This window comes from Nuphar pumila, chromosome 5 (genome assembly GCF_984573655.1).
Source record: "Nuphar pumila chromosome 5, dmNupPumi1.hap1.1, whole genome shotgun sequence".
Lineage (NCBI taxonomy): Eukaryota > Viridiplantae > Streptophyta > Magnoliopsida > Nymphaeales > Nymphaeaceae > Nuphar > Nuphar pumila.
This window is the reverse complement of record NC_143253.1, coordinates 43,841,031-43,956,221: the sequence shown is the minus strand read 5'-3', so window position 1 is coordinate 43,956,221 and position 115,191 is coordinate 43,841,031. Positions and strand designations below refer to the sequence as shown.

The window sequence follows — 115,191 nt, the reverse complement described above, 5'->3', positions numbered from 1 at the left end:
CAATATTAAATAATGATACAAAAGTTGGCAAACACATTTTAAAATGATTTAATAAAAGATTAGATGCCTAAACTGACTTCACGATGCATAGAGGGAACCCTCCATCGTAAAACTTTGTAATCTTCCAATTGTCAGATAACAGTGCATGAAGTTTTTAGAACACTATGAATGGAAGCAGTGTTACTATCCACTGCAGTCTGCATCTGACACCTGTTATAAACATACAAGTACAATTATAATAAAAAGAAAACTTGGACAAGATAATCAAGAAGAAAAGCAATTAATTCTATCCAAAAGGGATAAAACGGATAAATGAAAATTGGTACAGTAACAGAAATGACTATAATCTGAATAGTTTTAAATTTTCGGCAATGAAAAGGATCTTTTGATAAAGTTAATTGGTTATTGTATGCTATTGCTGTTTTTTGAACCCATACACATCACATGGCAGATCCATTTATTCCCTTCTATGGAAAAGAAGATGTTATTTTGTCAGCGTGTGAATAGAAGCCGGGCGGGGGGGTGTGCTGTGGCGGGTGTTGAGAGAGAGAGACCACTTATTCTTACGAGCTCCATTTTTATGTTCAGCAGAGGAAGCTAAGGAAAATTAGTTTTTCCGTTTTTTCTTCAAGCTTCATTTCCTTCTTATTAAGGTATTGAATCCAAAATCTCACTATTGATGTCAACTTTTCAAATATTTGACTCTTAATGCGCACCAGCATAACTTCATTAGGATTGGGAATGCTTCTATTCCCTTAGTGAAGTACAAAACCAGGACTGAGACACCATGCCCGTATCTCCGTTGCAAGACACAAATACATACATGGCGATGAAGCTTTTGCAAACAAACTCCACCAAAAACAAATAAATGGATCACGAAAGAAGCATTAAAGTCGAATACATACATAAGATACATTTTGGCACACACCAATTCTTCCAACAAAAATAATCAAATTACTCAAAAACATCTCTCCCAGACAAATAGAAAACAACCACCACAAAGCAAAACAGAGTAACAGAGAGAACAAAAAAAATTAAATAGGGTACTCAAAAAGGTAAAACAAACAGAAAGAAAAATAAGCAATATAGGAAAAGAAATAAATGAGAGGGAATAAGAGATGGTCTTACCAGATGTTGGTGTGAAGAAAAGATGGTGGTTTCAGGTGGCAAGGAATCGATAAAAAGAAAGAAGCTACTGGATTTGCCAGCTCTTGCCGCCATTTTCTTGTACACTTTGTTATTGTATGCATAGTTAAAAATATACATTTTATTTTACTGTTTTATATATGTAATAAGTTATGCCCGCTAAGGCATTTTGGTCATTTCACTCCTAAGGAGTAGGTAGTTCCATTAAAGGCTTAATATTTTTATTATTATTTTATTCTACGTTAAGATTAACCCAAAAGCTTTTGCTAACCCATGGGTTTTCAGTGGGTAGGGCAATTGAACTTGAACCATGTGCGCTCTAAATATGCTATCTTTCAAGCAATAGTTACCCCACTTAGGATGTGCAACGCTTTCACTTGGTGTAACGGGTATATTTGCAACTATGCTCTCACTTAAGAGTTTTTGCATTTTAATGAAGATCAAACTATATCAGCACTGAGTGAGATCAAGTAACTCAACACGGATCATCTTGAAAAGCCTCTTGAATCTGTAAGGTTGACCTAGGCTCGACTTTATGAAAGACCCTATGCTCAGCATGGGTAGGAACCCTAGGTTCTTGGATTAAAACTCTAGGCTAGACTTAGGCAAAGCTTTGACTAAGTCAAAGACAAAACTCACTAAAGAAAACATTAGAAAGAAAGAGAAGGCAAGCTCATGAGAGAGAGGAGAAGAGAGTTAAGCATGAGATTATGAGAATGGGGGAAAGGGTTGGTGTTTATATAGGCTTCAGCCCAACAACTAAAAATTAAAGCTCATAAAATAAATTAAGAGGGCCCAAACGACAAATCATAAAGGGCCTAGGCTAGCCAAATAACCAACTTAATGGCCCAAACGACTAGCAAGGGCGGCTCTAGATCAATGAACGAAAAGGGTATAACCCTGGTCCAAAATGACTCTACTGAGGTCAAGAGTATCTAGCTTTTGGGTCGTGGTCAACGGTCAATAGTGAATTATGGCTAATGGACTGATTACAACACCTATGATTTTGCTTTAGTTTTAACTTTTAAATTTGAGTTAAAACCAATTTTATATTCAGGTGATATTCGAGAGTCTAAGATAACTAATCAGTGTTTTAGACTCAAACCAGGTTCCAGATGACACTCAGAGGGGTCACGCTCAGCCCAGTGGGTGCCAAGAACAGTCAGTGTGGCCCACAAGGGTTCAGGGGTGACTCGAGGTTTTGGATCTTGGATGAGTTAGGTTCGGATCCAAACTTGAGTTTGAATCCAATATGGATTTGGATCTAATCTCATTGGATTAGAACCATAGGGTCAGATACTCTAAATAATGTCATTATTGTTTTGACATAAATTTTGGTTGATAGATGACTCACTTATTATATCGAAGTTGACCTTAACGTTCCTTATTTCGATGACATCGGAATCAATTATCTACATGTCCAAATTGGTGTTGATTTGAGTGTTTTGTTATAGACCGAAGTTCATGCCTAATTGTAGGTCAAAAATTAATATTTTTCAACATTGACTAATTTTTTTTGCCGATTTGTGTGTGTATGACTAAATCTATCACCATCAAGATTGATCTACATTTTGATGGCTATTGAATCAACTACTTAAATGTCGAATTCTTATGAGTCTTTGGGTCTAAAGGCCTTCTGAAAGGTTACCATGTTACTCAAACCCAAGCCAAAGTAAGAAGTCCCCACATTTCTACTCTAACTTAATTAATTTTGAAATTTAATGAATTAGGACCCATAAATTATTTTTTATTTGATTAATAAAAAAATTAATAAATATTAACATCTTATATTACAAATGAGACTCCTCCCTAAGCCCATCTATAAATAGAATCCCTCATGAGGAGGATTAACAAGGTTAGTTCTTCCTCCTCTCATTCTCATTAAAATTATTTTTCTTCTTCTTTCTTAGAGTTTTTTTAACATCCATTGAAGTTGCTCCAAGGTGCTAGGATGAGAGACGAATGTGTTGGTGGTTCCAAAAATACATTTTAGGTAGGATTCATCCCACGCATAGCATAGATCAGATGCAAATGCATAAATCGTGTATCTTATTAATTTTACGGGTTGATCCATGGTGAATCGGATCTAGAATATAATTGAAAAAGGTTTTAAAAGTGTTTGTAATTCAATATCATGCTTTAAAACGGATTTACAAAGTCATTTTTGGTAAATATATGCCCAGACGGCTAAACCAAAAAAACGGGTAACCCAAAACCCATAGTTTTGTATTCCTACATAATTTTAGATGGTTAAATATTTGTTTTCAGTATAATTAGATGTATATTTTATTTCTTGCATGTGTTTGCAGTATGAATCATGTTCCTGCAAATTTATTTTATGTGTTTTATAGAGTTTTTGGATGCTAGCATCTTAAACTAGTTATGTTGAGCAAAAATCATGATTTATTTTGATAATTTAGATTTCAAAGCATGTATCATGATTATATGACACCTCTTTATAATTGTAGATGATGTTTATATACTGTCAATGTATTGATACATGATTAAAAATAAATATTTCATGTTTATGCTTGAGTTTTCTTATTTTTATCATGATTTATATTATATTTTTTATATTGTCTTGATTTTCTTGACCGATTCATTGCAGTAAAATAAATATAACTCTTAAATCGGATCACCAATGGACAAACCCTTTTATGGAGACCTTCTAGACATCTAAGAGGTATCTCAAAAAAACTGGGCCTCATTAGTAGTACGAAAGTGAGGGTTATGGCTACTACAACCCAAGATAGAAATTTTATCCTGTGTGCAGAGTAATTCTTGATAGTCGGTTTTGTAGAAAATATAATAAATCAATGGTTTAGAGTTTATAGCTGATTTTTTGATATGTTATGCATATCATATGAATAGATCTGAAAAAAATAAAAATAAAATATTTTTCAGTTTTTATAAATCTTGAAGACACACAAATCGTATAAAATTCAAGATTTTATAGAAAATTTGGATTTAAAAATGTCTCAGACATGGTCTGGTCTAGAAAATTCACATGATAGAGTTTTTTAACAAACTGAGATAATTCTAAAACTAGCAAGAATTTCTTTCACCAAAAAAATTGGGAGGCCGAAATCCCTCTCAGATTGGGTATGGTGATTGCTTCTTTGAGAAGCAAGATTCTATCAGTTTATGTCAAGAACAAAAAAATAGTCTCAAAATCGTGAATTTTCATGGGCAAACAAAATCATTTTTCTGAGATCTACCACTTGAAATTGAAAGTTAACATCCTCTGATATGATTGTGAATTTGTATAGAGTTATATTTGTTCGTTTTTATGATCTGTTAGACATGTAAATTTTGATATTATACAATTCTTGATTTTAGATAATATCTTGACTTGTGAATTATTTTTCTAAAATCATGTGCTTGATTATGATGTAAAATATTAATCACGTATATGTTGTTGTAGAATTTGTCATGAATATATTATGCATATGCATATGGATTATTTGTGTATGGTAGCATATGAGACTGCATGTTAAACATGAGAATTAAGCTTGATAATTTGGCCAAGTGGTGTGCATAATCATGCATGTATTATTCTATGAAATTTATGGTTCATGCTAAATTGAAATGAGTCTCATGCATTATGAAGTGTGGTATGTGACATGTGTTATGTTATATGTCATGTGAGGCATGTATACATGGGGCTCGAATGCGAGTCAGATTCGGTGAAACCAATGGGGTGCTTGTGAATATATGGTTTGACTTTGTTAAACATGCTCATATATACACACACTATAACTGAACTCTTGGTGGCTCCTTATTAGAGAGCATGTGCCTTGAGTTGGGTTCAAATGAGCTATGTTAGGATACCTCAGTGACTATAGGGGGTGTTGGTTCTTGTCTTGTGAGGTTGTGGTTTGAGTTGCCCATAGTAGAGCTTGGGGTTGTTGAGCCTGATACAAAGCGCACCTAATGTATAGTTGAACCTATTGTAAATAACACCTAATGGCTCATTTATTCTAGTTGTCTACTTTGAAGAGGGTAGGAGGTACACTCATCGACTGACACATTTTAAGGGCATTGACACCTCTTAGGCCCCCAATCGTTGGTGTAGAGGGTTGGGATTGTCAATTTATCCTAGGTAGACAATCAAGCTCTACAGAGTAGAAATCGATTCCCAGGACCACTATTAAGTTTCTCTTTCGGTTAAAGATCGCTTTAATGGATGTTTGGTCTGACTCTTCGAATCGATGAGTTAATTAAAATATGTAGTATAATAAACCCTCATGTTATTATTGAGTCAGGACTAGGTCCTGAGTGTATACTCTTTAGAAAAGAAAAGAAAAGAAAAATAATGCATTAGATTAGGTTCACAAGTGGTTAAATGATTCATTAAATATTGGTATAAATTTTTATGCATGTCATGTATAATTTCTAGTTCATGCATATGTTGGCATACATGAATCTGTTTGATTATTATCTTGATTACTAATGATATGATGGAAGTATGTTACTGGATTGTAAGAATGAATTATTGTGTAATCCTCCATGATTAAATTATTATTATTGTGATCTTTAACTGCGCTGAGTTTATATGCTATGACTGGTTATGATCTAATTTCATTAAGAAAGATGTATGTTTTATTTACTTGTATTTTTTTCATGCATATGTGTAGGGTGCTTTTCTATTAGAATTGTGGCTAATACCCTTATATTTTAATATTTTATATAACAAATAAGATAGAGGGCGATAACAGGATACTTGAGGTGGTGTTAAGAGGGTCATTGTCCTTTAAGTTGTTGGATGGACTAAATCATTTTATTTACTTTAGTATTTTTCTTTAGTCCCATAAACTCTGATATTTAGAAGACTAGTATTTAATTTATTGCAATTTAATTAATGGTTTGATTCAATTATTCTAGTCTTTCAAGTGTGTGTTGGTAACTATAACCCACCCAAGGTTAAATCGAATAAAAAAAAAGAGTTTTCGCTATGTTCCTAAAAACCGTCTAAAGGAATTTAAAAAAAAAAAAGAGATTTCCTAGAATTTTTTATTTAAAAAATTAAGGCATTACAGGTTTGGTATCAGAGCTTAGGGATAAGATTATTTGGGATATCAAACGGTCCTTGGGAAAGACAGGTTTGATATCAGAGCCTAAGTTAAAGGATTTATGACTCTTAGCCCATCGAACATTCGGTCATCACTATAAGTATCGTCTAGCTTAATTGTGATTATTTGATGTTACTGTTGCTTGAAAACTATAGTGTGATCTGTGAACTTAGAAATATGTTAGGGACACTACATAGGTAGTTTAGTATAAACTCATTTGGGTTCTTTGCTATTTTTCACATAGATGGCTTGGCAATCAAGGTGCAACGACATAATGGATACGTTGAACAACCTTCTTGGGGTTGTCCAGCAGTAGGCCACTACGATGCAGACTATGGGAAACAACCTGTAGTAGGTTGCCCAAGAGAGACAACCTCTACCGGTAGTAGTTGGTGTTACCACTTACAAGAAGTTCATGGACATGGATCCACCTGCTTTTACAGGAAAGAGGGATCCAGATCTAGCTGAGAATTGGGTGTAAGAGATCAAGCAATTTTTTTGAGTTTAGGAGATTCCGTAGGACTGCTAGGTCAGTTTCAGGACTTACAGGTTGAAGGAGCACGCAGAGAGGTGGTGGGAGACCATACATACAATCTGTTTCCAAGGCAGACTAGTCACTTGGGCTCAGTTTCTAGAGGTCTTAAATGCAGCATACTTTTTGAAGCACGCTAGAGACAAGAAGATGTAGAGGTTTTAGACCTGCAGCAAACAGGTAGTCTTGAGGACTATATCATGAGTTTCCACGGGTTGGAGTGCTATTATCCCAATCTGTACACTGAGGAGGCGGATTAGGCTATGAAGTTTGCTCAAGTATTGAAATCGTCTCTTAGGATGAAGGTCTACACGAGCAGACCTAGGACGTTAAGCGAGACCATTGAGGTGGCCACTTTGCTTAATGATGACTGGGTAGAGAGCCAGAAATTCCAAGAAAAGCAACCGCAGCAGAAATCTAGCAGCCAAAGGAGATTTGGTCAAAAGAGAAAGTTTGGTGGGCAGCAGTCTGCACCACCCGCCAAGAAGAGCACAAGGCTGCAACAGTAGTAGTATCAGCCACGCCAGCAGCAGGGTTAGAAAAGACTACTAGCCACGTCTATGCTACTTTTCTAAAAGAACTGGAGCAGGATGTCGATGTCATTGATTGTACCCTCTCTATTGCAAGCTTTAGTGCTAGGGTCCTCTTTGATTCAAGAGCGACCCATTCTTTTGCTTCTACTTAGTTTGCTTGTATGTTAGACCTACCTCCTATAGTTTCGGGTTATATACTTGAGATCATAATGCCTTTGAGTGATAAATCTATTGTTTAAAAGTTTTTGCCTGAGATAGAGGTCAGTACTGTTGGGCTGAACTTACCTGCCAACTTGATCATTTTGGATATGATTGAGTACAATGTCATTCTAGGGATGAACTGACTATACGAACATTATGCTTTTATAGATTGCCGTAATAGGAAGATCAGGTTTATGCATCCAGATGACTCTATCTTAGAGTAGATGTAAACACCCCAAATTTTCACCCCCATTCAGTATTTATACTTCATGTGTCATTGCATACCATGGCATGCATTTGGCATATCATTTCATTGCATTTTATGGAATTGCGTGTCATTGCATCTCATTATCGAGATCCAGTACTCTAGTTTTTAAAATATTAAATCCAGATTCGAGTTTTAAAACTCATCTTTCAAAAACAATTTTAAATACCTGGGTTTTAAATCAACATTTTGCCATTTGCCAACCCCCAGGATCTTATATTTTAAATGTTTTTCTCAAAAACGCAATATGGATTCATTTTAAACTCAATTTTAATTGATTTTAATTCTCAGATGAGACCCATTTAGGTGGTGTTGCTTCTGGAATCAGTCATTTATCAAATTTATCAAAAATTCTAGAGTCCTAATTGAATCAAGACTTTGTTTTTTCATCTTTTTGAATCTTTTCAAAACTTCATTTTGATTTTAAACCAGATGTAGTCATATCCCTTGCCCATTCTTGTCATTTTTGGCCAAAATCTCAGAATCCCAGTCCGATCAGGACTCTTTTTCCAGAGTCCGAGTTGGATCAGGACTCTTTTTTCGGAATTCCAGTCGGATCAGAACTCTATCTTTTACTACCATTTTACCTATTTTTGAGAAAATCTTTCAAAATCCTTCATTTTGGCCAAAATTCTAGAGTCCTAATCGAATTAAGACTCTTTCTCAGAGTTCTAATCGAATCAGGACTCTATCCCGATTTTACCCTTTACTCATGTTCTTCACTTGTTTTCAAAACATTCTCATCTGATTTTCAAAATCTATCATTTTAGCCAAAAATCTAGAGTTCTAACCGGATCAGGACTCTTTTTCAGAGTTTCAGTCGGATTAGAACTCTATCTTTCATCGCTATTCTGTCAGTTTTCAAATAACTTCTTTAAAACTTTTTAAAATGAGTCAAAACTCGGAGTTTTAGTTGAACCAGGACTCTTTTTTCAGAGTCCTAGTTGGATCAGGACTCTGATCCTGATTTCAATTTTGAGAAAATCTTTAAAAAAAAAATTTATTTATCTTTCCAAATTTCAAAATTGTCACATATTTATCACAGAATTTCAAAATTATGGGATTCTATCCTAGAGTCCTGATCGAATCAGGACTCTATCTCGAGTTCATTTTTTTTACTTTATTTTCACTGATTTTCAAAAGTCCTTTTTAAAATCTCATCATTTGCTTTTCAGAAAACCAAAATTCTCAGAGTCCTAATCGAATTAGGACTCTTCCTCAGAGTTCTAATCGAATTAGGACTCTTCCTCAGAGTTCTAATCGAACCAGGACTCTAACCTGACTTCAATATTCACCTATTTTCTAAAATCCTCTCATCTGTTTTCTCAAAAAATCCAAAATTCTGAGAGTCCTAGGCAAGTTAGGACTCTGCTCCCAAAGTCCCAGTTGAATTAGGACTCTATCTTGATTTTATTGTTTGTTGCTATTTTCACAGGTTTTATAAAATCATTCATCTATTTTCAGAAAAGACTCAAAATCTAGAGTTTTAGTCCAATCAGGACTCTGTCTCAAAGTCCTAATATGATCAGGACCCTATTCTGAATCTTGTTTTACCTCCATCTTCACCTTCTTAACTTGTTTTTCAAAAGAATTAGATCATTTTGAGGAGTACCAGTTAATTCAGGACTCTATTTCAGAGTTCTAATTGAGTTAGGACTCTAACCCTTACTGTAATTTCTGACTTATTTTACCAGTTCTGATAAAAAACTTTATCATTTAGCTTTCAAAATTCTAAAATCTCAGAGTCCTAATTGGTTCAGGACTCTGGTCTAGGGTTTCAGTTCGCTCAGAACTCTATTTTCAAAATCTTTGAATTTCAGCTGTTGATTTTAACCCCTTTTCAAAGCTATTTTCAGTCTTTATTTCAAAATTTTCAAAACTTTGATGTGTAGCCCACCCTGTTGGCACCACATCTAGAGGAGTTCTAACCCAGTCAGGACTCTGTACCATTTCAGAACTTTCAATTTCAGGTCTACTTTTGAATATCTTTTGAAAAACTCTCTCATTTTCAAGTTTTAAAATTCCTTTTGAAAATTCAAGTGGGGCCCACTCGAGGTGGCACCACATTTGAAGAGGTCAGGGTTAGACTAGGGTTAGACAGTGTCCTACTTAGGTTAGATGTCTAGGTGAGTCAAAGTTTGTTTTTAAAACTTTTATTTTTACCTTTGTTTTTAAATTTGATCTTAAAGCTTTAAAAATTAGGGTTTTCGAAAACCCAAATGGGGCCCACACTAGGTGGTGCCACATTTGGATCTTTTAGGGTTTCATTAGGAGTCATGTTAGGTAGTTAGGGATAGGGGTAGGATAGTCATCTCCCATAGAACCCCCCCCCCTAAGAAGCCAATTAGGAAAAGAGTTTGGAAATTTCCAAACTCTTTAACTAAACCTATTTTTTTTCTATTTAAGTAGCCATAAGGGGGGTCGACCTTTATTCCTCTCTCACATCAATTCTTGGAGCTTCTCTCTCCTTTCCAGCACCTCTCCTTCCTCCTTAGCAGCTGCAGCCCCCAAGGTGAGTTTCTCTAATATTATTTCATGCATTTTATTAGTTTTTTTTAGGTTTTACATTGGATTTCACCATGGGCGCCCCCTCCTTCATGGATTTCAACCATGAATCTCATCCAAGAACCCCAAAAACGAATCAAGAAGATGATCTAACTCAGTTTGGGGATGTTTTCCAAGATTCTAAACCATTAGAATCGTTTATATTGATGTTTTTTATGTTCTTAATCAATGAAATATGTGATTTACTCGTTAAATGGGCTAAATCCATATTTTGAAAGGCTAAATCAATTTCAATAATGGATTCCCTGTATTTTTTTATTCTCTTATTATATTAATGTTTATTTCATGTATTCTAGCATTAAATTAAGTTTTGTTAGGATGTTCATGTATTTTTTATTAGTTTCATATTTAAATTAGTTGTTTTTAGTGTTTTATTAGATTTTCGTGTGTTTTGATTCTAGGCTTGTAGAAATCATGTTGTTTCACATTTAAATCATTGTTATAAAATTCTAATTTTTTTATGATTAGTCCATGGATTTGTCAGTAAGTCTCTGTAAAAAAATCAGAGGTTTTTGAATTCGAGAACCTTGTTAGAAAAATACAAATTCGGATCATAATTTTTGTTACTTAAAATCGCTATTGATATCTAGGTATAAGTTGCAGATGTGATATTTCTCTCATCCAAGATATGATTCATAATCCGTAAATTACAATAGCTTTGTATTAGAATCTATTGTTTACTGTAATTTTCTTTTATTTTTATGTCATTTTCTGCTATTTTTCTTCTGTCAAAAAGTTAAATCAACTTTTTAGAACTAATTATATTTTATTAAAACCTTAAGTTAACTTGCATTGATTGTATCTCCCTAACCGGAGATCTGATCAATGATCTGTAAGAAAGAAAATTCTTTAATTAGATGTATGATATTTAATGATAAAATTTCAGAATTTTTTGATATGATTTACTATTTTTCCCGGAATTTGAAACCGGAAGTACCTATTTTGATAGATTTTAAATTTGTTAAATTCAAGTACGGATTATCGGAACGATATCTCCCTAACCGGAGATGATTTTTCTGATATGTAAAAAGGAGAATCTCTGTTTTTATGTCTATTAGTTCTTTGTAAAATTGTATAAATTTACATGGTGAATTGACCCCTAATTCGGGTCTGACGATGGGACAGTTACGTGCCCAGAGGTAAAAATAGCATATTTTAGGGGTTTTATGCAATTTTCATATTGGAATAATGTCAAAAATAAATTTTTATGATTTCAATTTAATTTTAGGGTTATCAGAAGTGCAGGTGTTGATTTTTAGCAATTTTGGAACTCATTTGATGCTTAAATCGATTATATTGCAAAATAGGGTGCCCGTAGGATCCTGAAGCACTGGCAAAATCATGTTTTTTGTTATATTTTTAATTTTATTCATAAAAGTTTATGTTTTTAGGGTTTTTTTATGTTTAGAATCATGCTAGGACATTGAATATTCGATTTGTCTTTGATTTGAGTCTTTTTAACCCCTAAATCTAAAGTTTTACCAAAATATTTTCTGGAAAAAACCCTGATTTCAAGGCCATAGTCTTGTTTTCAGGGGTATTTTTGTCATTCTTCCTCAAATTCCGAATTTAAAAGGTATTTATCTTTATTATTTTTTTACCTTTTCTATATTTTATTATGTTTATATCTGAAAAAATATGGGAAAAGGCTTATATCTAGATAAATACATAAATTTCTAGATATTACTGGATAAATATAGAAAAGCCAACATATATTCACTAACAAGTTTTCTAGTTTTGTAGGGACATTAAAGTTTGTATCTCTTTTATTTTCCTTTATTTAAATTCAATTAGTGTTGCAAATTGTAAATAAATGTGGAATAAGAATTTAAATCCCTGCTTAGATTAGGGTTTGCATGTGCATATACTTTAATTTTATAATAATGTTAATGTATGATGAATGATGATTCATGCATGTTCAAACTCATCATGGTCTACACGAATGGCACGTGCACTAGCTTCTAGGGAGTTGGTAAACTCGATCGAGTTTGTATTTATGGCCATAGTCAGAATACGAACGAAATCCAGATTTACCATCTTCTGTTAAGCCACAATCAGCCGACACTCTTAGGCTATTTTCAAAAATCATAGCATATTTCAATCTTTTATAATGTTTTTATCCTTTTAGAATCAAGTGGGTTATATTCAATCCATATCTGTGGCCATAGTCAGGGATATGTAGAGAATTTGATTCATGGAAATTCTATAAGGCACAAAAATTCCTTTTTCAAACAATTTTCTCAGAAATCTTCAAAAATCTTTTCTCAAAATCATATTCATACATCATTTAGGTTTAAATTGCATCATGAAAGTATTTCACAGGGCCACATGCCCCTTCTTTTTGATGGATTCCTGAGCTTCATTTAAAAAAAATTGATTTTCCTCAAATTTGCCCTAATCTTCCTCAAAATTGATTTTCTCAAAAACCTTTGGTTTTTCAAAGATCTTCCAAGTATTTCTCAAGTTCAAAATTACAATTTTCCAAGTCCTAACATTTTCAATTTCCAAGTTCTAATTCAGAGAAATCGAGTTTTTCCAAAGTTATTTGAATTCCCTCACAAATCAACTTTCACAATACATCAAGATTTCTTCAGAAATCAATTTTCCTTTTCTTCAGAAACATTCTCTCAACAAGGCTCATAATTTTCAAAGTGTTATCTTTTCCAAGGATTTCTTAAGTATTTCAAATCTCTGAAGCATACATCATGTTTTCAAACCTGCATTGTCTGAAATTCATCACATGCCTGATTCTTTGTGCATCTAGGAATTAGAACATCGATTTAGATAAGCTGAGCAAAGCAAAGCAAAGCAGATGGTTGATCTTTGATTCAATTATCAATGGTTAAGGTGCCAGAAATGGTTGAATCTAGTACCGACAGGCGAGTCCCATTCTTCAAAATTATCCTGCATTTTAAAACGGAGGCGAGTTATTTTCAAAATCTTTTTCAAAGGTCGGTTTGACTTGCAAAAGTAAAATTTTGCAATGAAAACAGTAGAGTACTGAGCAGAGAAGCCTTTAGAGAATGTTAAGTTGATCTCAGCCCTAAAAAGCTCAATGATGGGTCAAGAATGGTTACGAAGCCTTCTTGGTCAGTGTTACCTTGTTAGAGTCTAAATCGACTAGCTTTAGAGACCTGGATGTGGTGAACGAGTTTGAGGATGTGTTTCCTAAAGAGTTATCTGGGTTACCTCCTACTTGAGAGATTGACTTTGCTATAGAGTTGGCGCGTAGAATGACTCCAATCTATAAAGCTCTTTATCGGATGGCACCAGCTGAGTTGGAGGAGATGAAAAACCAGTTACAGGTGCTGCTTGACAAGGGATTTATTTGACCTAGCATTTCACCATGAGGAGCACAAGTCCTTTTCATAAAGAAGGACGGATCGATGATGTTATGCATTGATTATAAGATGCTTAACCATGCGACTGTGAAGAATAAGTAACTATTGCCGAGGATCGAAGACTTACTCGACCAACTTCAGAGAGCCAAGGTAAATTTAAATTAGAGATTTTTGAATGTTTTACCCCAATTAATAATGTTGATTTTGAATCTTTTAAATGGTTTATTGGTGTTTTGAAAGTATTTTCCAAGATCGATTTGCGGTTTGGATATCATCAGCTAAAGATTAGAGAGGGAGATATTCTCAAGACAACATTCAGAACGCGTTATGGGCACTATGAGTTCATAGTTATGCCCTTCGGGCTTACGAATGCCCCAATAATATTTATGGATCTCATGAACCGAATATTTAGACTGTATTTGAATTTGTTTATGATTGTCTTTATAGACGATATCTTGGTTTAATTGGAGAGCATGGAGGATCACAGAGATCACCTGAGGATAATATTCTAGACCCTTAGAGAACATTAGCTGTATGCTAAGTTCTTCAAGTGTAAGTTTTGGCTCGAGGAGGTCATGTTCTTGGGCCACGTGATCTCAAGGGATGGAGTGTTCATGGATCCTTCCAAGGTAAGTGATCAATTTTATATCTCCAACTTGTGTTAAGTTGTCATTATTTATTATTTTTGTTGGTATATTGAAGGCAACAATAGTATTAGATTGAGAACCACCGTAGAATATTACCGTGATATATAGTTTTCTAGGGTTAGCAGGGTATTATATGTGTTTTATTCAGGATTTTTCTTAGATTGCCCTGCCTATGACCAAGTTGCTACGAAAGGGGAATAAGTTTATATGAGATGACAAGTGCAAAGATAGCTTTAGGACTCTAAAGAAGAAGCTCACGATAGCCCCAGTGTTGACCTTGTCATCAGAGCAAGGAGGGTTTGTAGTCTACACGAATGCCTTAGGTACAGGTTTGGGAGGTGTTCTTATGCAGCATGGAAAAATGATAGTGTATGCTTCCCATCAGTTGAAGGTGCATGAGAGAAATTATCCTACTCATGACCTTGAGTTAGTCGCGGTTGTTTTCGCATTAAAGATTTTAAGGTACTATTTGTATGGTGAGCAATTCGAGGTATTCATTTATCACAAGAGCCTTAAGTATCTTTTTACTCTGAAGAAGTTGAATATAAGGCAACACAGATAGATGGAGTTCGTGAAAGACTATGAGTTTACGATTGCCTACTACCCAGAGAAGGCAAATTCAGTAGCAGATGCCCTTAATTGAAAGGCGAGCAATGTCTTTTCTGGTTTGTGGAGTCTGATCGAAGATCTTATTGAGTGGAATCCTTTCAAAGCAAACCAAGAAAGGATTTTTTTATGTAGAATGGCAATAAGGACCGAGCTGATGGAGCGAATTATCGACAAGCAAAAAGATGATCCACAGTTCTCACAGATGTTAGACATATGCAAGCAGGATCAGACAACCTTACACTTAGAAGAGGACAGAAGCATTCGGTTCAGATATAGATTGTGGGTGTCAAATAACCCACAAATTAATGGTGACGTGTTGGATGAGACCCATCAAATCAAGTACATCATTCACCCTGGTAGCACTAAGATGTTCAAGGATCTACAAAGAAATTACTAGTGGACTGGTATGAAGAGAAAACTTGCTAAGTAGGTGTCTAGGTGCTTGACCTATCAACATATCATGATAAAGCACTAGAGGCCCGACAATTTGATGCAGCAGATAGAGACCCCTTAGTGGAAATGAGAAGGAATCACAATGAACTTTGTGGTTGGCTTACTGAGGTCCCGTAGGGGTAAAGATGCAATTTAGATGATAGTAGATCGACTCACCAAGTCGACCCATTTTCTTTTGATTAAGATCAGTTAGTCTTTGGAGAGTCTAGTAGACTTATACATATAGGAGATAGTGTGATTGCATGGGGTGCCACTATCGATTATATCATACAGGAATATGAGGTTCACATCCAAGTTTTGGGGACAATTGCAGAAGGCTTTGGGTATGAAGTTGAAGTTTAGTACAACCTTTCATCCTCAGATAGGCGGACAGTCATAGCGAACGATCCTGACTTTGGAGGACATGTTGAGAACGTGTGTCCTGGACTGGAGAGGCGAGTGGGATAAACATGTTGTTTTGGCAGAGTTTGCCTATAACAACAGTTACCACACCAGTATAGGGATGGCGCCTTACCAGAAATTGTATGGATGACCATGCAGATCACCAGTCTACTGGGATGAGATTGGTGTGAGGTTAGTTGATGTACCAATGGTGATTGAGCATTACACTAAGCATATACAGAAAATACAAGACAAACTTTTGGTAGCTTAGAGTAGGCAGAAGAGTTATGCAAACCGACAATGTATAGAGCTCACATTCGAGGTAGAAGTTTTCATTTTTGTGCGAGTATCTCCTACCAAGAGTGTGTTCAGATTTGGTATGAAGGGAAAGCTCAGTCCCAGATATATAGGACCGTTTAATATCCTAGAGAGAATTGGCACAGTAGCTTACCGGTTAGAGTTACCACCTCAGTATTCACATATTCATAATGTATTTCATGTGTCGATGCTAAGAAAATATGTACCTGACCCATCGCACATGATCTAATATGAGAATATTGAGATTCAGGAAGATCTGACCATTGAAGAACAACCTATGGAGATTGTTGACCATAAGGAAAAGGTATTGCAATCAAAGACTGTTTTCTTAGTGAAGGTGCACTGACAACATCATGAAATCGATGAGTGTACATGGGAGCCCAAGTTTAGCATGAAGGAGAAATACCCTCACTTATTCAAGTAAGTACAAAATTTTATAGATAAAATTTCTTTAAGGGGGGCAAAATGTAACACTTGCGATTTTGTTTTAGTTTAAACTTTTAAATTTTAAATTTTAGTTAAAACCAACTTTATATTTAGGTGATATTCGAGAGTCTAAGATGACTAATCAGTGTTTTGGACTCAAACCAGGTTTCAAAAGAGGCTTAGAGAGGTCACGCCTAGCCCAATGGGGGTTCCAGGCACAGTCAGTGTGACCCATAGGGTTTTAGAGGTGACTCAGGGTTTTGGATCTTGGATGATTTAGGTTTAGATCCAAACCTGAGTTTGGATCTAATATGGATTTGGATGTAATCTCACTGGATTGGACCCATAGGGTCAGATGCTCTGAATAAGGTCATTATTATTTTAATAGAAATTTTGGCTGATTGATGACTCAACTATTAGATCGGAGTTGACCTTGACTTTCCTCATTTTGATGGCATTGAAATCATTATCTACATGGCCAAATTGGTGTTGATTTGAGCATTTTTATCATCGACCAAAGTTCAAGACAAATTTTAGGTCAAAAATTAATGTTTTTCAACATCAAGTAGATTTTATGTTGATTTGTATGTGTATGACTAAATCTAGCACCACCACGACGATCTACGTTTTGAGGGCTATCAAATTTACCATTTAAACATCGAATTTTGATGAGTCTTTGGGTTTGTAGGTCTCTCAAAAGGCTATCATTTCACTGAAACCCAAGTCAGGGTAAGAAGTCTCCACCTTTCTACTCTAGCATAATTAATTTTGAAATTTAATAAATTAAAACCCATAATTTATTTTTTTATTTGATTAATAAAAATATTAATAGATATTAACATCTTATATTTGAGATGGAACTTTTGTTTAAGCCCATCTATAAATAGAGGCCCACATGAGGAGGATCAACAAGGTTAGTTCTCCCACCCTCTCCTATTCTCATTAGAATTCTTCTTCTTCTTCCTTAGAGTTTTTTCAGCAACCATTGAAGCTGCTCCAAAGTGCTAGGATAAAAGACGAAGGCGTTGGTGGTTCCAAAAACATGCTTCAAGTAGGATTCATCTTGAGTGTAGCATAGATCGGATGCAAATGCATAAATTGTTCATCTTGCAGATTCTACAGGTTGATCCATAGTGGATCAGATCTCGAATATGTTTGAAAAAGGTTTTAAAAGTATTTTTAATTTAATATCATGCTTTAAAACAGATTTACAAAGTCTTTTTTTGATAAATCTATGCCTGGACGGCTAAACAGAAAAATCAGGTAACCCGAAATGCATAGTTTCATATTCCTACATAATTTTAGATGGTTAAATCTTTGTTTCCAGCATGATTGGATGTATATTTGCTTTCTTGCATGTGTTTACAATATGAATCATGTTCTTGCAAATTTATTTTATGTGTTTTATGGAGTTTTTGCATGCTAGCATTTTAAACTAGTTATTCTGTACAAAAATCATGATTTATTTTGATAATTTAGATTTTAAATCATATATCATGATTATATGACATCTTTTTATGACTGTAGATGATGTTTAGATGTTGTTTATGTGTTGATACATGATTAAAAATAAATATTTCATGTTTATGCTTGAGTTTTCTTATTTTTATCATGATTTATTTTATATTTTTCATATTATCTTGATTTTCTTGACCGATCCGTTGTAGTAAAATAAATGTAACTCTCAAATCAGATCACCAATGACCAAATGGAGATCTTCCAGACATCTAGGAGGTATCTCAAAAAAAATTGGGCCTCATTGGTCGTACAAAGGTGAGGGTTATGTCTGCTGCAACCCAAGATAGAAATTTTGTCTTGTGTGGAGAGTAATTCTTGATAGTCATTTTTTATAAAAATATAATAAATCAATAGTTTTGAGTTTAAGGCTAATTTTTGGATATGTTATGCATATCATATGAATAGATTTGAAAAAATAAAAGAAAAATACATTTTATTTTTTATAAATTTTGAAGACTCAAATAGATCATGTAAAATTCAAGATTTTGCCGAAAAATTGGATTTGAAACTGTCAGTAAGGGGATAAAAGCTATTCATGCAGTGACATTGGTTTATATATTGTATATGCCTTGATACATGCATCAAGTTTTGTATTATGTGATTATGCAAGTATGTTGAATGTGTTTGTATGCAATCATATCTTGATTATTGTCATATTTGAATTATCATGTATGCTTAACTATTTTATGAAATATAAGTTTGGATGATTTATGTTTTACCCTTTACTATTGGATAAGGTCAGATTTTGTATGAGGACCATGAGTTTTCACCCATTATATTTAACATTATTCATATTATGAGGTTCAGGTTTTGCTGAGTGGTGTGATGGCAAAACTGGCTTCTTGGGAGTGACGATGTTTACAAATTAGTGGTTGGGTTCTATATATTTGGTATTGATTGAATTTTTAACTTGTGAACTTACAGTTTGTTAAGTTTGATTACGGGTTAAAACTATCTTATTTTAAGTTATGGTTTAAAATGTATGGTTGGTGTGATAGATGTTAATTTGTGATAGATCTTAGAACTGTGAGATATTTTTTATATTTAATTAAAAATTTGTATTTCTATTTTTGACAATGGGTTCTTGCCTTTGGTAGTTCTATACTGCACCTGGTACTAGGAGGCTAAGACATGCTCGAGCTTGCGCTCAAGTGAGATGTCTAGTATTTGGTATGATTGAAACAAGACCACAGAATAGTCCTAGTGTCATTCACTTCTAAAAAAAAGTCATGTATTTTTGAAGGTGAATTTGAGGATGTTACATTTTAGTCTGATTCCCATCGATGTCTTAAAGAAAATTTTTTGAGAAAGTTTTTTTTGTCAATAGATCTACTAAGTTTTGACAAGATTTCATATACTCAATAGAGATTACTCTTTGCTTGAGTAAACTATTCACATAATTGTGTTTTAGACTAGTATGTCTAGTTTTTTCACCATCACTATTATTTTTCACTTTGTATATAGTTATTTGACTATCTCAATGTATAGCTATCAGAGGTATCAACTTATGTCATAATGGTATCTCCATTAAAAGATTATTTATTCATTCGGCTTCAATACTAGTTGAAGATAATGCTATTATCTCCATATCAAAGGGTAAATATTCCACCACTTGTGGATATTTGCATCAACTTTCTCGTCATGGATTACTAGTATATCGGCTCAACTTGCTCATGCAAAATGCTATGTCTGGTCGAGTTTTATTCATAGCATACATGAGACTGTCAATAATACTTGTATAGTCTAACCGAGATATACTTCTTTCTGTGTTAATTGATAGTTTAACACTAGGGTCAAACGAAGTAGCAATAAGTTTACAATCATAACGACTATATTTTCTTAAAAAAAAATTCAATGTAGTCAAATTGAGTTAATGCATATCCACTCTCATGTTTAGTCAACTTTATACCAAGTATGACATCAGCTAAGCCGATATCTTTCGTATCAAATTTAGATGAAAGAAAGTGTTTGGTATTATTTATGCATTTTATACTACTGCTCATGATTAACATATCATCCAAATAAAGACAAATAATTATAACATGATTATTCCTTACTTTAATATATATATGCATTTATCAAAGTCAGGAATCTTAAACTCGTATGAAATTATCACTTCATCAAAATTTTCATGCCCTTGTTTTGGTGATTATTTTAAATCATATAAAAAGCTTACTAGTTTATAAACTTTATTTTCTTGACCTAATACTACATAGCCTTTAGGTTGTTTCAGATAAATCTCTTCCTCTAAGACATCATTCAAAAATGCAATTTTAACATCTATTTTGGGAAATGTCAAGTTTAAAAAATTATGCTAAAGCAACCATAGTTCTAATGGGTGCAATCCAGCTAACAGAAGCATATGTGTCAAAATAATAAGTCTAGGTTTTTGTTAAAAAACTTTAGCTTCAAGTCTAGCTTTAAATTTATTAATAGAATCTTTGATTCAAAGTTTTCTTCTGAAAATCTATTTACATCCCAAAGGTTTAAAACAATGAGGTAAATCAACGAAAATCTAAGTTTTATTTTTAATGATAGAATCTAATTCACTCTCTATAGCCACTTTCCAAGAAGGGTCATCTAGATAGGTCATAGCTTTCGAAAAGGAAAGTGGGTCTCTATCTATCATGTAGAGATGAAAATCAAGTCCAAAATCTTTTGGCTTTCTTAACATTTTACTTTTTTGAATTTCGAGAATTTTTTGGCTCATAAATTCATTTTCTTGGTTTATTTTTTTTTTAAAATTAAATCTTCTCTAAATTCAGCTTGGATAAATTCTCATCGCTTTGGTTTCAATATCCATAAATCTATAGGTTTTAATATTTTGAGAATATCCAATGAAAACACATGTTCGTGTTTTGAGACCAACTTTGGTTAATTTTGGTTTAGTAAGCAATGTAACCCCATACTTTTAATTAGTTTTAATTTAGTTTTCTAGCTTTCCAAAATTCATAAGGTATAGTGTTTGAACTATAATACGAAACTGTATTTAAGAAATGGTATGAACTAAGCAAGGCATTAGCCTAACGATTATATTCTATTCCAAAACTTATAAGGATTGAATTAACCATGTCTATTAGAGTCTTATTCATACATTTTGTTATACCATTATGCTCTGGAGTATATGGATCAGTATTTTGTCTATGTATTTCATGAATTTTACAAAATTTGATAAACTCATTTGAAAGATATTCACCAACTCTGCCGAATCTAATAGATTTATTTTGTAATAATGAAAGTTTTCAATATCTACTTTAAAAATCTTAAATTTTTTAAAAGATTTATCTTTTATTTTCATGAGATAGACATAAGCATATTTAAAAAATCATTAATAAAAGTTATAAAGTAGTTGTTTCTATCACAAGTTGGAGCATTTTTTAAATCACAAATCATTGCGTATTAAACCAAGTAATTTCAAATTTTTTTCAACACTTGAAAAATGTTTTTTTGCAAACTTTACTTGAATGCTAATATCATATTTTCTAACATGTTTAATTTTGTATTTAAGAATAAGTTCTAGGTTACCCATGCTTCTCAAAGACTTATAATTAATATGTCTTAATCTAATATATCATAAATCATGAGTCAGACATACAAATAGAAGTTGAATAAGTTTTATTAATCAAATTGAGCTTAAACAACTCATTGGTGAAGTAGCATTTGCTTACAAACTTGTGGTTCTTCGATAGTATAATACTAGCAAATTTTATTACAATTTTAAAACTACAAGTTGTAAGAAGAACTCATTGGTGAAGTAGCATTTGCTTACAAACTTGTGGTTCTTCGATAGTATAATACTACCAAATTTTATTACAATTTTAAAACTACAAGTTGTAAGCAGGCAGGCAAATATGAGATTCTTTGTAACAGTAGATACATGATACGCATTTTGAAGGGTTAAATCATTTTTCAAAGGTAAAGTGATCCACCACAGTATCTTTTCCATGGACCTTATCCTCATATGAATCTCTCATATAGATCTTATAGTCTTCCCCTATGATTTTGTATGTTTTGAAAATACTTCTAACATTGCATGATTGGATCATCGATTCAGAATCTATGTATCACCATTTATCTGAATTGATTATAAATATCTCACTGCAACCACCAGTTTTTCATCAGGTTTACTAGCCTTATTGCCTTAAAATTGTCTTCATATATCGACATTGTCTCGTATAGTAACCCAATTTACCGTAAGTATAGCAAGAAATAGAATCCCATTTCTTAGCAATGGTTTTGGATTTTTTTTCTTGTTTCTAAGTTTGGGTTTAAACCTTGGTTTACGTTCAACAATGTTTACCTTAATATGAACTTTTTTTACTTCAACTTTCTTATCTTGAGATTGAGCTTCCTCGATTCTAAGATATTATAGAAGCTATTCTAGGATAAAATCTTCATTCATATGTTTTAATTCATTTCTATAAACCCTTAGACTTGATTTGATTGAACAAAATCAGTATCTCAAGGACTTGAGGTCGCAGTGGCCTATTATCAAAGAATTTTAAATCCATAAACTTATTAACAAAAGCCTTACTGACTTCTGAGTAGAGGTCAAATAGGGTGTTTGAGAGTGTATTCAGCATGTGGTTGTGACATACGAAGTCATCCTATATCCAGTTTTGTCTCTTTTAGTTTTTAGTAATGGTTTCATCCTCTCATTTTTTTAGACATTCCTCCATGAGCACGTACACCATATTTTCTATTATAAAGAAAATGAGAACCTTGTGTTGCCACCTTTTGAAATTTATGCATCAAATTGGGATAACTTGGACAGCTTCTGGTTTCTAACTTTCACAGTTGCCATTTTGCAGATCTATCACTTGAAAATTAATGAAAATTTATTTCACTTAGAGAGTAAGGCAACTGATATTGAACCAGGTGCACTCAAAGGCATATGCTATATGATCTATCTTTCAAGCGATACTTTCCCCACTTAGGATCAATGCCTTAGTGTAATGGATATTTGTGCAACTACGCTCCTAGCATAGAATGGAGTTTTCGCCTTCTTGCGAAGATCGAACCACACCCTACACTGGGTGAGACCGAATAACTCGACTTGGATCACCTTGAAAAGCTTCTTGAATAGTAAGGTTGACCTGGGTCAACTTTAGGCTAGACCCTATGCTCAACTTGGGTAGGGACCCTAGGTTCAGCTTAGATAGGGATCCTAAGATAAACTTAGGCAAAGCTTTGACTATTTCAAGGATAGAGCTCATTAAAGAAATTACTAGGAAAAGAGAAAGAGACTTATAGTGAGCTAGGGACCTCAAGAGAGAGAGCAGGCTAGCGCATGAGGGAGAGAGGAGAAGAGAGTTGTGTATGAGATTATGAGAATGCGATAGAGGTTAATATTTATATAGGCCCCAACCCAACTAGAAATTAAGGCCCATAAAGGGCATTAAGAGGGCCTAAACGGCCAGCCATAAAGGGCCTCTTGAGATCAAGAATGTTTAGATTTTGGGTTGTGGTCAATGATCAATAGGGAGAGGCGGCTAATGGACCATTTGACCTTAAATTCTTTATGCAAAAGACATTGGGCAAGTCTGGTCAATGACCAAACAATTCATGCACAAATTAAAATTGGGGCAAAGTTCATAAATGGGTTATTCAAGGGTCAGTCTTAAACTTGGGGATTAAAATCGTTCCAAGTTCAAAGACCAAACCAGACTAGATCGAGCCGAGCCAAATCGAAAAAAAAAAAACTAAAACCCAAGTCCAAAGTCCAAGATCCAAGTTCAAAGTTCAATGTTCAAGTTGATATGTCCCCAACAAGCCTTTCTCATAAAGGGAACACTTCATTATATAAAGCCAAGTAGAGTCCATACACTCTTAAATGTGGGACTAAACAAGTTGAAATAAATGAACATCATTAAATGAAGGATAATTTGTAGGAAACCTAGATAGTTTTGAGCCAAATCCCCAACACCCCTTGCGTTGTATAGAGCCTCTATAAATATAGGTTCTTCCCATGATATTTCAATCTATATATATATATTATTTTAAGTGTATTCTTGCCCATAAGGGACTTTATGATCTTATTTATATTAGCATGTAAGGGGCTTGTTGTTTTGTGCATACTCTTGTAATCTTGTAAGCCCATAGTAACATTTATTTATGCACTTTTCTTTGTATTTCATTACATGGTATGAGAGCCTTGGAGCTCTTGACTTGTGATTTGTGTGGATGAAGATCATGTGGTGGTTCAAGAGTTCGAGGGTTCGTTGCTTCAAAAGTATGTTATCAGCATCCTCCATCTTCTTCTTCTTCTTTTTTTCTTCTCCATGATTGACAAAAAAGTTGTAACAATTGTTCCCATAAAGTTTGATGAGACCAACTACAACATGTGGGCCACCGCAATAAAAAAAGATTTTATTTGTGAAAGACTTGTGGCAATATGTTGACGGTTCTACAGTGGATTCTCAACCTATTCTCACCAAGTCCATTGTGAGAGAAGGCGGTGTCCTAACACCAGAAACCCTTACAAGGAGTTAGAGAAAAAAAACTATCTTGTACTACAAGAAGGCTTACAAGGACTGTAAAGTTGGTCATGCCAAGGCTCTCTTCCTTTTCATGGGTCGTATGTATGAAAAACCATATGCCAATATTCTAGAATTCAAAAAATCCAATGAAGCATATGTTTTTATCAAGCAAACACACACACACAAAAATGTTGCACACAAATGGGACTTGTGTGACCGCATCCACAATTGTAAACAAGGGTTAAAACCATTAGTGAGTATTATGGTACTATCAAGATAGTATGAGATCAAATGGCTAAAATGAAGCTTATATGGGAAACACTCAATTCTGCTCTTCAAAAGAAAAACCAAATCCTTGAAGCGTATTTTTTTAATTCATGAAAGACTTTAGATAGGAGTATGAACAAGTACGGGCCACAATCATCCACCGCAAGAAAATTTCATCTTTACATGAGGTATTAGCTGAAGTATGCATGAAAGAAATATGATTTAAAGACTATGTTTGAATCTAAGGAAGCCAAGAACAATGTGTTGGTGGTCTTTAGACTCGGTGCCAACACAAATGCATATAAGTCTTCCCACTTCACCAAACCTAATTTCGAGAGGCCACAAAATGACGATGAGAGAAAAAAGATCGTGTCTCACAATTGTGGAGAACCGGGGCACATTAAGCTCTATTGTCCCAAATTCAAAGGAATGGATGAGAAGTGGGTAGCGATCATGGATTCATCTCAAGATAACAAGAATGAAACCAATAGAGATTCCAAATCTATTAAAACCGTGATGTTATTCCAATTAGTGAAGGCCCTACAATCGCTTCTTAAAGGCTCGTCTTTTTCCATTATCGGTGGTGCAAGTTTTTTTCTTACCTCTCTGTAAGATTTCTTGGCTCTTGGATTCTAGTGCATTTTTCTATATGACTCTCAATAACTCATTACTTTCTAATTGTGGGACTAATTCAAGTAGATCTAATATTTTTACCACTGATGGTTCCTATCTTGACATAAAAAGAATTAAAAAATTAAAAAAAGAATAATTCTTAAAGTTAAATTTGTTTCAAAACTTAATTTAAATCTTCTCTTTATTTCTCATATAGCCGATTATGGTTGTAGTAGCTTATTCACATTGAACCAATGTTTGGTGTAGGATTTTCACTCCAAAAAGCTAATTGGGGAAGACCATAGAGAAAGAGATCTCTACTATATGAATCGATTTATTATCCTAAAAGATACTTTTTTGCTATAATGTACAATACATGGATATACATGTGTGGCATCAAAGGCTAGGACATTCTAAACAGGGTCCCTTCTACTAAACTTCATAAAATTCTCCCGATTACTCTAGATTGAGGATTTTTGGGTATAAAAGTTTTATTCTTACAAACAAAAATGATAGGTTATCGCTATGAGCAATACCTTGTATTTTTTCTTGAATATAGTGAAAACCAAAAATGATTTAGATGCTATAATTCCAAAAACAATAAACTTTATATTTCTAGAAATGCATCATTTATCAAAAAAGCCTTTTTAATCAAGATGTACCTAAAAAAGCTAATGACTATTCTTTTTTGTTGGAATTGCTTCCTAAAAGCAATGATGAGTTTTTGAGATTTGATACTATATATGAAGAACTTCAACTTAATACCCATGGGCATGTAAGTGATAATGTAAACAGAAGTGAACCTTTAGTCATATGATATAATATAAGAGGAAATGACAGACAGCCTAGTGCATTAGAAAGGTACTTTAACCTAGAGACACAGAAACCTAATATTTTCAGAAGATTTGATAGATAGATTTGTATCATATGAATAATTATCTTCTCAATATAGAGCATCCTTAGCTAAGACATTCGCATATTTTGAACCTACCTCATATAACCAAGTAAATAATTATCTAGAATGGATAGGTGTCATGAATGATGAATTAGAAGCCTTAGAAAAGTCCAAAACCTAGCAAATTGAATTCCTACTTAAAGAAAAAAAGATCATAGGTTGTAGATGGGTCTACAAAGTAAAAAATCAAAAGTGATGGTAACTTAGAAATATACAAGGCTAGGTTAGTGGTCAAGAGATATTTTAAAGAGTATGGCATAGATTATGATGAAACCTTTGCACTTGTAGCTAGGATGATCTCAGTTCGAACCCTCATACTCTTAACTGCTATTAAGAATTGACCCATCTATCAGAAAGATGTCAAGAATGTATTTTTAATAGTAAATTAAAGGAAGAAATTTATACAAACACATCACCTGGATATGAGGCTTCATCTTGAAATGTTTTTCACCTAAGAAAAGCCTTGTGTGGTTTGAAACAAGCTCCTAAAGCCTAGTATGATAGATTCATTTTGGTTATGATTAAGTTTGTCTATACATTTTATTACACTGACATCAACATAATTTTTAAAAAGTTTGATACAGGAATTGTTATTCTGCTTATCTACGTTGATGAAATGATCATTATTGGAGGAGACAAACATGGAATTAGTTACACTAAAAGTATTCTTAAATAAAACTTTGAAATGACTGATCTAAAATTTCTTAGATTTTTTTTTGGAAATTGAGGTATCATATTCCTCTCGTGGTTATTTACTGACTCAAACCAAGTTTACCACTTAGATTATTGACATGTCTGAAATTACTGATGAGAAAATGGTGGACACTCCTGAAGTAATTAATGCTAAGATGAAGATATATGTTGGAGCACTCTTAGAGGATCTCACTCCTTTCCATCAAATGATTAGAGATCTCACCTATTTAAAAATTATCCGACCTGACATATCACATACAGTGCATACTACAAGACAGTTCCAACACTCGCCTACTATAGTGCATATGAGTGTTGTGACGAGAATTATTAGATATCTGCAAAATTTTGTTTCTAAGATCCTTTATGATCTTCCTTTTCACTTGAATTAATTGCATATTTTGATTATAACTAGGGAGGAGATCCCAATAACAAACACATAACTACTAATTTCTATGCTTTTGTAGGTAACTCGCTAGTATTTTAGAAGTGTAAAAAACATTAAAAAGTGTCTCTATCATCAACATAAATCAAGTATCACACTATAACTACCAGAACCTCAGAAATCGTGTAGTTGAGAAGACTGTTTGAAGACATGGGGTATATTTGCAATCAGCTTCAAAGTTATGTTGTGACAACAAGAGTGTTATCTATTTAGTGCACACAAGTATATCATAACATCATGTTGCATTATATAACATCATGCAAGCATATCATCATACATTATTCAGCCCATTTCAGCATTACAGCAGAAAATTTTAACATAGCAATCAAATTAGGTTTACAAGTAACAACATAATCATACAATCTCATTATGCCTACATACAGTACACTAACAAGTTGTGTACTCATCTATTTCACATCTAGAACCAAGTTATGGCCATCTAATTCACTTTCAGAACCATGACATGTATTCTAATACAAGTTCCAAAATTAGAACTGTTTGGACAAATTTTTCCAACCCTTAGAAATTCTACCATGAAGCACAAAATAGTTTTTGCTTTGAATTTTTATTGTAGATTCATACACATGTTAGTTGTCAAAAGAAAAAAACCCTCACCTAAAGTCATTCCAAAAATAAAAAATAAAAATTCTAAAAATACTGACTGTTTTTTGTTCTCAGAACAATTATGTCCAATTTGGTCCTTCCAATAAAAAAACAGTCATGCATCATAAAGAATGAAACAAAATTTGAGTTTTTTACTGTGGGTGGCTTGATATGTCTGACATAAGTCCCCAAAAACCCAAACTAAAATTTATTTCTCATAAATAATTAAAATTTTTATGATATGAGCTATTTATGTTATTTAATAGACTATTTTTTAGAAATTACAGGTTTTGGACCGAACTTTCGTGATTTTTAATTTTTAAACCATAAAGAATCAACCTATAAGATTTGTATTGTTTGTTTTTCAATATACAAACTAACATACATAAAAATTTCAGCTATAACTCTAAAATAATTTGGGAGGTATGATTTTTACAAAAATGTATAACCTACATAGATTTTACGTCGGGACAAAAATTTTATGTCGACTTCCACAGGTCACATATCTCCCAACCTAAAACTTATTTGAGCCCAACTTTTTTTTGAGATTGCTTCCATATGTTTAAAGTATTTTTTAAATTTTTAGAATTTATGGATTTGCTATTTTAGAGAACCTTCTTTAAGGCTGGTTAGAATAAACATATGAGGACAACATGCAGTTTTCAAGAAAATACATCAATAACTTTATATTTCTTATAAAAAACATCAAGAACATGCATCCAACGATTTTGATTCATCAAAATTACATCATATTCATCCATATACACATCTAAGCATACTTTTCATTATAAATTCAACATTTAACATGATACACAGAAAAATTTATAGTATACACACATTGTGAATTCAAGAAAATCAAATTTCATATAAAAAAATGAATTTTAGGATTTTTTTTTGTAGTTAAAAACCTTTATAGATGAAATCCTATCAGATCCTCCATGGATCAGATCCTTATATGATAGTCTAACCACCCAGCATGCTAAATATATAAAAGAATATAAGATTCAAAGTTGGGTTAATCCAAAATTTTAACTTTTATGTTGTAACAGTGTCATTTTGTATCTATGGAAACCAAAGAAAAACCCACTCAAAGACTCAATCTATAGTTCTAAACCAAGAACTTGAATCAAGATCTGGATTCATATGACCTAATCCTATATATAAATCTATTTATATAGATTTCTCATACTTTTTTCTCATAATCTCGCGTTCTATGACTTTGCACGTCTGAAACAACTCTCAAAAACCATATTCAACCTTGTATCTTCCTACGTATGCACCACCAATGTGTAGCCACCACCAACACCAGCTTCAATGGTGTTCTACTCAACACCAAGAAGAGCATGTAAGATGAAAAGATATGAGGGAAAGAGAAAAAGAGAGAAAAAAATGGTTAGGAATAAAGAGAGAAAATCCAAGGAGGCATGTGGGGTGAGGGAGGAAACTCCTCTTTTTATAATCTCATGTGGGGTTTCTTAATCTCACATGAAAATTCCTTTCAAACTTACCTACTTTTAATATACCATATATTTCATTTTAATTTATGAAATCCTAGGCTAATTAGGATTCTTATATGAAATAGGAAACTATGATACATTAGCTAACTATGACTCTTAATGAAAATAAGAAACTAATCTAGTTAGTTTGACTTTTGATAAAGTATGACTTCTAGGTAATTAGGAGGGGCTTACAAAGGGGGGTGTCCCGCTCTATGGCTCTTACTTTCTTAATTGATTCAAACTTATATTCAATTAGATTTTTAAATTAATTTCAAATTGAAATTCAATCCAAATTCAATAATAAATCAAATTCAAATTGAAATCCAATCCAAATTAAATTTTAAATTTAATCAAAATTGAAACTCAAATTAAAATTAAAATTAAAACTAAAATTAAAATTAAATCTCAAATAAAATTCATCCTAAATTTGAGATATAAAATTCATCTTTAATTATTAAATAATTATAAAAAATTCGTAGGCATTACATCTTTCTTCCCTTAAAAAAGTTTCTTCCATGAAATTTGGTTACAGTCACATACCAAATAATTTTGGGTATTTTGCTTGCTTCTCTGCCACTGGCTCCCATGTACCTTCCTCGATTCTATGATATTGCCATTACACTTTCACAACACTTGTTTTCGTCGGTCAAGAATCTCTATCGGTCGCTCCTTGATCGTAAGATCTCTCCAAACCTCCAGATCCTCGTATTGAATCATGTGTTGAGTCAGGCATGCACTTACTTAGCATAGAGATATAAAACACATTATGAACACTCAAATATTGAGGAGGAATTGCTACCCTATACAATGTTCCTTTAATCTTTTTGAAGCTTTCAAAAAGTCCTACGTATCTTGGGCTAAGTTTGCCCTTCTTGTCAAAATAAAACACACTTCATCGGTGAAACCTTAACAAAAACATGATCTCCTACCTTAAAGGCATGTTTCCATTGTCTCTTATCAGCATAACTCTTTTGATAACTCTGAGCTGTCAAAAGCCTTTTATGGATCAACTGTACCTGATTAGTGTAGTGTTAGAGTACAATTGGTGATTTCATAGTCCTTACACCAACATCGCTTCAATAAACTGGGAATATATATGATCATTCATATAAAACTCCATATTGTGTCATACCAATGTTTGTATGATAACTATTGTTATACATGAATTCTGTTAATTTCATATGTTTACTCCAGTCACCTACCCAATTTAGAGCACATATGCGCAACATATCTTCCAGTGTTTGAATTGTCATTTTTTACTGTCCGTCTTCATGAGGGTGAAAGGTTGTGCTAAACTTGAGTTTCATTCCTAAAGTCTTCTATAATTACCCCCAAAACTTTAAAGTAAAGTATGGGTCTATATAAAAGATGATAGACAACATAACACCATGTGTAATACCCACAAATTTTTTGAATTTATAAACAAACTACTTCAACATTAATTATCACTAGTTGTTGCAATCAAATTATTTATAAATAATACTTCAGTATTTATTGAGTCATTGAATCTCGGATATGTGGTAGGAAAAATTATAATTTTACTGGTATATTTTTAGAGATTTAAATATTTGATTGCATTCATATCAAAAATCTAAGAAGATTTTTTATTTCATAAAAATTGAAGTTATAACCCATTCAGAGCACTCTCAGCAAGTTTGGACAAATATGAAGTAAGGGCCATAGTCATCCAAGCCTCGGGTTGACCAAAAGTCAACCATTTTTTTTGAACGTAGATAACAAAATTTAATTTTATAGAACTCTCCTTTCTTTTTTTTTTAGAAACTCCTTTAGGAAATACCTAAAATATAAGGACTTAGTTTCACTAAGTTAAGACTTAGTGAAATAATCCCCTAAACCTAACTAAACTTAATTCAGACTGGCATATCTCCAACTCCCCAAAACCCAGCCCACCGTTTTTGCCCATTGAAAACCAAAAAAACGTACTCCCCTCCCCTCCACTTGCTCTCACCCTTATTACATGTGTGGACCCTCCTTTGCCACATGTCATCACGTACAACCCCCTCACATGGCTATAAATATGATACCCTCCCCCTTTGAAAACCCAAAATCAAGTCATTTACGTAATTGTTCTCACCTCCCTCTTGCTTCCCTTTTCTCCCCTTCCCACTCCCCTCTTACTTCCCTTTTCTCCCCTTCCCACTCCCCTCTTATTTGTTCTTCACAGGTTCCCCCACCACTAGTCAGCAGCCACTCTGGTGGCCACCAGCCACACCACCCACTGTGTACTACTACCTCCATTAACCACCAACAATCCACCCATTCACCTCCACCACTGTCCTCCGCCTTCCACAGTTGTTGTCACTTGCCCACTCTTCTTTTTCTTCCTGGTTGATTCCAGTTATTTTTAGAGTTTTAAATATGAGATTGCATTCATATCAAAATTTTAAGAAGGGCCTTTATTTTATAAAAAATAGAGTTATAATACATTCGGAGCACTCTCGACGAGTTTTGAAAGTATAATGGTAGTTTTTATCAAATTTGAGACAAATTAGTCATCCAAACCTCAGGTTGACCAGAAGTCAAGTGTTTCTTTTGAACATAGATAACAAAATTTTATTTTATAAAATACTCTCCTTTATTTTTTTTTAGAGACTCCTTTAAAAAAATACCTAAAATATAAGGGCTTATGTTTACTAAGTGAAATCAACCCCTAAAACCTAACTAAACTAGATTCCGACTAGATTTAGATTAGATCCTGTTGGGATCCAATCCAAACCCATATCTCAACACCCCAAAACCCAGTCCATCGTTCTTGCCTGTTAAAAACCAAAAAAACGTGCTCCCCTTCACTTACTCTTACCCTCCTTTGCCACATGTCATCACATGAGCCCCCTCCCATGGTTATAAATACCACACCCTCACCCTTTGAAAATGAGAGGGTGGTGTATGTTCGCCCCCGATGATTCACTGAATCCCACGTCTGTGTTTTGGGGGTCGAATGAGTGCCATGTATTTACGCACATGGGGCTCGTATTCCCGTGTATGTTGACATAACTTTGCATCGGACTCTGGTGTTGTTGCAAAGACTTAATCACCCTTACTTGCTTTTCTTGCCCTGAAATGACGGTTTGAGGAAATGACAAAAATATCCTCCATTCAAAAGTTGGGAAACTAGGGTTCGAGAAAATGACAACAAAGTCCTCCATCTAGAAAGTTTGATGTTAACTATTTAAAGTGGAGACGTTCCCTATTCATTAAACTCATGCGCCATCTGCTGTAACAGTAGCTCCCATTATCAACCCAAACTTTGCCTTCGTCTCCAGTCGAGGTTTCCGCCTTGTTTTTTATCTTGTTTTACAACACATTGTCGTCTTCTCGTGCTTGCGTTGTGTTTCAAAACATTCTCGTGTCTTCTCTTCATGTTTGCTATCGTTAGGCATTATGGAAGAAAGCAATGATGCACAAACATTCCAACCAGTGCCATTAAGGCGGCGTGAATAGCTTTCCATCTCACCATGCTATCAATGAAGAAGGCATGTCGTCTTGTGTGCCATTAAAGCATTTTTTGGTTATTGCAGGTAGATCTTGTTCTTACGATGGTTGGAAACTTATCGATATTTGTAAGACGCTGGGACCTGTTGACAAGAATGCTTGTTTACACGTGCTAGGAAGGGCCTCTACCCCATTAGGTATCCTACAATCACTCATTATATGCACTGTATCTCAAACCCCTGTATTAGTAACATACTCTCGTTATTTGTGAGATATATCTTTGTTAGTTAATATCGATTTGTTTGCTATTTTGCTCGATTTCTTCTGCATCGATTTGTAATTTATTGTGCGATATATTTATCGACCTTTTAGATATTATGGTTTTGTATTGTCGAGTTGTAAGTTATTATGCTGAACTGCAGTATCGATTTTCAATATATTATTCGATATTTATACCGCTTTGTAAGATATTATATGTTTTGTAATATGTATTTCTAAGATATTTGTACACAAACTATGAAAATGTGTCCATGCAGAAACACATCGTTACACGCATGCTGGGACAATTTTCGCATTCATATTGCTGCTCTGTCAGCGATTTTTATTGAACTTGCTTTACAACCTCGTGGATATAATGAGAGCGTTATCGTCAACACACAAGTACGACATGTATCTTTTATTGGCATGGTAAGTGACAACTCTATGCTCAGTATAAGCAAATATCAAACCGCACTTGCTTTGATACTGTCATTCATTAAATCGTTGCTTTGACTTGCTTAACCTTATCGGTATCCGTTGTTATATGCATCCTGATTAAATCATAGTAAACGTATGCGCTTGATATATTGCTTACAAAACATTCCATTTTCTTCTCTTCTTTTTCGTTGTTGTTAGGCATTATGAAAGAAAGCAATGATGCACAAACATTCCAACCAGTTCCATTAAGGCGGCGTGAGTAGCTTTCCATCTCATTATGCTATCGATGAAGAAGGCATGTCGTCTTGTGTGCCATTAAGGCATTGTTTGGTTATTGCAGGTAGATCTTGTTCTTACGATGGTTGGAAACTTATCGATATTTGTAAGACGCTGGGACCTGTTGAGAAGAATGCTTGTTTACATGTGCTAGGAAGGGCCTCTAACCCATCAGGTATCCTACATTCACTCATTATATGCATTGTATCTCAAACCCCTATATTAGTAACATATTCCTGGTTTTGTGAGATATATCTTTGTTTAGTTAATATCGATTTGTTTGCTATTTTGCTGCAAACACCAATTGATATATTACTTAAAACTTTGTTGAGCTTATCATCAGGTTGTAATAAAGATGATGTAGCTCAATCAATTGAAAGATCTGGAGAATTGAACATCTATACTATTGATGCAACTGAAGAATTGAACATCTGCGCTAATGATCCACGTGAAAAGAAGGGTGCAGGCATTAGACCCACTCTTGACTTGAATGTTCCAGTAGAAGAAATGCAATTCAATAATGAGGTAGATTACCATGACAGTACACATAATAAAAGAGTAGGCACCGGGAATGTAAATGGAAGCACACTAAACTTGAATGTTCCAGTAGTGGAAATGCAATTCAATAATGAGGTAGATTTTGATGTCAGTAGACATAATAAAAGTGTAGGAACTGAGAATGTACATGAATTTACACTTGACTCTGTTCCTGTAAAAGGAATACAATTTAATAGCGAGGAAATTGCATATAAATTTTACAATGATTATGCCTTAAAAGTTGGCTTCAGTGTGAGAAGGTTTTCTTGGTCAAAAAATGCATAGGATGTTTTGGTTAGAAAAACGTATGTTTGTTCCAAGCAAGGTTGGAAGAAATCAATGGGAAATCCAACAAGGAGCATGCCAGAATCAAGATGTGGATGTCAAGCGAGAATGGTTTTGAGAAGACATCCTAATAAAAAATTTGTAGTTCGTACTTTAATTAATGATCATAATCATGATTTATCTGCATCATTTATGACTCCTATGCTAAGGTCACATCGTAAAGTAACTGTAGTGCATGCTGCAATGGCTGAAATAGCCGATAGCGCCAGCATTGCACCAAGGAAGACATACAATTTGTTTGCCCACATAGACGGTGGTCGCGATAATGTGTCATTCACACCTTTGGATCTAAGAAACCACTTGAGAAGGAAGAGGACAAATAACATAAAGAAAGAAGAAATATGTTCTTTGGTTGATTACTTACAGAAGAAAGCAAGCAATAAACATGGTTTCTTTAGTGCAATGCAAGTGGATGAAGATGGATATGTTGTGAATATGTTTTGGGCAAATTTAAAGTCAAGAGTAGATTATGAATGCTTCAATGATGTGCTTGTATTTGATACTACAGTAAAGATTAATACTGAACAGTGGCCATTTGTGCAGTTTGTCGGAGTGAACCATCACGCACAGAGTTGTATATTAGGCGGGACTTTTTTGTATGACCAGACCAAGGAAAGCTTTGAGTGGTTGTTCAGAGTATTTACACAGGCAATGAATGAGAAGCAACCTGAAGCTGTACTTACAGATGGTGATCACGCAATTGCGCCTGCAGTGCTTCATGTGTGGCCAGATGCACATCATCGCCTATGTTTGTGGCATATCTTTCAAAATGCAGCAAAGAACATAGGACACATATTTAATCAGAAGACATGGTTTGACAAAAAGTTTACTAGGTGTGTGCTTGAGAGTGTAGACGAGATCACCTTTATGTCTGATTGGAAGGAAATGATTCAGACATACGACCTTGAAGATTGTCTGTGGTTACAAAATTTATATGCAGAAAAAGAGAAGTGGGCATTGGCATATGGAAGACAATACTTTTGTGCTGGTATGATAAGCACACAAAGAGCTGAATCTATGCATGTCACGCTGAAGAAAACCCTGCATTCATATTTAACAATGTTTCGTTTCATGGAACAATATGAATTATTTGTAGACGGTCTAAGACAGAATGAGCTTGAACAGGACGTGAAATGCTTCAATACACGACCTCTAACTTCTGACATGAAAATATTGATGCGACCTGCAGCTCTGTATACACTAACTGTATTTAAATGGATCAAGAAAGATGTGTTATATGTCATGAATTGCAAAATAGAAGGACTTGTGCAAACCGAGAATATGCACAAATACCATATTTTATGGCAGGGCAAAAAGCATCACGAAAGGCAAGAAGCACATGTCACGTACAATCTTGACAACGGAAGAGTTGAATGTTTGTGCAAAATGTATGAATTCAAAGGTATTTTATGTTGTCATGCATTAAAGGCACTCAATCAAGAGAAGATACAAGAAATACCTGAGTCTTACGTAATGCGAAGATGAAAGAGACGTGCAAAGATTGAAACCATTGTTATGGACAATGTGAGTAAATCTGGTGTTGACGAGAAGTGCCACATAGCCTCCCGTTACCAACAACTGTGTAGGTCATTTATGCATGTTGTTGATTTGGCATCGAGAAGTGAAAAAAGCTATGTATGCGTGAGAAAAGCTTCAATGGAGTTACTTGAAAACTTGGAGTTAATTCACCTTAAGTCCGTTGCAGCAAATGAATACCAGTCGAAGATAATGGGATCGAACAACGTAGTTGAAAATCATGTTTCGCTTGACACTCCTGAGAAGTTGCGCCGAAGCGTAAACATTATCTTCAACAAGTCAGTAGTGAACGTTGTTGATTATGATGGACATATTTATGAAGCAAAGGGTATGAAAAGAAAACTTGCCTCTGATCGCAGTCGTCAAAGAGCAAATGGTGCACTAGAATTGGTTGGCAAGAAAAGGACTAAGAAACAACCAACCTGTAATAAAAAACAACAAAGCCCTTCGAATGAACATGTATGTAAGACATTATATTGCTTTCCATTACGTGAAGCTTGTCAATATCTAACTCGTTTAATGTCCAACATGCAGCAATACCCTATAGAATTAACACCAAACGTTGAAACCTTCATTCCTCTCGATCAGATGTTCAGCAACGATAGCTTCAGTTTTACAAGTCTTTTGGTATGTAATCAATGTTGGGAGGAGGTTTGCATTTCTTGTGAAACTTAATGCAGTGTCTTATATTTTATATTTCATGACAAGCTCTAATGCATTCGACAGATAGATATGGGACACAAGAATCTCGTGTGGGCTATTAATTTAGTTGTCATGCCTCTTTGCATGACCCGATTTCCACATTGTCAGATTTGTTAAGAGTTTATAGTGATTTGTCAGTGACGACTTGCGGTCCGTGGTTGGATTTGCTTAAATCGATAGATAGTGATTTGTGGCTTCTGTAGAAAGTCGATTCATGGCATCACTGAATGGTGATTTGTGGTTATCGTTGAATAGCGATTTGTGGCATCGCAGCATAGTGATTTTCGGTTATTGTTGGAATGTCATTCCAAGAGGGGTGAGAAGGGTTGTTCCAGTAAGCTTTGTTGGGCCATTGATCAAGGTTGCGATTCATTTTAGGATCTGAGTAAGCTTTCACTCGCGTTTTTCATGTAGGTGGTTGCACAATGTTGGACTTGTGTAATGATAATAAAAAGAAATCATTTTTTGATCTGAGGTTTTTGGTTGATTTAAATAATTTCTTTATTTATTGAATTACGTTTTACATCCAATAAATAGAATGTGTCCCAACATAGCTGCCAATCTACTTCCAAGATAGTGTCATGTTCACAGGAGGACCAGTAGCAGGCTGCAACCGTACTTGGATGCGAAGCAAGCCATCAATCAAAAATCCATTCCTCGATGCATGGCGACCTGATGTACTCACATGTGTCAGTCACTGTTGCCACGGCTACAGCAGCAGCCCATGTTTGCTGACCCATATTCCATCAGGCCAACAACAATTAGCATCACTAATCCTATTCCCGTAGTTGACTGGGTTTGCTGAATCTTGCTTAGTCAGACCGACTAATAGGGTCAGGTCTAAATGTTGTTGTTGTTGTTGTTGTTTTCAAAGAAACACATTACTTAAGGAAAATGAAACTTCATTTAGGCCTCACCCCTTCCTCCATCGCATTTGAACCATCGACAAAAGCATTTTTATCACAAACTTTCAAGAAAAACCCCTACGAAAACTTCAAGATTTGTTTTTTTTTTTTTGCTTTATTTTGGCGCACAGGGGGATTTGAACCGGGGTTCTCCTCCTTAAGGGATAACGAGCCCCACCAGTGCAACATTGTATATTTCATTGCATATCTTTGCAACCTTAATCTTCTTATTTCCTTCTAACGTTTGACATTTTTTGACAAAAAGACTTATCCTCTTTCTAAAATCTGTGTAGATGGCTAATGAGATTTGAACTCAAGTTGCCTCCTAACTAGGCAAGACCTCTTGCCATTACACCATATCACTTCTTGTTGCATTATTGGTCTTTGTTAATTCCTTTATATATGAATTCATTTTTTTAACGAATCTCAAATACAAGTTGGATCAAAAATATATTTTAGATCTTCTGAACTTTCTAACTATATTTTTGGATCTTGATTGAGATTCAACTATATTTGGATCCATTAAGATCCAATTGGGTCCTAATTGGGGTTCGGATCCATCCAGGATCTGATTCCATATGTCATATCTGAATCTGAATCCAAATACTGGATCTATTTGATCCAATTTGGATTTAAGATCCATTTGGATCGACCCTATATCACATTACCGTATTTATTTCGAAGAAGTTTACTCTTTATTTATTATGATGATTATCAAAATTTTGCAGGTTTTACAGCTTGTATCTCATATTTTTTTATAATTATAAAAAATTAATTTATATAATTAATAAATAATTATATATCTACGTACCTATCCTATATGCATGAACCATATTATTATCTTTCAAATTAAATTCTTTTTGCATTAAATGTCATGCTAGCAAACATTTCACATAATTAAGTGACTATCCTGATTTAACATCTCGAAGCACCACTCACTCGGTCAACTATGAGCCTATACTTTTAAGAGGTGTTCATTCATAAATTTTATTTTACATTTTACCCCTGACAACAGAGAAGCCAACACCAAAGTAAATGAGTCTTCATCAAGGCTTCCTACGACTGTACATGGTTGGACCAGCAAAGTTCATCCCTCTTTACGTTAGCCGTGGATCAGGAACAAGATCACTTGTTCTTTAGATTTCTTAATCTTGGATTTTCACTCTCACAATCCTTCACAGGGATAGATTATCTCCTCTTAGGTTTTCACCTTCACAACTTTTCACAAAGATTTCATGGGGATGGGTGCAAAGCACTGGTACTACTTGACTGACTCACTGGTTGATAATTTTTTATCGTCAACTGGCTCCATAAATAATAGTGTAACTTTTATTAGCTTTTTTAGATAATTTTTTCAATGCATGCCATTAAAAATAAATGCAGCATGCTCAAAATTCACAATAGTTATACTTTTTGTCAATACCCATAAAAAATTTTATGTAATCAAAATGCATCAACAAGCAGTTACAAAATTTGCCACAATTGCAATTAAACATAGAAATCATGCATTATCAACATGAAGCATATATTCAATCATAAATGGATCTCTGAACAATTTCAGAGTCTCTAATTAGCACTTATGGCTCAACCACATTTTTGTATGCAATTCTTAGCATATGTATCATATATAAGTTTCATAAAATAATTTAATTAAATTTAGGGTTTTAAACCTTAATCCTTGCAAATAAAAGTCTTGAATATTTTTTATTAATTTAGGAAAAATAGTGTCACCTCAGGGCCTACGATTTCATTTCACATCCTCCACAGTATACCAAATTAAATACTAAAATTGAATCCTAAATATATAATATATAATATATAATATATAATATATAATTTATTTATTTTTAAATAATAGTAATTCCCTTTTGAATACTTTAAATTCATATAAGACAAAATTGCTCATTTGGTAATATAATTTTGGCATTATCTACTATATATCAATTCACGGTATTTGAAAATTTTATAAAAATTTGAATAGTATTTGCCTTATTTTAATATAAAAAAACCAAAAATTATTTTGAAAATTTTAGTAGAACCTCCCCTATATTAGTACAAAAAATCTCAAAAAATTATTTAAAATTTTTGACAGAACCTCCCTATACAAGGGTGTAGATGGACTGAATTTTTGATATTTTAATTCATAAAAGAAATCCTAAGGGTCTAAGAAAAAGTTCAAGAAGTCCTATAGATCCATACAAGAGACCAAATGTCATACCCGTACATACGTTGTTTATTTGATAATTGAAAAATTGGCAAATCTTTGGCAACAGGGTTTCAAGACTACCTCCAAATTTGGTAGAACCTCTGATGACTAAGCTCCAAAAGCCAATTCTAAACTATCAACACTTCTTCAAAGAAATCCAAGACCGTAGGTAGGTACGGCAAGGGCATGGGGATTTCTATCAGAATAAATCAAAAAAAGTTCAGAGTGTGGGATCAAAAACTAGAGAAAGGGAGCTGAGTTTAGAGCGAGAAAGAGGGAAGAGGAGAGAAGAGAGAGAGGAGCATGTGAAGAGAGAGAGAGAGAGAGAGAGGAGGGAGGGGGTGAGTGCCAAAATTATGGAATGGTGGCTTACCCTCTCCCTGCCATGTGTTAGAAAAAGGGAAAATCGCCCCCCACCCATTTTGCCATGTCAAAACCAGAGAGAAAGGGAGAGAAATGGTTTTTTGAAAACCATGTCTCCCACAAGTTTTGAAAATTAATTTTTCAAAAAACCATGTTTTGGATTTTTGAAAAACCCTTAAACTTTCAAATTTTCAAAAGACGACCTATAAATTATACTAAAATGCCCTTGATTTGATACCAAGTAACCTATTTGCCACTTGGGTATGAAAATTTTTTTGTCCTTCAATATTTTAAATATTTACATGAATATACTCCTGGGGTGGTGAATTACCAATTTTCTCCTATATAATTTAACTATTTTATTGAAAATATCCCTGCATTATAAAATTATCATTTTACCCTTAGACAATTTAATTATTTTTCAAAATATACTCTTAAGTTGTTAAATTATTGTTTTGTCCCTGAACAATTTAAATATTTCTCAGCACGTATCCCTGAAATATGAATTCAGATTAATATCAAAATTTGTTAAAAATTATCTATTTGGTTAATATCCAAATCTGTTAAAAAAAACTATTTTATTTTTTGATATGAATCCAGATCAGTGTACATATCTGGTAAGAGATTCAGATCAAAATATTATTTAGAACAAGCTTATGGACTACATCATGTTCAAGATGCAAAAATAATGAATTTATTTAACATGGGTTTGGCTCAGCTTCATTCAATAACACTACAACAAAAAACAGTCTTGGCAAACTTTCCCTCAAAAATTTTAAGCACACCAAGAACAGAGAATGGCTTCAAAATTGAGCATTAAATATTATAGAATTTGATACATAGATGACTACAACAAATAAACACTTTTGAAACTATTTCGAAGAACCATTTTGTCAGCAGCTTGTATAAGTTTGTTCCCAGTGACTGTTGACCTGTTTCAAAAGGGTGAACCCAGGCCTACTTGCACAAACCCATGGCCTGGGAGTTTCATTCTCATCCTCAACAGCAATAGGTATATGCCAACTCCCACATTCCGACTCCTACAACACCAAGGATGATAATGATCATCACACATCAGTTAAGAGACTGCTACATGAGCAGACAAAGGAATGAAAACAATAAGGACATTACAGTGAAGGATAAGAAAAGAAGAATCCAGACTGAGTAAGCACCTGTATAACCGTTGAATATGGTGGTGGCATCTGAAATGTGAGGCGGTCCGATACAGCGAGCCGAACCTGCAAAAAGATAAGACGCTCTTAATAACACATACAACATCCAGTAAAACTAAAACTTCAGTAAACTAGTGATATAAACCATTTGAGGTCATCAAGATAATAGATGAACACCATGAAGCTTTTCAAAGTTTCAACTGAGTCATGATGGGCTAAAAAATGCTCTAGAATCTAGATGCAAATGTGTGTTTCATTCAGGCTAAAGTTCAGCAATAAAAAGGTCTCGTGTAGGCAATAGATGCAGCTATCAAGATGATAGCTGAACATCATGAAGACGATTCACAAGTATGTTGGTTTACCTGAGGTTAATTGGTTCGGCTTTTCAAAGTTTCAACTGAGCGGGCTCAAAAATGCTCTAGAATCTAGATGCAAATGTGTATTCCATTCAGGCTAAAGTTCAGCAATAAAAAGGTCTCGTGTACGCAATAGATGCAGCTACATTTTTTTTGGTAGGGGGGTGGTGCTTGGAAGGAATGGGGAGAAGAGAGAGGCACTAGCTTGGTGACAACTATCACTGAGGTGAGTAACAAATCTCACTTAAGCTGGCACTTGCAACCATGAATCCAACACAATAAAAAGAAAGTTGGAAGGCTGCACTTGTAAAGTCCAGCGGCTCCAGGCCTCAACCATCTATACACCAAATTAATAGACCATTTAGGCCAACTTATGAATAACATAAGCATCTGATGGACCAAAACATAATCCCCATGCATAAACACAATTGATTCAAGTATAAAAAGTTAACATTTAATGTGAACAAGTTATGAAACTGAAAGCATATGAAAAGGGATACCCTACCTCCATCTCAATGTCAATCACTGGCAAATTCCTAGAACTAAAGCCTTCATACTGGCCAACTTTAGAATTGAAGCATGAGCACATTGCATAAAGCATAGGCTCAAATCATTGTAAAGATGTCCAGAGGTGATAGAAAAAAGCACAGGAGAGGAAAAAAGGATACGTCAAGACAACGGGGATGCAGTAAACTGAAAACAAGGTCTTATTTAGATATAAATCACAAGCTTGTTCAGATCGATGTGACATAAGAGCAGATAAAGGTACATGACAGACATAAACATACTTGGTACAACATGGAGGTTTTGTAAAATTAATACAAACATGCACACACACACACACACACACACACATATACATATATAGTCAAAATTTTAAACAGAAAAAACACAAGAAAAAAAAGCATCAAGACAAAAAAGGAAAAAGATGAAACTAAAAGTATAGCATCAACCATGTCCAATCCATGAAGTGCATCAGCATGTCCTATTCTGTGTCATGTCAACATGGGAAAGGCACACTTAGCGCTGGTAAAGGAACTGAACAGCTCGTGACTCAGCTCGATTTGGCTCATCACGAACTCGTTCATGATTGGTTCGTATAGCTGGCAAGGTGAGCCATGAGCAGCACGTTTAGCTTAAACGAGACGAGTCCAAAGACGGTGTTCGGCTTGGCTCGGGAGAGCTCGTATAGACAAATACATATTTTTTATGTATAACATATATTTTAAGTGTAATATATAAAAAGAAGAATGCATAATATATATAAGAAGGATGGATATATATATATATATATATATAAATCTGTCACCTGGGTACGAGGACGGGTGCGGGTACGACATGGCAATTCCAAAAAATGTGGGTACGGGGACACAGCTATATATATATCACATAAATTCAAATAAATTTAACATTTAGAATTTAGCATTTAACAACTAAAATAGTAACAGGCTAAGAACAACTTTTATTCAAAGAATCAAAATTCAAGAACTAAGAAGCAATAACTAACAAATTAACAATTGAAGAAACAAATTATAACAAGCTAACTATGTCACAGGGATTCAGCCAGCTGGGTGATGCACCCGTGTCGACGCGACGCGACGCGACGCGGGTGCGGCACACGGTGCAGTCAAACCGACCCTGGGTGCGGTCAACACACCCAGGGTCATAAATGTCCAACTTTTGGACATAAAAAAAAATCGCCCGATGAAATGGGTTGGGAGGGGGATTAGGGCAAAAACATTTTGCCCCCTCCTCCCGACCCCGACGCCTCTTATCTGTCTCCAACCCAGCAGCCTATGTCACATGGGTGCGGGTGCAGGGGTGCGGCACTTTCAAAAAACTTGGGTGCGGGGGTGCGACAATATATATATATATATATATATATATATATATTAAGTTTTAACAGTTAACAACATTAACACTAATGAAATAAAAAACAATTATCACAATATCATCAAATCAATTCATCATCATGCATGCAATAAATCAAAACCCCTAGTAGTTCACACAATTACCTGAGTATGAACCAAGATTTTCATGTTTTTTTTTCTTAAATCTGACCATACATATGCAATGTATGTGTTCGGTTTTACGGGGACCAGCTGTTGGATTGGTCGATTACATTGCACAAGCAAGATCTTATAAGGCTTAAAAATCGATGGCTCAAAATTCTCATAAATATTGAAGCATACAAAAGTCACATTTTTTGGTCAAAACTACAGTATCCAAAACTAGATTCCTGACCAATGGCAACAAAATTAAGTAGTTCACACTACACTACAGTAAGCATATAATCACTAAAATATATTACTGAAAATATGTCTGCCAGAGTAACGATAGAAAATATGTCTGTCGAGTGAGAGAGACAGAGAGAAGAGACAGTGAGAGTGAGAGACAAAGAGCAAGTGAGAGTAAGAGAGAGTGAGAGAGAAGAGAGGCAGTGAGAGTGAGAGACGGAGAGCAAGTGAGAGTGACCGAGAGAGAGAGTGAGAGAGAAAGAGAGAAGAGACAATGAGAGTGAGAGCAAGAACAAGAGCAAGTGAGAGACAAGAGAGATACCTGAGGAGGAGGGGTCAGAAGGAGTCGTTGGAGAGCATTGGCGTCGGCGGCGGCTTCAGGAGGAATACTCGAGCAGGAAGAAAACTCGGGTGCCCTAATCCTCCTCCCCTTAGCCCTTTTCATCGGGCCTTTTTTTTGTCCAAAAATTGGACACAAAAGACCTTGAGTGCATTGACCGCACCTAGGTTCCGGTTGACCGCACCGGGTGCCGCACCCACATCGCACCCAGGGTCTGGTTGACCGAGTCCCTGTGACATAGCCAGCAGCGATTCTGGCATGACGATTCCGGCAAGTATGTCTCCATTCTCTCACTCTCTCTCAATCTCTCTCCCCTCATCTCTCTCGTTCTTCTCGGCTAAACCCTCAGTGTACCTCTCTCTAAATCTCTTTCCCCTCATCTATAGAGTAAGGGCTAAACCAGAGTTACCGAAAATGCCTAGGCAAGTGGAGAAGTGTGCTTCCCCGAAACGCGTTTCAAAAGCATAAAACGCCACACTTCCGAAACGTGTTGGGAAGTGCCAAATTTTTTTGGGAAGCTCGCTTCCCCCTTTTTTTCTTTTCTTTTTTTTGCATTTTTTTTTTACTTTTTATTTTTTGTTCTCTTTTTTCGCTTCCCCTCGCTTCCTAGGTTGCTTCCGGTTTGCTTCCTAGGTCGCTTCCGGTTCACTTCCTAGGTCGCTTCTGAAACGATTCTTGATTCGCTTCTAAGTCATCCCACACTTCCTGCTTCCTAAAATTTTGAAAGTGTCTCGCTTCCCGCTCTTGTTTCCTCGACTGGCAACCATGGGCTAAACCCTATGGAGCCTTGGATATGAATCCCCAAGTTGGCATACCTAACTTGATTTTAAGAGAAAAATCTCTTTTGTTCTTTTTAATAATAAGAAAAACCTATTCAGTGTATCAAACTGTAACAAACAGGTTCGAAACCAGATAGACCATGTCTTGCTTGGACACTAAGGGGGTGTTTGACTCCACATCGTGCATTGTGTACGACGTTGCGGATGCATCGGATGTTGTTGCAGTCAAATGCAGGATGTGTGAATGTGTTGTTTCACGCCTCTGTGCATCCTGCGAAACAGTGTCTTTTTTGTTCCTAAAAAACAGTAACTCGGGACAGTGTGTCCTGGATAAGAACATGTCAGTTTGGACATGCAGTAAAACGATCCCTAAAACCCCATGAACTCCCCATCTTCTTATAACTCCATACTCATTAGACTGTTCCACACGATACCAGGCCAATATTGCGACTTGTGAGAGACACGAGGGGTTTGGCGTAGTGGGATGAGGCCTAGACTATTAGACGAGCAGTCTAGGTTCAAATCTAGAGAGGTACGCAGAGGGTTTAGCCGATTTCTTCTATAGTTAAGTGTCAAATTAGATCAGATGCAGTGGCCAAATTTACGATGTTATATCCCTTGCCCTTATTAATGCAAGGGGTTTGTTATATTTTTATTATTGCTAAAACACAATTTTACGTACTACTATATTTTTTAGAACTTATTGTATATGTTATTGACCTTGCACTCAATATTATCAATCTTGATTGTGTGCATAATTGATTTTAATATAATATTTTTTTGTTTTCAGGACAAAAATGACGGATAAAGGGAAAGGACTTGCGTAATCCTCATCCCCACATGTAAGTTCTACTGGTAGTGGTAGTAGGAGTGTTGATTCAAGTTCGTTAACTGTAACATGTGACAATAGAGAGCCACTAAAGGCACATGTGTATAAGCTTGCAAAAACTGAAAGAGGTGGTGGAAACAAGAGATTTCGATGCAAGCTTTGTGAAAGAAATTTTGTTGGGTCTTACACAAGAGTTAAATGCTCATTTGTTGAAGATGGCAGGACATGCATTTCAAGATGCAAAAGAGTTGATGAGGCAATGCGAAGACAATACAAGAAAATACAAGATGAATATGAGAAGAGGAAGACAATAAGTGATTCTTGTGCAATTAGTGTATCATTTTTAAGCTACCAAGAAGATGCTAAAAAAAAGAAAAGTGGATGTAGGAGGTAGAGAAAGAGGAATGATACAAACATCATTTAATACATATGGAAGGGAGAAGATGAATAGAAAAGTAGGGAGATATTTTTATTCTAGTTCACTTCTATTTAATGCAGCTAGAAATCCTTATTGGAAGGATTTAGTTACTTCATTGGCAAATTGTAACTTGAGTGGTTATATACCTTCAAGCTCAGAAAAACTACGAACCACAATTCTTGCAGAAGAGAAGGCAAATGTTGAGAAATTGCTAAAGATTAAGAAATATTCATGAGAACAAAATAGAGTTTCCATTGTTTCTTATGGGTGGACATATATTCAAAGGCGTTCACTGATTAATTTCACTACTTCTTCGCTTAGTGACCCAGTATTCTTGAAAGCAGTTGATGCATCTGGGCAATATAAAAATGTTAAGTATTTGAAATGATTGTTTATAAAAGTAATAAAATAAATGAGTTATCAGAAAGTAGTATAAATCATTACAGACAACGCTCCAGTTTGTAAAAGTGCAGCATTGAGTTTAAAGAGTGAGTATCCTCATATTTTTTGGATTCCTTGTGTACCACAAAGCTTGAATCTGACCCTCAAAAGCATCTACAACCCCAAAGAAGAAGAAAATTCACCAGCATATGCTCTATATTCATGGATTGAGAAATTAGAAAAAATATCAAAAGCATTAAGAATTTTGTTGTCAAACACCATCATGCTAATGTTAAATTTAATAAGCATTCTGACCTGAAATTGTTGAAGGTTATTGAAATACGTTTTGTGTTCATCATTGTGATGGTGAAAAGAATTAAGGAAGTGAAGAATGCTTTAGTTAACATGGTGACTATGAGAATTGGATATTCTATCGTGTTGATAATGTTGTCAAGGCTTAAGAAATTAAGAAATTAAGAAATTAAGAAATTAAGAAATTCATTGTTGATGTTGACTTTTGAGATAAGAGTCGTATACTTCCTTTAGTTTACGCAACCTAATTGAGAAATGTTGAGAGAAGTTGATAAGGATGAGTCGATGCTTCACAAAGTTTATGAAATGTGGGATAATATGATTAAATAAATACAAGTTGTAGTTTTCACGCAGGAGGAAAAAAATCCTGCATTGAATGATTCAGAATTTTTTAATCATATTCATTCAATTTTAGTCAGAAGAAGGGATAAGATCAACACTCCTTTGCATTGCATGGTACATTCTCTTAAACCAAAATATTATGCAAAAAAGTGACAGGAAAGTGGTATTGGTAGTGTCCCTCCAAATTTAGACCCAGAGCTATCAAGGCCTAAAAATATGTGTATGGCAAGACCTTATCCAGAATCACATATTTTAAACCAAGTCACACAAGAGTTTGAAAAATTTTCATCTTCGAGATTATATGGACAACATTACTAACGAGAGAGGAGGAAAATATAAATCCTATCACATGGTGATCAACATTTGGATCAGAAGCACCTGTGCTTCAACGTCTTGCATTGAAATTGCTATCTCAACCATCTAATTCATCATGTTGTGAAAGAAATTGGAGCACATATTCTTAAATCCACAACATGAAGAGAAACAAACTCACCAACAAGCGTGTAGAGGATTTAGTATATGTTTATTCTAATCTTCGACTACTTTCGCAAACCAACGATGAATACAGGTATTAATTGCTCTCTTAGTTATTTGACTATTTCTTAGTTTCTTCATTTAAATATACTTATATTTAACATTTTCAAGTTAGGTTTGTAATGCAGACAAGGATCATCCAAATTTTGGGATATAAACCCAAAAGAGTGTAACTTAGAGGGAGAAAATTATTTCAACATTACAAACATGGACTTATCTGAGCCTAATCTTCTTTCTTATGATGCATTTGATGATGAAACAGAAAATTATTAGGATTCATTACCTCATCGTCATATACATTTGTGTAGGATATACTTTTGGTACGTAATTATGCATTGTTTGCTTCTTTTATTAGTAAATCGTATAATTTACTTCTTTTCTGCTTTACTTATTTGATTGTTTCTATAATATATTTAGGTTGATTTAATTGTGGTGTTAGTTTTTAAGATGAATAATAGAATTGTAGATTGTTAATTTGATTTATTGCATGCATGATGATGAATTGATTTGATAATATTATGATAATTGTTTTTTATTTCATTAGTGTTACTGTTAATTGTTAATATATATATATATAATATAATATAATATATATATACCCTCCCGGACCCCCGCAGGCCCCCACCCAAGTTTTTTTAAAGTGCCACATCGCCACACCCGCACCTATGTGGCATAGCAAAATAATAACAATTTTGAATAATAGTAATACCTAGCAATTAGCAATTAGCAAACTGAAAGATGTTGCTCCTACCTCTTCACTGCCTGCCGGAGGTAGCCAAATGTCGCTAAAGGTGAGCTCCTTCAAGTTGCAGTCGCTGAGAGAGAGACAAAGGAGGAGGGAAAAGAGATGGATGGGAAAATGAGAGAGAGAGAGGCTTAGAGGGGAATCGAGAGAAGGGGAAGACGAGAGACAAAGAGGGAGACAAAGGGGGAGGAAGGGAATTGATATCCCCGAGGGAGAGAGAAGGGGAGGATGAGAGTCACAGAGGGAGAGGAGGGGAATCAAGAGACAAAAGGAGAAAGAAGGGGAATCGAGAGAGCTGAGAGAGAATGGGAGGAGGAGAATCGATATCGCCGAGGGAGAGAGAAGGGGAGGACGAGAGTTACAGGGGGGAAGAGCAAAGAGTCGAGGGTTTGGGGGAGAGCGTTGAGAGTCAAGGGTTTCGAGAAGAGGGAGGAGGGGGGGATTAAGTATCGGGTGGGGCAGGACCAAAATGGCCCCACCCCTTTTATTGTGATTTGACCAGAAAAAATTCAGGTCTATGGTGAACCCAAACCGAGGCGTAGTGTGAGTGTAACGCCCCAAAATTTCAAACTTGCGAACCTTTCAGAAAACAGGAAAGAGACTAGAAGAAAATCTCTTTCCTTTCAGAGTTTGTTTATGTAATCAGCGGAAGATAATTCTTTTGTTGAATTTAGAAAGGCAAGCTGACAACTTTGGGCACGTTAGCTAAAAGAACCAAAAAGTACAGAATTCGGATATCCAAAGGAAAACCCGTGACAAAACCCAAAAACGTCTAGAACGCGAGCTAAGAGCAGGGAAAAGGAAATCTTGAAGTCATCTTGCCATCGCGTCATCGCCCGTAGTGTACCTAATCATCACTTGTACCCATAGAATGGGTTAGTTTTGCGAAAAACTAGTAGGTGCACAAGAGAGACTACAAGAAACTGAATTCAGCATGCTAAGCAGTTTAAAGCATATCAGCAATGCAACTGTCAAACGCAACATGACGATTCATTTGATCGTAAGCTGTGAACTACCACGCAACAAGCTTGTTTTCGTTCCTAGAACATGGTCTCTGCATTTAATCATTATCAGGTCATCGTTTGTCACTCTCACTATTTCTAACAAACTCTTTATCCTGAACAACCTTAATTTATTCCCATCTCTCAAGGCCTTACGCGGCCAACTATCACCTGTTATGACTCACTTAAGGCGTCATACTTTCTCAGAAAAACCTACCCTTCCATAGAAGGTCCAAAACATGATTTTGATCTTAAATCACTAAAGATCTGATTCTCACATCTGAGTTGAACATATAATCATGCTAAAACAGAAAACCAAAACTATAGATTCATAACTGGTTATCTCGATCAATCTCAGAAGATCATCACAGCTCACCATAACTTTTTATGGTAATAAAAAATCACAAGTTTCACGTCGGATCGCTTGGTCTGGAAAATGTACGACCTCACAAGGAATTACCACCCTAGATGGTATACCTGGTCTTGGACAATACACTTCCTCACAGGAGTTCACCGTCTTTGTGGCTACTCGCTCTTGGACAGTGTATATCCTTACAAAGAATCTACCACTCTAGCCGATTTACCAGATCTTGATTATGCATACCCTCACAGAGCATCCTTTAGGAACCCGATCCTCAACAAATGTCATATCCAATGAAAATCATTGTGATACACGCATCAACACAAATGACCACTCTCAGGGTCAATAGTCACTATTATAATTAACAAGATCAACGCTGGATCACCTAGTCTAGGAAATGTACAACCTCACAAGGAATTACCGTCCTAGATGCTATACCTGGTCTTGGACCATACACTTCCTCACAGGAGTTCACCGTCTTTGCGGCTACCCGCTCGTGGACAGTGTACATCCTCACAGAGAATCTACCACTGCAGCCGATTACCAGATCTTAATCATGCATACCCTCGCAGATAATCCTTTGGAGATCAGGTCCTCAACAGATACCATACACAATGATACATACATCAATACAATCGACTGCTCCGAACAATTGACCGTTGTTGGGGTCAGTAGCCACCAATATGGGCACAAGCATGCTTATCAGCAATATGCATTGTATCACTTCACATGGTAAAACAAATCACAAGATCACACATTCCTCCAATAAGGTTCCATGAACCATGAACATTTATCGCATGCTTTCAACATTTCTTATCACGTGGCATTTCAATCGCATCATACAGAAGCATATAATACTACGCATCATATCATTGCCACAAGAAACATTGCATTCCTCAAATAGGACCTCAAAGCATGGGTAAACAACACATGAGAACATGCAGATTACATAATATGAATCAACTAAACATCAACATATGTAATTCCTACGTAGTTCAATAAATTTACATAGGATTCAAGTTATATATGCACGTAAGACAATTCAAATCATTGCATCATCATATGCATTCACAATTCTTATCTCAAAGCTCATCGCATTCGACCTTTCTAGCGTGTAACTCACGCACATATCTTCAAGACATTTTAATCAAATTCAAGATACTTATCAATCATGTTATACAGGTATGCTATATTCACTTAGGCAATCATAACGCAGTTCTCTGCAATAAAACTATGTAGGCGTGATGTATTATTCACCTAAATAGTCTAAACTAATCATTTGTCGATGTGACATATCATTCACCTATATGCTAACATAAGCATCATAATCATAAGAATCTCGGGGACACACAAAGTCATACGTAATTTCATCGATAAGCTTTTACTTGACAAAAGTACGTAACCAAAGCACATGAAAGTCTTATGACCCATCAACCAGTATGAACAAACTTTATGTTTTGATATTATTGGCCCGCGAGTACATGCAGACAAAAATGTATAAACAACTGAGACTAGTTCGGGCGTCTATTATTCTATGTATTTTCAATAACCCGAATAGCTAGTTGAGTCCGCTCCTAAGGTAACGACTTTGGCAGAGACAGGATTCCCCAAAGGCAGGTACTGAGCAACGGATGCATCCAACTTCTGCAGAAGTCCATGGGATCTACCACCTAGGATAATGTCTGGTAGTCTCTTCCCCTAACTCCAATGACTGGAGAGGTCGGATCTTTGCACATGGGGTGGTTGTTAACAATCTGTCCATTAGAGTTTTGTACCGCTCTGTCATCTCCCTTGACAGACTACAAGAAGCGAATGGGCGCGTTAGGTGTTGTTTAACTAACGACCCATTCTAATGTTGTAGTCTTTAAACCACTCGAGCATCTTGCCTGTGAAGGCGAATAGTCACCATTTTATGTAATTACAGCATTGTGCATTTAGCACTATTCGAGGTCGCACGATTGTCTCATCTGATCATCGCAGTAATAGTGTGTAGTGCACGACTATAGGTACTCTAGGATGAAAGAGGTATAACTCATCAATAGAAGCCTCAACAGAAGAGTTTAAGATGTAATGTTTCTCAAACTTTACATTTGACATTTTTTATCTTTTAAAACAGCCAACAGCTTGTGCCAACATTTGGCATGCAATTTTCTAGAATCTCATCCGCTATCTTAGTATCAACATGTCTCGCATGACTCGATACCGGCTTCGATAGACGGGATACGGGTTTCTCAACAAAACCCCCGCTAAGAAGTTCGCTCAAGTCAACTTTACAGGACTGCTCGCTCGAAAAGCCAGAATCCCTGCTAGGGATCCATCTCCTTAGACGAAGATGTATTGCTAAGCTCTCGACTCAACTCTTGTCGCAAGAGGGAGAGCGGTAAATGCCTCTTGCATCCTCCACGAGGATGCATTTATAGCACATGCAATGAGCGAAAAAACTGAACGTCATCTGCAATGGCAAGACAATAATGAAACATTTGCAAAAATGGGAGCCTGGGTGCATAGTGTTACGACAAAGTAAAGACTGTAAGCAAGAGTGCAAACGCAAAGCCTGGGCGCAGAGCGCAACGACAAAGTAAAGACTGACAGAAAGTAAAGGACAAGGATCGCAAAACTGCATCCTTGAGTTAACTGTGTACTCGTATAAATATATATATATATATATATATATATGCATATATATTTATTTAATCATCTTTTTTAGTTAATTGAACTCAATTCAATTGTTCAAGTCCTCCGTGCAATCTTCCCCTACCTTAGGGAGTTACAAGCTTGTTGTCGCCTGCAGGTGTAAACAATTGATGGCTCGGGTCGCGAAGCGCGAGCGGGATCCATCGTACGAGCTGCAAAAGCGATAGTCTTAGCAAGCTAACACCAAAAACAAAAGGTCGGGGGCACTGCCGCTGACCTAACGTGAAGGAAACAGAGGCAGAGGCATTGTGCCCTTGCGCACCTGCTATAAGCGCAAGAAGCAGGGGCAGCGTGCCCTTGGCAAGCCTGCTTTACAAGCAAGAAACAGGGGCAGGGGCTGTGAGCCCCTGCTGACCTGCTGTCAGCGAGAAACAGGGAGGCAGGGGGATACACCCCTGCCTAAAGAAGACAACGAGGGAGGCTTCGCCCTGCCTGCCGAAAGAGCAAAGAGGCAACAGCGAGGCCCTTGCCTGCAAGCCACTAAGGGGGAGGCAGGAGGCTTAGCGCCTGCTTGACGCCATAAAAGATGGAGCAGGGAGGGGCCTCGACCCCTCCCCTGACCAAAAGAGGGAGGAAGGGGGTCTCGGCCCCTTCCCAACGAAACACGAAAGCAGAGAGGGGGTTGACCCCTTCCCTGCGCAACAGACAAGCAGAGAGACGGCAGGGGTAGGCCCCTGCCGACCCATCCGAACATAGGGAGGTGGCAGGGGCTCGACCCCCTGCCCACCCAACAAGAAAAAGAAAGGGAAACGACGACAGGGCTCGGCCCCTGCCGTCGTTCTCGAACTCAGGGAGGTGACAGGGGCTTGACCCTTGCCAACCTACCGAGAACCAGAAGAAAGGAGGTGGCAAGGGTTCGGCCGACCTGCCTGAACAAGAGGCATGCAGGGGGGCTGCCGACCAAGGCACAAGGGCCACCCGAGAGCCCTCTGCCAGAAAGGAGGAAACGCATGCGACAACCCTGCCGCGTGTCGAAAAGGAAAGTGGGCGGCAAGGGCTTGGCCCCTGCTGGAGCTAGCTGACGACAGGGCATCGCCCCTGTCGTCCCTCCGAAGAGAAGACACAGGTGATTGGGGTTTGGCCCCTATCGACATGCCAACCCGACGCAGGCGGCAACCCTACCGCCTGCCGGAAAAAGGACGAAGAAGATGAAGACAGACAAGGAGGGCGAAAAGGGAGGCAGGAGGTCGGCGACCTCCTGCCGGCGTCTCCAACAAGAAAACAGCGAGAGAGGGAGTTACCTCGGAAGACGACAGCAATGGGAGAGTCCAGGGACGGCTCAAGAGATGGCGGCAGTAGCGGGACCTCAATCGATGGGAGAAAAGGGGCAAAGGAAGGAGAGGCTGCTCTCGGGGTCACCAGCGTCAGGCTCCGACGAGCAGAGGGAGCTCCGACGTCGGGGGCTCCTCTACCGAACCGAAGAGGCACGAGGGAGAGGGTAACAAGGTCGTCGGGGGTTGCTCAGGGAATCGATCGTTAGGTGGCCTCCAGCAAGCAGTGGGTGACCGAGACGGGGGTTGGCTGAGGCCATTGACGCATGAGATCGGACGGGAGGTCTCGTCGCCAGGACTCGCGACCACATCAGCGTCAGGCGGCTGAAGAAGGGGGGAAGTCGTTGGTGGACGCTACTCGACAGACGCGAGGAGAGGGGGGTCGAGTAGAGAGGCGTCGCTGGCGAGGTCGCAGAGGGGAGGCTCGAGTAGGTTGTCGGTGTTAGGGTCTTTCGATGAGCCGAGAGATCGCAGCATGGAAAGGGAAGGAACAACGGGAAGGGGAGACAGTCGCTGGCGAGGGTGGGCTCCGACGGTGTTGTCACCGGTGGCTGTGCTTGCCGACGACAGCGGGTCAAGGAAAGCAACGAGAAGGAGACGAGAGAGCGAGAGAGGAAAAGGGGGGGTTTCTCTTTGAAACCCCTACATCGTTGTCTTTAGAAGGCACGAGGGAGGCGGTGCTTCCATTGGGTCCGGGTCGGGTCCGGATCCGACACGAATCCAAGTTTTTTTTTCTGGTTTTTATAGTGAGACTCAACCTGCGGCGCACCTGCACTACGCCCATGTCGATGCGTGTCAACACGGGTATGCTATGTAACAGGGATTCGGCTAGCAGGGTGTCGCACCCGTGTCGACGCGACTCGACGCAGGTGCGGGTGCGGCACCAGGTGCGGTCAACCCGACCCTGGGTGCGTTGACCGCACACAGGGTCATTTCGGTCCATTTTTTTGGACTTTTTTTAAAAAAATGCCCTATAAAATGGGCTACGGAATTTTAAAAAAAATCTTGGGGGGAATATAACTTCCATCAAAACGAAAAACCTTAACGTGATACAACTGATCTAAAACCCATGAAAATAATTATCCTAATTTAATCAACAAGAAAATGTGATGCTTTCAAATAAAGGAAGTCCAGCATTGGAACGTAATGCATACAAAAGACAAAAGCATAAATTCCATCCCTTTGAAACACAAAGTGACCATTGATTAAACAGAAAACCTCCTGGATATTTATAAAAAAATAGATATTAAGCTCATATCCAAGTAGGGATTCTTAGTAAACAAAATCCAAAAACGTTAGAAACTCAGTCAATCACTGATGAGCTACAACCTGCTCTTACCTAGGAGCGGACTCCTTCACCAAAATGAAGGAACAACGACAGTTCGCTAGGGTGTGAATGAAAGTTCCACTGGATTTTATTACCTCGTCGGAGGTCGAAATCACGATCGAATCAAGCCGACCCTAGACATAGGTGGTGGCGTATGAGAACATCATTCATTTATGTGTCATGTGTGGATCTATAGCCCATACCGGCAACTGGTGTGGGTCGAGACCGAAGATCCTTGAAAGAATGACAAAACTGGAGCCTAATGGGTGGACGTTGGTCAAGATCTCACGGCGATACCGGAACCACCATCGCTAATAGCCTCCTTCTCCTCTGTCTCGTCCAAGCCCAACCACAGGCCCGCAGATCAGCATCCCTGTCGCAGCAGAGTACTATAGTCGGCACCTGCCGAAATTGAGGCCAGACCCTACTTCAGAGAGGATTCTGTCCCAAATTTCCCGCCATGGCAAGCCCGACCATCCCTTCCAAAAACCACCGCTATACGCCTGATAATCGTCGCCAAGAGCTCACCGTGCAATCAGGAACGAACATGGTGATCGACGAGGGTCGTGAAACTATGGACACCCGGAAACCCAACCCTATGGAAAGCTGCAATGATGGGTCATATCATCTGCAGGATACTCGTACGATGGAATGTGGATCCCCAGGTGCAGGGCACATATCAGCAGAGCAGGTGCTGACACTTGGCCTGCCTCCACCGCCCTTCTCCTTCCCTCCTCTCGTGACAGACAGTTGGTCGGGGCTTCTTGTTCTTGAAAAATGTGAGATCAGGCCAGGTTGTTCGGTTGAATATGAATCGGACGCCCCCCTGGTTTTTACCCATTTCGTTGGATTTTATACACCCCAAACGGACCCGGGTCGTGGACTCAAGCTCGAATTAAAGCCCCATGAATCCAAGTTTTCGGAACTGTTTCAACATCTCGATCAAGCCTCAAAGCAAGGGGTTTAGAACTTCAAGGGGTGTCCAAGGGCATCCTTAACCTTGTGAAGAAAAAAGGTGCCCCTTCCGGCAGGGGCATCAAGACTTTCGAAAGGCTCAGAGGCCAATGTGGACACCTTTGTGAAAAGGTGGGAGGCCACATAAGTAGAGCATTCACGCAATACAAAAATGTGTTTGTTTTCTCAAGTTGAAGAATATGGATCAAATCCCACTGCGGCTGCCATTGCTATGAGGCTCGTCAGGCTGGATGGTCATGTCCTCAACCCGGAGTTTTACCTCACAGCCAGGTGGGCTCATTATCTGAGTCAGCACCCCCGCACCCGCGCCGGAGGGAACCCCCGGCGCGGGGGTGCTGACTCACATAATGAGCCTCCATGGATACTCTCAACTCCGCCTGTGTATAACTGTTTAGTTATACACTGCCGGTCCCAAGCCCGGATAAAGGAGGAGGGTTGCGGTAGGCCAGTGACAGCCAGCATAAAAACTTAGTCATACCCTATGAATATGAACCAATATGGGAATTTCGTTGGGGCGTTCCCTACTGAGCGACGCGCTGTACTCTATAGGCCCGGAGGCAGTGATAAATGGGCAAGGGTTGCTAGGTCGTCGCCCAGAAGCGACGCGTCACACTGGTGCCCGGGTGTGGTGTCAAATAGGCAAGGGTTCTCTCATTTTGTTGGACGGGAGGGGGTAAAGAAGTTAGTCCAAGACCATAAAATTAGGTTAGCCACTTGAAACATAGGGTCTTTAATTGGTAAGTTGGTAGAGTTAGTAGATGTTATGTGTAGGAGAAAGATTGATATTTTATGTCTACAAGAGACCAAATGGGTAGGTGAGAAAGCAAAAGTGATAGAACCTTGGGGATATAAGATTTGGTATACAAGAATAAATAGGAATAGGAATGGAGTAGGGATTGTTATGAGTCGTGAGTTTATAGATAATGTAGTTGAGGTCAGTAGAAAGGGTGATAGGATTTTACTAATTAAATTAGTATTGGGTACGGATATTATTAATATTATTAGTGTTTATGCACCTCATGTAGGTTTAGATGATTCCATTAAACGTCAATTTTGAGAAGATTTAGATGGAGTAGTACAAGGGATATCTTATGGAGAAAAGCTTTTCATCGGCGGTGACCTTAATGGACATGTAGGCATTAGTAGGGATGGATTTGAGAGTATCCATAGAGGCTATGGTATAGGAGAAAGAAACGAAAGTGGAGAAAGGATTTTAGATTTTGGTTTGTCCTATGATATGATCTTAGCAAACACTTGGTTTAGGAAGAGGGAGTCTCACCTAGTAACATTTAAAAGTGGGATTAATACGAGTCAGATAGATTTTTTCCTACTTAGAAAGAGAGATAGGGGTTGTTGCATCGATTGTAAGGTTATACCGGGAGAAAGTGTAGCTACACAACATAGAGTCTTAATTTTAGATCTTAGAATTAGACAATGCCGCAAAAGGGATAGACATAGGATAGATCCTAGAATTAAGTGGTGGGCGCTGAAAGGAGCTAAACAAGGAATGTTTGTAGAGCAGGTAGTTAAGGAAGCTGATTGGTGTCTCGAGGAGGATTCAGAATCAATGTGGAATAAGATAGCGGGTGGCATGAGAAAGGTGGCTAAGGAGGTATTGGGTGAGTCTAAAGGCAGTGCACCGCTAGGTAAGGATACATCATGGTGGAACGAGGATGTCAAATTAGCTATTAAGGTTAAAAGAGAGTGTTATAGAAATCAAAGAGTCATGATAATGAGAATTTGGAAAAGTATATGATAGCAAAGAAGAAAGCTAAAAAAGTAGTTTGAAACGCGATGGATAAGGTATATAAGGAGGTTTATGACAAGTTGGATACCAAAGAGGGCGAGAAGGATATTTATAGGCTTACAAAAATGAGAGATAGGAAATCGAGGGATCTAGGTATGGTTAGATGTATCAAAGATGAAACACTAAGGGTTTTAATCAAAGATAAAGAGATTAAAGAGAGATGGAAAGATTATTTTGATAAGCTATTTAATGAAAGTCATGCTCAGGATCTAGGAGACTTCTAAATTCCTTTTTATGAGATGAATTGTGACTTCATGCGCAAGATTCAAAAGAAAGAAATTGCAGAGGCTTTAAAGAAAATGAAATCAAGAAGGGCAGTTGGCCCAGATAGTATACCTATCGAGGCTTGGAAATGCTTGGGAGATAAAGGTTTAGAATGGTTGACAAATCTTTTTAACAAGATTTGGCGGACAAATAAGATGCCTAATGAGTGGAGGAAGAGTACTTTGGTGCCTATATAAGAATAAGGGTGATATACAAGATTGCACAAACTATCGTGGTATAAAACTCATAAGTCATACTATGAAACTTTGGGAGAGGGCGATTGAGTCTAGGTTGAGGAAGGTCGTCATGATATCGGAGAATCAATTTGATTTTATGCCTAGAAGATCAACTATGGAAGCTATACATCTTCTTAGACAACTTATTAAGAGAAATAGAGAGAGGAACAAAGATTTGCATATGGTTTTTATTGATTTGGAGAAGGCATACGATAGAGTACCTAGAAACGTTCTCTGGTGGACAATGATGAAGAAAGATGTTTCTCTAAAGTACATTAGTATAATTAAGGATATGTACGAAGGAGTAGTAACCAATGTCCGCACTTGTGGAGGGGTGACAACCAATTTTCCTATAACGGTTGGGTTACATCAAAGATCTGCTTTAAGCCCTTTCCTATTTGCTATAGTGATAGATGAGCTTACGAGATCAATTCAAGAAAATGTGTCGTGGTGTATGTTGTTTGCTGATGATATTGTTTTGATTGATGAGTCTAGAGCCGGGGTTAATGCTAAGTTAGAATTATGGAGACAAACATTGGAAGGAAGAGGTTTTAAGTTGAGTAAGAGTAAGACAGAATATATGGAATGTCGGTTTAGTAAGCAACGAAGTAGTGATGGGAGTGTAGTGAAGCTTGGTGAGCAAGAAATACCGGTGGATGATTGTTTCAAATATTTGGGATCTATCATTCAAAAGTATGGAGAAATTGATGGAGATGTAAATCATAGGATAAAGGTTGGGTGGATGAAATGGAAAAGTATAACTGGAGTGTTGTGCGATCGTAGAATGCCATTATGGTTGAAGGAAAAGTTTTATAGGATGACTATTAGGCTCGCTTTACTATATGGTACGGAATGTTGGGCTGCCAAGAGACATCATATTCAAAAAATGAGTGTAGCTGAGATGCGTATGCTTAGATGGATGTGTGGAAATACAATAAAAGATAAGATTCAGAACGAGGAGATACGTAAGAAGGTAGGCGTTGCACCCATTGAAAATAAGATGAGAGAGAATCGTTTACGGTGGTTTGGACATATTCGGCGAAGGCCTAATGATGCTCCAGTTAGAAGGATGGAGAAATGGGAAAATATATTAGTTAAAAGAGGTCGGGGTAGGCCTAGGAAGACTTGGATGGAGATGATAGGAAAAGATATGAATGCTTTGAACCTCACCGTGGACATGACATTGGATAGAAATGATTGGAGGAGAAGGATTCATGTGGAAGACCCACAATGATTTTCTTTTTGGTTCATATCGCCGACCCCAATTGTTTTGGGATGAAGGCGTAGTTGTTGTTGTTGTATATATATATATATTGCATTTTTCCCCTCCCACACCCCCACACCCGGGTTTTTTTGGAAGTGCTGAATCCCCGCAACCGCAACCGCACCCATGTGACATAGCGGGTATGACTAACGTTTAGACATGACGCAGTCACATAGTATATAATATGAATTATTAAGTGTAACACATAATATATATATATATAAGTGTAATATAAAAACAATATATATGTTCCATGTATAAATAACATGGAATGTTTTTACATGAGCTAGCTCGTGTTTGGCTCATCTCATTTAGTGACGAGTAGATGGCTTGGTTAAACAAGAAAATGAGCCTAATAACGAGCTCAATCCATTGGTAAACAAACCAAGCCCGAACATGCCTTGTTTGGTTCGTTCAGTTCATTTACCAGCACTACAAACACTAGTGTCCATGTCACAGGTTAAAATTGATGCATATGTACATCTAGGAATTTAGAACCAGACTATTTTTCATTAGATTTTGTTCAATATTATGTCAGATATAAGATGTCCAACACAACACAAATCCCAGGAAGGTTAAGATCAGATGATGATAGTTTAATGGATGCTAAGATAATGAATTGTGTTGCAACCTTTCTAACTTAATTTGATGGCTCACCAAAACCATAATGTTATCAGGACCTTATATTCCAGTACAGAAAGAAAGTTTATAAACCATTGCCAGAAGCATAAATAGAATAGGTCCTCATAAGAGAAGAAGTTGGAGCACAAAATTCTTGACCATGAAAATCTCATGAGATTTCAAAAAACTATTGTCATTGTGCTTTTATTAGAGAATCTTAGGGAACAAAAGTATTAAAAAGCAAAAGGAAAAAATGGAAATGATAAGATGCTCCATAAAATAGGCAGACTAGCCAATTATTAGGATAATATTTGCAAAGCTATTTGATTGTAATAGATAAGAACATGGAGAAAAACAGACAACAATAAATAGATGCATGGCTATTCCTCAGTAATCTACGTGTAACATATGCAATAGTGAATATGAAAATTTTCATTCTGATGGATCACTATCCAAGTGTGAAGAATAAGACCTGATGCCTCTCTTTCCATCTTGGGAAAAAGCTATTCCCCAGAAGTTGGAACAGATGATCCCGCATTTCATCATTTGTAACCAGCAAAGAACGACAACTCACAGCTGCATACAACCAGTACCTGGTCAATATCATCCAAACAATGAGACCTAATACACAGCAGAGCATGCAGACAGAAGGAATAAAATAAAACACAAACATGTTTGACAGACGGAATGCATTATTGGAACTTAAGCTAAATTTGCCAAAGAAAAACAAAAAATTTTGTACAGAAAGTCTGAAAGCTGTAACAATCGTAAGAATTTACAACCATCATCATATTTGATGATTTCCGCTACTTTGATCCCCCCAAGTACCTTTCTCTTATTTGAGTATTTCTACTTGTTTATTTTCTACATATTGATTCACAAATATGAAAGCTGAAGTGTCCAACCAAATTGCTAATTACCCGATCAATAAACAGAATAAGAGATCAAGTTCTCAAAGGATGTAATCATGTTCAGTGACTAGTAAACAGTGTTAGAAGATGTTAGAAATAAGAGGAAAGAGGTTAGGGTTAGAGGAGAGATAACAAAGGAATGAGAGAACAAAGTTTCTCTTTGTTTATCGTGAATGAGTGAATGAGAAGACTCTCATAGAGGGTCAACAGCTTTAGTACATCATAAAGGTAAAAACAGTGAAATGACTAGTATGCCCCTTCTTTATAGGGTATGTACATACTAACTTATACAAGACTACTTTACATAATGATCATGCATAGCTTACTCACATTTTTATACACTTTTATGCATGAACTTGCGCATATTCAATGTTTAAATGCCCATGTTTAGTTGATTTTGATGTGTTTTCGTGCAGAAAAGCTTCGTTTTGAATTTCATCGAAATCGGAGTTAAATGAACAATTTGGAGCAACTTGAAGGCTTTTGGATAGAATCCCGAAAAATGGACCGGTCAAAATTTTAAAATCCAGATTTGACACACTTTTAAGAAGTTTAATTGGACCAAAATACCCTTAGAGGGGCGCCACCTATGTTTTAAAAATAGTTTAGTTTTTAACATGGTTTTTAAAAATAGTGTTCTAGTTGAGGTATTTTGAAAATTATTGAAATTAAGTCTTTTTAGAAAATACCCAAACTTTTCCTTCTAACCCTAGGCTCTCATTATAAAATAAGAATTTAAGAGGAGAGAAAGAGGCTTTTTCTCCTTGGGATTCACGCACCCTCTCCTCTTGCCTCTTCTCTTTCTCCTAGCCATCCCCTCTTCTTCTCCCTCCTCTTTCTTCTTCCTCTTCTTCCTCCATCTCTTCTCCTTCTCTTTCGGGTTTTACCCATGCTCGAAGATTAACTCCGAAGGTGCGTGATAAGCCATGACATGGAGGAAAGACCGCTTTTCTTCTCCCCAATCTGTCGGAGGCAAACCACGCGGTGAGTCTCTTCTCCCTTCTTTCTTTAGAGTTGGGTTTGCATGCATATAGAATAGTTTGTTGTTATTTTTATGCAATAGTTTTTACTCTGTTTTAATTTTTGATTTTTCACCTTTAGTTTAGTGTAAATTAGGTTGTTAAAATTCTGAATTTTAGGCTGAGTATCAACACCTTAACCGGCAGCCAAAACCGGCCAGTAGAGATAGTTGGTTAGCCTAATTATATCAATTTTCGGTTTTTCTTTTAGTTGGACTTGTTTTTCCTAGTGAGTTGATTTTTTAAGACGTGCTTAAAATCACGTTGATTTCTGTTTTTCTTCAGAAAATTTAGAGATTAACTTGAGTTTAAGGTTACTTTTGGTTAGTAGTAGTGCAGGTGCATCTAGGCTAGCCGTTAGCATCTAATTAGAATTTCAATGCCCTTTTATTTATAACAACTAACAAATGTGTAGTGTAGATTTGTTTTGTGCTTTTTCTTTTTGTTTAAGGCACTCTCTAAAAGTTTTTGGATATTTAATTATTAATAAATAATTAAAAATTAATTAATTAATAGATTATAATTAATTCTGAATTTAAAAAAAAAGTTGGTAATGGTAGGACTCCAGAAGAGTCCACATTTGCCCAAAAGACAAAAGTAAACAAAAAAGAGTATAAAAAATTTTGGAAAAAGGAAATGTTTGAAAAAATCAACATAAAAAAAAATTCAAAAAAATTAGAAAGAGGGTTGAGGACTCCTAAATGGGAAGTTCTCTCTCCGGCCCACATTAGAAGGGGCTGAAAGGATAAGGGCCTATTTTTCTATAAAAGGATCAAAAAAATAAGAAAGAAAGAAAGAGAAAAAGGAGAGAGGAAAAAAGAGAGAAAGAGAGAAGGGAAAAAGGAAAATGAGGAGAAAGAAGAAGAAAAGATCCTCTTCATCTCCATTCATCCGTTGTTTTTCCAGTCTTTCGAAAGGTTCAAGAAAAAGGTACAAGTGTTCTCTCTTGTCTCGAATGAGAAAAATAGCCTAAATAGGCTTTAGGCAATGTTTTTTTTGGGAACCGTGGATTTCATGTTGATTTTTCACATCTAATCCATGGGAATCGATATAGGTAAGTCTAAATTATATGAGATTTGTTTTCCTATGATTTTCTGCATGTTTTTGTGCTCCTTTCAATATATATATATATATATATATATATATATATATATATATATATATATATGCATGTGTGTGTAACGCCACAAAATTTCAACTTGTAATTTTGAAAACATTTAGAGAAAACCTTTCAAAGTTCAGGATTTTGATCTTTCAAATCGTAAGCGGAAGCAATTTTCTTGTAGAGAGAAAAACAAGTTGACAATTATGGGCATGTTAGCTTACAAACCAATCTTACTTACAGAGAATAGCCAGGATGCCAGCAGAAAGAGGGTGATCTCGAGTCATGTTGCATCGCGCCATCGGTTGTCTGTAAAGTCCTACTCGCCACCTCAGGAGGTTGCGTCGCTGTGTGCGCCTACGAGTGTCGGTGATGCGGAGCTCAAGCCGTGGAGCACGAACGGGACCTATCGTGCAGTCTACGAGGTTGCCGGCGACGACATCGCTGAGCGCAATGAGAGGGAGGAGGCGACATTGGGGTTGCGGTCGCACGCAGAGAGCTGGTGCCTCCAGAGCTCATCGAAAACGCAACAAAGAGAGGGACGTGAGAGGAGAGAAGTCGAGAGGGAGGAGGAGAGAGGTGCAGGTCGTGAGGACCCTCCCTCCCCTGTGTGCTTCTTAAAGGGAACGGGGGCGTCGAACAGGGAAACCCCAAAGGGTTTCCCGTTTTGTAAAGGGAACGAGGGGAAACACAGCTGCGGGGGGGGCGAAGAGGGTTTTTTTTTAAAAAAAAAACTCGCCCCTACGTGTTTTAACCCTAACGGGCCCAGGTCGGGTCTGGATCTGACCTGGGTCCGATTTTTTTTTTAAATTTCGTGGGTTTTATATCCTACCCCTCTTAAAAAAAATTCATTCGCAAAATTTTATTGAATGGCTCTCCGTAGATATCGTGGTCTGAGTTAATCGGTATTGACGAAGATGTTCAACATGTGTGTGTGATCCCAACACGTATGCTTTTAAAGTGATCAAGACAACTCATAATGACTTCTTGAGAAAGGTTTCAGTTGAACAAAATATATGCATGATTTCCTTAATAAACTTTTGTTTCTTGAATGGGGTATTTGTATTTTATCATAATCAGGTTATCGTTTGTTGTCTTTGCTATTTCTAACAGACTCTTTGTTTGGAATAACCTTAACTTATTTCCATTTCTGAAGGCCTTGTGCGGCCAGCTATCATGACTTCGCTTAAGGTTTCATTATCAAAATGGCCCCATCTTTCCTCAGAAGATTCAAGCATAACCTCTTATCAAGATCTAAGATCAATAAGGATCTAATTCTCTAATCGTGCTATAACAGAAAGCCAAATCTACAAATTCATAAATGACTATCTCCATCAACCTTAGAAGATCGTCACAACTCACTATAACTTTTTACGTAATCAAAATTCTCAAGATCCATGCCGGATCACCTGGTCTGGGAAATGTACAACCTCACAAGGAATTTCCGCCCTAGATGGTTTACCTGGTCTTGGATAATACACTTCCTCACAGGAATTTACCGTCTTTGCGGCTACCCGCTCTTAGACAATGTATTTCCTCATAGAGATCTACCGCTCTAGCTGGATTACCTGATCATGATCATACATACCCTCACAGAGAATCTTTTGCGGACAAGGTCCTCAACAGAAAGCCAAAACTATATATTCATAACTGGCTATATCAATCAATATCAGAAGATCATCATAGCTCACCATAACACTTTATTTAATCAAAATTCACAAGTCCCCCGCCGGATCACTTGGTCTGGAAAATGTACGACCTCACAAAGAATTACCACCCTAGATAATATACCTGGTCTTGGACAATACACTTCCTCACAGAAGTTCACCGCCTTTGGGCTACCCGCTCTTGGACAGTGTATTTCCTCACAGAGATCTACCTCTCTAGCCGAATTACCTGATCTTGATCATACATACCCTCACAGAGAATCCCTTGGGAATAGGTCCTTAATAAAGTACCATATTTAATGATGCATGCATCAAAACAAAGGACCGCTCTCAGGATTGATAGCCACTAATATGGGCACAAGCATACATATCATCAATACGCATCACATCGCTTCATATGGTACTTAAATCACAAGATCACACATTTAACCAATAAAGTTCCATGAATCATGGTTCACTATTAAACTTAAACATTTATCGCATGCTTTCATAATTTTAGATCACGTGGCATCTCAATCATACAGAAGCATATTATCCAAGGCATCATATCATTGCCACCATTGCCCCTAGGAACATTGTAATTCAAAAATAGAACCTTGAAGCATGCGTAAACCTATGTCACATGGGTGCGGGTGCGGGGATTCGACACTTCCAAAAAACTTGGGTGCGGGGGTGCGACAGGGGCAAAATTGTAAAATATATATATAAGGGGGGTCCGGAGGTTCCCTCCGGCGTGGGTCCCGCTGCGCGGTCAGCGGTCCAGGCAGATTCATCATAAGAAAAACCATACTCAAACTCGATAAAAACTACATGAACCAGACTCAGGCCATACCGAATAAACTACTATTTTTTATCATATTTACATTGAGAAATTGTGAGTCTTAATCGAAATGCAGGTCGGGTCTGGGTCTGACATAAAATTTCACAAACTATACTGGGATTAATCGAATCTTCGGGTCTGAACCCGAATCTTAATCAGGTCTTCTTATTTATCACCATACCTGACCTTATAAGGCTTGGTACGGGTCGGGTCCGGGTAAACCCGACCCGTTGATACCCCTAATCTTGACACTCAAAAGCTTCAAACAGTGTGCAGAATAAACGAATAAGATAAGAAAGCTAAATCGACAACTTTGTATTTTAATAATTCAACCCTCGACACACTTTTCGGGTTCATCGCATACACGCTGCAGGACAGGCCTAGACCGATAGGAAATAGTAGACGCCTCTCTCTCTCTCTCTCTCTCTCTCTCTCTCTCTCTCTCTCTCTCTCTCTCTCTCTCTCTCTCTCTCTCTCTCTCTCTCTCTCGATTTCGTCTGTGCGTTCAGAAGAAAAATCAGGTTAACAGAGGGAGCAGATGTTAAATGGAGGCTCCTCAAAGCCATCATGAGCAGCAGCAGCACCCACAATGGAAATCCCACATCGAAGAAGACCAGAGCTTTCTGCCCCCTGCAAAAGCCCCTCGACTCGCATCGCCACGAGATGCGGTTAGCCTCTCTGCAGGTATTTCTTCTTCCCTTCTACCTACCTAACAATAACAAAGAAGGATAAGAAACACATCACTCGTTGGTCCAGAACTTTTCTTCATCCTTTTTGTGTTTTTGTTCCGGCATTTTTCTTGGTTGGTACCCCGATGTGAAGACTCAATACCATAATTTTTTTTAAATTCCGCGGCCCATTTCATAGGGAATTTTTTTTTTAAAACCCAAAAAAAATGAACCAAAATGACCCTGGGTGCGGTCAAAGCACCCAGGGTCGGGTTGACCGCACCCGCGTCGAGTCGCGTCGACACGGGTGCGGCACCCTACTAGCCGAATCCCTGTGACATAGGCGTAAACTGTTAAAATATATATGCTCTCTCTCTCTCTCTCTCTCTCTCTCTCTCTCTCTCTCTCTCTCTCTCACACACACACACACACACACACATATATATATATATATATGTGTGTGTGTGTGTGTGTGAAATACCTGATAGGGGTATTTTTGTCATTTTACATAGTTGTTTTTAGAAACAACTATTTTATGTAAATAATTGTTTTTTGTTTTTTGTTTTTTGTTTTTTGTTTTTTGTTTTTTGTTTTTTGTTTTTTGTTTTGAATAAGGGATCCATGCATAAGGGGCCCCACAATAGAGTCATTGGGGCCCCAACCGTCACAAATGTGACCGTTGGGGCTCTGGGAGCTCCCAATAGCTCCCCTTTTTCAGCCCTCTTTCTTGTATAAATAGGGGTCTCTACCCCATGTATTTTTATGGCCTTTTAGGCCCTCATTCAATGAAGGATGTGCAACTTATGCCTCTTCGTAGGCTTCTTGTGGTGTCACTTAGTGGACCATTTTGTTATTCCCCATTATGGGGTTGTGTTTGTCCAATATTGGACCTTATGAATGCATTATGCATTCTTGTAATTCAGTTTCGCATACTTTCTAACATGGTATCAGAGCTCGGTTGGGATCGAGTTGTTCTTTGGTGCATCGGGAAGCGTGTTATTCAATAAATTTTAAAGAAAAATGGTGAAGTTTTCATTTCTCTCTCTCTTTTCTTTCTTAAAGTTATTTGGTATGCATTTTATTTCTTTAAGTGTCGAGCATTATGAAGAATTAGATATGTTTTTCATGTGTTCTTTTTGTCATTATATCTTTTTATAAGAGTTTAGGTTATTTGATACTCCATTGAACCTTTTTTGTATATTATACTTTTTTGTATGTTTTTCTTTGAAAATTTTTAAATGATCATTTCTAAAAACCGGTGAACTTGTTTTCTTTTTCAATTAGATATAAGATTGCTCAAAACATGGTTTAATGGGTCGGTAAAAATTTATGACCATTGGAGTTTTTGAATTTATATTTAACTTTGTTTGTAAGAATACCTTTTATATGAATGATAAGTCTTTAAAGAAAGTTGTGTTAAGATTAAAATGTTTGTGAGATATATAGTATTGATCACATACTCTTCTACACTCTCATCATATTTGTTGTTTCGTATTGAAGGTATGTGTTTATCCACTAAAAAGTCTTATATGTGGCTTCTTATAATATCGTGTGTTTTTTGGAAAAATGATCGACATATATCATCTATGAAAAATTCTTTATTAAGTTTTGATTCTCTTACCTAATGTGTCATTTTCATATGAACAATATTTGATTAAGAAGGTGTCTTATAAAATCGGTTGAATTAAGTTTTAAAATGGTTTTATGGAATATGGTTATTCTCTTTACATCTTTATACTCTTAAAGATTCTTAAAATTTGATTTCAAGAGTTTGTCTCATTGTAAAATTTATGATCTTCATTAATGCTTGTTGCATGCTTATTGCATGAGGAGTTGGTTATAACCAATTAAGTCATAAATTTTTGATAAACTTATGAGTTTTGAACTTTTTTTCAATAAATATTTGATTTTATAGATTTATGCCATAGTGCAATCTTATTTTGTTGTAAGGTTTTTTAATAAACCTATTATTCTTCTTTGTTGGGATTTCTCCCACTTTAATGAAGTTTTTTCTCTCCTTTTCGTGTATACCCTCCTTTGGGGATTTTGCGTGTTTTTTGTGTTTGAACTCTCTTTGAGGAGCGTTTTGGTCCTTGTAATCTTCTGATGAGTATATACTCTTTATGAAGATTTCATGGTTATTGTGAGAAGATTGTTTGTGAGTATCTTTCTCTTGCATAATATCCTTCAAAGATTCATTAATAATTGTAAACCTTTGTGGATCTTTTGAGATTAGTTGTGAGCATCTTTTTTAAGTTACAATAGTGGCTTTCATAAGATTTTCAAACTTCATAATCTTACCATCTTTATGAATGCCTATGTTGTCCTAAATTTGTTATTTGATCATTCAAGATTATTGTTATTTGACATCTTGTATTGCGTAAAAGTGCAAGCTTGCTCACTTTTTTTTGTATTTTACATATTTGTGCAAGTGTGGTGTAAGTGCATTTGTGCACATTTGTTTATCAAGTATTTATGTTTATATGCTTATAGCCTTTGTGCACATGACGTTGCTTAATATTTCATGTTGTGTTTGTTGCATAATAAACCTTTTTAACTTCTTTGAAGAATTGATCATGATTAAGCATAATTTGTGTTTATGCAAAATCGTTGTTATAAAGCATATTGTTGTGATTGATTAGATTGGATCTTTGATTTGATTTTTTCAAATTGGCCCTCTTTGTAAAATCATCTATTTGGAAAATGATTTTCCTAAATGTTCATTGCCTTTTTATGCATTTATATTTATCCATCACAAAGTTGTTATATGATGCATCAATCCTTTTTTGCCTTATTATTGTTATATTAGAGATGTTTGTTGAGGTGAGTTACGGGCACCTCGTGTTATGTCATTTTAGATTGTCAACTTGTAGTTTGACTCTAAAATGACTTGTTATGTGATCTCTAATTATGAGTGTGTCACTCATTTATTCTTGGCCATTGTTTTTATGGATGCTCTTAATTATGTGTACCTATGATGGATGTATGAAGTTTGAAACCTTAAATGTTTTAAGGTATATTGAAATTAATGTTTTATTTGTTAAATGTTTGTCATTACAAGTCCTATTGTCTCAAAAGTCTTCTCCTTTTTATACCTCTTATTTAAATGTCATCATATGCAAACAAGACTTATTATTACACCTTTGTGTGTTGGTAGCCCTTTAGTGGCATATTCTTATGCTCTTTGTCTTGTAGTTGAACACATTTGTCTTGAGTGTCATTATATGTAGACAAGGCACGTTGATTCACACCATTGTGTGTAATTTTAGTCCATGTTGGCATTTGTGCCCTTGTTCTATTCGCTGAGATGTATGCCCATGATTGGCTTCTTTCACTCATTTCAAGTGTCATTTTATGTAGACAAGAGATGTTTTGTCACACCTTCGTGTGTGTTTTTGCCCATGGTTGGCTTGGTACTCTTGTTCTAGTAGGTGAACATAATTGATTTTGAGTGTATTTTTACGTAGACAAGAAATGTTTTTGGTCCATGTTGGCGCGTATTCTCTTGTTCTTGTCGTTGATGCACTCATTTTAAGTATTATTACATGTAGACAAGAGGTATTTTTACACACTTTTGTGTGTGTCTTTGGCCTTTAATGGCATTATATTTATGTTCTTAATCTAGTAGCTTATACACTTGATTTATGAGTTTTAGAGGACTAATGAGGTAGTTGCTTGTAGTAGATGAACTATTGTTGAAATTTGCAAAATTTCATTCATAACTTGTGTTTTAAGATATTCTAGTGAATCATATCATTGATATACATATTTGGAAACCAATTTAATATTTTGGCATTTAACCTATATATTAGTGTTTTTTTTTTCGGCCACCTAATGAGTTTTTGTATTTGCAAATATTTGAGTAAGAGTTTCCTCAATGTGTAAGGGCTTTCTACTCAAATATCTTTCACTCTTGACTCTTGGGTGGACATTTTTAGCAAGATCACATGTGACATTTGTTTAGAATTTCTTCTCTCTAAGATGTGAAAGAAATCATTAGATCATCTTGTGTTAAAATGACTCCCAATTATTGATTTGTGTGTCAAATATGCTTTCGTTCGTATGTTCTTTTTAGGGAGCCATTAATTCTTACATGAACATTGTCTTCTTAAAGATATTTGTGATACATGAAACCTTTTTAATCTTAATACAAATTTCATAATTTTGTGTCTTTGTGCACTTGTGAGTGTTGTCAGTGCACACACTTCTTACTACCAAATATTGATAAAACCCTTTGTGAGAAATATCTTTGGCATCGGTTCTAAATATATAAATTGTGCATTTGTGGGTGTCCTCTCTTGTACCTTTTAGATACATTTATTTAGATATTCTTAGTATGGCCTTTGTGCACATATCTTTCTTCAAGAACATAGTGTGTTTTATCAATAGAATATTTAAGTTTAAGTCATTTTTGCATAATACTCAATTAAAATGCATGAAATATCTTTTAAATAGTTGTTTTGATGAAATCATATAGTCAATCTTATTTATCTTTTATTTGATTAAGATACAAAGATATTTTTTACTTAGAGTTCTTTTGGCTTGTTCTACAGGATCGCCAAGATGAGACAAAAGAGGTATCTATGATACATCATGAAAGAAGCTTCAGGATGATCATTAAAGACAGTTAAAGGCTGACATTTGCAAATTTCTTTCATGTACTCTAAAGATGATGGCTTCCATTGAAGATTCTTTGAAGACCTGGAACCCTCCTTTTTGTATCTTCAAACTTTTCGTTATCCCCACGTAAAGTTTGAGGGGGTGTTAAAATATATATATATATATATGTGTGTGTGTGTGTGTGTGTGTGTGTGAAATACCCGATAGGGATATTTTTGTCATTTTACATAGTTGTTTTTAGAAACAACTATTTTATGTAAATAATTATTTTTTGTTTTTTGTTTTTTATTTTTTTATTTTATTTTGAATAAGGGATCCACGCATAAGGGGCCCCACATAGAGTCATTGGGGCCCCAACCGTCACAAATATGACCGTCGGGGCTCCCAACATCTCTATGGGGAGCTCCCCTTTTTCAGCCCTCTTTCTTGTATAAATAGGAGTCTCTACCCCATGTGTTTTTATGGCCTTTTAGGCCCTCATTCAATGAAGGATGTGCAACTTATGCCTCTTCGTAGGCTTCTTGTGGTGTCCCTTAGTGGACCATTTTGTTATTCCCCATTATGGGGTTGTGTTTGTCCAATATTGGACCTTATGAATGCATTATGCATTCTTGTAATTCATTTCTGCATACTTTCTAACATAAACAAAGCATGAGTTCTCTGCACACGTGAACATGCCAATATCATAACACGAAGCAACTAAACCTCAACATACATAACTCTTACGTAGTTCGAATTATGCATGTAGGATTCAAGTTTATATATATCTAAGACATTCAGATCATTGCATCATCTTCATAAGCATTCACAATTCTTACATCAAATCACATTCGATTATATTCAGCGTGAAACACACGCACATACCTCCTAGGTAATTTAGTTAGACATTCATGATACTCTTCACTCATGTTATACAAGTATGATATACTTACTCAGACAATCATAATATGATCATTCGCAATGAAACTATGTAGGCGTGATATATCATTCACCTAATAAGAAAAATTTAATCATTTGTAAGTGTGATATGTCATCCACCTAATAAATCAAAACTAATCATTTGTAGGCGTGAAGTGTCATTCACCTAATTGCTAATGTAAGCATCACAATCATAAGAATCTCGGGGGCTCAAAATTTATACGTGATTTTATTGATAAACTTTTGCTTGACAAACTCTGTACTGAAAAATAACAAGTCTTAACCCAAGACTATTAGAGTATCTATTCGCTAATTTTCTACCTAATCTGTCATGGTGAAATAGACATGGTCCGCCACTTCTCATTGTGACTACCATTTGGTCAAGCAGACGGACAAAACAAGGATATTACTTTTAGTTTAAGCATGCAAATCAAACACAAAAGACTTACAGCGCGATGGGATGCTCGACGGACAAGATTTACCTCTTTCTTAACTGCTCTGATACCAAGTTGTAACGCCCCAAAATTTCAACTTGTAATTTTGAAAACATTTAGAGCAAACCTTTCAAAGTTCAGGATTTTGATCTTTCAAATCGTAAGCAGAAGCAATTTTCTTTTAGAAAAAAAAACAAATTGACAATTATGGGCACGTTAGCTTACAAACCAATCTTACTTACAGAGAATAGTCAGGATGCTAGCAGAAAGAGGGTGATCTCGAGCCATGTTGCATCGCGCCATCGGCTGTCCGTAAAGTCCTACTTGTCACCTCGAGAGGTTACGTCGTTGTGTGCGCCTACGAGTGTCTGTGATGCAGAGCTCGGGCCGTGAAGCACGAGCGGGACTTGTCGTACAGTCTACGAGGTTGTCGGCGACAGCGGCACTAAGCGCAACGAGAGGGAGGAGGCGGCGCTGGGGTTGCGATCGCACGCAGGGAGCTGGTGCCTCCGGAGCTCGTCGAAAACGCAGCAAAAAGGGGGACGTGAGAGGAGAGGAGTCGAGAGGGAGGAGGAGGGAGGTGCAGGTCGTGAGGACCCTCCCTCCCTTGTGTGCTTCTTAAAGGGAATGGGGGCGTCGAATAGGGAAACCCTAAAGGGTTTCCCGTTTTATAAAGGGAACGAAGGGAAACACAGTTGCGGGGGGGGGGGGGACGAAGAGGGTTTTTTTAAAAAAAAAACTCGCCCCCTACGTGTTTTAACCCTAACGGGCTCGAGTCGGGTCTGGATCTGACCCGGGTCCGATTTTTTTTTATTTCGTGGGTTTTACAATATGTGCCCCCATGGACACTTTGAACAGATTTGTTCTCTGTGTTTAGCAAACAGATCCGGTCATCTTGATGATGGGCGGATCTGGCCAGATTTGAGCCCCCTATCCGTCCTGGACAGAACTGTCCCTTGGACAGATATGTATGTACGAACAGATAGACATAGGACTATAGTCCTTGAAAATGAATCAAATCCGTGGAAATAGAAATATATGCATATTCTGTTAAAATGAAAATTTTGGATTTTTGGTCAGTTGTCCAGTCCCAGCCCGAACAATTGGATGGGACCGGACAATCTGTTGTCTAGTCCCAGACAACTGCCCAGATTTGGACTGGACTGTTGTCCAAGTGAAAAAAAATTTAAATAAGGTATATATATTTATAAAGGGAGAGGGAGAGGGAGTGGTCGGCTGGGGCTGACATGCTGTAAAAAAAAAACTATACTGTTGTTTCAAACAAAAGAAAAAAAAAATTGTTATTTGATGTGTTGGCTGGCAGCCCAACCGAACCGGGTTCAGCTGGCCAGACCTGCCTCGTCTACCAAGCCCTAGGCATACACCTGTTAAAAAGAAAAAAAATGGGAGAAGTATAATATTATTTTTATTATTATTGTGATGTTGGGTTGTTGCCGACCAAGCCGAACCAGGTTCAGTTGGGCGACATCATGACCTATCAGACCCAGCCGAACTAGATTCGACTGGGCAGGTGAAGGGCCTGCCAGGCCAACCGACTAGGTTAGTTGGGTTCGGTTGGTCAAGAAAAAAAATGTATATATGTATAATGGAAATAATTTTTCTGTTTCAGATGGAGTCCCAGCCAACCCACTATCGGCTGAGTATTGGACCCTGATCGAGCCCAGCCAACTGACTGGCTGAGCAGAGTTTGAGCCCAGCCAACTGGGTCGGCTGGGCTCGGTGTGGTCGATTTAAAAAAAAAACTGGGCAATGTATCTCTTCTGAATTTCAGCCTTTATATGGCATATTAACGGAATGTTTAAATGCATATTCGTGTGACGGTTTATGAATGTCAAAATAAGATTGTTCATGTTTCGAATTCGGTTTATATTCAGATTTATGTATAGTTGGGGTTCAGATTCGAGTATGACAAATGTTCATATTTTTTGCACACTAAATGCATTGATTTGAGATTAAAGAAAATTTCAGTATGGTGTATTAAATTTCCAGATTTGCTTATTGTAATAGATTTGGCTTTATGCATGTTAAGAATGAGATTTTCACATGCTTAGAATTGATTGTTTAAGATTGATCAATGTCTTTATGCAAAACTACTTACATGTGCACATGTAAACTTGAAAATTTATGTGTTTCGGTACGTACATAATTGCATAAGTGTTCACACGTTTTAGTTTGAGATTATTCATAAGTGGAAGCATGTATTTGGCATAATCATGTCAACATATGCATATGAGTATTGTTATTCATGCACATCATTGATTAGCATATATGAATGTGCATTGAAAAAAAACATATCAAATGAATGCATAAGTAGCATGTTCTTTATGATTTTTGCTTTTGATGCATCGATGATCAAAAGTAGATCATCATAGGCCCACATGCTCCTTATTTAGTTATTTTTATGCATCACAAAAAACACACTTGATATTATTATTCTAATTGCACTATTCCATGTTGTCACAGGTTGTGGTCCCGTGATGAGTTTCGCATGTTGAATTGTGAAACGTATGATGCGGGTTTGGCATGTTGATTTGCAAAATAAAGAAATTGAAATAATAAAAAAATAAAATAAGGGAACAATGTAATTCACGCTTCCTTGATGTTCCTTCTTTAGTGTGAGAATCTTAGACATACGGTTTTGGGATACCGTGAGGATACTAAATTCATGTGTATGTTGTTCCCTTGAACCCAACTAGGTGGTTCACTTCTCGGCCACAATTTTAGAAAAATTTTGTCATTTTGCTTGGAGGTGGCTTATAGACACAGTTGTTGTTTTTTGTATACCAAGAAAGTGGTATTAGTGAATGTTGATTTCAATAATGTCCCGGCATTAGATGTTGATTTCTAATGTTCCAATGAATAGTGTTGATTCCTGATATTGGTCGTGGGCTAAGTATGGAACCCAGTAATAAAATACAAGTTGTGTGTTAAGCTACAACTGAGGACCTAACTTGACCTCAAAAAAATTTTACCCGTTTTGAGTATTGACAGGCAATGATAATAAAAAGAGAAACTAAAGTTTGTGTGCATTTAATAGGGACATGCATATAAAAGAAAAGTCTGATAAAATATAATAATTTATTCATGCATGTGCGCTGAAATCATGCATATTTTTGTCATGCATTAGATCATGCATATTTCTGTTATGCATTAGATCATGCATATTTACTTGTTCCCTTGTGCTAAATTAATAATTGCATGACAATTGTTCTCTATTGCATGATGAATGTTCCCTATTTTTTAATTGATAGTATCTATTGTTTAATAATTGTTCCATTTTGCTTAATAATTGTTCTCTATTATTTAGTAATAGTTCCCTAATGCATGAATGGTTAATTGAATTATGAATTTGTTATAATTGCATTCCTCTAAAATATTGCATGAATCTTATTTATATTCTTTTTACTTATTTGATTCATTATAGAGACTCATCTACAGGATCTTTGATTCTAACACACTAACTTTTGTGTTTTTTACAGCCTCTGAGGCCCTGTGAGAAGACCTGCGATTACGAGGAGCTACGAGGGCTACACGACTGCTTGACAAATTCCTTTAGGGACAAAGTAGTTCCACCGTTTTGGACTATTCATATTTACTTGCATATGTTATCAGACTTTATGTTTCTAATTAATAAAGTTGGTTTGGTTTGGATGATGGTAGTGTAAGATCCCTTATAGTTGTTGATGTGTTATAACGGTAAAGACCCTAGGTCTCTGAGAATGTTTTCGCAAATGTTTTAAAGAAAAATTATCATTTTTTAACGAATATGAGTTAGGGTTGTTACAGTGAGGATGAAGCATGTGCCTTGTTCAAGACTGAGTGAGAATTCTATGCATCATGCTTTGTCCTCAAGAGCAAAAAGGGCAATACTTGTCATTAGGGGAGCTAAGAAAGCTAGTATGTATGAAGTGGGCACAAACTTTGAGTTGCAAAACAAGGTTGACCTTTGAACCCAAAAATTGGATCAGTTGTTATCAAACTCCACCCCAGCTATGCAGGTGTGTGTGATGTGTGCTCCCAGCACACCATGTTATAGACTATCCTGTCGCGCCACAATGCCTTGAATTTGTGCAAGAATAAGGTCAGGTGGCGCAAGGTTTCGCCAAGCTCGTGAACAACCCATTTTTCAACACTTATAACCCTCGTTGGCGAAACCATCACAACTTATCGTAGATAAATCCACAACAACCAGCCCCTGCTCCTTCTCAGACCCAGGTTAGGCCAAGTAGCTATCAACCAAGCTACCAGAGACCCAATTTCCCTCAAACTCAGCCTATGTTTAGCCCAGAATTACCGAAAGCGCCTATATATTAGGAGAAGTGCGCTTCCCCGCTACACCTTTCGAAAGCGCGAAACACGGCGCTTCCAAAATGCACAAGGAAGCGCACGCTTATATCAAGAAGTGCATGCCCATTTAAAGGGGTGCGCGTACCCCCTTTAAAGGGGTACAAAGGGGGCGATTTACAAGTTAAACCATTTTTTTAAACCCTTTTTCCCAAAAAAAATGTAAAGAACGAGTTTTTTTAATAAGGACAAAATAGGGCTTTTGAAAAACCCGTGAAAAACAAAACTCCAAAGAGGGCTTTATGGGTTTTTTTCACCCTACAGCTGCACCCGAGTCTCCTCCCTCTCTCTCTCTTTGGCAACCGACCGGCGGAATCTAGAATTTCCAGCGACCTTTCACCGACATCCGGCAACCTCCACTGACCGACGATGAAGATATTCAGGTATGTATTCTCCTCTCTCCATCTCACGTATCTCCCACAAAATACCGTTGATCGCACGCACGATCAACGGCAGGGCCGCAGGAGCGCTTCCGGTGATCAGTGGACGACACTTTTACGCCCTACTTTCTCTCTCTCTGTATCAATTTTAACTTCAAACCCCACTGCCTAACGGCCCTAACCCCAACATGCCTTTAAAAAAAAGGTGCATCGATTTGTGGCATGTTAATAGTGAAACTTTTAACCGATTTGTGGCATGTTAATAGTGAAACTTTTAACCGATTTGTGGCATGTTCCCTACCGCCCAATTTGTGTTTTGCAGGATTTTTTTTTGTGAAAACGTGATTGCTCCCGATTCCCTCCCCACTAGTTACCCACTCGGCCCAGCCCATCAGTTTCACACCTTCCTTTTGTTTTTCTTATATTTTTAAAATACTTAAATTTACTTCTTGTTTTTTTCTAAATGCATATTTCCTTTTTCGATATTTTATATATAAAAATGTGAGACAATATTTTAAAAATCCTTTTACGATATTTTTACATATTTCTTATCGCATATCGTCTACATTATAACCTATTAGTGCATCAGTTATAATCTCTAGTTTTGTTTATCTACAAAATTTAAAAGGTTAATTTTCTACATTCCACATTCCAAATTAATATAAAAAAACAGAAGTTATTTGTATCATGTCTTTGTTATGATTGGCACCAGTATCCACATTCCACAACCACTTAGCACTTTTACTGTTCCATATATGCTCTTTGTCTATTCGGTCCCATTAAAGATTCTGAATATTCTGTGTATACCGAACTTTTTACTTTTCCCATTTTGATTAATGCAAGTCCCATTTTGCATATTTTTCTCATTTTGAATATTCTGTAAACTGTATACCAAGGATCTCATTATTAGGAGTTGGTATATTTATGAGCTTAAATTTTCCAATTGAGCCTGATTGAGCTCATCATCCTTGTTAAGCATGAATTCTTTGATATACCAAACCTTTGCACAGCCAGGCTCGGCTCATTTACTCTATCAGAAGAGGGGGGCAAATAGTATGCTACAGTTAGTTGTTTAAAATTTTAAATAAATATCATTATTGCTAGAAACAGTCAGCCAATATGAATTTTGTCTTTCCTCATTGTTATGTAGTCTTTCTTTTAACATTTTTTCATAAATGCAAACTTTTGAAAGAACTTCCTTTCTTTTTTTATTCTTTTTTTTTGCTACTTCATCATAGTATATTAAAGAATCATAGATCTTTCACATCCTTAAATGATGCCTATTTTTTTGTTTTAGTAATTGGTAAATTATGAGAACAATGATTTGTGTTCTTCACTCTCCATCCTTTGCGGTTAATAATAGCCTTTTTAAAGTGCTTTAGACTGATTCCTATACTTTTATGATGCAAGTATATTTGCTTGTTTTTTGTTTCACTAATGACCATCACAAACTACGATCACGACAACTATGATGACGATAATGATTCTTTTTGCAATTTGGAGCATGAATCGTCTAATGATGTTGAGAATGACAAAGCAAGAAAGGGCAAGAGGTCTTCTGATTGTCCATATCAATTTGAAGACAGAAAAGAAAATTGTTTTGATGAGGAAGATGAAGAAGAATGACTTGGATGACTACTATGATAAAGATGACTTGAATGGCGAGCCACCAAGCATGCATAAAACAAAAGTGCTATGGCGTCATGATTGAAACAAAAGAAGAATGGGCAAGAAAAGCAAGGTGGAACTTGTTAAAATGTATCATTCAATCTTTGTAATCTTATATATATTTTATATATATAAAGGATGATACATATGCATATATGGTATATATGCATATGTATCTTCCTAATTATATATATAAAATATATATTTCTCTATTATTAGGCATAGGGGTAGTTTAGTCATTTCCCCTTTTTTTTACGCATATTCCATTTGGAATGTGCTTGTAATTTTACTTTTCTTTTTCTTTTTTTTATTTTTCATTTTTTGTGGTTTGCGCCACCTAGGGAGGCTCCCCAAAGAGTCGTTGGGGGCTCCCAACGACTCCTTTGGGAGCCCCCTATGTGGCTCCTCTCTTGTGTTATAAATAGGGGTCTCCCCCTTGTAATTTACTCACTCCTTTGGAGGAGCTTTTGCTCCATGTAATGGGTGTTACACCCTTCCTCTCTTCAATAATATTAACTTATGCCTTATAGGCATTTTTGCCCCTTTGTGGGTTTATGTGTTAGCACAATATGTGCTTGTGTTTTCTCCTTTAGTGGTTTTATTCGCACTTCATGTGTATTGGTTCATTATTGAACCTTATATATTCAAAGTTGTTTCCTTACATGGTATCAGAGCAAGGTTGGGATCGAGTTGCTCTTTGTTGCATTAGGAAGCATGCTATTCAAGAAATTTTAAAGAAGAATGGTGAAGTTCTCATTTCTCTCTTTTGCTTCTTAAAATTATTTGGTATGCATTATATTTCTTTAAGTATTATGCATTATGAAGAATTAGATATGTTTTTGCATATGTGTTTCTCTCTTTTGCTTCTTAAAAATATTTGGTATGCATTATATTTCTTTAAGTATTGAGCATTATAAAGAATTAGATATGTTTTTTTCTCCATGTCATTATGAGTTTGGATTCTTAACAATTCCATTGAACTTTTTATATTATTCTCTTTCATATGTCTTTTCTTGAAAAATAAGTTTTTTTTTAAAGAAAGTTATGTCAGAAGTAAAATGTTTGTGAGAGATGTAGCATTGCTCACATACTCTCATCATAATTATTTCATATTAAAGGTATGTCTTTACCCTCTAAAATGTCCTATATGAGGTTTTTTCATAATAACATGTGTCTTTGAAAAATGATGTTTTATTTTCCTACCTAATGAGCTCTTTTTCATACAAGCAATGTTTGATTAAGAAGACATTTTTATAATATCGGTTGAATTAAGTTTTAAAAATGATCTAATAAAATATGGTTATTCTCTTTTCATTCTTCAATTCAATTTCAAGAATATGTCTTATTATAAGATTTATGGTCTTCATTAATGTTGCATACTTATTACATATGTTTTAAATATTTCATGTTGTGTTTATTTAAAAGATATTCATGCCAATGGTTATAATCTAGTAAGTCATATAATATTATGAATTTTTTTTTATAGATTTATGCCATAACGCAATCCTAGTATTCTCTTTGGGATTTTCTCCACTTTAATAAAGTTTTCCCTCTTCCTTTTGTATGTACCCTCATTTGAGAATTTTGTCTGTTGGATCTCTCTTTGAGAGGCCTTCTTATGAGTATATACTCTTTGAGAAGATTTCATGATTGTTATAAGTTTCTTTTTAATATTGGTTTTTTATGAGATTTTTTAAAATATTACCATCTTTGTGAAAGCTTGAGAGTCTCAAGCATTTTGCTCCTTTTATAAAATACATGCATTATTGCATGTTTGCTATTATTATGCTTTTTGCGTATTTTGTTCAAGTGTTGTGACCGTTGGGGGGCTCCCAACGACTCCTTTGGGAGCCCCCTATGTGGCTCCTCTCTTGTGTTATAAATAGGGGTCTCCCCCTTGTAATTTACTCACTCCTTTGGAGGAGCTTTTGCTCCATGTAATGGGTGTTACACCCTTCCTCTCTTCAATAATATTAACTTATGCCTTATAGGCATTTTTGCCCCTTTGTGGGTTTATGTGTTATCACAATATGTGCTTGTGTTTTCCCTTTTAGTGGGTATATTCGCACTTCATGTGCATGTGTATTGGTTCATTATTGAACCTTATATATTCAAAGTCGTTTCCTTACAGAACTCAGGTTTTTATGTGCAGACACTGCAAAAATATTTACCATGGGTCATATACTCGAGTTTTTGTACCTCTCATGGAAGCTCCAAAGGGATAAATCATGAAGTATTGGGATTGCCTTTTATCCTGGAATTGCAAAAAATGTAGAATTTGCAGGAAAAATTAAGAGGCAAGTTCGACGAGTTAAAGTTTTATCAAGTGCATTTGAGTTGAAGAGATCAAGAATTGATAAACCGAAGCTTATTAGTATGATTACATCTTCTAGTGGAAGTCGAAACACAGTTTATATTCACGATACCTTTAAAAAGGTAAAAAGTGACGATGTAGATCATAAAATTATCAGGTTTTTTATGCAAATGACATACCTTTCAATGTCCTTCGATCACTGTATTGGGAAGAGATGATATCTGCAGTTAGTAAAGTGTCTGAATATAAACTTCCATCATATAAAAAAGCTCGAGCAACGTTGTTTGACAGTGAAAAAGAGTGTTTACAAGGATTTAAGTGAATTTCGAGAAAGGTTTGACGAGTTTGGAGTTTCCATTGTCTCAGACGATTGAACAAATATAAAGAACAAACACCTGATACATATATTTGCATCAAATTGTTTTGGCTCGATGTTCTTATATGCGAGCGACTTTTCTAATGTGCAACAGTCAGCTGCAAATATTGCCGAGTTTTTAAAGACTGAATCTAAGCTTGTGGGGTCTTTTAATATAGTGCAAGTTATTACAGACAATGCAACAAATTGCAAGTTAGCTCGTGAAGAATTAAAACAAACGTATAAGTATATTTTTTTGTCACCTTATATTGGGCACACACTTAATTTGATATTCAAGGATTTGGCACATGAGTTTCATTGGTTGGGAGAGACATATTTGCAAAGTAAAGAAATTGTAAAGTATATCATCAATCATTCGAAAGCATTAGCAATATTTAGAAGTAATGAAAAATTAAAGCTAATAAAGATTACAAAAACAAAATTTGTTTCACATTATACTATTTTGAAGAGCTTGCTTGTAACGACCCCAACTCATACCTTTAAAACATGCGGAATTTTTTTTTTCCTAAGAGTTGCGGAAAACTTCCCAAAGACCTGGGGTCCTTACAGTTCCAATTTCAGTTGGATAACTACATACCACTAACAAACTTACATTTATCATCCATAACCAACCAACTAAACTCTTTTATTAATGAATCAATAAGAGTCTCATACTCAATATCCAACGTGAAATAACCACTTGCAGGAAATAAGAACTAAAAGAAAACAAAAGTAGAGTCACTCTGTCCGTAAGTGAAGCCGTCTGAAACAAATGTGACCCTCGTATCCCCTCAGAAGCGAGTCGATTTCACTGATCACCTGCGTCTCAGAAAAACCAATAAAAGGAGAGGATCAGAAATCCGAAGAATTCTGCGTACAGGTTTCCCTAATGAATCAAATAAGAAAAGGAGCATAAATAGGATCCATGTAATATTTTGAGGAATACGGTTATAAACAAATCATAAGACAATTAATCATTCATGTAGAATTAAACATTGAACATGAGGGAACACGAAGTAACATTGATCACAATTTAAATCAATAAGGAAATTAAATGCAAAAGAGATCAACATCATGCAATGATCAACATATAACAACCAAGTGAACAGGTAAACATGCATGAACTAATGCGTAGCAAGAATATGGATGATTTATGTCAATGCATGAACCCTTTATTATCTTTCATTTAAGCTCTCATATTTCCATATGCATGTCATATTAAATGCACACAACTTTAAATTCCTCTTTTTAATTTACTATTGCCCGCGGATACACCAAACGGGTACAATCCCCGAGGTCAAGTAGGGTTCCCGGGGTAGCTTCACACACAATTTGTATTTTATTACCGGGTTTCAAACTTAGCCCTCGACCGATATCAGGAAACAGCACCATCCATCGGAACCTTGGAAAACAGCATCCAAAGTCGGGGACACCATGGAAAACAGCATCCACTGGCGCCACTTTATTGATATACCAAAACAACAACAACAGTGTCAAAACACACCACCCACAGGAAAAGTGACGGACTCTCCCTAAAACCGTGGTCAGAAGAAGAACCTCAATATCGAGTTCAGGAGCAAAAATACGCACACGGAGTTTTTGTATCCTCACGGTTTCCCCAAAACCGCAACATCCAAGATTCTCACACTAAATCAGGGACATCAAGGAGAAAATGAATTACATTGTTCTTTACTTTATTTTATCTGGTTGTTAATTCATCTCTTTTACATTTGCAAATCAACATGTAGAAATTTTAATAACATAAGCTTGCAAAACAGCATGCCAAGTTTTTCACAGGACTATAGTCCGTGGTAACAAGGAACAATGTAGTAAAAACCATAATATCACATTTGATTTGTTGCAATGCATCAAAATAACTAAAAAAGAGAACAACTGGTTCTCGAGGCTCACCCAGCCCCTGATGATCAAATTGGTCATCAATGCATTCATAAGCAAAACTCATCAATCGCATGCCCCTATGCATTATTTTCCACCCGCCTTTTCAATGTACACTCATGTATGCAAACTTTTGAGTTGTGCAATAAACCAATTCTCATATGCATATGATCATATAATCACGCCAATTTCATGCTTCTATTTATGAATCTTCTCAAATGAACAAATGAACAATCATGCTATGGTGTACTTGCCAACCGCATAAATTCAATGTACACCCATGGAGAAGATGCAACCTTGCCATATTACTTTAATTCAGCATATTTATGACTAGTAGAGGCGTAGGAAAAGATTTCATTCTTTAGCATGTAGAGGGCTAGTTTTATACATAGACTATTATAGCTACTACATTCAACATCTATTTCTTGCAGATTGAGTGATTGTCCAAGACTGATCAACTTTAACACTCCCTAATGGAGAACAGAGTTATTGGCAACTAAAATTTTAGATTCCAATTTGATTTTTCCAACCAAAATTCTTTTACATGTCAGAAATCAGATTGTTATGGCATACCAAACATCAGGCACTCAACCTGCTTCACAAAACCATAATTAATCAAATCAGATTTTTAGAACTATTAACAAAATAATTTTAATCAGATTGGAGAAAGCAATTTTCCACACATGAAACTATAACCAGATTTAAAAGCATGACAGTCAATGCACTAACTCCAGATTAACAACATAAGCAACGCATAATTATACTAAACACAAGGTAAACCATTTTCAAGTATCAGCACATAGGCAATGTATGCAAAAAAAAATCAGGATCGTTAGTCAAGGAATCAACACATCAAAAACTTCAGAAAACTTTAACTGCACCCCTGAATACATATACATATACATGCTGATCCGCGTGTGTGTATATAAATATATATATATACCCAAAAAGATTGGTATTTAACAGACTTTCTCTTTGTGTTTTTCAACAAATATATATATATATATATATATACCCGTGCAAATTTAAAAGGACCAATCTAAGATTTCATTATATTTCTCAGCCTCAAAACGTATATCAGATCCACCCATCAAGATAGTGCAAAAAGCCGAGGGTAACTCTGATTTTCATGCAGATGCAAACCCCTGATATAGTTATATGGAAAAAGAAAGAACATGTATGAACATAAACAAAGGACATCGAATTTTGGGACACTGTACAGATGTATGATGAGTATCCTGAGGGTGAGCAAGGTGCCGATGCAGATAAGAACTTCTCCCCAATCTTAATGTAAATCGTTCTAATATTTCAGTATTTATAAAACCTTAAATCATGAAAAATCTGGACCGTGATCCTTACGTAGATATTTTTTTTTTGTAATCTAACCCACTTTCTCATGGGCTTTTCTCAAAAAGAAAAATACCACATGGAAACGAAATTCATGTTCTTCTTCTCATCCGAAACAAGAGAGAAAACCCGTACCTCTTTGGCGAAATCTTCGACGATCGGCAGGTTCAATCGTTGCGAGAGAAGGGTCGGCTGAAGTCGTCCCTTGTTGTTGCCGTGACAGGGTATCTGTCGTAGCCTATGGCAGCTGTTGGTGGCTGCGGCTTTCCGGCGACCTCCACCACTCCGATGCACGCCCACACGAGAGAGAGAGAGAGACGAGGGAAGAGAGAAAGCTCAATAGAAGAGGGCAAACCCTCTCTCTGTTCCCCCTTTTATCGGCCCAAAACCCCTTCCTTCTTGCTTTTTCTGTTACAGGCTTATCGGGCAACCCTTATCGGGTTGCCCCTTTCTTTAAAAGGGCTTACACAGGGGCGCGGCTCGGGTCCGGACCCGAGACCCGTAACCCGACCCCAAGCTATATGGATCCACAAGTTGGATCCGAATGGATCCAACTGTGGATCCTCGGATAAATAAAAAAAAAAATTTATTTATTTCTTATTATTATTATTATTAGTTTTATTATAGATGTGGATATAAAGACTATTTTATAGATCTTAGATCCACATGTTGGATCCATTTGGGTCCAATCACGGATCCAACCTTAAATACTTGGGGTTTTTTTTAATACTATTAATTATTTATTTAAATATTATAAGTATAGCTTTAATACCCCATTGTGGGTTATTTACGCATTCTATTATGGATCCGGTAACGGATCCGAGGCCCAAATTTAGAAAAGTACCTGTATTTTCCAATAAACTTAAATAATTAGTTGTCAAAAATTGAGGTTATTACATTGCTTGATGTGAGGGAGAGCTTGAGACTTACAATCATATTAGATAGATGAAGCGAGTGGAAGCAATCATGCATTGATGAGACTATGAAAAAAATGGTTGTTACAACAGAAACAATTGTTCTTAATAAAGAATGTTGAGATTCTACTCATTTAGCATTATTGATTATAAAACCCATCTACAAGATGATTAAATTTTGTGATCAAGAAGGCCCTATAATTGGTGAAGTATATGAAGGCATGGACAACATGTTGGGGGAAATCAAAGACAATCTAAAAGAACAACCAGATTTGTATCAAAAGATTCATAAGATTGTCTCAAATAGATAGGATAGAATCAATGTGCCTCTCCATAGTCTAGCCCACATGCTTACTCCAAAATATTACGAGTCAGATTATCTCAAGATCTCAGCACCAGGAGAGGTCAAATGAGTTTCTCCTGGTAAAAATTTTATTATATCTATTTAATAAAGTTTAAAGTTTAATGATTTAATTATTTTATTATTTCATTTGCATTTTTTTGTTATAGTTAAACATTTTTTTCTGCAGAAAAAGACAATGATATCTTAGATGGTGCAATGCTCACGCTTAAAGTCATATCTCCTGAAAATAAATAGCTCTTTATACTTTATAGGTCCCAACTTGTGGCTTTTGTATCAAGAAGTGAAAGATTTAGCCGAATGCAACAAGAATAGATGCATTGAATCATATAATGGAGGTCCTTAATTGGTAGCGTTTTTATGGTGGTGATACATCCGAGTTGAGAGCATTAGCCATTAAGGTTTTATCTCAACCTATTAACACATCTTCTGCAGAAAGAGTGTAGAGCATGTATTCACAATGTCAAAAGAAATAGGCTCAATGAAGATCGTGCTGATGAAGATCGTGTTAATACCTTGGTGTATATTCATTCCAATCTTCGATTGATTGACAGGTATAATTAAAGTGTTGTACTTTTGTTTTGCTATATTATAAAATATTTATCTATCATTGATTATTTGTTAGCAACTTAGCATTCATATTTTTTATTCTTGTTATAAAAAGGTGTAACAATCGCTACAAAGAAGAACTTAGTTGAAAATGGGATATCAATCTGGAACTTCCTATTGTAGAAGAAAATACGTTGAGATTAGAGGACATGCATTAGAGAGATTTGGATGATAGTACACAACAATCAAACATTATTTCCAAATCCAAACTCAAATATGCACAACCAAGAGCTTTATTGCCTCCGATAATCATACGAACAAATGAGGTTGAAGAAGATACAAATCAATCCAACAGAGCTAGTAGAACTAGTGCAGATATACAAGAGCGACCATCAGTTCCCCAAGGCCGGATTGATCGTTTCTTTAGCAAGAGACCTAAGCAAGGTATGTGTTATGCATCTTGTATTTTTTATTTTACTTTATTCTATATATGTATTTTTTATATTTTAGATTAAAGTTTTTGAACATTTTAATTTTTTAACATATTCATTATAGGAAATGAAGGAAGGAACAAAAGGCATGGTCGTAGAGGGCAAGGAGGACGTGATGATGCAGAAAGTTCTCAATCTATTGCTAACCTGAAGGAGAAGAGAAACATGACAGATTATTGATTGTTGACAATGAAATGAACTCTTAAATTCTTAATTATTCTTTTAATAATGTAGTTGGAGTAGTCCAACTTAGAAACTTTTATTTTATTTTTTTTTATCATGGTCTTCTAATATTTTGTTGGTTTGATATGTACTTTTGTTTTGAAGTTTGTATGATAAAGTGAAATAGTGGATTATGTTAAATTTAAGTTTACAGTTTAGAACTTTATAGCTTAAAAATTTAACCATATCTCTATGTAATATTTGAGTTTATTGATTTTTCATTTTCTATGTTGCAGAGATCACAAGAATCACATCATCAAATAATAAGTCACTTGATTCTTTCATTGAAAAAGGTACGTTTTTTTAATCAAATTTATTAGTTTTCTTAATACATTATTTAGTATTTGCATGCATTTGTTAAATGGTTGCAACAAGAATGTGAATTATGATTTTTTCTTGATGTATTGTTTTTTAAATACTTGAAAGTTGCAACATGATGCATTTGTTAGACAATTGCAACATGTATTATTTATTGTCTTAGATACTCATGTTTTATTTTGTCAATGAAAACATAAATCTTATTTTTTGATAAATTAAAAATATATAATTATATTTTCACTTCTCTTTCGATTCTTATTTGCTTTCCACTCGAATCCTAGGTCGCTTCCTTCTTCGCTTCCAGTTCGCTTTCTAGATCGCTTTTGGTTTGCTTCCTAGGTCGCTTTTTGGTTCGCTTATAAGTCGTCCCACGCTTTCCGCATACTAAAATTTTAGAAGTGCCTCGCTTTCTGCTTTTGCTTCGTGTATCGCTTCTCGCTCCTGCTTCCTCGACTGACAATTCTGGTTTAGCCAGCCTACTTTTCAAGAACCTATATCGAGTCAAGCCCTTGAAGAGAAAATACTTCAGATCTTTGCAGATATAACGGCAAATCTAAACACACACACAATCAATAGCAAAACTAGAGACTCAAATGGGACAGTTGGTCGAGGCGTTAAGCAGGCGCAGTGAGAGGACACTACCTAATCAACCTATGGTCAATCCCTAAGGAAAGGAACTAATCCATGTCCTGTATATGACTGACTCACACCAAGAGCAGGCCAAGTCTATCATAACCCTTAGGAATGGAAAGGAATACCATGCTACCAAGAGGGTGAAAATGCAAGAGATGATTCAGTTATTCAAGCAAGTACAAATAAATCTTCCCTTGTTGGATATCATTTAGCAAGTTTCTGTATATGCGAAGTTCTTGAAAGAACTTTGCACACATAAGAGGAAGTCGAGGTCCAATGTACCCAAAAAAGTATACTTGACTGAGCAGGTAAGTATTGTATTGCAACACCAAACTCCGCCCAAGCTCAAGGACACAGGGGCTCCTACCGTCTCATGCGTCATAAGAGAAATTACTGTTGAGCGTGCCTTGCTTGACCTTGGGGCAAGTGTGAACATCTTATCGGGTTTCTTTTATGACGCATTTAGGTTAAAGGATATGAAACCCACACCTATGACCCTACAGTTAGCAGATAGATCAATCAAGGTCCCGCAAGGGATTCTCGAAAACGTGTTGGTCAAAGTGAAAGATTTTTATTTTCCTGTTGATTTCATTATTCTGAATATGGAAGAAGTTGATCACGTCAAGCAGACGCCCATTATCTTGGGACGGCCCTTCATGGCTATAGTCAATGCGTGCATCAATTGTCGCACAGGAGCCACATACGTGTCCTTTGGCAACAGGAAGACGAGGTTGAATGTTTTTAATGCTACCATGGGCCCTGCTAGCAAGGATGCTTGCTTCCAGGTAGACTTGGTTCAGGACCTGTAGAAACAAAGCCCCCTTGGACGTTGAGTAATCCACCTCAGGATGAGGATGATGAATCATTCAGAGAGGATAGCTTGGGACTAATAGACAGACTTTCAGGTGAACTTAATTGGACCTGAAACTTTGAGCCTATCCCGGATCTGACAGAGCACCCTGCCAAACCCCAAATTGAGACTCCGCCTGAGCTTGAGTTGAAATCTTTACCAGCTTCTCTCAAGTATGCCTTCTTAGGAAAAGAACAGACCTTACATGTTATTATTATGGTAGATCTAGCGAGCACCCAAGAACGTCAACTTTTGCAGGTCTTACAAGAGCATAAAGAGGCAATAGAATGATCTGTGGCGGACTTAAAGGAGATAGATCCCTCCTTTTGCATGCACCGGATCATTATAGAAGAGGGTGATAAACCCTCTAGGGAGTTGCAAAGGAGGTTAAACCCCAACATGAAAGAGGTGGTTAAAAAAGTAGTCAAGTGGTTAGACACAGGGATCATATATCATATCTCCGACAGGGTGAGTCCAACTCAGGTCGTTCCTAATAAATCTGGGCGCACTGTGACCATTAATGATAAAGGAGAGAGTGTCCCCACGAGGACTACCATAGGGTGGCGAGTGTGCATTGACTACAGGAAGTTGAACAATGCAATGCAAAAGGACCATTTCCTGTTGTCATTCATCAATCAAATTCTAGAATGACTCGCAGGCCAAAGATATTTTTGTTTCCTGGATGGATATTCAGGATACAATCAGGTGGTCATTCACCCTGAGAACCAGGAGAAGACCGCGTTCATCTGTCCATATGGCACCTTTGCTTTCAGGCATATGTCGTTCGTACTCTGTAATGCCCCGACAACTTTTCAGAGGTGCATGATGGTTATCTTTTCAGATATGGTGGACGATGTCCTAAAGATTTTTATGGACGACTTCTTGGTGTATGGCTCGTCTTTTAATGATTGTCTCCAAAAGCTATCTAGAGTGATCAAACGATGCATGGAAACTAATCTTGTGCTTAGTTGAAAAAAGAGTCATTTTATGGTTAAGCAAAGGATTGTTTTGGGAGATTGAGGTCGACAAGGCAAAAAGTGGAGTCTATTGCCAAACTTTCCCCGTCGACCTCAATGCGACAGGTTAGATCGTTTCTCAGGCATGTTGGCTTTTACATGCAGTTTATAGAGGATTTTAGCATGATTTCAAGGCCGCTCTGTAACTTGTTAGCGAAGAACCAGCCTTTCGAATTCGACGATGCTTGTATGAAGGCATTTTTTACTCTCAAGGAGGCCCTAACCACAACGACCATTTTGAGATCTCCCGACTGGTCATTACCTTTCAAGATCATGTGTGATGCTTCAGATTACGCGGTAGGAGCCATTTTGGGATAAAAGGTCGATCGGAAGTCGTACATTATTTACTATGCCAGTAGAACCCTCTCTGATGCTCAGATGAATTACACTACTATAGAAAATGAACTAATGGTTGTAGTATTTGCATTGGAGAAGTTTCAATAGTATTTATTGGGCTCTAAAGTTGTGGTTTACTCAGATCATGTCGCCCTGCGGTACCTGATGAGTAAAAATGACACAAAACCGCGACTTATCCGATGAATTCTACTATTACAAGAGTTTGATCTCGAGAATCAAGATAAGAGGGGATGCGAGAATCTGGTAGCAGATTATTTGTCCAGAATGATAGTGGAGTCATCCATTGATCAGAAACAAATAGATACTCGTTCCTGGATGAGCAGATCTTGCATGTTAAGTATCTTCCCTAGTTTGCTGACATCATTAACTATCTGGTGATTGGAAAGCTCTTTGTGCATTGGAGCAAAAATGAGAGAGATCGATTTTTGGCACAGGTGAACCACTATTTCTGGGAAGACCCAGAGTTGTTCAAGTTATGCATTGACCAGATGATTCATAGGTGTGTCACAGAAGAGGAGATTGAGTCAGTCTTGGCCTTATGCCATTCTTTATCTTGTGCAGGACATTTTTCCAGTCGAAAAATTGCAGCAAAGGTCCTCCAATCTGGATTTTGGTGGCCTACATTGCATAGGGACTCGTATGAGTTTTGCAAGCGATGCTTGCGGTGCCAACAGACAAGGAGCATCTCCAAGAGAAACATGAAGCTCCTGCTCCCCACCTTGGTTGTAGAGATTTTTGATGTTTGGGGAATTGATTTTATGGGTTCCTTTGCACCATCGTTCGAATATGTGTACATTTTGATAGCGGTGGATTATGTGTCAAAATGGATCGAGGTCGTAGCCATCCGAACCAATTATCATAAAAAGGGGCTTAAGTTCATTGAGTTCCTAGAGTTGTAATTAGTGATGGGGGTAAGCATTTTAAGAATGTACAAGTTGCTTCCTTTCTTAGGAAGTACTCAGTGCATCATAGAATTGCTACACCCTGCCATCCACAAACCATTGGCCAGGTCGAAGTCTCTAACAAAGAGATCAAGCGGATTTTGGAAAAGACAGTCAGATCAGACTGCAAGGATTGATCTCAACGCTTAGATTGTAATGTCACATATTTTCACACTTAGTTAAATTTGAGATTTTCAAAAATTTGGCTAAGTCTGGGAGAAAAATCGTTTAAACCTCGATTTTAGATTGATGTTTTTGAGTCTGGGTTTGACCCAGGTCTCATCAACTAGGTCTAAACGAGCCAATCAAAACGTGAGAAAAAGTTTTATTTTCGACCTTTAAATTCGAGAGAAATTTGGGTTATTTTAAGGAGAAATTTGATATTTGTGTTATATGTCGTTGGATGCGTCTCAGAATTCTGAGCGCAACGATATTTTATTTTTCTTGATTCGACTACGGTTAAGCCGAAAATCGTGTTTTTCTAAAAATTGAGCAGTTTGTCGGGTTGGACCTAATTTTGGATCGGACTGGATTTGAGGGATTTGATCCAAATTAATATGAATTTGGACTCTATCCAGGACCCATGTTAATCTGGGTTTGATCCAGTTCAAAACCCATTTGGATTTCAAAGATGGATTTGGATCTTGGATCCGGATCCAACTCTAAATCCATGCCCAACGATTTTTCCAACTTTAAATTCATTTAAAACCTTTAAATTAAAGTTTAATTATGTTAAGAAGCCTCCCACATTATTTTGGTAATTTTGGAAACTTTCATAAATTTATTTATAATTTAATATTAAATAAATAATTAATTAATTTAATGTAATTCCGAAATTATATTTTTATGTTTGTTTAGGACTCTTGCAAGAGCTCTTAACCATCTCTAGAAACATCTAGGAAGGTTGAGAGACTTAGAGTCCCTTTTTAAACCAAGTTTTGAAAAGTCAAACTTGGAGAGTTTTAAAAAAATTGGAAACAAAAGTGAGAGAGTCTTAATAAAGGAAGGCTCTCTATCTCTCCAGCACATTTTAGAAGGGGCAGGAGAAGGAAGGGTGACCTCTCCTATGGGGCCTATAAAAAGACCCTAAAAAAGAGAGAGAAAAGAGAAAGAGAAGGAAAAAAAGGAGAGATAAAGTGAGGAAAAGAAAGGAAAAAGGAGGAAGAATATGAAGAGTTTGGGTCGTCTCTAACCATTTACGCACGTTTTTCAATATCTACCATCGTTTTCTTCATCTCGGATTCATGGTACGGGTCCTTCTCTTGTTTCGGATGAGAAAAAGAGTATGGATTTGTATTCCATGCAATATTTTCGATAAAAATCCATGAGAGTAAACTTGACTATTTACTCCAAGATCCATGGTTAAAATTAATGTATTGGCATTGTTTTTGAAATTTATTTTGGTGATACATATATATATATATATGGGAAAGCCACTGATCTAAGGTGTCAGTGCTCCAAAGCAATTTTTGTACCAGTGGATGCACATGTTAAAAACAGAAATTTTGTTTTGGTTCTTGCTCACGAAGGACCCACTTATATCGTTACATGATCCATGTCAAATTTGCTGTTATGGATGCACATGAAATCTTGAATGCAGGAATCCATATACGTATGTTTTTTCTTTTATTGTATGGCAAATCTGTTAGTGCATGCATGATTAAGTGTATTTGAGCATACACATAAGCACTTAAAGCTTTAAACCCTGTTTACGTATAGGCACATCTGACAGCAACTTTTATCAAAAAAAAAAATCTGGGTTGAGTGGTTCGGCAAGGACTGACCTGGGTCCTGCTCAGCTTAGCCGAGTGGCTGGGCTGGTGCAGGCCTGGCAGACCTGCCAGGCCAGCCACTCGGCTTGGGCTGGTGGTTTCCCGAACAAAAAAAGAAACAAGTTTTAAAACAGTGGGGCCTAGTCGACCTACAGTCGGCTGAGCCATGGGCGTCAGCCCCCAGCCGACTGGGTCGGCTAGGTGGAGTTTGGCTCCGTGCTAGACCCAGTCGACCAGTCGGCTGGGTCCTGTGTTCTAAAAAAATTATATATATATACGTGACAAAACATGTGTTGTGGATTTTGAATTTTTAAAAGTTTTGCAAGGGTAGGTATTCTAGAATCTAAACACATGTTAAGGATACATATAGGTTTCATATGTGACTTTATGCTAAATGCGTGCATAAGTGAGGGTTGAATAAGCTCATGAAACTTGCAGTTATACTTGAAAATTTTTCCAGATTTGCTATCCATAATATATTCAGCCTTTGCATGTAAAGAATAATATGTTTTACTTTTCGGTATTAGATACACTGTTGAATCAAAGCATTATTGCAAGACCCCATCCTATGCATGTGTATACCTTAATTTGATATGTTTGGCACTTGCGCCATTACTTGAATATTCACATGTTTAATTAAAATGGATATTTCATGAAAGCTTGCATGCAACATGAAACATGTGAATTAAGGCATGCATCGGTCATGAGTGTGTGTATTGAATGAAAGCATGCATTGAACTTGAATACATGTGCACTCATGCATATGCCTATGAATTTTATTATTTCATGTGCATCTCAAAAGGGTTTTGCATACATGAGTGTGTGTTGGAAAGCATGCGGAAGGAATGAATATTGGCATTTAAATGATGATTTTTGCTTATGAATGCATTGATGATCAAATGGGTCATCGGGGTTGTGTGAACCTTGAGGATGTGTTGCTCTTTATTTTAGTTGTTTTATGCATTACAAAAATCAAATGGGATATTATTGTTTTTATTGCATTGTTCCATGATGCCACGGGCTGTGGTTCCGTGAAGAGCTTGGCATGCTGATTTGCAAGCATTATGTTATTAATTCTGCATGTTGATTTGCAAATATAAAAGAGATGAATTAATAACAAGATAAAAGAAAGTAAAGAACAGTATAATTTATGTTTCCTTGATGTCCCTTCTTTAGTGTGGAAATCTTGGATATTGCGGTTTTAGAGAAACCGCGAGGATACTAAAACTTTGTGTGCGTTGTTGTTGCCCCTTAACTCGATATTGAGGTTCTTGTCCTAGCCACGGTTTTAGAGAGAGTCTGTCACTTTGCCCGGAGGTGGTGTGTAGACACAACTGTTGTTTTAATATACCAAGAAAAGTAGTACTTGTAGATGCTGATGACTCTGGTGTCCCGAAATTAGATGCTTATTTCTAATGTTCCGATGGATGGTGTTGTTTCATGATATCGGTCGAGGGCTAAGTTTGGAATCCAGTAATAAAATATAATTTGTGTGCTAAGTTACTCTAGAAACTCACTTGACCTCCAGAATTCTTACCCGTTTTGAGTATCCGCGGGCAATGGTAATTAAAAAGAGGAACTTAAATTGTGTGCATTTAATAGGGACATGCATATGAAAAGAAAACTCTGATAAAAGATAATAATTTATCCATGCATTACATTGAATCATGCATATTCTTATTATGCATTAGATCATGCATATTTACTTGTTCTCTTACGTGTGATATGTTGGTTAATGCATGATGTTGTTCCTTAATGCATGATAAATGTCTTTAATACTTAAATTGTGATCCATGTTGTTATTCAATTATTTTCTCATGTTTAATAATTGTTCCCTATTACATAAATAGTTAATTGAATTATGAATTTGTCATAAATGCATCCCTCTAAAATATTGTGTGAATCTTATTTATATTATTTGTTCTTATTTGTTTCGTTAGAGGGACCTGTAAGTAGGATTCTTTGGATTCTAACACCCTACGTTTTGTGTTTTTCGCAGCCTCAGATGCCTAATAGGGAGGACTTGCTTCTAAAAAGAGTCATGAGAGGACTACACGACTGCAGAGCAAATTCTTGGAACGGCGTGGCTTTTTCTTTTTGCTTTCTTTACTTTTTATTTACTTATGTCTCAAATTAAGGAGGAGGGTTGCGGTAGGCCTGTGACAGCCAGCATAAAAACTTTGTCATATCCTATGAAAATGAACCAATATGAGAATTTCGTTGGGGCGTTCCCTACTGAGCGACGCGCTGTACTCTCTAGGCCCGGAGGCAGTGATAAATGTGCAAGGGTTGCTAGGTCGTCGCCCAGAAGCGACGCGTCACACCGGCGCCCGGGTGTGGTGTCAAATAGGCAAGGGTTCCCTCACTTTGTTGGACGGGTGGGGGTAAAGAAGTTAGTCCAAGACCATAAAATTAGGTTAGCCACTTGGAACATAGGGTCTTTAACTGGTAAGTTGGTAGAGTTAGTAGATGTTATGTGTAGGAGAAAGATTGATATTTTATGTCTTCAAGAGACCAAATGGGTAGGTGAGAAAGCTTAAGTGATAGAACCTTGGGGATATAAGATTTGGTATACAGGAATAAATAGGAATAGGAATGGAGTAGGGATTGTTATGAGTCGTCAGTTTATAGATAATGTAGTTGAGGTCCGTAGGAAGGGTGATAGAATTTTACTTATTAAATTAGTATTAGGTACGGATATTATTAATATTATTAGTGTTTATGCACCTCAAGTAGGTTTAGATGATTCTATTAAGCATCAATTTTGGGAAGATTTAGATGGAGTAGTACAAGAGACATCTTATGGAGAAAAGCTTTTCATCGGCGGTGACCTTAATGGACATGTAGGCATTAGTAGGGATGGATTTGAGAATATCCATGGAGGCTATGGTATAGGAGAAAGAAATGAAAGTGGAGAAAGGATTTTAGATTTTTGTTTGTCCTATGATATGATCTTAGCAAACACTTGGTTTAGGAAGAGAGAGTCTCACCTAGTAACATTTAAAAGTGGGGTTAATACGAGTCAGATAGATTTTTTCTTACTTAGAAAGAGAGATAGGGGTTGTTGCATCGATTGTAAGGTTATACCAGGAGAAAGTGTAGCTACACAACATAGAGTCTTAATTTTAGATCTTAGAATTAGACAATGCCGCAAAAGGGATAGACATAGGATAGATCCTAGAATTAAGTGGTGGGCACTGAAAGGAGCTAAACAAGGAATGTTTGTAGAGCAGGTAGTTAAGGAAGTTGATTGGTGTCTCGAGGAAGATTCAGAATCAATGTGGAATAAGATAGCGGGTGGTACGAGAAAAGTAGCTAAGGAGGTATTGGGTGAGTCTAAAGGCGGTGCACCACTAGGTAAGGATACATCATGGTGGAATGAGGATGTCAAATTAGCTATTAAGGTTAAAAGAGAGTGTTATAGAAATCTAAGTAAGAGTCGTGATAATGAGAATTTGGAGAAGTATATGATAGCAAAGAAGGAAGCTAAAAAAGTTGTTCGAAACGCGAGGGCTAAGGTATATAAGGAGGTTTATGACAAGTTGGATACCAAAGAAGGCGAGAAGGATATTTATAGGCTTGCAAAGATGAGAGATAGGAAATCGAAGGATTTGGGTATGGTTAGATGTATCAAAGATGAAACGCAAAGGGTTTTAGTCAAAGATGAGGAGATTAAGGAGAGATGGAAAGATTATTTTGATAAGCTATTTAATGATAGTCATGCTCAAGATCTTGGAGACTTCTCCATTCCTTTTCATGAGATAAATCGTGACTTTATGCGCAAGATTCAAAAGAAAGAAATTGCAGAGGCTTTGAAGAAAATGAAATCAAGAAGGGCAGTTGGCCCAGATGGTATACCTATCGAGGCTTGGAAATGCTTGGGAGAGAAAGGTTTAGAATGGTTGACAAATCTTTTTAACTTGATTTGGCGAACAAATAAGATGCCTAATGAGTGGAGGAAGAGTACTTTGGTGCCTTTATATAAGAATAAGGGTGATATACAAGATTGCACAAACTATCGTGGTATAAAACTCATGAGTCATACTATGAAACTTTGGGAGAGGGTGATTGAGTCTAGGTTGAGGAAGGTTGTCATGATATCGGAGAATCAATTTGGTTTTATGCCTGAAAGATCAACTATGGAAGCTATACATCTTCTTAGACAACTTATTGAAAGATATAGAGAGAGGAACAAAGATTTGCATATGGTTTTTATTGATTTAGAGAAGGCATACGATAGAGTACCTAGGGACGTTCTCTGGTGGACAATGATGAAGAAAGGTGTTTCTCTCAAGTACATTAGTATAATTAAAGATATGTATGAAGGAGTAGTAACCAATGTCCGCACTTGTGGAGGGGTGACAACCAATTTCCCGATAACGGTTGGGTTACATCAAGGATCTGCTTTAAGCCCTTTCCTATTTGCAATAGTGATGGATGAGCTTACGAGATCAATTCAAGAAAATGTACCGTGGTGTATGTTGTTTGCTGATGATATTGTTTTGATTGATGAGTCTAGAGCTGGGGTTAATGCTAAGTTAGAATTATGGAGACAGACATTGGAAGCTAGAGGTTTTAAGTTGAGTAAGAGTAAGACTGAATATATGGAATGTCGGTTTAGTAAGCAACGAAGTAGTGATGGGAGTGTAGTGAAGCTTGGTGAGCAAGATATACCGGTGAATGATTATTTCAAATATTTGGGATCCATCATTCAAAAGTATGGAGAAATTGATGGAGATGTAAATCATAGGATAAAGGTTGGGTGGATGAAATGGAAAAGTGCTACTGGAGTGCTGTGCGATCGTAGAATGCCATTGCGGTTGAAGGGAAAGTTTTATAGGACGACTATTAGACCCGCTTTACTATATGGTACGGAATGTTGGGCTGCCAAGAGACATCATATTCAAAAAATGAGTGTAGCTGAGATGCGGATGCTTAGATGGATGTGTGGAAATACAATAAAAGATAAGATTCGGAACGAAGAGATACGTAAGAAGGTAGGTGTTGCACCCATTGAAAATAAGATGCGAGAGAATCGTTTACGGTGGTTTGGACATATTCGGCGAAGGCCTAATGATGCTCCAGTTAGAAGGTTGGAGAAATGGGAAAATATATTAGTTAAAAGAGGTCGGGGTAGGCCTAGGAAGACTTGGATGGAGATGATAGGAAAGGATATGAATGCTTTGAACCTCACCGAGGACATGGCGTTGGATAGAAATGATTGGAGGAAAAGGATTCATGTGGAAGACCCAAAATGAATTTCTTTTTTGGTTCATATCGCTGACCCCAATTGTTTTGGGATGAAGGCGTAGTTGTTGTTGTTGTTGTTGTATGTCTCAAATTATATGCATTTTAATAAATAGAGTTTGGATTGGTTTGATATGAAAGATGAGTATAAGATCCCTTGTGGTGGTGGTTGTGTTTTAACTGTAAGGCTTCAGGTCTCTGGGAATGTTTTCGCACTTGTTTAAAAAAAAATTATCACTTTTCCATGGGTATCAATTGGGGTTGTTACATAGATGACGCTTTATGGGCATACAGGAGTCGCCTTTAAGACCCCAATTGGCATGTCCCCCTACCAGTTGGTATTCGGAAAGTCATGTCACCTCCCTGTTGAGTTGGAACACAAGGTCTATTAGGCTATTAAGAAATTCAATTTCGACATAACCTAAGCTGACAAAGAATGCAAGCTTCGGTTAAGCGAACTCGAGGAGTTGCGTAATGATGCACACGAGAGTGCCAAAATCTATAAAGCTCGAACCAAGGACTTTCATAACAAGCATATCTTGAGGAAGCAGTTCGAGCCTGAACAGAAAGTTTGGCTATTTAATCGTGACTCCAGCTTTTCTCAAGGAAGCTTAGGTCAAGATGGGACGGTCTGTTTGTAGTTCAGGCTAAACAAGGTTCCTCTCCTTCTTCCAGTTTCAAATCTTCCTCTTCCTGCACTCTCTAGCTTTGATACCATGTTAGAAGATGTTAGAAATAAGAGGAAAGAGGTTAGGGTTAGAGGAGAGATAACAAAGGAAGGAGAGAACAAAGTTTCTCTTTGTTTATCGAGAATGAGAAGAAGACTCATAGAGGGTTGACCCCCTTTAGTACAGCATAAAAGTAAAAACAATGAAATGACTAGTATGCCCCTTCTTTATAGGGTACCTAGATACTAACTTATACAAGACTACTTTACATAACACTATGATATACTATATTACATAGACTTTCAATAAACAAAACCTTTTTTATGAGATATTTTTTTCACAACATAAGAGGATTTTTTTTAGCCTACATTTGTTTTTCTTCTATAACCATTAAAAATTTAATTTACATATTTAAAGAGAATCTTAACTCTCATATGCAAGATGCCATGATACAACTGTCAGCATTGCATCAACTATCCGATCCACTGCATTAAAGAAAAGTATGATCTATGTCACACAGACGTTTTACTTAGCATGTATATCCCATGTCAACAAAACACAACACTCAAACACTTTGTGGACACAGTCAACATTGTGTCATTAAGTTATTGATTTCCTTTTACGAACTTATTTACTTGTTTTGTATTCCTTTGAGTTATTTCTCTTTTAAAATTTGCCGTTAATTATATTACATTTCAGTTTCAATTTAGTTTCATTGTTTGATGTTTCTAATTATAGTGATTTAGAATTATTGTTTTATGCATGAACACTGACATACATATATCTGTGTGTATATGGCCGTGTTAAGTGACCTAATTTTTTAGAATTATTGCATTGTACTGAGCGTATCCTGATCGTGTCCCACTCCCATATCCGTATCCATATGACATAGATTATGATAGTTGAGTATTGAAGCCTCTCCCTGGATTAGAGCTATCCACCTTTTCCAGTGGGGTAAATGGTGCGTGACTAAAAAAGGTAAAAAACAGAAACACTAAAAAACCATGGAATAGATTTTTTCTTTTGAAAGTCCTTCCGTCCATGCTGCCGAGAAATTCATAAGAAAATTCTGGCATGTCCACAATATTAAACTTAATCCCTAATAAGCTAGCCAAGGATGTTTGAGCTACACATAAAGAGGTAAAGGATTAAGAACTAACCAATCATCATTTGAACCACCAGGGGTAGCATAGAGTGCACCGGATCTCCGCCAGTCCTCTATCAACTGTTTGTTCTGTGGTTTGTCTGCAACACCACCCTTTAGACGCCGGCTATGCAAAATAATGAGTGGCAATTTCTTTGATGGACTCATTTCACGTAATGCATTAACAACAGAGTTCAACTGCCATAAGATTGTAAAATGTAAGTCTCAACTAAACAATCTCAAATTTTGGCATCCAACATATCACCAAAGGAGATAGTGATAACAGAATCAAAGCCAATGCGAGCGGTGGAAAACCTCTTACTTGGAAGAAGGTGAAACCATATGAACCCTGATTGAACAGGCCCACATTTGCACCGTCAACTACAGCATCAAATGGTCCATTCCTTGCAAGCCAATCCTAGAAGAAGCATCGCGTAAATTAGCTAAACTTGAACTCCATAATTCAAAAAAACAAATATATCACTGAGCTTGATAATATCTTATTGGTTGCTGCATTGCTCAAAAAACCGACCTTTTCGTGCATTGTTAGGAATTATTCATATAACACATGCCCATCGGTAAATTGTGGTGTGGCAATGTTCAACAACTGGAAAAAATAGACTTATAGCATGAATTCGAAATCCCCAACGTGAAGAAGGGTCAAGCTAAAGAGATTTTCAGCCACATTATACGATATAAATTTTACCTGAAACTTGGTGAAATTTGTCTTAGCTTCCCTTTTGCAAGCCAAATCCGCGAGCGACTTTGCAAAATTCTGAGTCTCGACAGGGTCGATATCGACCGTGACCAGCCGCTCTCCACACGCCCTGCAGATGCCGTTCTCATCAACCCTCGTCCCCACAACCGTCCACTCCCCCTTCCCCAACCAACCCTTCCCGTGCCACCCACCTCCCCCAGTAACAACCCCCTTTCTGACCTCCTCTGCGTCCAAATCCTCCACTCCAATCCCGGCAGCCGCCTCGCTCCTGAACCACCTCTCCGCTATTTCCGCCGTTGAATCCGACACCACCCTCACCGTCCCCCTCAACCTGTGCAGAAGCGAATAGACATTCTCCCCCTTTCCCGCCTCCGCGCTCGCCTGCAGCAGAGCGGCGAGCTCGCCCTCCTCCGGAAGAATCCCGACCTTCGCCATATACTCATCGACCTCATACGCCTTCTCCACATTCCCGACGCTGCAAAACCCCAGCAGGGCCGGGCCGAACGATCGGAGGCGTGGCGCGAGCCCGGACTCCGGCATCCGCTTGACTAGGTCGAAGGCGAGGTCGAGGTCTCCCTTCTCGGCGGCGAGGCGGGTGACTGCAGTGATCGTCGCCTCGTTCGGGGGCACGTCGTCGGCTTGCATTCTGCCGTAGATCTCGAACCCGCGCTCGATGATGGCCGCCCGGTCGAGCGCCCCGTCGGCGGAGGCCGGGAGGGAGCAGAGATAGAGGAGGGCGTTGTAGTGGTAACTGGAGAGGGAGAGGCCGGCGAGGCGGGCCTCGTCGTAGAGGGCGACGGCGGAGGCGCCGTCGCCATTCTTCGAGCACATGTCGAGGCGGTGGCGGAAGACGCCCTCCGGCGTCTCCCGGCGCGCCTTCTTGCGCTGGGTGTCGCCGAAGCTAGCGGTGGCCGACGAGGACTGGGTGCCGGAGGAGGCCGCGGAATTCATGACGAGCAGCGGAGCGGCGAGGTGGACCGTGGCGCGAATGGGAAGACGGGGGAGTTTGAAGAATAAGATTTGGATCGGTTCTCGGTAGGACAATTGTCCGGTTTGATCCGCTTATGGAATGGAATATCGTCTATGACGATTTACGAGTACGAAACGTTTGCTGCGAGTGGTGGACTGATAGGTATTTTTGTTCGCAGGTGCGAAAGAGTGATATTCGGGTTGGATCCACGTGGATCCAGATCAGGTTTCAAGCACAGAACCAAAGCGCTTTGGGTAGAGTGACAAAGACAGTTACAGAACGGCAAAACAGTGGCAGCCAAATTATCGTGAGATTTTGAAAATTGTATTTTTTCTTAAAATTAAAGTTGATTCAATTTGATTTTAGTAAAATTAGCATTCAGAATTGAATTTATGAAAAAATAAAATTTAATAAAAATAATTAGTAAATTTTATTAAAATAAAGTCGAATATGATTTCAGGCAAATTTAAAATAATTTGATTATGTAATATAATTACAATAAATTTGTATTAAGTTTTAGGTACATGAAATCCAAAATAGAAAATAATATTAAGTAGCAAATTAAATTTTTATGAAATGAAATTTTTTATTTAATCAAGCTTTATAATTTAGTAGAGGTCATCCTAAGTGGCACATGAAGTTAAAATTGTCATTCTTAAATTTTAAAAAAAAACAAGGATTTTTAAAACTTTCTAAAAAATTAAAATAGGTGAAACTAGTCCAAGTTTCCATGTATGAGAAACACTCCTAAGGGGGCGTGTTCCATCCTATCCTAGAAGGTTGTTTAGGAACAAAGATGGATATATATATATATATATATATATATATATATATATATATATATATATATATATATATATATATATATATATACATTATGGTAAGTATGAAAGAAGAAAAAAAAGTACAAATGAAAAAAAATAGCAAAGATTGCTTGCCAAACAAGCAAGCTATGTTTTTGAAATTTAGTAAGAAGCTAAACAAAAGTGTGTGTGTGTGGGGGGGGGGCGGGGGGGGTTCCAGCCTATGTGGACCCCCTTTTGCTTGGCATAACTAGCATATTATATGAATGTATACATAAACCTAGAGTTAGCTAAGTAAAAAATAATAATAATGCATATAAACCTAAGTGAGCGCCTAAGAAAATTAAGAAAAAGAAAGGAGACCCTTAAAGCGTTGAGATTTAATCTTAGCCTTTAAGGTTAAAGGAAGAGAGTGGATATGAAAGAGTGGGAGGGGCTCACGCCCCCACGCCCCCCATTTGCTATTTTGTTTTTTTTCTCATTCATCTCTATCCCCATCTTCCTTTCCTTTTTTCTTCTATTTCTTCCTTCGGTTTCTTCACAAAGCAAGGAGGACCAGACCACATGTTGAACCTAGGCTGAGCATAGGGCTGCAACCACAATACAAAAGAGAGAAGGCAGATCGAGTAGAGAAATCAGTCTTTCGGCGATCAAATTCATTATTTTCACAAAAAGTAACACTACAAGAAAATACGTTGTTAGCGAAGGACTTTAGCGACGGAATACTTCTGTCGCTAGTTAGCGACGGAGTAACGAGCAAAAAAAAATTCGTCGCTATAATGAATGAAGTCTACGAAAATAGCGATGAAATATATTTTGTCGCAACATTCGTCGCTAATTAGCGAAGGATTTTGCGATATATTGTTTTGTCGTAACAGCCGCAACATTTGGTGACGACATTTGCGACAAAAGATTTTTCGCCGCTACTTAGCGACGGACAATATGTTGTCGCTAGCTTCGCAAATTTGATTTATGTTGGCTTAGCAACAGATTAATTCTGTCGCTAAGCCCACGCTAATTTTTGAATAACCTTAATTCCAGCAGATTTTCCTTTTCTTCTTTCGCTGCTCCCGCTCCCGGCGTTCGCCCGCTCCCGTCGTTCGCCCACTCCCACCATTCGCCAGTCCCACCGTCCGCAGGCCCCGTCGTTCGCCGCCGCCCGGAGACAGGTAAACGAGGGGGTCCCCCCCCCCCCCCCACACACACACACACACCCACCCCACACACACGTTTTCCGACAGGGGGTCGACCCCCTGCTGTTCCGGCTGGGGGTCGACCCCCTGCTGTGGGTTACCCCCCTGCCTGTTCCGGCATGGGGTCGACCCCAGCAGGGGCTTAACCACTTGTTGGAATAGGCAGGGGGTTAACCCCCTGTCGGAACAACAGGGGGGGGGGGGGGGGTCGACCCCGACAGGGGGTTAACCCCCTGCCTTTCTGGCAGGGGCTTAACCCCTTGCCGGAACAGGAAGGGGGTTACACCCTGCCGGAATAGGCATGGGGTCGATCCCCTGCCTGAACAGAGCGTCAGTTAATCCCCTAGTTCCGTAAGGGGGTTAACCCCCTATGTTTCGTAAGGGGGTCGAACCCTTGCCGGAACAATCTCTTTTTTTTTACTTCATTTTAAAACAGCATTTTTTTGTGCAGATTTTGCAATGGAACCAGCTTGTGCTCAGCCACCTGTGATAAGTAAGTGACAAAAACAATGCAAATCAGGTAAATATATGTGGTGAGTAAGTGATGTAAGCGTATCACATGTTATTTAATTTATTAGATATAACACTTTATTGTTCAAACACTCACTTAGTTGTTGATATTTAGGGTTGCTTTGTTGGAGTTCGGATATCATACTGAGCATGATTTTAATGTATGAATATGGAATTGTTCTTATTTTTGGAATACGAAGTCCATGATAGGCATGGTAGTAGTTAGTGAAATATTGAAGTGTGTTTGTTGCAGGTACATGTTTGCCATTTGTTTGATATGAATGATTACGATGTATTGCAATGTTTGATGTAATTGTATCCATACTTGCATGTAGTTACTTTCAATTTGATTATGACTTCTATGTAAAATTGTATAATGAAAGCATGCTTCAAATGATTGTATCGTGTCATTAATAGTTTGCACATGAAAATATTAAGTTATCAATGCATGCATCAAAATTTGATATTTTCTTCATCGTAACATTTTGATTGTTCTCTTTTAATTTGTTAGGTTATTATTCGTAATATCATAAGAAAATGACTGCAAATCGTGAATAGATGTACCGTAAGATAGTGGACAATGAGTTATCGCATGAATATATGGATGGTGTTGAAAGTTTTATTGAATTTGCAACGACAAGTGTTAGTACAGTAGATCCCACAGGTCAGATTAGGTGTCCCTGCAAGATTTGTAAGAATAATCGATTTGTAGAACCTCATAGCGTTAGACATCACCTATACATGAAGGGTTTTGTGAGTGATTATCAGAACTGGATGTTTCATGGAGAAGAATTTAGAAACGGTTTTGATGCACGGGTGAATATGGTGCACGATAATCCATATACGGATTTGATATTTGATGTCGCAGGAACAGAACTGGGTTATGCTATGAGTTCTAGTGATGTAAGAACTGTTGTAGATGAAGAATCATCAAACGATGCAGCTAGTAGATTTTATGATTTACTTAAAGATGCTGATGAGTCACTTTGCAATGATTGCGAGAGTCACACTATCTTGTCTGCAGTTCTTCAACTAATGAATTTGAAGTCCGAGTATAATTTGAGTCAATCATGTTTTGATCGTTTGTGCATGATTGTGAAGAGTATGTTGCCCAAAGATGAGAAATTGTCACAAAATTTCTATCGTGCGAAAGTTATGGTCAACGCTCTAAGTATGTGTTACAAAAACATTGATGATTGTCCAAATCACTGCATGTTGTATTTCAAGGAGCAGGAAAACAACATATCATGCCCGTTATGTAGGCATCCTCGGTTCAAGCCAAAGACAAGAGGCAATGGTAGCACAAGATCAAAGGAAGTTTCATACAAGTCGCTCTGCTACTTTCCTATCACTCCTAGATTGCAACGATTGTATATATCTTCAAGGACAGCTAAACACATGAGATGACATGCAAATAAAGTTCAACACGATGAAAACAAGATCATGCATCCTGTTGACGATGAAACTTGAAAGCACTTTGATCGTATTCATCAGAACTTCGCAATGGAAGTGCGAAATGTTAGACTCGGTCTATTTACAGATGGATTTAATCCATTTGAGGGTAGATCAACTCCAACTCATGTTGGCCAGTATTTGTAACTCCATACAACCTTCTACCAAGCTTGTGTATGAAACGTCCAAAACTTTTCTTGTCTCTGTTGATCCCTGGTCCGACCTCACCTGGCTAAAATCTTGATGTATATTTAAGGCCATTAATTGATGAACTAAAAGTACTATGGGATGACGGTGTTACCACGTATGATGCCCACAAAAAAAAAATTCAACATGAAGGTCGTTGTTCCATGGATAATCAGTGACTTTTCTGCATATGGTATGCTATCTAGTTGGAGCACATATGGAAGGTTGGCATGTTCGTACTGCATGGAAGATTCCAAAGCTTTTAGATTGAGGCAAGGAAGGAAGCCTTGCTGGTTTGAGTGCCATTATCGATTTCTACCCAACGACCATTCGTTGCGACGATAAAAGAATATGTTTAAAGCAGACACAACTGAAATGGAAGGTCCATCTTCAAGATTGTCTGGCATAGAGATTCTAATAAGATTGCGATACTTTCCAGATGTATTAACAGATGCCAGCAGTCCTATACCCTTTCGTGGATTTGGGAAGGATCACAATTGGACGAAGAAATCTATTTTTTGAGAACTATCATATTGGTTGACCCTATTGATACGACATAATTTGGATGTGATGCATGTGGAGAAAAATGTGTTTGATAATGTGTTCAATACAGTAATGAATGTTAAAGGGAAAACGAAGGATAATCTGAAGGCTCGTATGGATTTAAAATTAATATATAAAAAACCAGAATTAGAACTCAAATAATATAATGGCAAAGTACTGAAACCAAAGGCAAAGTACGTGCTCGGACCTGATCAAATAAAACATGTATGTCAATGGTTGAGACAATTAAGATTTCCAAATGGATATGTCTCTAACATTGCTCGGGCTGTGAAGATTGACGATGGACAGTTATATGGGTTGAAGAGCCATGATTGTCATATCTTTATGCAATGATTGATACCCCTAGCATTCCATGATATGTTAGACAAACCTATATGGGGGGTATTGTATGAGTTGAGCGGATTTTTCAAAACATTATGTGCATCGGAGGTCGTAGTATCAGATGTAAAGAATCTTGAGGATTCTATCATCACCACTGTTTGTCTGCTAGAAAAGATATTTCCGTCAGCATTTTTCGATGTTATGAAACATTTGATCATACATTTGCCATATGAACTAAGGGTTGGTGGCATTGTGCAATATCGATGGATGTACCCATTTGAAAGGTATATATTTTTTTATATTTGTCTATTTAATGACAGATATTTAAAATTTGAAATGTATATTTTTGTCAGGTGCATGTTCGACCTAAAAAAAACGTTTGTAATAAAGCAAGAGTAGAAGGCTCTATTTGTGAGGCGTACACTTTAGAAGAGATTTCAAATTTCTCATCTATGTACTTCCAACCTCATATTCCAACACGTTACGCATGCCCGCCCCATAACGATGATGGAGAACAAGTAACTGTAGCTGACACGCTATCGATATTTCAACCACTTGGGCATGCATTTGGTAGTTGCCGATCAAGGCTCTTGACAGATTGAGAGCAAGACACAACACACATCTATATTCTTTTTAATTGCTCAGCGATCGACCCATACATTGAGTAAGTATATGTAGACGCAACACAATTATAAAACCTTTTATGTTCTATACGTGGATACATGACTCGGTAGTATAAGTATTTGTGCTTTGCAGACGATTTGATCTGGAGTTGCAAAGAGAAGTTTCACATCTCACTGATGCAGAAGTACAAAAAGAATATAAAACTAACTTTGTGGAGTGGTTGAAACAGTTGGTAAAGAAGCTAACATAAATTTTGTACTTGTAAACAACACTAAGTTACTTAATTGGTCGCAATCACAATCATTGTTTTTGTCTGTGCGTAGGTCCACCATGGTGATGTTAAAGATCAAGGAATATGTGATTTAGAAAATGGTCCGACCAAAGTTGTACAATGCTACAATGGGTATATCGTAAATGGCTATCAATTTTATACAAAAGATTACGGTATAAACAAATCAATGATGAATAGTGGTGTGTGTGTCAAGGGTAGCAACTACGGTGAAAATGAACATGATTACTATGGTGTTATAGAGGAAATAATGGAGTTGACTTACTTAGGCATAAATAACATGGTAACTTTATTCAAGTGTCATTGGTTTGATCCAACTGCAACAAGACTCGATTAAGCTTCATACATTGTGGAGGTGAATCATAAATCCAGGTTTGGAACATATGAACCATTCATATTAGCCTCACAAGCTCAACAAGTTTATTATACTTTATATCAGAGTATAAAAAAGTCAAATAGAAATGAATGGTGGGCAGTTTGCAAGGTGAAGTTCAAACTATACCCTGAGTATGATATGTTATAGGAAGATAAGTTAGCTGAAGACAACGATTACTATCAATCAGATGATCTCTATGACTTTGCTTATGGTCACGATGTTGCGCATGATATGCATGTCATATCTTCATTGGCTGATAAAACATTCATAGAGGCATGTGATCCAAATGATGTACCAAGTGGATGGGTAAACAATGAAGAAGAAGAAAAAGAAAGTCAAACAAGTGACAACGAAGAATTCTCAAGCTAGTGAGCAAAATTTTGTAATACAAACCTCTATTTAAATGCATTGCTATACTTGATGTGAATAATTTGAATTATTTGAATGTATTGTAATACTTGATGCGAATGAATGAGTTGTATTGCAATACTTGATGTGAATGATTGAAAAATTTATTTGAATGTATTGTAATACTTGATATGAATTATTTGAATGCATTGTAATACTTGATGTGAATGATTTGAATTATTTGAATGCATTGTAATACTTGATGCGAATGAATGAGTTGTATTGCAATACTTGATGTGAATGATTTGAATTGTTTGAATGTATTATAATACTTGATACAAATAATTTGAATTATTGCAATACTTGATGTGAATGATTTGAATTATTTGAATGCATTGTAATACTTGATGCGAATGATTTGAATGCATTGCAATGCTTGATGTGAATGACTTGAATGCATTGCAGTACCTGATATGAATGATTTGAATGTATTGTAATACTTGTTGTGAATCATTTGAATGTATTGCAATACTTGATACAAATGATTTGAATTATTGCAATACTTGATGTGAATGATTTGAATTATTTGAATGCATTGTAATACTTGATGTGAATTATTTGAATGCATTGCAATGCTTGATGTGAATGACTTGAATGCATTGCAGTACCTGATATGAATGATTTGAATGTGTTGTAATACTTGTTGCGAATCATTTGAATGTATTGCAATACTTGATGTGAATGATTTGAATTATTGTAATACTTGATGCGAATGATTTGAATGTATTGTAATACTTGATGTGAATTATTTGAATGTATTGTATGACATATGTTATTTGTTAGAATATGGTTCATGGAGGTTACAGTGGTCGCTCATTCAGTAGTAGCCAGACCCAGCCTTCATCTTCACAGACTCCTGTGATAGGTATATCATTTAACTAATTGGATGCTTGATTAATTCAAATGCGCATTCTGAGAATTTCTAACATATTTTTTTACAGATGATGTTTCGCCTATACACGACCCACCTACACTAGTTAATCACATAAGTCAGGAGCCAACACAGGAAGTAGGGTCTTCTGAGTCTGGCACAAGAAGACTCATTCGAATAGTGTATATCGATAATCGACCATAAGTATTTCATTTTCAATTATTATATATCTTATAAATATTTTATATTGATATTTACTGTATACCAATTCATGTCCAGCACGAGGTTTGAGCCACAAGAAGTAGTACCAGAGATTAGGAATTCACTTCTTCAATAACTACCAGGACCGGTTGCTCAATGAAAAGAGTACTCAAAGGAGGTGTTAGACAGATCGTGGTCCTCATTCACGATATACAGTTGTTTCTCATAGTTAATGTGTTTCATATTTAATTTTTTTAAGTCATGTCTACTAACTTTCTGAAAATATTTGTAGGCTTCAAATCGCTTCGCAACTACGGTGGAAGAAAATGATGCAAGGAAGGTGTGGCAGAAGGTGACTGTCAATCGATTTGCAGACATGTTGCATAATATGAAGACTGCAGCAAAAAAAGCACATGACGTAATAGATGATCCACTACAGTGGAAGGGTCATGACCCTATTACTATCAGGAAAGTTTATTGGGATGAAATGTGCGATAAGTGGGCGGAAGATGCATTTCGAAATCGCTCTGCGAAGGCTGCACAAAATCAAGCGAAAATGCCCGAAGCCCATCTACACACAGGTGGATCTAAGACATTTGGGAGCCACTTGAAGAAAATGGTAACTCATCAATATATAATATTAATTTTATAAGTATTATTGCAAACTTATGAACTAAATCTTTTGTCCTTTAACTTTGCAGGAAACAGAAAAAGGATACATTGTATCATATAAGGATGTGTTTGTTGAAACACATAAACGGAAGACCACGTGAGACTTTCTATCAGAGAAGGCGAGAATGACAACGGTATGTATTTATTCTATTAATAATCATTGCAATATGCAAGTTATCATAATGTTATCATTAATTATTAATGCATACTTTAAACATTATTTTGTAGGAGGCATATGAGCAACAGATGGTAGAGCGATATGGAGATGACGCTACTCAGCATCCATCATTTGATCCTGCAGCATGAGTGACTGCAGCAGGTGAACCCAAAAAAGGTCGCGTGTTCGGGTTTGGGAGTAATATGAACACTTCACCAGTTATTGCTTCTTCCAGTTATGGCTCACAGACTTCTTCCACCGCCATAAGCTCCAAGCAGCAGCCTATTCTTTCCGGTGATGATGTACGTCAGATCATTAAGGACACACTGCATGACTACTTTCATGACACTGTCGCCCCCTTTCTCCGAGATGAGTTCAATCGTTTTTTACTGAACAAGGGATCTTCGATTGCAGATCGCTCTCAGGTATAATCACATATTCAATTTTTTGTCTGCCTTAGAACACATATGAGCATAATCGAATCACATATATAACTTTTTGCCTGCCTTAGAGCACATATGAGCATAATAGAATCACATATAGAGTTTTTTGCCTGTCTTAGAGCACATATGAGCATGCTATAATCACATATAAAGTTTTTTGCCTCACATATGAGCATGATAGAATCACATATAAAGTTTTTTTGACTTCCTTAGAACACATATGAGCATGCTATAATCACATATTCAGTTTTTTGACTGCCTTAGAACACATATGAGCATGTTATAATCACATATTCAGTTTTTTGACTACCTTAAAACACATATGAGTATGCCAAAATCACATATAGAGTTTTTTTACTGCCTTAGAACATATATCATTCATGATAGAATCACATATAATGTTTTTTGCTTTGCCTGCCTTAGAGCACATATGCGCATGATAGAATCACATATAGAGTTTTTCTGTCTGCCTTAGAACACATATAAGCATGCTATAATCACATATTCAATTTTTTGACTGCCTTAGCACACATATGAGCATGATCGAATCACATATATAGCTTTTTGCCTGCCTTAGAGCACATATGAGCATGGTAGAATCACATATAGAGTTTTTCTAGTTGCCTTAGAACTCATCTGAGCATGATATAATCGCATATAAACACATATAATTCATGATAGAATCAATATAGAGTTTTTTGTTTGCCTTAGAGCATATATGAGCATGATAGAATCACATATAAAGTTTTTTTATTGCCTTAGAACACATATGAGCACATGATAGAATCACATATAGTGTGTAATTTATTTCATTATATTTTGTTTATCAATACTGACTGTTTTTTTCTTGTGTAGGCTGCTAACGATAATCAGTGTAGCGGAGCTGAAGGGACATATAAAGGCAATGAACAAGAAGACGCACAAAATCTTGGCGATGATTAGAGAACTGTGTTGAAGGAGTTCTATTTTTTTTTTCCAAATTGTAATTGTTGAATTGTGAATAATTAAACTTTTTAATTTTAAGGTAGAACGATTAATTGTTGTAGATTCCTTTTATATGTAATTTGTTTTTTATTTACAGGAAATATAAATTGTACAAGAAATATAAATTGTACCGTTCTCGGTATTTAATTTTCAAATAATTATTTTTATTTTTTTTCGTGTTTGTGACAGATGTTTCTGTCGCTATGCATATAAATCTAGCAACAGCTTAGAAACGGATGTAAATCCGTCGCCAACCGAGGTCGTCATTTAGTACTGACGGATTGGCGACGGAATACGTCACTTGTTATTCGGTCGCAATTAGCGACAGACCGGGCGACAGATTTATTCTGTCGCCAGTTAGTGTCGAAAAATTCACGACGTAAGCATACCGTCGCCTCGTCGTCGCTAAGCCGGTTAGCGACGAAATGTGGTCGTCGCTAATCCACTGCTTTGTTGTGGTGTAAGCTTTTATTCTTTACTAGTAGATCAAAACGTGTATGTGATCATGCAGACATTTTGCATTGTTATTCATCTTATTTCATGCATGATCTAATAAAAAATCACTTTAAAAATCTATTTTTATTGTTAGTTTTGAGAAACCGTATTGAAATTGAATTTATCGGAAAATCACGTATTTCAAAGCTTATCATGTGTTTTTAGTGTTCTTATTAGTTTTAAATTTTCTTAATTATATTTTAATTAGGTTATGTTTGAATTAGCCAATATTAATTAGTGTAGAAAGTTATATTTTTTTAGAAAAACACATTTTTCATAAGAGACTATATTTTGAAAATTAATAAAAATCTTTGGACTCTTTTTGAAAAATTTGTTTTAACCTAATTAGAGCATTATAAATACAACTTTTCCAGCGAGAGAAGACGTTTTTCCATATTAGAGTTCACGCCCCCTCCTTGTCTCCCTCTTCTCTCTCTCTCCCTTGCTTCTCCTCTCTTTTTTGCCGATTCTTTCTCTCTTTGTTCTCCGCTTCTTCTTCTTTTTCTTCAAACTTTGAAGCCTTTCATCATCGGCAACTTCTTCTTCTTCGTCGGGGCAGCGTGGATATAGCTGGATTGACCATATTCTTCTTCTCAGCCCTTCTGTCGAAGACGGACGAGTAGGTACGCCTTTTTCTTCTTCTTTTCTTTACATAGCATTGCACACATCATTTTTATTTTTCCACAGATTCATGGCATATAGCGTAATCTGAGTTTATTGCATTTAGTTTAGCATATTTGTTTCAGCCATTTTAATCAAAAAGAAAAAGAAAAAAATATGTATATCAAATCGTTTGTTGGAGTAGTGCATTATGTAGTTAGATTTTAAAAGCTTGGTTAATCTTAGAGTAAGCAGCCTGCGTGTTATATTTTTTGATAGTTCATAGCCTGCGTGAATATTTTTTTTAACCAACATCAAGACGCTGGCTGTTCACGATTTGCATTAGCTAAATTTTGTTAGTTGTTTCTTTGCATTGTGTTTTAGTTTTCTTTATTTAGCCTATTACATATAGTGTTTTAATGTTTTCTGAATCAGACATTTTTTACTTTATTGATTTCTTCATTAGTTTGTAATTACATCAGTCGTTAGTTCACACATCATATTCAGCACTTTTTTTATTATTATTCAGCGTTTTTAGCTTCAACATTGATTCAGGCCAGCATTGTTTTATCTGTTTATTTTAGATCATGTTAATTACATTAGTTCATGATAATAGTAGTTAATATGCAGGTTCCATAGTAGTTCTTGTTAAAATTCTGGAGCAGCTAGTAATTTCTATTCAACAACATCAGAATTAATTATTCTATGCTATGTGGTTCTTTAGAATAAGTAACGTAGTTTTTGTTTTCTGTTAGTTCCAGCTTTTATTGTTAGTTCATTTGTTTGTTTGGTATTTCATAGGTTACATTTTAATGAGTTTTGCTTAGTCGTTAGGTAATTCAGCCCAGATAATATGTTTTTTGTTTGTTTTTAATACTTAGCAAGGGCTATCATGTTTCCTTATTAATAGTTACTGCAGATAGGTATTTAATGCAGTTCAATATTTACATTAGTTGGCAGCAATAGATTAGATTAAATGTCATGTACGCATGTTGTTCTTTGTGTTTTAGTTCACGTTTTGTTTTTATTAAATTAAAATTGTTAGTTTGCATGATAGTTTATATTTTTATTAATTATTTCAGTTCAAGTTAGCATTACGATGATTATTGATTAGTTAGCATGCATCGTTTTAGTGAATTTGTTCCCCTTGGTTACATGCCATTAGCCGCCTAGTTGATTTGAAGACCGTAGTTGCATATTCGAATAATTAGCATTCTCTTGAATTAGCATATTAGATCATTTAAGTAGTTCATAGATTAATTCTTTTATATGTGTTTTTGTATTTTAGACCAAGTTAGTTCCTGAATTCATTTCACGTTTATTAGTAGTTACACTATTCCGTCTTTTAGTGAATAGCACTTTGTTAGAATAGTGGTTAGATTCTTGCTTTTTGTTGATTTTTAAGTTTAGATTTAGTATTAGTTTTCTTTGTTTCTGCTGCAGTTTGTTTTTGTGTTCTTCCAAAGAAGGACGTGCGCTGAGATCCTCTCAAGCCCTCAAAAGTGCTCTCAAAGAGCCCTCAGAAGGCAAAAGAAAACATGAATT

The 115,191-nt window shown here is 36.7% G+C and overlaps 1 protein-coding gene across 1 annotated transcript; it reads right to left on the bottom strand.

Moving 5' to 3' along the window:
• Positions 1–41,247: 41,247 nt before the first annotated feature.
• Positions 41,248–102,592, bottom strand: LOC149837471 (proteinaceous RNase P 1, chloroplastic/mitochondrial-like). The gene is made up of 6 exons (XM_090007388.1): positions 101,516–102,592; positions 101,132–101,227; positions 100,826–101,007; positions 61,315–61,435; positions 41,749–41,814; positions 41,248–41,616 (listed from the first exon to the last, which is right to left on the bottom strand). Exons 1-6 carry the CDS (start codon positions 102,476–102,478, stop codon positions 41,470–41,472), a joined length of 1,575 nt encoding a protein of 524 aa, XP_089863514.1. The 5' UTR covers positions 102,479–102,592; the 3' UTR covers positions 41,248–41,469.
• Between the last annotated feature and the right edge of the window lie 12,599 nt (positions 102,593–115,191).

What these genes read in the sequence shown, in the direction of transcription:
- LOC149837471 (XM_090007388.1), bottom strand. Translation starts at nt 102,478, where the DNA reads ATGAATTCCGCGGCCTCCTCCGGCACCCAGTCCTCGTCGGCCACCGCT. An exon ending in GGTGGTTCAAATGATGATTG is followed by an intron (nt 61,436 to 100,825) that starts GTTAGTTCTTAA and finishes GATATTGACCAG; the next exon opens with GTACTGGTTGTATGCAGCTG. An exon ending in GATGGAAAGAGAGGCATCAG is followed by an intron (nt 41,815 to 61,314) that starts GTCTTATTCTTC and finishes ATCTTTTTGCAG; the next exon opens with GTTCGGCTCGCTGTATCGGA.